Below are 144,179 nucleotides of genomic sequence, written 5' to 3' on the forward strand. Positions count from 1 at the left end.
CTCCCCTTCCAGGGGTGACAAAGGGCCAAGTATCCATTCAAACGAATACATCTTCCTCCCCCTTGAGTCACTCTGCAGCCTTCTGCTCTGCCTCTACTCCTGGGCCCTGCAGAGTTCCCCCTTCTTCCCCAGCACTATTCCCCCCTCCCTTCCCCAGTTTACCTTGAGGCAGTTTACCTCAAGGACCTCCCTGCCCCTTACAAGCCCTATCTCAAGGCATCCCCCACAGGTACCTAACCTACTCCCTGTGGGTTTTTTCTAGGCCAGCTTTCCCAGAGAGGGACCCCCTCCTAGTTCCTCTCTCCTTTGCCTCCTCCGTCTCCATTGAGTTCAGCTTTGTTTAAGTACTCCTCCACAGCTGAGGTCAGTCATTCTAATTAAGCTCTATCACACCAGCTAGGATCATTAATTACCACTAAACTGCTATATCATAGGCAAGGCTGAAGGGTAGCTGCTGGTGATGCTCAGCTTGTCTTAAAGAGCCTGCCTGCCTCTGACACTACCATTCTTCTTCTTTTTCTTCTATAGTTATTATTAACAAAGCATCATACCTGTTCCTGGTATGAAGATCATGCATTATTATTAATATTGGGAAGACAATGCTATAAGTCTTGGTGAGAAAAGGTCTTGAAGGTAAATTATCCTAGCAGCAGGCATCGTCTGTGCCCGAGTCCTCTAAGTCTGGCTAAGCAGAGAGAATATGCATTGTGATCTCACAAAAGTCGCTAGAGGCATTCCATAGCTCTGTTGAGGACTTCAGTGCCTAGTGAACATGCTCAAAAGCTATTGCTCAATCTCTGCTCATCTAATATCCTCAATTACCTAATTAGATTTCATTAATATCTAGTATTTTTCAAACTTGGACACACTCCAAAATGGACACTATTTAAAGTGTGTGCACTTGAAAAGTTCTGTTTGATGGCTAAGACTACCATTTTAAATGCAGGGAATATCTCCCAAACTAGCAGAAGCCTTCAAAACCAAAGGAACCTTTCTTGTTGTATGTGCCAGGTTACAAGTTTAGCCAGGAAGTTGTTTTTGAGTTCTGTGTGGAAAGGTGAAGCAACAATCTTTTTTCCAGTGGGGAAAAATGTATTTTTGTTTTTAGCTACACATGTCAGAAAAATGGCAAAAAAAGATTTTTTTTCTTAAATGTGCACCTTTCAGCCAAGACCAAGCATGGCAAATTTCATTCCCAAAGGGGGATCTTTTTTGGAAAGTTGCAGACGAAGGCAAACAGGGGGGTTATAATAATAGAAACTGATTTGCAATCTTAATATTGTAATAGCATTTTTTCCTCATCTATTGAATCAAGACGAAAAAGGAACAGCTGCTGGGGTCAACACAATGGCTTTGCCAAATGCTGTCACATGGGGTTGGGGAGTGAGATCTGGGCTATCATTCATTGGAAGAACTGAATGTGTGTGATTAGTCCAGGAGTGGCCAACCTGTGGCTCTGGAGCCATGGGCGGCTCTTCAGAAGTTAATATGCGGCTCCTTGCAGACACCGACTCCGGGGCTGGAGCTACAGGCTGCAACTCTCCAATGTGCCGGGGGTGCTCACTGTTCAACCCCTGGCTCTACCACAGGCCCTGCCCCCACTCCACCCCTTCTCATCCCCTCCCCTGAGCCTGCAGTGCCCTCGCTCTCCTCGTCCCCCATCCGCCAGAGCCTCCTGCACACTACGAAACAGCTGATCGGGAGGTGCAGGGAAGGAGCGGGAGGCACTGATCAGCAGGGCTGCCATTGGGCCAGAGGCTCGCGGGGCGGGGGCTAATGGGGGGCTGCTGATGTATTACTGTGGCTCCTTCTCAGGGTCAGGTTGGCCACTCCTGGATTAGACAGATGATCCCAGCCTCTCAAAGCAACACCCTCTCACGCTTCCTTGGAAAGCAAGGAGCAATTGTCTTGGAGGGGATCTTTGCTCTCAGCTGCAAGGCGAGTGCTGAAAATATTTTCAAGCTGGAGGCTTTGGAAGAAGATCACAAAAAGGAAGTGACAGCTCAGAATGAACGTAGATTATTGACATGAATTTATTTATTATTATTAATATTAATAAAAAGCATTTTGTATAATAAGCTCCGACCGTGACTTCATTTCTTGGGTTAGTGGGGCAAATAAAACCCTGTGCTTGGATGCCTGGACTGAAGGGGAATAAAAAATGGAATGACTGTCTGCCATATCTGGCAAGAACTGATACATTAAATAAACAGTCAAAGACTGATTCTCTGCTTATTTACACCAGTTTTATGTTGATGTAGCTGCATTGACTTCAGTGGCGTTACTGCAGGTTTGCACTAGTGTGAAGAAAAATAGAATCAAGACCTCTTTTTTCTCTATGCTGATCTAGTTTCTATGTGACCCCAAACCCAGGCTAAAATATTTGGTAAAACCTGGACGGTAATCTCCCATGCCTCTTTTTCCTCTGAAGAAGCCCACCTCTTTCTTAGTGTGGAAGGTAAATTTTACGGTGACACTGCAATTTGTTCTCTTGTGCTTATCTTTGTCCAGAGAATAGGACTTTTGAGATAAACCTGGGAGGTTTATGTAAACACACATCCATTTTTTGTACTTTAGAAATAGGTAATGTAAGAGTTGAAAGGTGAAGGTTATTGGCAGTTCTTGTTTATTTCACCAAGAGCCAAGAGATGGGAAACATCTGGCACTTACACACCGTGTAAGTCTTAAAAACAAAGAGACCTAGACTTTAGTCTGGCTGAGCAAGCACTGGGATAAAAGCTAATGACAGGCTGCTTATTTAAAAGGATCATAATACAGGACAGTCATGTAGACAACCAAAGAGGATCCAAGAGACTGAATATGAGGGTAAAATTTAGCTTTGTGTTTCCAAGCTAAGGATCAGATTCTGATCTCAGTTACACTAGCGTCTATCCCTTCCTGCAGGTCTTAAATAGTGCATAGGACCCTCTGAATTTTACCCACAATTAAAAAAAAAAATAGCTAACTGTTCATAGTGATAATCAGAAATGAGGATGATGAAAATTATTGTTAGTATGTTTATTATGGTAACACCTACATGGCTCAATCAAGGTTGGGGCCCTAGATGCTGTAACATTTATAGAGGATGAGATAGGCTCCAATCCCAAAATGCTTGTAGTCTAAATAGGTGAGACAAAGGGCGGAAGGAGATATAGACACAGAGAGGTGATGTGACTTGTCCCGAGGTCACACAGTGGGTCACTGGCAGCACTGTTACTAGAACTCAAGTCTCCTGACTCCCACAAGAGTCTAAGCCCCTGGCTTTCAGTGATGATATGTCTTGAATTAAAACACGCAGAAATAGCAATGGGAGTGATTGGACACACATTCTGGATTCAAATAGATGGCGATTCTGTAACAAGGGTCATGGGTAATGGAGAGAGGGATTCTGTGCATTATATACTCCATCAATATAAATGGAGAAAATATAAGTAAAGCGAGAAGACAATGCCTGGATTTGCAAAAAGCATGTTTGCAGATAGTAGTTTGAAGTATTTCTTTAGGCACCAACTAAGTATCGCTTGACAAAAGGCAGTTAGATAAACAAACTGAAACTCAGGAGTAGTTTTATCTGCATGTGTGTTTTCCTGAAGGGTTTTGAATGGGAAATTCAAAAGTTCCAGGTGCCCAACTTTGAATGGGAATAGGGCACCTAACTCACTTAGGTGCTTTTGAAAATCCCACCCTTTGTGCTTTTGGAAACATTGAACATGGTCATTTAGGCTGGATACACTCCTCCATTTTGCTGCCTCTTCTTTTACATGCCACAAAAAGGGCTCGTTGCATGGGAACCGTTCCGTGATTTCAATATCCATTCCTCACACTGTGTGTTATATGGGAAAGCCAGATTCTATCATGTTTTTGTCTAAGTTGCATGAAAATTGACCCTATTTGTTGTAGAAAAATCTCCTTGGAGGAAAAATAGATTCATTGGATCACAATGCCTACACCCATGTGCTATTTCATATGCTTGGGACACATTGCGCCATGACCGTGGGGTCTTCATTCACATGCTTCACTATCTTATGTTCATAAGTTCAAGCATGTGCTTTGTCATTGTGTTTTTCTGGTTTTAAATTGCATCCAGAGAACAGACTCACATCTGAAGTCAACCTCAGTGTTGAAACACTGACAATCTGGCTTCTATGGAAGCTGAGCTTCAAGGACAGCTCCTTTGTCTGGTGCTCCGAACAATTTGTGCACATGGCATTTGACACTGCAACAGGAAATTAAAGGCTGTAGGAAAGCAACCTTTGGCCTTTAATTCACTTTTTAATAAAATCATTAAAAGACACTTACTCCCTGCCAGACATAATGGGAAGTTGCCTTAATTATACTTTTAAACAAAACACGTTCACTCAGATGCATGCATGGCTTGTTCTTAGCTTCAGCTTTTTTATTTATGTGTTTGCAAGCATGAAAATGGCTTGAATTGTAAAGTCAGATAATTTTATGTAAGCCTGCCATGGATCTGATAACAATTCAGGTTTAAATCTTGTATGCTCTGTTTTCCCACCGCCCAAAGAACAATTAAAAACATTCAGTATAAACAACTTTCATCTTTGATCAAGAGAACAGCAGCAACAATGATAAAAAAGAACAAAGAGCACAGCGTATGTGTGTGTGTGTGTCTTCTCTAACAATCTGCACTGAACTTTGAGAACAAAATGGCCACTGCACTCTACATGTAGGGAAAATGCATAGAAATTTATATCTACAGTATGCAGGAACAAAAAGCCATCAGTTTCATAGCTATAAACATACTGTAGTTCTTACTCAGGTAAGACTCCCACTGACTTCCAGAGTTGGCCTTACATGGTCATACAAGCAATTGAGAAAAATTCATGGGATTCTCAGGCTAGAGCTGTGTCAAACCTCAGATTGTAATTGTTAAATGTCTTTTGTTTATGAGACCTTCATAACTTACAGCTTTCACATGGAAGAGCCTCTTTAATCAATCCTATTAGATGATCTGAGTCAGTAGAAGTGTAGTTATGAGAAGGAGCTCTTAAAAAAAAAAAAAAAAGTCAGCCCTTTACTTAAACCTAAGATGGGCCAACTATTCCCTTCAGTTACAACTGTGAAATTTAAGAAGGTTGAATGGGTGTAGCTTACAGCAGAATTTGTCCTCACGTATTTCAGATCTCGAGCATTTTCATTGTACAGAAAAATACACGATGCAACAAATCCAGTAGGTAGTTTTCTACAATCTATAAATTCGAAGCTCAACAGGCGCAGTAGCTTTCATGTAAGATGTTGTAAAAGTAAATTTACGTCATATGTCAAACATTACACATATGCATGTAAAGAACAACATTGATTCTGGTCATAAAAAAATCTGTGTGTATCTATAAAATCAGCAAGCTGTGTCTTCAGGTGTTTTGTAAAGGGGCATATAGCACATTTGTATCTTGAACTGATGATTTATAAATGACAGAGTGAGCCACTGATACTTACATAGTTTTAATTTCTGCTTCAGAGATTTACTGAGGGACTAAAGATTGGGTCCATTTAATCTATCAACTGGAAATACTGGTGACATAATACATTAAGAGGTTGCCTCTGCTGTGTGTGTTTGGTGTCCAGTCAGGCTAATGTCTAAATCCACATTTCAGTTATAAATGGCCTTGGTAAATTCAAGCCTTGGGAAAGGACTGGGCCCAAACTGAATGGTAAAAAGTTTAGGATGGAAATTAAAAGAGTGGGTGTATTAGTTGTAACTATCTATCTGTGTGTCTACATTGTGCTCATCGCCATAGTACATAATCACCTTGTCTTATTAGAAATAGTACTACGGTAGTGCCTTGAGGCTCCAACTGAGAATAAGGCCTCCACTGTGCCTGTGCTGAACTTGCCCTGAAGACCTTACAATCCAAGGGCCAGATTGTACTGTCCTTACACTGAGTAGTATCTTACCCCATAAGAAGTCCTGTTAATTTAATGGCACTTCTTTTGGTCTCCATGGACCTTCTTGTACTGCTCCATGTGCACAATCTGGCCCTAAAAAAAGACGCTAAAATAGAAATAGAAATCTAAACATATTAAATAATCAGAACAATAGGGTCCACTGACTAGAAGTGTATGGTAGAAATCTTCCCCCCAAGAGATGGACTTTCTGATTAGCGTGGCATTATGTTATGCCCTCAGAAATTTCCCACAGAGGGCTGGAAAAGTAGCAAAAATCCTGTTAAAATAGCCTCACATTTTTCAAAGGGGTGAGTCTGTCCTTACTCCTCTTTCTGACTCTTGGAGCCTCTCCCTTGCATCTGGTACTCCACACCTTTGGGCGGGGGTAATGGGGCACAGGGAAAAGGTAGAGCCAAAGGAAGGCCTGTCTATGGTCTCATTATGCTGCACAGCTGTGGGGATTTACTTGCGTAAGAGAAAATTGATTCTGGAAAACATGTGAAGAACATGAGTATTTTCAGAAAATTTTCCACTCTGTTTTTAATGAAATTATATTTACTCACTTGGGTGGAGGACAGCTCTCTTTTTTTTTTTTTGGCTGGCTCTGTCCCCATTCTTGGCTCGAGCTTCCTATGGCTGAGTAATTAAGAGGACGCCACCTACTCCCCTAGGAAAAGAGGTTTTCTGAACTACAGACTGATTGGAAAAGGGGCCCTGTGCACCTTTCTCATGAAAGAAGCTGAATGGAAAACTCCACGCAGAGAACAATATATTTACAAACTAAGCTTTTTCTGATGGTTCACCAACTCAGTAGGAATCATTTGTATGGTGGCAACTGGATACAGGGACAGATCCTCAGCTGGTGTAAATCAACTCCCATTGACTACTAAAGAGTCCCCTTGACTTCAGTAGAGCTACTCTGATTTATGCCTTATTTCCTTGTACTCTCCCATTTATCTGTATCCATCTGTTGTCTCTTGGCTTGTATTTAGACTGTACGCTGTCTGGGGCAGGGACCATCTATTTTAGTTCCGCACCAACTACAACGTGATTCTGGTCTCCAACGAGGGCTCCTAGGCACTAGAGTAGTATAAAGACTATACCAACTCGAGGCTCTTACCCTCAGAATATTTGTGATGTATATTACTGTGGTACACACAAATTCAAACATTTTAAAATTATTTCTATTTCCCACATTGCCACATTGCATAGAGCAAATTACTCTGATTAAAAAAAACGAAAAACAAAAAAAACCCAGTTTCTTTTCTTAGGATCTGACCCAATGCTTATTGAAGTCAATGGCAATCTTTCCCATTTTGTTTCATCAGGGCCTTAGTGTTAAGCTTTCATTTTTTTTTAGTTTTTTTGATAGTTTTTATGGAAGAGCATAGACCAGACCAAACCAGACTTGCTTGATACTGGGCCCAGGCTGTCTTCAGTGATTTGCAAGTCTTTCAACAAACTTGGGATAAACTTCAGCCTTTTAATGAAAAGTATAGCCAGGCAAGTTTTAGATGGTTGCAGTTTTTGCAAGGTAAGTTTTTTTTTTAGCTCGAGTTGATACAAAACATTAATTGATACTAATGTTGTATATCTGAGTAGCATATGACTTCCTGTGTGACCTTGGGCAAGTCACATAGGAATTTTTTTTAAAAGCACCCATGTGACTTAGTCCCCTCAGTGACTTAGGGGACTCCCTGCAGGATCTGAGCCAAGGTGCCTAAGTTTAGGCGCCCAGGTTTGAAAATTTGGTCCTTGAGGGTAGTTCACGAAGTCCTCTGACTAACATAATCCAAACTGATCTATCGTCTTGAAATTTGTATGCAGCCACTATTGTATGTCTTCCTGTCCAGAAGGAAATGTTTCTAGGTGTGCGCATTGGTATGAATACATAGCAGAACCTGGAAGGAAGACAGACCAAAAAAAAGGGAGTAATGCAGAGTGAGGAGGTCTGATTGTAATGAATGGACAGGAATGTACTGAGAACATTAACTCCCTGTGTTCCACATAAGCCACTTTTCAGACAGCTCCCTTTGGGCCTGATCCAAAGCCAATTGAAGTCAATGAAAGACTCTCATTGACTTGATGGGCTTTGAATCAGACCGTTTGTCTCTTGGCCCACTCTACTTCTCCCATGGTGTCCTGCATGCCAGACATGACCTCCCAATGGAAGTATGCAAGTATCCGTCTATCTCCTCCTCAGAATACTTCTAAAAAGCCACCTGTCCAGGAAGCATTCTGGCTATGCTCACCACATGTGAGTGTGTTTGGTCTGCATCATATTGGCCTGTGCATTTAGACGGCAAGCTCTTAAGGGAAAGGACCTTATTTGTTTGGCACAGCTCAGCTATTGCACAATGCAGCATACACTTTGAGTGCTATATATGTAATACATATTAAGTAAACTGATATTATGTGCCTGATTCTCATTTGTCTCATTTACACTTAAAAGTTGGCGTACCTGTAATTTATGCCCAATTTAAGGCCTTTTTACACTGTCAGAGCAGTGTAAAGGGTTATTATTATAAATAGAACCTTTAAGATCAATAAATAATAAGGATAAAACACCCAGAAAACAGTGCCCAATAACCAATGTATGCACTCCTGATTGAAAAGAGCAAAAGAAAATGGAAAAAAATCGAGACAGACCAATTTACTTGAAGTAAGAATTTGAGATGAAGAATTCAGACATAAAAGTATGGATAGTTTTTTCTTCTTCATACAAGCTGGAGCATATTTTCTCCATAAAACAAGTAGATGGAATATCCAGGTATATTCCTAACAGAATATTTCGGCAATCATATGCAAAGGAGTGAGGCATAAAGATGGAGTGCAGAGAAATGTTTTCTACTCCTGCTGTTAGCCATCACACTCACTACACAGGGAAAGCCCAAGTTATCAACACTACATATAACGGGCATTCATTTGTCGGCTTGTCCAGTGGCTCCTCTATAATTAATAATCTGTCACATTACGTGTTTGCATTTTTTTTAAAGCAATCGGTCTCACACACACACATATTTTACGGCTTTAACAGATGTAGTACAATTCACAGGGGTGGTGTGTGTGGGGGGAACTAATGTGAGACAGGATGTTTGGTTCTGTAGTTTTAATTTAAAATGGATGTTTTACAGCACTTCGTTACACTCTAGAAAAAAGAATGAATGGGCATGTGAGCACACCCAGTTTGGGAATGTTATTGGCTAAAGAGATGAAAGTTTCAATGTTGCTCATTGCTTCCTGCTTGCAATCAAGCTCATGCAACCATTACCAAAATTAAACCTTGCCACACCCTGAACAAGCGGGGTTAGCAGATCCACTATCATAAATAAATGGCGTGATGTGCTCTACTCCCTATGGCAGAGTTATATTAAAAAATGCCCATAAGGCACCACTTCTGCAATAGGATCCCTCTGGGTGAACATTTATCCCTGTCCATATCTGATTGTAGGATCATCTTAAAATTTACATAATTAAGCCCAAACTTTGGTTTTTATAGTTGTCCCAATGATTCTCTTTTTGTTTACCTTAACTGTCCCAAATCTGGGAAAATAAATCCTTTATAAATACATGTTGAAATTGTATTGTTGAAATACTGGCATGCACAGCATGGAATTAAAAAAATAGTTTAAAAACAAAACAAAACTAAAGTGGTTTGTTATAAAAATGCATCCCAGCACCTCACTCTGTGAAAGTGCCTCATTCCGTGAAATCGAGCACCCTATGTTTAAAAGAAACAAAAACAGTGAAGCAAGATTCTCCATCACTGAAATTTTTAAAATCAAGATTAGATGATTTTCTAAGAGATATGAATTAGTTCTGGGAAGTCCTATGGTCTGTTTTATACAGGAGGTCAGATTAGATGATCACAATGATCACTTCTGGTTTTAAAATGATTTTTGGCCACTCCTTTACAGGTGGATTTGATCTGCCTTTACTGAAGCTGAATCTGCCATGCGAGCCACATGGATACCTCAAGCGCTGGGTTTTTGACACCCATTGCCTAGACTGTCACAGGTACTCTGGCACCTGACATAGGGTTTTTAGAGGTCTTTGCAATACCTCTAGCATGAAAGGCAAATTCAATGCCTGCTCCTGCAGCTCTCACTCAGGATTTGAAAGGATTTTTGCTTCAGGAGGGATCAGACCTTTTCTCCAAGTCACTCCCAACGTATGCTAAGCCAGAACTCCTCGTGACTGAATGTTGTGTGTGTTCATGATGAAGACACCATGTTAACACATCAGACAGCACACAGTATCGTTCCTGGCGTTAAACTCATTGACAAAAGAAGCATAAAGTAAAACAAAGCCTCTTATTATTTCAAATAATCACACATAGCTGTGCCCTTGAATCCTCTATTGCTAACCTATAAATCAACTTCACTTATGTAAGTTTACAAGTTCAAATTGAAGTTATCAAGGGTGACGGCTCGAGTGACATCCTGTACGTCAGACCAGAAACTGACCGACCCTTTTCTTCCTTTTGCCAGAGAGACAAACGGTGAGAACGTGTCAGATTTTATCTCAGAATAATGTTTTTAGCTGGGGAAATAGAAAACACTGAGCTGGAAATGAATTATTTCTAGATGCATGTTACAACCCTTTCCTGACAAGGGCTTTATTTTTTAGAAAAGAACTGTAAACAAGGAAACATCTAAATACTGACAGGGCTGAACTCTGAAGGGGCACATTACCAAGAAGATATCAAACTCCTCAGTCCAGAAGCCAAATTACTCACAGCCAGATTCTATTCTTTGCCAAAGCCCTGCTTGATGTTCTGGTCTGTGCTCCCTGGTAATACAAAGAGTAGCTGCTAGGCTGCTCTAAGTTACATCGCTGACCCAGAATCCTCAATGAAGCTTGACTGATTCCTGATGTGACAAACTCGGACTTTAACAAACTCAGAGAACTTGTAGATAAGATACCATGGTTGAAAGAATGGTCCCTGAGGGAAAAGGAGTTCAGGAGACCTGACAGTTTCTCAAGGTGACAATATTAAAGGCACAACTGAAAACTCTCCTGCCATGCTAAGTAGTGGACCTACTTTAGTCTTTCCCTTGCTCCAAATGTATTATAATAACCTCTTCTTATTGCCTTTTATGTCCTTAGCGGGGAAGGAGAGCTAATAACTGATGTCATCAAGAGGACTGAGGTGTTTAATGCCTATTGTGCTTCAGTCTCCACTAAAAGGGCTAATGGTGACCAGATATTCCTCACAATTAATATTCACAAAAAGGGGGAAGTCACACAAGGCAAAATAGGGAAAGAACAGGTTAAAAAACATGTAGAGAAGTTGGATGTTTTCAAGTCCTCAGGGCCTGATAAAATTCATGCTAAGGTGCTTAAGGAATTATCTGAAGTAATCTCAGAACCATTAGGCATTATCTTTGAGAAATCATGGAGGATGGGTGAGGTCCCTGAGGTCCCAGTGGACTGAAGAAGAGGAAACATAGCACCTATCTTTAAAAAGGGGAAGAGGATGGGAAATTACAAACCAATAAGCCTAGCTTTGATACCTAGAAAGGTACTGGAACAAATTATTAAACAATCAATTTGTAAGCACCTAGAGGATAATAGCATTATAAGGAATAGCCAGCATGGCTTTGTCAAAAACAACTCATGCCAACCCAACCTAATTTCCTTCTTGGACAGGGTTAATGTCCTAATGTATGGGGGGAAACAGTAGACAACATATATCTTAATTTTAGTGAGACATATGACACAGTCCCACATGACATTCTCATAAGCAAACTAGGGAAATGTGATCTAGATGAAATTACTATAAGGTGAGTGGACAACTGGTTTAAAGACTATTCTCAAAGAGGAGTTATCAATGGTTCGTTAACTAACTGGAAGGGCTTATCTAGTGGGATCCTGCAGGGGTCAGTCCTGGGTCCAGTACTATTCAAATATTTTCATTAATGACTTGGATAATGGAGTGGTGAGTATACTTATAAAATTTGCAAATGACACCAACCTGAAAGGGGTTAGAAGCACTGTGGAGTACAGGATTAGAATTCAAATCAACTGTGACAAATTGGAGAATTGGTCTGAATTCAGTGCGATGAAAATTAATAAAAATATGTGCAAAGTACTTCACTTCGGAAGGTAAAATCAAATGCACAACTACAAAATGGGGAGTAACTGGCTAGCCGGTAGTCCTGCTGAAAAGGATCTGTGGGTATAATGGATCACACATGGATTATAAAACAATAATGTGATACAGTTGTGAAAAGGCATTATTATTACCTGGCTCTTCTGAGAGTACCTCCCCCAAGAGGGGTATCCTGAGTGCAAGAGGATACCATGACATCATCTGGAAAGAGGATCCCAACTATTGGATTCTTTCCTTCTGCTCCATCTTAATGCTCTCCTTCCCTGAGACTTTCATCCTCCTTAACAGCACAGAGGTTGTCAGACTGGGGTTTCCCTGAAAGTCTATTCTGGGTGCCTCTCTGTCTCAGCTCCTCCAGTGAGTCACTCTGGCCTCAAGAGCCCATATGGTGTCTCTGAGGGCCGCGAGCTAGCTGCTTGCACCGTATGCACACATACACCATCTGCCCAAGAGGCAGGTAGTCATATGTACTGCATTCAGGGCGATAAACTGGATAGCCCCCACTCTGCTGCTGGACTTCTGCCTGCATTATTTTTACTCTTGCAAGGTATTTTTGTTTGTTTGATTGGTCTGGTGGCAGGGGCAGGGATTATTGGCCTAAATTCAGAATATGTCTGTTAGGTGTCTCTGCCTGTCACACCCTCACAATATTCCCCTTTTCACTAGCTCCGCTGGTCTCTTAGGAGCTGGTTTTTTAATCCCCTGATCTTCCGGAGTTGACCCTGCCCCCTTTTCTAGGGATCCTAAAGGGGTTACGGACCAAGGCATAGCAGGCTAGAGCCTTGTTAGTAAATGCTCAGCCTAGCTTAGGCTAGTCAACTGATTGTCTCAGCACACAGCCTCCAAAATAAGCCACACTATAATCTTCAAGCAGGCAAGCACACCGCAAGCAAGTAAGCGCACAACAAACTAATAGACAAATGAACTAACAGAGAAACTCACCCTAAGGATCACATAATCTCTCCTCCTACACTTGGAGAACTCCGTTGCAAAACTCCCCTGTTTGCTGTTCCTGTTCCAGGGCAACTGAATAAAATTTCCCCCCCATTTCACTTTACATCAGATAAATAGGAGCTTTTTTTAATAGGCAGGCCACATGTGTAACCATATAGGGCGCTGTGCAACTTGGGAGCATAATTTCTAACAACATGCATGACCATTTCCATTGGGAACCAAGTAAATAAAACTTTACTAGATGTTCCATTATTTTATACGTCTTTAAAAATAACATAAGCAGGATTTTGTAAGTGGATTTAGTGCTCATGAAATATGCCACTTTTGGAAGCACAGGAGATTAAAGCCCTCCTTTTCCTCACAGAAAGGTACAGCAAAGGCAGAAGCAGTTCCAGGTCCTTCACACTACCCTGTCAGTTGCTCTGGTGCATCTAACTCTTAAGGGATAAGTGTAGTGGGGTCTCCATGAGCATTTAAGCCTTCACTCTCCGCTAAGAATGCCAAAAAGGTGTCAGTTGTGAGGATGGTTTTTCATCCACCAGAAAGTGAATTGGACTGAAGATCATCAACCCATTTGACAAAGAACACCAAATAGCCATAAAATGGTGAGGTCATAAGTCGTAAGGTCTCTGCTGAGCTGGACTGGATTCAAACTAGTAGCCTAGGGCTTGAACTTGCAGCAATGGTAATTTTTCAACTGATTTCAATGGTCTGGCCATTATTGAGGAAAAATTTTGAAGTCCTTTATCAATTCCATAAGCGATTCATGTCTCCACTCATGTCTCTACAGTATCAACACTGCAGAGATGTACCCAAGAAAACATTCTGTACTGTTTGCTAGCCTCAAGCCAGCTGCATCTTCAAATAGTACCGTGCTTCATCTGTGTTCGTATCATCTTGCATGCAGCAATAGGATTTTTATTCACAGAAAGATTGTAAAGTACAAGTAGTAGCACGGGGGAAGTCCTCCTTAGTAATTTCACAAATTAACCCCCTAGCCAACAAAAGCCTGTTTCACAGAGAGTTTCCATCTGACTACAGTGCCTTAAAGCTATTAATTTCACTTGACAATGCTACATTCTCAACCTGGAAACATCTTGTTAATAAGAAAAGCATCACGAAGACTCCATCTGGCGGCAAGACAATAGTTTGTTGCTCTTCTGTGTGGAGAGATTTGATTCAGGTCTCTGCCACATTCAGAATGAAACAGTGTCAAGGATAATTAGCCGTCAGGCCTCCCCTGTTCTCATCTAAGCACTGCAAACATCTCAGGTACAGTTCCACATTTCCATATTATAAAGCATCAAAATATCAATATAGACCTTATGGGTCATTATAGGGAATGCCAATTGGGGCTAGATTTTCTAAAGAGCTCTGTTCCCCTTTAGGCTCCAAAATAAATGGCTACATTTGCAAAAAGGAAGACAGAGATTAGGCACCAGCTGGGAATGGATTTCATTTGCTTTGCCTCCAAAAGATTGCAAATTATCCTCATATATCATAGAACTCAGCGGGGCCTGATTCTTAGCTGTGGCTAGAGGATCCTAGCCAAGGAGCACTGGACATCCCTGGGGGAGAGAAGCAAAGGAGCCATCTGCACTAGCTCAAACTAGCTCAAACCCCTGCATAGTTTAGCTGTTCAAAATGGAGGTAGCTGCCAATGGCCCTGAAGCCATTCTGGCAGCAGCAGACCACTGGGGTAAAAACCGTTTAGAGATGCACTATCCATGCCCCATATGCCTGGGCCAGGAGGGAAGTGACCTAAGAATCATTAAAGCAATTCTACACCAATGGAGGTTTCCTCAGCACTGAGGGTTACACTGTTGGACCCTAGAAGCAGGTCCAGATCTCTGTACTGGAGAAGGAAAGTGCAGAGGACACATACGCTGAGGCTATTGTAGCGAAAGAGAAATAAGAAGTCAAAGACATTTGAGATTTTACTGTTCTTTTAAGTTCTCTCAAAGCAAATACAGTGCCCATATTTTACTAGGCTACAACACAATAATCTACCACCACTGCTTTAACAACTAAGCAGTTGCAGAGTTGATCTATAAACTGATGTTGCCATTTAATGTGGTTTCCAGCAAGCTGTAAAATTTATAGCTGTAACTAACACCCCTCGGCCCCTCTCTCTTTTATGTTCTCAAAACTAGCTGTTCCATAGCTGTAAGAAGAAGTGCACACAAGGGTGATGTGTAACCTGAATCAAGCCAATTAGGATCATATTCACAAGATCATGGATATGTGATATCATCAATATCAGTCAGATGGGAGTAAGCATATAGAATGCTTGGGTGAATGCTACAAACCATTATTCATAGACATTTGTTCAGATTTTTACATAATTTCACCATGACAGAATTTGCTTTCCTTGAGTATTCTAGTAAATGGATTTACTGGTGGGATTGCTCTCCATGGCTCATAATCTTTGCTGTGAGTGGGGGGCAGCAAAAAAGTTATGCCCCACTTAAATTCTAATTCTGGGGATTTACATGTGATTGAAATGATACATAGTCCTTGAGCTGGCCCTGCACAAGGGTGAACTTGGTCCCAAACCAGTTAATTTTAAGTAAATGTTGAAGAATGTTCACAAGAAAATTTAGAATACACTGTAGTGAGTGTTTGGACTAGAAACCTGGGGCCTAATCCAAAGCCTATCTAAGGCCATGTCTACACTATGATGCTACAGAGTCACAGCTGCAGTGCCATTAGCTATGTTGCTTGTAGCACCCATCATATAAACGCTTCCTACATCAAGGAAGGTGGTTTTCCCAATGCTATAGGAACTCCAGCTCCTCGAGCTACAGTAGCTAGGTTGACGGAAGCATTCTTCCACTGATGTACCTTAGTCTACACCAGGGATTCGGTCAGCATAGCTACAGCACACAGGAATGTGAATTTTTCACACCCCAAGTACCATAGCTATGTCAACCTAACTTTTAAGAGTAGACCAGGCCTAAGTCTTGGGACAAACGCTTTGGAAAGTGGACTTTGTATCAGGCTCTTGATGCTTAGCAGCAGGGACTGCTTGAAAAATTTCCATCACGCTGTTTTTGAAAGAAAATTGGGTTTTCAATGAAAAGTTGAATTTTTCTGTCGAATATTTTCATCGCCTTTTTTTTTTTTTTTTTTAGTTTTTCTCAATTTTCTGTGGGGAGCCCTCCCATAGCCCCAGTTTTTCTGACCTGTTGTGTACATAACACCCAGGTGTTCTAATCTCTGCAATTGAATTCAAGTTCTCCCTCTCTGGATATTCAAAGCTGTTCACAGCATTGGCTTTAGCTACCTTACAGATTGTCCTGTAGGAAGAGGCAATGACTGCCCAGGAAAACTATATTCCACTTGAACAATGGAGTTTTCAAGCCCCAGTCGGGCGACTTCTGTGGGCGACAGAATCTTTTCAGGGCTTGAAGTTAGAGGGGTAGCAAAGGAAGCAGAAACTACCCGTAAGACCCCTGTTGGGGTTTCCCCAGATATGGGCAGTTCCCAGTAAATGCAGAGCTGGAGAAGGCAGGTTCTGCAATCCCTCATCCCACAGCCTCTAGCAGAGATCCCTCACTCTTTAAACATTATCAGGTGACATTTATGGGTGATGTTGGGGTTTGTGACTATGGCAACTAAGTGTTTAACCACTGGTTTGCTTTAGGTGAGTTTGCCTAATGTAAAACACGACATAGGGATTTTTGGGAGGGCTACAGGGCCAAATAAATTAAAGTTGTGTTTTTCAGTGACATCTATCATGACTCAAATATTTTTAAATGAGATCAGTGGGCCTGATTCTGATCTCATTTACATCAGTGTGAACCAGGAGTGCTTCCACTGAAACCAAGGGGCCAGATCTTCAGCACTGAAGTCAAAGGTGCTATGCTATGTAAAACTGTAATTAGCATCTAGGCCATCGTGATCAGACTCACATAAAATTAGTGTAGATGGAGCTGAATTAATGCTGTCATCTTTAGTTCATGGCTGGAATGGATCAGTTCTAGGGATGGATGAACTGCCATTGACCATAAAAGAACTCCATCAAAACTTTGGGTTTTTAGGTTTGAAAAATTCAGTTGAACTTGTTTTTGTTTTAACTTTTGTCCAGATCTGTAAACTTACAGGGCCTGATTCCTCATTTTCTTACAGCAGGTATAGAAAAGGAGTAACCTCACTGAAATCAATGGAGTTACACTAACATAATATTGCTGTGAACGAGTCAGAATAAGGCCCGGATTTCCAGCCAGGACTAGAAGTAGAAGTGCTGAATGATGCCACATGTATTGCCACATGTAGGCTGATAGTTATTGTATGTTGATACAGTAGTATATCATATGTCCATACATTGTATAATAGAGGACTCAGCAAAGAAATATTAACCAAATGAATCAGCCCTGAAGAGCTAATCCAAACAGGAACAAATATTAACCCAATGAATCAGCCCTGAAGAATTGAGGCAAAGTGTTGAAATCTAGTTCCACAAAATAGCCTGGCTGCTCTCCTATTTTTATGTTCACCACCAAACTTTCATTAATTTAAACATGTGTTAACAGACACCACATAGCATTTTGGGATAATAAATATGAGATTTATTTAATTTCCTTAACTATGAAATATGGGTCAAACAAAATACATGATGGTTCATATTATTTTTTTTAAAAAAAGCATCGATTTAACAAAATTCAGACATAGCCATGTCTGATCATATTTACAGTGTTTACGAATTTGGAAATCTCCAAAGAGATCAGAGGAAACCTAAGGCAACATGAGCAGTCCTGAGTACATTGAGTGTAATTCTTTTTTGGTAACTCATAAATATGCCACAGGTCTTTACAAAAATCCTTGTAACAATACGTAAAGATTCCATAATCTTACAGAAAATCTCCAGTTTAAAGTTGATGTTTAAAACAGGCCCTTTGACATATTAAATTATTCTATGTAATTTACATCTCCTTGAATTTTTTGCCTCTCCCAAACAAATCAGTAGTCATTCAGAGGCTTAGAAAACAGAACCCCTGCATTAAGAAAAAAAGATCATGCATATGTGCTACATGGACCTAAATCAAATTACAACTACCAATAGATTATGTCTCACCTCATCTCCCTTCTTGGGATTTAATGGAAAACTGGCACTAAATGTTGTGAGAGAAAAATACCTGCCACAAAAAATAAATCTGTCAAATTTAGGAAAATCCATTCATCAGAGGGGGGAAAAATACAATGAAATCATGAAAGGTTACAGAATAAGTCTGTAACTATTTTGGCTCTAATATTTAATCTCCTTCCACCATTCTGTAATGTGACCGTGGTCCTATAACATGATAGATAGCAGTAAATGTATAATGCAGTCAGGATATTACTAATATATTAGAGCAATGCCAGCCTTTTTTTGGAGTCTTATTGATTTCATCTATAGGGACAGATCCTCAGGTGGTGTTAATCTGTGCCATCCATTATTTCATGGCCAGGTACATGTGACTTCAATGGAGCAACATCAATTTGCACCTGCTGAGGATCTGGCTCTAATCTTCAGTGGAAAGTCTCAGTTAAAGCAAAGCAGCGAACAAAGATTGGTTCTAGTTAAACACAATCCTACGTTGTTCTGTTAGCCATGACCGGGATCACAGGTTCATACTGAACAAAAAATATTGACGGGGACTTCACTGAAGAAAGGGCCTTAGTTCTAGTCCTTTTACACAATAAAGGCCTTTGTCCCTGGCATACATTGAAACTGATCCTGAGTTTTCATATAGCTCAGGCAAACCCTGCTTCAAAGAAATCCCATCCAACACAGTGAAGAGATTGACATTGCAAAGAGGTTTGTTTATTGGTGTGAACCTGTGCCCTCCCCCTACCCAGCAACAGACTGAGTCAAACAGCTTCTGTACAGGCTTGTGAACTGCAGATAAACTTGGGAAACATATGTGAGGGATTGAACTCCTGTTTAGAAATTTGACTTTCCCAAATGACAACTTGCTGAAATAAAATGTGAAGAGTAGGCCCTTTGAAGAACTAATTACACTGCTATTTGAGGAAAAAAACCCTGATTGCCTCACAGAGATGTTTAAACAATACACATAGGCGAGGAGTCCTTCCTTAGGACTTTTAAAGAAACAGGGAACCATTTTTCAGTTACTTATTAGCTGAAGAGCCTGAAAGGATGCTTGTTGGGAATCTGCCTACAGACCACTCTGTACAGTGGAACCCTTTTAAAGTGAAATATTTTTTGACTGTGTCATATAGACAATATATTTTTGTATAACAACCTTTCCCTATTTCACATGGGTGTTGTGAGGCTTAATTCACTAAATGGTGAAAGGGCTTTGAAAGCACTATAAGAGTGCAAAGTATTATTATTAGAACTTCACGAACAACTGCAAAAATATCCACAAATATTAGCTGACATGCAACATTGGATTGCCTTTGACTGTAATTGCACCTCTTGTGTGTACAGAGGGCCATTAATTATTGGTTGCAGAGACCCATAGGCATTAAGGCAGTGTAGACGTGGGAAGCACTGCTTAGCCACGTATAAACCTGTCGGGTAGGTATCCTGGGGTTCAGGCATGTAGGGCACTCTACTCACCTAAGACATGCCTGACCATCTACACTACTATTTATACCTGTGCTAGCTGGACGTGTAGTCTGCACTTACGCCACCGTCAGTATAGACATAGCCATAGAGGTCCCCCTGGATAGAGTTAGTCCTGATTTTCATCAGCGTATACGACAAGAGGAGAGTGAGGCCCACTGTAATTGCTATGGAGATAGGTATTCTGTAAAAACTCAATCTTACAAAGCGCAGATCTTCCTCAGCTCCTACTGAAGTTGAGCTGATGGGTCTTGGTGGCACTTCTCAGGAGGGGCTTGGTGTCACCAGGCACGATCCAGCCTTAAATCAGTAAAGTGCATAAATAACTACCTTAAAAATAAGACATCCATTGTTCGTCTTCCTGTGGTGAGCTCTATCTTGTCCACGTGGCCGAGTCTTTTCCGCTTCTTGTATGGCCTATTGTTTTGCCTACTGCCTATGTTGTAGATATTTGCGCAATCCAATTTTGTGCGTTAGATTATTTTAATTCCAGCTACTAGTGTGCAAGAAAAGCCCTATATTGCACCATAATCATTAGTGTGTGACAGAATGAGCTGGACATGCCTTGAAAAAGAAATATTATGGAAAGACATAGACATTATCCATTATCACAACTATTCGAGAGGCAGCTTGGATAGTGTGCCGGATTGGGACTCAGAAAAGATGGGTACGGTTCCCAGCTCAGCCAGTAAGCTGGTGTATGATCTTGTACAAGTCACTTTGGCTCTCGGTGCCCAGGTTTCCCCCTGCCACTCTTTGTCTATTTAGATTGCAAGCCCTTTGGGAAAAAGACTGTCTCTTAGTACTTGCATGTACAGCACCTAGCACATTGGGTATCTTAGTTTGAGTCTCTAGTTGCTATCATAATATAAATTACATGACAGTATACAGTGTATTACATTACACACAAGTTATATGTATGTGCTTATATATTGATTAGTATGTCTGCTTTAATAGTTTCCAACAAAACCTTTAATAAAGAATTATAAAAATAACATATTGCCCCACTTCAAAAAGGATAAGGCAAGGACATAGGGTAGCTTTAAAGTGGTATTTGGAAGAAAGGGGTCAGTGAATGTCAGTAAAAATCAATTTCCACATGGCTTAGTTATAGATATTTTTTATTTACTGATCCTAATATTATTGTAGTTCTTTGTTAAAAAATCCACAAAACATTTTAAAGCATTTTTTAGCAAACATAAATGCTAAAAAAGTCCATTCTTTGTTCCCCTGGTTCTAAAACAGACACACACACAGAGACAAAAGTTAGGCGGAAGAAAATTCACAGCAGCTGTGCAAATAAAATAAAACAGCATACTGATTTTTGTTGACTGTGATTCTGAACATCTTGATATCTGTGCTTACTTAGTGGGAGCCCAAGGCAAACTATGGGAAGGAAGTAGAGATATTGAACCAGAGGACACAACTGCAGGCAAGTTGTGCATCTCCAATGAAAATGTAAACTAGAACAAGAGTACACAAGATGAATTCCCCGGAGTGGGAAGGTAGGGAGAGAGAGGTTTCTATTCCAACAGATCTTGTTTAATTAGGGCTTGGGATGCAGTATTGCACTAAACATATATTATTTCAGCAGACAGTTATTAACACAGCATCACATTCTACATATTCGATCTCCTAATTCAATCTTCAGCTGCTTTGTTGCACTTCCTTTGCAGTGGGTGACATTCACTGCTGGGCAGAGGCCCACCACAAGATTGATGAACCACTTCAGTTCCACGTAAGCCCTATTTGGAAGGCTTAAGTGGTGAAGAGGCCGGTGAGGGCTCTCTATAGTGTTGAATTTCACCCTAGTCTATTTGCAGAAAGAAAACGTAAAAGGGGGAAACTGAACCAGACATGCCAAACCCGCAAAAAAAAAAAACCGCAGAAAGTGGGCTTGGTTTTGGCTTAATGGGCTTGTGAGTTGCTTATTGGCTAGTTTTTGGCTTGAAGCTTGTTGCTTCTTTTTTTTTTTGGATTGGCTCCTGGCAAGCAGGGGCAAAGGGGGGCAAGCAGGGGCAAGGGTGGGAGAGAGTCGGGGTGCACAGTGGGCCCACCACAGTCCCAGACTGCATGCTGGGGGGATCTACTCACATAGAGTGTTGGAGTTCTTAGGGATTGGCTTGTTTTGAAATGGGATTAGCTTGATTTTTGGCTTATTGTGAAAGTCGGGGTGCTTATTTACCGCGTGAAAGTTGGCAACTGTGATCTGAACACAGCCAAAGCAGATTTCTTTAAAAATTCGAACCATCATTGGGACAATGTTTGGAGTAGAGCTGTTAAAAAAATACCATCAAAACTGGGAGGGTTTGAATTGAAAATTTTCTGGCCAGTACTGGTTTGGAGTATGTATGCAGCTTGTTGGGAGAGTAAAGTGAGAAACTGAGTCACAAGCCCACCCAATTTAGGTTTAAGCAGATTTAATCTTTATGTCTACAATTTCAGACAGAATTATTGTTCTTATAATGCCTGGACATACATTTAAGCCGGACACACAATAACGGACAAGACAGAATAGGTAAATGGGCCCAAGTTACTGCATTCCAGGGCATCAGGAAGTCCTTTCACCTTCCATGATAGCTGTCACCTCCCTTGATCTCCTAGTCTGGTCCTTTCGTCCTGTTCTTTAATTTCTGGTCTGGTGCTTTTCTGGTTTTGGGACCTGTAGAATGTGAACAGTCACAAACAGTGCCACCTAGTGGTCAGGCAGATCGGTGGTGGGTCATCTCCCCATTGAAACACAGTCCTGTCTTTCAGCTCTGCCCCAAAGGGTTTCCAGTCCTTCCCTTTTAGCACAGAGACTTTGGGGTCTGGACCTTTGAATTCCAGGTCTTCTCCAGCTGGGTTCTCACCCAAGGTGAAGGCTCCTATTGTTGTTACATTTTCTTGGAGTGAGTAGGGGAGCCGGGCTCTCATTCTCTACTGGGCTCCAGTCCAGGGCCCAACAGAGGGAAGCTACACTCTGCACCTTGGGGTGCCAAGCAGTCACCCCCCGAATCACTTCCTACCTCAGTCTTCTTTAACTTCACTGAGTAAATCTAAGAATCTTCACTTGAGCCTCTGGGCTGCACTCAGTCACCTGACTCTCCTTTGTATGTCTGCCCAGCTCTGTGTAAGCAGGGGAACAGTCCCGCTATTGTGGGGAACTTTCCTGGCTTCTGCATTACCCCGGTGAAGTGGGCTAGCGAAAGGATCTGAGTCCTCGCTCCCACTTCCTTTACCCAGTGGCCTCCCTTCCCTTAAGGACTCCCTTTCTACTCTTCTGTCTGGCAGAGTCCTCGGAACCCCAACAAGGCTGGGCCCAGGATTCCTGGGGGGCTCGACTCCCAACCCTGCTGTGGTCACCTAGGACAGGGGCTAGGGTGTCCCCACTCCGGGTACTCTCTCTGCACTGGGCACTTCTCTGACCCACTGACTATTACATACAAGTTAAAACAAATGCAAGTTATTTAATCAACAATTAATTTTAAAAAGAATAAGGAAAAATGGGAAAGGTTAAAGGAAACACATCACTCCGCTCTGTGGCAGGGAACATCACAAACAGTGTCTCTGGAATGTCAGGGCCGTTCACAGTCTGTTCCTTGTAAGTCCCAGGCCTCTTCTCAGGCCCTGGCTGCGCTGCAGGGATGCTGTGGGTTGGACACTCGCTCTGGTGATGGCCACACGCTCTCAGGCTCTAAGTGGTAGGACCCTTCTTCCCAGTGTCGCCCCTGCCCTGTCGGGGTTACGATCCAAGCCTGGCCTGCAGAGCCTCTTGGCTGAGGCGTCTCCCTGTGCTGGGCCCACTGCCCAGGGTCCCCCTCGCTCTTCCCAGCTGCTCACCGCACCCAGCTCCGGACTGCTCCAGCTCCACCAATCTGTCTCAGCACTGCTGCTGCTCTGCCTCCAGCTCCCTGGGCTGCTTCGCTGGCTCTGGTTGCTACAGCTCTGCTCCCAGGACAGGTCTGCTCTGCGGGCTGCTTCTGTGACTCTGCTCCCAGCACTGACCTGCTTCCCGGGCTGCTTTTCTGGCCCCTCTCGCTCTGGCTGCTGCAGCTCTGCTCCCAGGACAGGTCTGCTCTGCAGGCTGCTTCTGTGACTCTGCTCCCAGCACTGACCTGCTTCCCGGGCTGCTTTGCTGGCCCCTCTCGCTCTGGCTGCTGCAGCTCTGCTCCCAGGACAGGTCTGCTCTGCAGGCTGCTTCTGTGACTCTGCTCCCAGCACTGACCTGCTTCCCGGGCTGTTTTTCTGGCCCCTCTGGCTCTGGTTGCTGCAGCTCTGCTCCCAGGACAGGTCTGCTCTCTCTGGGCTGTGCCCCTGGCTTTGGGGCTGCAGCTCTGCTCCCAGGACAGGGTCTGCTCTCTCTGGGCTGCTTTTCTGGTCCCTCTGGATCTGGCTCAGCTCTGCCCCCCAGCTCAGTTTGGGCCCCTGCTTTCTCCTTAGCTCGGCCGCACTCTGTCTGACGCAGGCAATTCCAGCTCACAGGGAAGATGGGACCTCCCTGGCCTCCTGACTCCCTGATTAGCCTGCCCGCCCTGTCATTCAGGCTGACCTGGAGCATTGGCCTCTCCCCATTGTTCCTGGGGACTGTCAGTCTCAGGGACCTGATTCCCCATCGACCCTTCCCCCTTTTTAGTACTGGGAGCTAGCAACTAAAACACCCGCACTGAATGTTAGTCAGGGGGCAAGAGTCCCCTTACATCTGCGCTGTCAGGTCCCAGTACTTCCCCCTCAGAGCAACCACTTGTTCCCTTCCACTACCTGCCTCTGAGCCCCACTGCTCCCCTTTCTAAGCCCCACCTCCAGCTTGTACAGGCTTTGCAGGTTAAGCCCTCGCTCTCCAGTGTGGGATTTGTATACTCCATCACAGGCCCATATTCACTAGGATTCTCATACATTTTCACATTCCCCATTACTCAACTTTTCTCCCGTCAGCATTTAACAGATGACCCACTGAGTTTTTATGTAACCCTGACATTGCACATGCACAAGCTTTGCATAACGTCTACATTTTTCTGGCTCGGTTTGCAGCTTCGTGGTCAAGACAACCAGGCTCACAGTGTTTCTGAGCTTCTCAAAAAAAAAAAAAAAAAAGGGGGTGGGGGGAGGCAGTTATTTGTCAAATGACAAATAACTACCTTACAGCTTCCAACACGACACATTATTTATCTTGCCTGCAGTAACATCATTTTAAACTAATCAGCAATTTATGTCAACGGACAATTGGCAAGAACACACTCATGCCATGCCCATCCTTTAATCTTATCATTACCCATACTTCAATTTTATATTTTAATGTTATGAGTCAGTACTGTATATGTGTATTATCCTCCCCCTTAATCTATTAGAAAGGTTTTGGAGAGCATGCTATGGTTCTTTAATGTCAACTTTTCTTATCTTCTACAAACACAGATTTGTCAGGAGATTTTTACATTACTCAAAGTCCAGAAACTTTGTACTTTTATATTGCCAAACTTGTCAGTGTTTTTCCTGTTACCAATTTTGAGGTGCTCTGGTTTTTGGGCCTTGGTATTTAGTTGTTTTTGGTAGTACCCTAACAATCTCTTATGATGATCTGGAACAGCCATTCTCAACCTTTTTCCTTCTGAGGCCCCCCTCCCCAACATGCTAGAAAAAGTCCACGGCCCACTTTTGCTACAACAACTGTTTTTCTGTATATAAAAGCCAAGGCCAGTGTGAGCGGATATCAAGCAGGGCAATTGCCTGGGGCCCCATGCCACAGGGGTCCCCGTGAAGCTAAGTCGCTCAGGCTTCCGCACCAGGTGGGAGAGCTCAGGGCCCTGGGCGTCAGCCCTGCATAGCGCGACTTCAGCTTTCTTACTTGGGCCCCAGCAAGACTAACACTGGCCCTGCTTGGCAGCCCCCCTGAAACCTGCTCGCGGGCCCCCAGGAGGACCCAGACCCCTGCTTGAGAGCCACTGATTTGGAATATTCCTGCCACATCTCAGCAAAAAGAGTGTGGTTCTCTTTCAAATCAAATCCCCATAGCAATCTCCAGGCAAAACCGCCCACCCTGATTCTCCAATCTCAGATCTCTCTCATTATTCTGCAGTTGTGCTATGGGGCTGACTCCTCAGCTGGTGTGAATGGGAATAGCTCTGTTGAAGTCAATGGAACTACATCGATTTACATCATCTTAGGCTCTAGCTGCATTGACTGGTATGAATAGGAATTCTATGCTCACGTGGGCAGCTATTTGAGCAAGAGGAGTCAGATTCTCAGCATGTCTAAATGGGTAATGTTCCATTGACGTCAATGGCACTATTCTGATTTACGTGAACTGAGGGTGTGGCCTGTAATGTAGATTGAGGAATTTTGCCCTGCATCTTTGTTATTTCCTTATCTAGTCCCCCCACAATAAAACCCTATTAATTAAAAATATATAGTTTTATTAGTGCTTTCCCCCATTTTGCATTCTTTTTGGAAAATATTCCTGATAAAAATTTCTTATTTGGATGCATGATAACCAGCCCACATCCTCTCAGTCTGGGTCACCATGAAAAGCGGATATTCTTTAAAAAAAAATCCTCATGTATTGCATTAGGAGTGGAACAGGCCCTATATTAACTGCTACTCCGGATGCCATAGAGCTAATGAAAGAGCCATCCTTCCCATTTTAATAACTTTAAGAAAACACATTCGAAAAGGGCTTCCAAAGTATTAATGCTTCTGTTTTTAACATTTGGAAAATCTGAAGTTATGTGAAGATCAACATGCACAAAGCACAGGTGTGCTGCTCTGAATTCATATTACGAATGGACACGTTCCAGTGTAATATGCTGATTGCTCAGAGATGCAGCAGGAATTAAAGAAGAAAAAATGCTTTTGTGCTTTGAACAATCCTACTGAAATATGAAAATATTTGTTTTGCATGAGGATGGAAAACCATTTGTCTCCACAAAAAAACCCTTTGCCAAAGAGCGCTCAAAAATGCAACATTTCAGAAATGATAATGGGTGTGGTGCGCTACCAGAGTAAATGATCATCTGTACATTTGGGGGGGGGGGTGTTTGACTGAAGAGAGGACAAAACAGGCAACAACAGCTGGTTTCACAGTGCACATAAATAAAAGGGATAGCTGTAAAAACACCCATAAAGCACCGGAGGGTTCAGAACATTCTCAGGCTTTTAAAATATTTTTCCCTTTTGCAGCGTGATTAGTGCTCATCAAAGCTGCTGGATTGATGGCCCTGGAAACTGATTTTCTCTGTTTAGCCAAAGGCCAGGAAAAAAGCAAAGTCACCAACAAGGTATCAGTTGCCCCATGCTGCTCTGCCACTTGAACCTGACTGGAATGACCAGCTAGGGGTGAAAGCATATTTCAGGCTTCAAGTCCATTTGCTCTAAGGCCTATCTGAAGGCTGTAGAAGAAGCTGATTTACATCTCCCTTCTTCTGGAGCTGGTGGAGCCAAAAGAGGCAACATGCTAACTCCTCTGCTGTGGAGGATGAGGGATATCTCTTTCTACTCTTCAACAATCCACTCCCGTCAGCTCTGGAGCAGCATTAGTATCTAATCCTGAAGTGATTGCTATTGTTTAATATGGTGGCGGTGAGAGATGCCTCAACCATGTTGGAGTTCCCATTTTTCTAGGTGCTGTATAAATATATAGTAAATGACAGTCTCCTCACCAAAGTGCTTACCGTTTAACAGACAGGACATAAAAGGAGGAGGAGATAAACAAGTGGGTGCGGGAGTTGAGGGAGGTTTGGATGGGGGTAAAATATAAAAGGATCAGCTCAATGTGAGCTGAATATGATTTTCTGTGCCACCGCAAAGCAGTCTGAGTGTGATATCTGCCACCTTGGCCAACACATTAGGGATTGAACCAGAGGATGAGCTGCTATAGCTTGAATAAAATAACAGAGGCTCCATAGGTGGGGCTGTACAGACTCATATTCTCTGTGGATCAGGTATAGAAGGGGACTGGTAACGTGCTCACCAGTGGATTACATAAGTCAAGGGCTTGACTGCGTTCTTCTAGAAGTGACTTCATTTGGCATGAGATATCTGATACATGGTTTAATTTTTTTATCACTTGAGTTTTCTTGTACTAGACAACATATTTGCAGCTGCAATGTGCTGATGATTCCCTGTGCACAGCAGTGTTTCTCCTGAGAGGCTCCAGTTAGCCCTTTCAAAAGTCTGCATTGTAATGTTCTGTACTTTGCTTTTCTGCCACATCACTGACAAATTGAGTCCCTGAGTCTTGAGTATCACTAGAATGACGAGCAGGCAAAAATCACAGCCAAGTTAACCAGAGCTATTTGCTAGCCATTGATTTGTTTCCCTCCTTGACCTTCGTGTGGCAGTGCTCCAAACATTAGCCCATGTACCACTGGGATCTTACATATCATTTCTAAGTCTTTACTCATCATTTATTAAATCATGGTCATCCCAGTTTTCATGAGAGTTTCTAACTTTTAGAGGCTGATCCTGCTCACATTGTAGTGAATGGAGAGTTTTGCTATTAACTTCCTCAAGAGAAGGATTGGATCTTAAAATGCTAAGGATGCCTCCAAATTACTCATTTTAGAGGGCTAGCAATACTCTATGTGGAAAACTATTTTTCATTTATATTCAGCTGTTATTTTTGAAGGAGGAATGTATCAGTCTGGCACTGGTGAAGTATCATGATTTAATAGCTTGTTTATCTCTCAGCAGAAGAGCATGTTGCTGCTATTTGAACTAAGGAATCCAGTCCTGTCCTCTTTTCCTGTCCCTCTTGCTAATAAATGCCCAGTTCTGTTCTAGTCTGACTTGTTGACCAGGCAAGAGCCATTGAAGTCAATGGGGCCAAATGCATGAATGAACAGGGGATGCTCCTGGGAATAAAAAGGTTCTTCATGTGTATATGGTAGCAACCAATTCTGCTGCACAGATTGAAGTTTGAAGTTAAACTGCTCTTTTCTGGTTCAGTGCTAAGCAGTTGTTTTAAACAGTGTAGCTAATACAGCACCTAAAAACGATTTAGGCCCCAGCCTTCAGTTGTGACAGGCTGCTCTGTGCCACTCCACTGGCACAAAGCAGCCCTAAAACTGGTATATCCGTCCATGGTACATCCGTCCCACTCTAGTGCAGGGAAATCCTCCAGTGGTATAGAGCCAGCACAATAACATTGGCAGCTGCTATAAATTAGAGCAGCCTACAGGCCCAGTGCAAAGCCCCCCCAGGATGCAAGTTAACATAAATGAGTACCAAAGCCACTTTTGCACCACCCACTCCAGCCTCCTGAGTTGCACAGTGATCTCTTTACCTACAACCGAGGATCAGGATCTTAAACATTTAAAACACAGTGCGTGAATACTTGGATTTATTTCTGGGGTGACTCGTTCTAGAATTCTGTGTTCGAGAAGTAGCAATACCCGCACCACATTCAATTTGGGGAGGGAGCAATTTTCACGTTGCATAAGAAAATAGCCTTTTAATACCCCCTAATAAAATGCTGCATGAGAACAGTTGTATCTGAATGGTGCTCAGACTACAAAATACTATTAATAGTGTCCTCCAGTGCCCCGTACGACACCTCTGCACATGCTACATGCACTCACACGATTAGGGGTGCTGGAGTACTCAGCAGCTATGCTTTAAACTCTAGAACCAGCCCCTTCTATCAATTAAATGGGGGCTAGTTTCATTGAATGAAATCCGAGTGGCACCTGCAGAACAGAGAGAGCATTTGGCCCTCAGGGTCTAATTCCGTGCTGATTCATGCCACGCAAACCTAGTGGTGTTGCATGAGATGTGCGTCAGCGCAGATGTGGGCTTTAAATTCTTCTGCAGCTCGGCTGCAGCATTTTAGGTGTTATTAAACGAGAACATTTTCACCTTATTGTTGTGGGTTTTTTGTGGGGGGCTGTATAATAAGTATATATATATATATATATATATACTTATATAACATATATAACAGGGAAAGTTATTAGGGGCTGATCCTGTGAGATGTTCAGTGCACTTCACTTCCACTGACTTTAAGCCCAAACATACACAACTGGCTCAATGTGACTTCAATGGGAGTATAGGGCTGTCTGAACTTTGGCCCTATGAGAACCATAAAACATACTTCAAGGGTATTCTTGGCGGTAGAAGCCCCAAAAGCACCAAGTTAAATGGAAACCTCAGATCCCGAACCAGACGTCTTAGAGTTAACTAGGAAATTAATTTAAAAGAATGAAAATGAATAATATCTCCCAAGCCCAGCAACATAAATGGAAGAAGTCCAACGTCTCCCTGAAGGCCTGAGAGTCAACAGCCTCTTCCACTGCAAGCATTAAAGATGTCTCTTCAAACAATAAAAAATGTGTATTTTGGAGCTTGAGGGAAGTCTGCCCTCAAGAATCTCTTTGTCCATCAGCATTGACTAAAGCATATGAAATACTGAAGACTTTATGGGGTCCTCTAGCCAACATATTCCCTCATTCTAACCCCAAGGATTCTTTTCCCCATTAGAATATAATCTTCCATACTTTGGCCACTTTCCTTCTTATCACATATAACTAGAACAGATGATCTCTCATTAAATTATTTGAGAAATGCATATTTGGATACAGCTGTCCGGAATACAACGAAGCTCTGTCCTTTATTTCAAGGGTACTTATTTATTTCCAGGGTACTTATTTCAAGTGTGATCCACAATGTCCAAAGTGTGAGACACTGTAATAGAAAATGACAATGGGCTTCACAATCCAGCAGATCCATGTTGTTTTGGAAATGTAACAGTATCTTATCCATTCAGTACTATGTTCCGCTCAATTGCCCTGTTACCACAGAGGATAAAATCCTACTACTGCTAGCAGCTCATAGAGATATTTCTTTAGCTCAAATGGTAGAGGCCCATGCTTTTAGGCCTGAAAGTTTCAGATTCAGATCCTGATGATGACCCAGGAGATGGATTGTTAAATATTCAAAACACCAGAGCAATATGGCTCCATTATGATACCAAACAAGTTCATTCTGACATTACAAGCTCGCATACCCTTGGCCCTCATTTTGAAGTTAGGATGGCTTTATGTTTAAATAATACTGACCAAAGTGGAGAACATTCTCTGTCAATAGCTAGATGAAGTTGTCATTGGGGTTATAAAATTAAAATGATGAAAAATTCCCAACCCTGACACTTTTCTATGGGTGATACTGTTTTGGGTAGAACAGAAGACACACTACAAAGGAATTTACAAAGGAAAAGAGTATCAGTATCCCCTTTTTACAGATGTCAAAACAGAGGCACGGAGTGATAAGTGATTTGGACACATTTTCCTAGAAGATTAGGCCTTGATCAAGCAAAGCATTTAAGCATGTTTATAACTATAAATACTGAGCAGTCCTAGTGATGTCTCAAACATGCTTTTAAAGATAGAATATGCTTAAGTGCTTTATTGGATCAGGCCCTTAATGCTGAGTGTATTAGACAATTAAGCTGCTCAAATCCATTCAGCTTGTAACGATCCTTTACAGGTGCAGTATGCGCAATAAAAATTAATAGAAAGAACACTCCCATTTCATAACTTTAAAGAGACAATTGAATTCCTTTAAAAACATGTACAACATGAATTCCTGGAAAGGGTGAGGAGCCAAGAGTGAGAATTAAAAAAACAATGAGGCCCCTGGGGAGATTTTCAAAGACACAGGTTAGGTACCCTACCTCCTGTCGAGAGAGGCAATGTCACCTCGTGGATAGAGAAGTAGACTGGGACTCAGAACACTGGGGTTTAATTTCTGGCTTTGCCACTGGCTTGTTTGGGCAAGTCGCTTTACCACTCTGTGCTTCAGTTTCCCCATCTGTGAAATGGAGATAATGATACTCATTTCTTTGTAAAATGGTCTGAGATCTACTGATTAAAAGTGCTATATGAGAGCTAGGGATGATGATGATGATGATGATGTTAATGGGCGTTGGGTACCTCCCTCCCATTTCTGCCTTTCAAAATCTCCCCCAAACCCAGAGGCTCATGGCATTCCCAACACAGCAGCAAATTATACACTAACTGAGAGAGAAAGACTAAAAGTAAGGCAGTTTTCAGGCCTGGTGTGAAGCATGCACATCTCTTGCTTTCCAGAGGGCTGCGCAGCATCAGACGTTTTTGTCTACACTGTCCTTCCCTTAAAGAACTGAGGCCCCAGCGCTGAGCCAGCTGTGTGGTCAGTACGAGCATGAAACAGTGAAGGTTGGTGGGTGCAGGCAAATGAAGCATGTTATCCACAAAACCTGGGGATTTGAGATGTTGCCCAGGGTCAAATTTTGCCCTTTGCAGAGAGGCAGCACAAGGCACTTATATGATGCCTAGACCTTGTGCTGGAGCTCTGCACAGGGGTGGATTTCACCCTCAGGATAGGTGGTCCAGGCCAGATCTGTACTACTGCTTCACAGAGGGCATGCGGAGTAATGGAAAAGGGGGCACGTGACACATATTCAAACTGTGGTCGTCTACAGTGTTGTTCTACAGTGTCCTTGTGTGCTCATAAATGACAGGGGCGTGGTCTGGGTGACTATGAGTAGGAAGGGAAATGGACCATACAAATGGGAGCCAAGGTGTCCACCAGACAATGTCTCTATTAAGATGTGGTCCATATGACGAAAAGTTTGATCATCCTGCGCTACACCCATGTGACGTGACCTCCTATGTGCCAGGGGGCAAATGGGATATACAGAGTCCCAATTATAGGACAATAGCAGGTGGTTGGGTTGTTCAACCCGCCCAAAACTAGTACCTCACATACCTGTTGGTCATAATAGATACTCTGTGACATTGCTACATGTCAACCTTCCCCTCTTCTGCCTTAGCTGGCCCAGGGCTTGAATGTTATTCTCCTAGCCATCTTGTTTGGGAATCTAAGCAACACTGGACATAGCTACATGCAAAAAAATCCTGTGGCAGCAAGTCTCAGAGCCCGGCTACCAACTGACTCGGGCTCGCAGGGCTGTGGCTGCAAGAGCAAAAATAGCAGTGCAGACATTTGGGCTTGAGCCCGGGCTCTAAGACTCACTCTCCTCACCGAGCTTCAGAGTAAGTTGAGCTGGGCTCAGAAATTCGCTGCTGCCTGTTTGAGGTGAAGATGTACCCATGGTCCTTTCATGGGCATGGTATGTTGTGTCTGCTACCAGCCACTCCTGGCTAAGTACTGAGCACAGCAGCCAACAGATGGTTGCAAAGAAGTGAGGCTCCAACAGCACTGCTGGTGAATTTTTGGCACAGTTTTTCTCGCTGGGCACAATATTGCACCATAGCAGAGGCCTGGGCTCAGCATCATTAATTGGAGAGAAAGACAGGAGAAGAAAAGATGTGCATGATGAGAAAAGCAAGATTACAGAGTAGAACGCTTTGCCTGTCCTCGTTTTAATGTTACTGATTGAAAACAGAGTCATGATCTCCACTACAGAAGTTTATTAACCTAATCCCTGTTTGCTGGTGGGAATGGCATGCTGAGCTTTTCCATCAGCCTAGTACTTGGAAGTGGAAGCATGGCACACTGGTGCAGTTTATCTTGTAGTGAACTAATGACTCCAAAGAGACTGCTTTAACAAGGGGTTAGTAAACTTCACAGTTGTCTGCAATATTTTTACTGGAAGTTACAGAAACTATTCAAACATCTGTCTAGATAAGTAAACAAATAGAGCTTTAAACCCTGTTGACACATACGTTATAGCTGACTCACTATTTCTGACATGGAGGTAATCAATGGACTCAAGTTACATTATTGAAGGAATGTGTCAGCTAATAGGATATGCTTTCTAAGACAAGTACAGCGTGGTGCGTGTGTGAATCCTTCATATGGACTTAAAAACTGGGCCTCATCTAAGTCTCTGGCTCTCTAGATAGTATTAGCACTTCACTGATGCTCCCCAAAAGAATCTTGTAAGGTTTTCTTTTCCAGAGCAAATGGTGGCAGTGTGAATATTTTTAATATATCTTCCTCTTCAGCAAAACATAGCAATGGCAACAAGTTCTATGGTATTTTAAATATATCCTAATATAAGCGTCATATCCTTACTCTGTTGTAGGTCAAAAGCAGTGATTCTACAGTTTAATACAATGAGCTTTGGGACAATATGTCTTGTGCAAAATAATAATGTTTAGAGCAGTGGAAAGAACTGTATGTATGAGGAACCATTCAGCCTACATCAAAAACTGTGCCCATATTAGGCACAATAGAGCATTTCATCCCTGAGGGGAAAATATTCATAATATTTCATCTGAACTATACATCCCACTAATGTCTATATTCCCCTAGTAGGAAAAGTTATCGCCTACGCTGGACAATAGATCGTCATATGCACTTTTAAAATATAGGCACTTCAGGTAACCCCTTTGAAGACAGCGAGATTGCTCATGTGAGTAAGGGTTTGTAGGATCTGACCGATATATTATGTGTGATAGACCCAGGCCAGTTGGGTACAGCAGAGTAGTAGAAGGCCACTGGATTAGCAGTTTTCTGTTCCTTGACTGACCAGAGCAGGGGCTGCTCCAGGCTAGGGTGGACACATGACTCCAATTAGCCTGCAAAGAGTCAGTTGAAGCGTTAGGCTAATGAGAACACCTGACTCCAATTAACCTGAAAAGAGTCAGGTGAGTCTGTTACGCAAATGTGACACCTGACTAATTAAGGCCCCTCTGATACTATATAAGGGCTCACCCAGTCAGGCCGAGGAGAGCCAGGGGAGAGGAAGCGTGGCTGAAGGGTTGGGTAATGAAGACACCCTCAAACCACTGGAAAGGGAGCCCTACTGTAAGGGTGAAGAAGGCGTTAAGAGAGAGAAGCGGGGGAGCTGTGGGGAAGTGGCCCAGGAAAATGTAGCAACTCTGGCAGTGAAAGGTCGGCTGCCAACAGCTGCTGCCATTAGGGTCCCTGGGCCGGAACCCAGAGTAGAGGGCGACCCTGGGTTCCCCCCAACCCGTCACTACAGAAACACCTCCTGGGACGGGAAGACAGGCTCCTGTTAGGACAGGAGGCTAAACTGTTCTTGAATAAGCCCGTAGGGACAACAGAGACTCTGGGAGTTCTCTCACCAACCTCCTTCCTGGCTTATGATGAAAAGGGCTCAGTAGACTGTACCCTGGCCTTAGAGAGAGAAGGGCTACGTGGAGGCTTGCAGTGAGCCTCTGAGGCTAGCATAAACTGCCTGGAAGCGCGGGACACACAGGGACAAGGTCGGAGCTCTGCCACATATGATATATTTAAAATACTGCAGCACTGGTCAACACTGCTTTTTTTTGCTAGAGAAGAAAATACATTCAAGATATTCACACTGCCACCAGTTTCAGTTCCACTATCATTTTAAGAATGTTACAGCTTCTACACTAATAATTATGTAGCCACTATTAGTGCAACATGCTACACAAATGAAAGTTTCATGGTGCAAATGTATTAGTGTTACAGTTTATTCCCTTAGCGCCTAATCCTGCAAGGTGCTGAGAACCCTCAACTCCAGTGGGATTTGAGAGCACTTGGCTACTTATAGAATAAGGTCCATATGTATTCCTATAATAATAGGACATATATGGGGTTAGATTTCCAAAAGCACAAAGGGCAGCTGGATGCCCAATTTCCTTTTTAAATTATGGGAGCTGGGAGTGTAACTACTATGTGTCTCCTAAATACCATGATGATGGGAATCATAAAAAACTCTAAACCAGACAGACATATGGCCTGTTTGTGCAGGAGCACAGGGGAGTGGGAAGGCACAATTCTTTCATCTACATCTCTCCAAACACTTGGTAAACTTTGGTGGATGAAGTCTCACAAGGTGTCTTTGAGGTTGGCAATTCTTACTGATGGGGAGTGTAGTGTATAGGAATAGGACAGTATCCCTGTTAAATAGTTTGTGAGCCCTATAGTGGTGCTCACCATGTTCTGTGTTTTTAGAAACTTCTAGAAACCAGTCAGAGAAACAGAGCCATGTAGCTGCATATTGGTGTATATCTAATAACCACAGTTATCTGAGACCCAACTGTGCCTGGGTAGTTTCTTCAAATGTTGTGCAAGGAGCAAATGTCACAGCAGGGAAAAAAGGCCACATCTCCTAAGGTAAAGAGAATTTTGCTGGTTGCCTTGTCAGAAGCCAGGTATATAGGCTTGTTCCTGAAGGTATTCTCTCTTTCAGGATATTTAATAAAAGGCAGGAATCTTCTTACGCTAGGTAAGTTATTTCTTTCCTTACAAGCATGTGAAATATATAAAGAAAACACAAGGCTTGTTTGTTTTTTCCATCAAACAGAGTGCCTCTTTCAGAGCCATGCCAGGCTTCTCAGGAAAAAAACAAGTACAAGGCTGAGGGGTTAACTCCTCAAAGGAAACTCAGTGTGTGAGTCGTTCTTCATATACTTGGTGACAAAGGCTGGCCTAGAGTGTGTCTCTCTTCATGGCATGGACTTCACCTCCTTGCTTCTCCGTACAGAGCACCTGCCACATATAAATACTATCCGAATACTAAAAATTCCCTAATTTAACAGACTTTGATGGTACACTATGGAAGTAGGATTAGGCCCTTGTTGCCCTATCTTCAGCCCCTCAGCTTTAGACTACAATCCCAAAGCTTCCTGAAAATTGAACAATTGGCTTAAAAACAGGAAGCCAGGAGCTAACAAATTACTGTTCTTGTAATCAGAACAGGCGGTTGAGAAAGGGTAGTGTTTTGGCAATGATAGCTAATTTCCATGCTTCATTAAAACAACATGGCTTATTCATATATTTTTAGGCCTGTTTTTCATTTAAGGGATAACAGAGCAGGTGCCCCCTTTTACGAGGCAATAATCCATTTTGGCTGAGCAATTTATCACTGCGGGGGAACCGGATGTATTCGCACTGCCAAGGAAAACAAAGTACCAGTCCTGTTGTCCTTCTCCTACCCCTTATGAGGAAGGATATTAAACACAGTACACTTCACCTTGTCCTGTGTGTTACTCCCCAGTGCTGAGTTCAGCTATCAGGGTCAGTAAGGTGATTGTCAAAATCCCCGATTACTCTCCAGTCATGTTGCTCCTCTGAGTTAAGGCCTGTATCTGCAAAGCACTCGGGCTGACTTCCAACTACGTTTAGACGACTCAGAACTTCATAAGGGGTGCACCCAGCAAGTCACAGGGCATATGATCTTCTTAGACACTCACTACCTTGTAAAATCAGACCCAGGATCAAGCCCCCAGAGCCTACTCTTTTTCCCATTGAAATCACCAGCAAAACTCCCATTAACTTCAGTAATGCAGGATTGGACCCTTAGAGACCATGTACATGATCTGGGAGTGACTCAGCCCTGGACCTGCCAAATGAGGCCAATGACCGGCCGACCTGCATCCAATGAAGTCAATGGGAGCTTTGCCATTGACTTCAGGGAGAGATGGATCAGCAGCAGCTGAACCCCGACATGCCGGGCAGCTGGCAGATTGGGGATGGTACAATGAGCTTGCACAGATTATACTGTATTTTATATGTTCCTCACTCTGCATGAGAAGCCGAGGGGATCTCACACTGCAAATTCAGCTCACGTTGCGGAGTTTGAAATGTAGTGATCCAGGGTTTGGGGCCAGCCCATTAGAAAGTTAGGGCTGTCTGCCACATTCAGATGAGATCAGTGTTTGGCTTCCGAACAGCTCCAGAGTTCCGTAAATAGAAGAGGGACAGAGGGCACAGGGGACAGAAAACGGGTATGACTAAGGAAAAAAATATTTCTCTTAAGAGTTAGATTGTGCCTGATTCTAATACCTCTGTAATGGAAGGGTGGAGGGGAAGCTGACCTTGCTATCCACATCTCAACTTGAGAACAAGGGAGCTACATGTCTGGGACTCCCTACTTTAAACAGGGGATTGGGAGGAACCTTGTCTCCACACCCACCCTGCTAAAATGGCAGGATGCAGTGGAGAGGAAGTAAGGGGGTGGTTCAAATTACTTCCTTCAGGAACAAGGAAGGAGAATCTCACAATTCCTTCCCAGGGTAGCTCTTGGAGTGGCAGCACTATGTGCCACCCCTTACACAGGGCTTTCAGCAAAAGCCTGTGTAAGAAATGTTATGGGGAGGGAACATGGAATGGAGCCAAAATGGGAGGCAGGAAGCAGAAACTTTAATGTTAAAGGTGTAAGGTAAGGAGACAATCAGAAGAAAAGGGAAATCCTGGGGAGGAAAATGAGAAGATAGAAACAGTCTGCACTGAAGGGTGGCCATTTCATTGAGAAATCACGTGATATGGAGTCTTTGTTCTCATGGTCTGAGAACCTCCAATTTTTGTATAACTTAGCACAATAGTTTGTGATTTTTCTGAAGTCTTCTACAGGAATCCTGAAAATGTTTCTTTTCTATTGAAAAGTTTAAATGTGCACATTCCACTACTGACCCTCAGTCTCTTCTTAATATGTATGTAAGGCTCCAGACTGGGACTTGAGATCTAGATTTAATCCTTTTCTCAGGCACAGACTTCCAGTGTGACTTTGGACAAGTTCCTTAACCTCTGTGTCTCAGTTTCCCATATATAAAATGGGAACAATAATCCTTTCTTAGCTCACAAAGGTGTTAGGAAGATAGATTCATTCATAGATATTAATGTGCTGAGCACCATATAAGAACCTAGATTGATCATGTCATCCCTAGTTTATATATCGACAACAAAGAGGCTTTTGATTCAGTCAAAAGATCAGCATTTTGACTCACAATGAAAGGCAATGGCATTCCAGATGTTCTGCTAAATCTGGTGCATGATCTTCACGCTGGTACCAGGGTGAGAGTGTGTGTTGGTTCATGGCTTTTGCTGCCTTTCTACACAACCTGAGGTGTGCCTGCAGCAGGGATGCATTCTTGCTCCAGCACTATGCTGTCAAGCTATTGACTGGATATTAGGACTTGCCGCTCCACACGTTGGAATCAAGATTGATCAAGAAGTGTTCACCGATGAAGACTATGCTGACAACACTGCCTTCATGGTGGAACAGTCAGTGAATTTCAGTTTCACCCTCCAAGGCCTTCAAGATGCTGCCCATGCTATGGGGTTGTTGAACCTTTCACGGCGGAAGACCAAGGTCCTGAACTTCCAGCTAGGCCACCAAACTCCCTGGTGCAGATGGGGCCTAGTACTGTGGTAAGCTCCGATGAGTTCATCTGTTAGGGGGCTTATGCCTTCACCCACTTACTTGCCTGGTCCTTCTTGCATGAACAGAGAGCAACAATACCCAAAATCCAAAGGTGCAAACAATTTGATGTTTATTGGGGTGAACTTCCAGCAAGCATGATTCCAGTTTCCTTCCTTAGTATCCTCCTTGCCAGCTCTGACACCAGAGAGCCTTACACATGTGTCCCTGTTCCCATTCCTGCCCTTAGCAAAACATGATTCCAATTTCCTTACCCCCATTCTCTGTTCCCATTTCCCACACCCATATGCCCACCCCACCCCCCTACTTCCTGATTGACTGCAGACTATATAGTAAAACTTGAGTTCTGCTTTGCTATACCTTAACCAATCATGTTCCTGAGATTTAACTAACCAATCCTAACATATTGTAACATGATTATGTAACCAATTATATCCCACCACCTTAATTAGTTTACACCCAGCAAAATTAATTATACAGCAGACAGAAACAATCACAGAACCAGACAGAGATTATACAGACAAACAATAGCAAAGTGGGAACTATAATGACAAAACAATACAGAAGTGAGGATTTCACACCCCAGCTATTGATAAGTGAGTTCTTGCCAGACAGGATGCTATAAACTAAGTTTCCTTTTACATTTTCTAGGCACTTCCCTTTCTCTGGAGGTGATAGGCATTATCAGGACAGGATTGTATTCCTAACAGCCCAATAGCACCTTCTTTCAATGTGACTAGTTTGGAATGTGAGGATGTGACCGTTCACTTTCCAGCTTATGGCTGCCTCTGCTGCTTAGCCAAAGGCCTGAGCCTAAGAACAGGGCCTCAGACTGTCACAGTAAGAGAAGGACCTTACACTGGCAGACAGTGATTTTGATTCTCTCTTTTATACCTCTATAACTAGCCAAGTGATAAGAATACACCTAAATTCTTAGAGTATAGGCCTTTACAGACAGACCTGAATATCTATATCCTAACATCATCTACCTAGGCAGCAAGCAGAGTTCAAAAGGTCACAGCAAACCAGACTTTCTTTGGCGAATAGGTTTCACCCCTTCCGGCATGAAGTCTCCCTTATGGATGCAAAACCAGCCTTGCACTGAAACAAAGTTCAGGATCTCTCAAACCTGCATACTGTATGGATCAGAAACCTGGGCTCTCTCTTACAGGCAGACTCGAAGAGGCTAGAGGCATACCATATGCGCTGTCAGCACCAAATCCTGAGCATAAAGCAGTTTGACTTTGTGCAAAATGTCATAATTTCGCAGAGACCTTCCCTGCCTTTAGTCACTCTTCATATTAATTGCTGTACGGCCATGTCACCAGGATAGACAACAATACCTCAGCACACTGTACTCTCAAATTCTACATCAAGGCACAAAGTGTGCACACCCTGATCCTACCTGGTGATCACAGGATTGTCCCAGAGATTTTGAATTTGCAGGACAGAGCTAGATCTGGGAGCTTTGCTACATGATGCCTGGTGGGACAACATGAACTGTGGTCACTGTAGCTGGTGCAACAGTCCTCAGTAGACTGTGTGTGTTTAATGATGCTCTCTAGTTGCATAACTGGGGTGGGCAAACCTTGGTCTTGCCTTTATATGTATATTGGCTGCTTTAAATAGTGTGTATTTTTAGGTCACTTTGCATCCCATAATATAACTGCTACTAAAAATTCACATTGCTTTTACTGATCCATGCCAATGGCAGAATCTTAATTGGGGAAACCATCCGCATCACTCATGTTCTTATCCGACATTTTCTTGAGATTAGGTTTTAGCCTTTCAGTATTATAACTTAATCTTTTTTTTTTTTCTTGTGATGGATTCTGAAGTGCTTTGACAAATTTCTTCAGGGAAGAGTTGTGCATCATTTGGGCTTTTCCTGCAGAAGCTTTCATGGAGGGTAGGGCAGGCTCATATTATCTTTCACAGCTGGACTATCTCTTTGTGCTGGATGAGGGACAATCCCCATATGAAGCAAAGGACAGACAGCAACCATGTGAAGATCGCGTCTTGTAAAATGAACACAATGGCTCTCCACGGAGACATAACAAAGATAAGACAGAAGTGAGGGCTACCAAAAATATAGGGTTCGAAAAGACGTGGGTCATAAGGGTGCTAGAACATATCTGCTCTTCTGGAACAGAAGCTTTCTACTACGCAGGGCTGTATTTCGACTATGTTTGACCTGAGGCCACTGTGATTCATATGTCTACAACCAACGGTTCATGCGGCAGCATCTTAGTGCAGAATAACGAGGAGAATTCCATTCTTATCATCCCTCACATGCCCAGGGCTGTGGGTGATGACTGGATCATTCAAGTGCTCGCAATATGTTCAGTCTCCAAGACAAAGACTAGTTGCCAGCCAACCTTGTTAATTTAGTATCTATTGCTGGCTGATCCAAGCGATTGCGCTGAAATTGAGGTCAGAAGCTCATCTGGGATAAGAAAGAAAAGTAAAACTAGAAATGTAGGAAGAAAATATTAAACACATTAAAATGTCTATCATTAAAACTACAAGGAATGTACATGAATAGCTTTTAGGGCCTATCAAAAGCCAGTTTTAATCCATGGGATTTAAATACATGCTTGCTCGCTTTGATAAGTAAGTATTTCCTTAAGCATAAACTTCAGCAGATACTTAAGTGCCTTGGTGCATCAGGGCCTTAACTCTCTATCAATCATATAATTCACTTTGAAACAAAAGGTATTAATTGAGCATACTAGAAACAAACAGGAAATCCTGAAAATCTAACCTTTTGTTCAGCTTTCTATGTGAAACAAATCACACTGGCACTTAATATATGCAGTGCTATGAGAGTACAGAATCTGAAATTCAGCACCTTTCACAAGACCATACATTGACAGCGGGCACAATGCTGTATAACATCCTGTCCACTTTATCTTGGGTGGAGCAATAAAGGAAGGAAAGTCACAATAGCACTCCCCCTTTAATCAAAATATCTCGTGTCTGTCTAAAAATCAAGGATATTTTAATAATAGAGATCTTTTTGGACTTGGTATGATGTCAAAAGCTAGTGAGAGACACAAGGAGTAACTGAACATGCATAGTGGAATGTCCATCAAGCATTTAACAGCTTCCAAAGTGTCTGTGTAGTATCCTTTTCAACTGATTACTTTGAAAAAAGTGGTTGTTTTATACATTTTATTAGACTGAAAAGGAGTCTTTTTTTCTTTCTTATGCTGATACCTATATCTCTGCCTACTATCTAGCACTCTATGATACTCTCTCTCTCTGTATATTGCAAAATGTTTTAAAGCTTTCCGTAATGCCTTCAAAGAATTCAGAGAACGCCACTTGCTCTGTGTCCGCTATTTAGATTTTGGAGCCAATGGAACTGTGCCAGTTTACATCGGGCAAGAATTTGGGCCTTAATAGTTTGTATTTCTTTTCTGGGGAACAACCGAGATACAGTAACTCCTTGCTTAACTTAGTTATGTTCCTGAAAAATGCTACTTTTAGCGAAACGATGTTAAGTGAATCCAATTTCCCCATAAGAATTAATGTAAATAGGGGGAGTTAGGTTCCAGGGAAATTTTTTTCACCAGACAAAAGAAATTATATACATATACAATATAAGTTTTAAATTTTAAACAAATAATTTAATACTGTACTCACCACTGATGATTGCGAAACTAGGTTGAGGCGGGGTGTAGTGGGGTCAGAGCACAGGGGCTTGCCCCGCTCCGCCTGCCTGGTGTTCTAGCCAGGGAGTAGGGTCAGGGCATGGGGGCTTGCCCCACTCCACCCTCCCGGTGCTCCTGCTGGGGAGTGGGGTCGGGGCACAGGGGCTTGCCCCGTTCTGCCTGCCTGGCGCTCCTGCCAGGGAGCGGGGTCAGGGGTTTGCGCATTCAACAGCTGGAATGCCGGGCAGGCAGGCGGAGCGGGGCAAGCCAAACAACCTTATAATGCAGGGGTCTCAGACTCAAATGACCACGAGGGCCACATGAGGACTAGTACATTGGCCTGAGGGCTGCATCACTGACACTCCACCCCCAGCTGCCCCCGGCCCTGCCCCCACTCCACCCCTTCCATGAGGCCCCGCCTCTTCCCGCCCCTTCCCTGTCTCCATTCCAACCCCTTCCCCGAAATCCAGGGACAGCATATCAGCGTGTTTCCTCCTTACTCAGGGCAGACTGTTCTCCCATAGAGAGAATCAAAGGCAGCATGAATTATTACTAACTATTTCCACCATGCCCAGAGAGGTGCACTAGGTGCCTCACAGACCAGAGAGGCAGCCACAGGCCCTGCCTGAAGATCGGACCATCTAGAATGTAGACAGGGCCCAACAAGGAAAGAGTAAGAAGAAAGAGAAAGGGAGAGAGACATGGCTCCAAAACGAGATCATGCGGTGACTAAGCAGCGACTCACTTTAGGCCCTGGCCATGTCTTTTGGGGCAGGTTTTGATTTATTTGTTTAATCAGTTCACCCTTCACAACAGGAATGAATTTTTAGGAGGGGCTTGACAGAGGTGAGGCTGGTAATTTGATTAATAGGGTTTGGGAGAGCGTTCCAGGCAGAAGTAGCAGCAGGGAGATGCTCATGTGAAAAGGAGAAAAGCAGGGTGGCACAGCCAGGTGTTGAATTCTCTATATGTGGTGCATAGAAACAGGATTTCCAGTATGTTACAGGATTAATGGCCCTTAGTGAGAGGAACCTACCCAAAACAGGAAGGGGAGATGGAATGAAGGAAGGACCTGTTCATGGAGAACCTTCATGGTCTGAACTGGGCCTGAATTCTGTATGCCAAATTACTGGCATCCTGTGGATATGCCCTGCCCCACACTGAGCATACCCAACGCAACTGAGAACTAGAGTAGCTGATATGTAGTGTAAGGGGAAAAGAAGAGGAGAATGAGTGTGCATGCCCCAGAGACACAAATTGCCCCATAAGGGGCAGGGAGTGTGGGGAAATGCTTGTAAAGCTGTAGAGAGCTGCACCATTCAAATGGATGAGGCACTGCACCACACAGGTGGGCAAATAATGGATTTTTCCAGTTCACTGGCAATTTTGAAATTTTGGGGAGGAAAAATAGTTTTGGATCAAACAAAATATTTCATTTCTACCAATTCCAAATGTGTTCCCATTTCTACCATATCTAATCATTTTTAAACTTTTTGCTTAAAAAAAAGGAAGGGAAGTTTTGAAACAAAACATTGTTTCCAACTGAACAATTGAAATGTTTTGTTTCAAAAATGTCAAAAGAAAATGGTTTGATTCTTGTTCCTGAATTTGTTTGTTTTTTTCTAAATGAGCAATTTGGCCAAATCCACATGAATTCACAAAACATTTCGGTGTCACCAAATCTGGCTTTTTTTTGGTGAAAACAGTTTTTCTGATAAATGTTGCCCAGCGTTCCCTATCTACACTAAGGATCAGGAGGGACAGATTTTGCCTCCCTCAGGAACCACCCCTCTGGCAGTGCAGCTCAGCACCACCCCTTCCTCAGGGCCATGTGCATTTGACACCATCTGGCCTTAATTCATCATGAAACTGTAACCTGCAAATAGATTTTTTCAGGAGTCTGGATAAAAAAGAGTTGCAATAAGTGAGCTTTGGCATCTAGAAGGGAGTGGGCAAATATTCTTGTCAGTGTTTTAAATACTACAGCATCTAGTAATAAGAGAAAGAAATGATGCACATTTTCTCTTGATTTATGCGCCTGATATGAAATATATGTTATACATTTCCTCTGGGATGTATTTCAACTCAAAACCTGCGATACCAGCTTATAATGAGTTACACATTTATTTTGAAACAGTGCAGACCAACATTAATTGGAAGCATGTTCCGTTTGACTAAACAGGTACAATAATTCTTAAATATTCACTGTCACTTATGAGGCCTGTGCATTGAGGTTAATCATTACACTTTTTGTACGCTATGAGCAAATCAAATACAGTAGTGATGGAGCACACCACAGTAAAAAGCCAGAGTGCTCTTTATGTGGAGAGAAATTAATAATAGTAACTAAAGCTGGTCAAGAAATGGGGTTTTCTTTGATGAAAAGTTTAAATTTTCTGTGAATCAACTAAAAACACACCAGGTTTCAGCTGAAAACTTAAAGTTTTCATATTTTTAGTCAAAAAGTTTTGGGTTTTGGCCAAAACACCTTAAGTTTTCCGCTGAAATTTTTCAATTTTTTTAAAAAAAAAAAGTCAAAAATTTCCACGGAAATTAGACCCTTTTTGGAAAAAAAAAATCAGTGAGTTGAAAATTCAGTGTTCTGTCAAACAGTTTTGGAGGAAACATTTCAACTAGCCCTAATAGTAGTAATAATTTGTCTAATAATCTCAGTGAGTTTTCAAACAACAGTAACAGAGCCTGACAACCACTGTGTGAGGGCGAGTAAGATTACTATCCCTATTTTACAGGTGAAGAAACTGAGCCAGAGGAAAGTTACAGTAACCACCATTGAAAGGTCAACATATACTAAAAGCGTAGGAGCACTTATTATTTATTTTTATTACAGTAGCATCTAGAGGCCTCAAGGAAGATTAGGGGACGTCATTGTGCAAGGTGCTGTACAAACACATATGGAGAGATAATTATAAGCTCTTTGGGCTAGGGACTAATATTATTTACTATTTGTACTGTGGTAGCACCTAGAAGCTGCCATCTTATTGTGCTAGGCACTGTGCAAACCCTTCAGAGCAGAAAGTTGAAATAGACAGATAGGGACCTGAGGCACAGAGAAAGTTTCCAAGGTGCCACAGTAAATCAGTGGCAGAGCCAGAGTTTGAACTCAGGTCACCTGAGGGCCTGTATAGTGCCTTCAGCACATAGTGATACTCACTGTACCTAGGTACAGCAAGAGTACTCAGGCTTTAACAAAGCTACAGTTGATTCAGCATACAAGTGAGGACAGGAGAGATGGTCAGAGGTATGCAATATATGTGTTTATTATTCTTTTATATTACATTAGTGCTTAGAAGCCTCTGTCTCAGATCAGGATTCCATTGTGTTAGGAACTGTACATACACAGTAAAAGGAGAGTCCCTGACCAATCTAGATCTATGAAAAGATAATAATGGGGGCGGAGGGGAGGGGGATTTATCATCTTGTCTCTGCAACTTCTTCCTACATGGGTTGTGCATAAACATGGACAGCAAGATAACAACATGTTAGTGTGACTGATATAATGGCTGTATTGCCATGAGTATGAGATCACTACATTGCTTCTGAGTGACATTCCCATGAGTAAGTAATTTGGCCATACCAAATTCATGCGCTTCAATCTTCTTAACCACACCACGGTATCACGTATTCACCTTCATCTCTCTCGCTATATAAAGAGGCATATCCAGGTAAAACTAAATGAAATCCATTCATCTCCCACTGAAATGCAAACATTTTGAAGGCAGGGTGAGACGTGATAGCTCTTTCATGGCGCAAAACAGCACTACACAACAGTTTGGCTAATAAAGTCAATACCACACTCAGTGTAAATTGTGGGGCCAGTTAATGTAGGTAGAACACCTTGCTGTTCCCATCCGATTTCTACGGCACAAATAGAATTCACTAACCTGCTCTCATACCTACCGACAGTGCTAGGTGCAGCTGCCCTTGTATCCAGCTGAGAAAACCAAAACAAATGGAGGGGAGGGGTTAACAAGCAAGCAATTAACAAGCAAAAGGAGACAATGGGGCCAGATGCTCAGCTGGTGTAAATCCAAGTCGCTCATTGAAGCGACATGGATTTACACCTGCTGAGGATCCAGCTCGTAGTTTTCCTCACAACATTTCACAGTGGCGTTAGAATGTCATCTCAGGGAAAGGTTAAGACTCTTAGGAGCTGGTTGCCCTGACAAATCCAGGTTGCTGACATTTTGTTGACCTTCACATCGTGAATTGAGCCATAGACTAACCAATCTGGCCGGTGACACTTGCACAGAGCCAATGTCTGAGGGGAAATACTGCTCCACCAGCAAGCACACGATGCCCTGTGGTGCCTTCCTCCCATGTTAGGATTTCAGGACTTTTAAATGGGCCTAATAAAAGGGATCAGTCCCCCTTGTTGAATGCTCATCTTTGGGCTTTGCACTGAGTCCATCTATGCATTTCTGTCAGACAAATTTATTTTATTATTTACCAAAATGCATCTGTCATTATATCTCCTTCTGCTTGTACACACATCAAAGAACAACAATGTGGCTGGCCACAGTCAGTCCAAATACAGAACTAACTCCCACAGTGAGCCCAAAATAAACCCCAACACCCCTGCCTCCAGGATATTGCTAAACGGATAGGCTTTGCAACTTGTCCTGGAGGTCAGGAGGGTTAGGCTATTTGGACAAACAGGGGAAGGGAATTCCAGAATTGAAGACTCCCCCCCTCCCCACAAATTCTGGTAACACCTTGCCAGAAGCCCATCCCCCCAGCTGCTCAAATCTATGGACTTTTAGCTCAGACACCTATGCTGACTTCAACTCTCATGGGAAAACATGGGGAGAGAGTGGGATGAGAGATCAGAAAGCTAGGCTCCAAACCAGATAGGAATTTAAGGGGAAAATTCTCTACTATACCATAGCTCTGCTCAATCCAGGGGGGAGGTGAGGGAAACATCAGGTCAGTCCCAGCTCTGATGCCTTTAGAGCTCTTGCCACATCAGTCTAGACTCAGCCACTAGCTTAGAGTGCTTAATGAACCCTGTGCCAGCGAAGGATAGGAGCTGCAGAGCAGATCCCTGCCCCACACCCCCTCCCCCTTGCCTAAGACATACTCTCTCCCTCTCCTGACATGACCCCTCTTTGCCAGGAGGGAGAGGGAGGACAGAGTCATGGGGCCAAGAAACAGCTCAGATGTGCCAGCAGGGAGCTTCCTATGACAGAGGAATTCTATGCTGGGCATCTGGCTGAATTACAGCCAATATACCTCTTCTGAGTGGCACAAAAGGGGTGTAAGGATTTGGCCCTAATGATCAATATCATACCTTGAACTGGAATCAATGTAGTCTCTGGAGTGCTGTGTATCAGGCTTCTTGCAAGTCAAAGTGTTATACATCGCAACCCCCTTGTTGAATGGTCTCCAAGGTGAAGATGTTTTCTGAACAAACACCTCAAGACATTTTCACTCGTTTCTGTAAAAAACCCAAGGAGTCCATCCGTCTCTTTTTGAGGCAAATCTATTACTGATTAAATTCTAACAAGCCAATTTGGTAATAACCACTATTTTCATCTGACAAATAAGCCAGCTCAAATTGCTGGCATAATATACTTCACAAGAACAGTGAGTGAAAGAGGTTATTGCATCAAGTATTCAGTAAATCAAAGGAAATCTGTATAGCTGATGCCGGAATCTTACATTTTTATAATAACGATGGTGCACCTAATCAGTTCAAATTTTTATTTCTCTCCCTGCTTTTACTTTAGCTCTCTTTTGGGCCCCATTTTCAACATGCTTGAGGGACAGGAGGAAACTAGAGTTAATATGGGATGGGGAGAGTGACATATTTGGCTGGCTGGAAAGAAAATTTAATCCAGAAGACATTTAAGGCCATGTTTCAGAGGATGCCTCTAAGTTTGCACGTGCAAAATTTGCACACACGTCTTCCCTCTTCCTTGTATACTAGCTGAGCAAATTTGAGCTGGACCCACAGAGATGACACACACAGGACTCCCCTTTGCCAATTTGTGTAGTGTGGCTTTTCAGAGCAGAACTGAAGATGTATTAATTACAGCCGTAGCTAATCAAAATACATCCAAAATTATGCTGACAATAGAACTAGCATGATTAGAAGGAGGACATCAGTAGAAGGAGATTAGAAGGAACAGATCTTCAGCTGGTGCAAATTGTCATAGCCACTTCAATGGGACATTAAGAATTAATACCAGTTTCAGATCTGCCTCTAAGTCTTGTTTTCATGTTGGCTTTGAATGCAAGAAGCAATCTGTTAATTTAGTTTTTGATGTGACAGCAATGATATCATATTTGCCACACATGCCACTCACCCCAACAATTATTTTCCCAGGTTAGATTATGTTGACTTTTCAAGGGTAGAAGCCATGTTTCCTCTTCAAGCGATGTTGTGAAAACAAATGAGTTATGTTGTTTTTGTGTAAGTTCAGTCTTGTGACAATTTTATACACCTGGCACAATCTGTGTTGTTTCCTAGTATGGGGTGATGCTGAGTGTTTACAATTGACTGGAAGTTTTCAAATAATGCTTTTGCACACACAGAGTCCAGTAAGGTTTCACTAGTGAACTTCAACTTCTAAATTCTCATACCTGGCTCATTACCCCTCTGTTTCTCTATCCCATATCATGAGAGGATTTAATTAATTGATGAAACCACTAAACACAGAGACTATATGAACATGCCAGTGCAGAGCTACCAAAGACTTTGCCAATTCTGTGGGACAAAATATGTCTGTACAAACAAGGATGCAGCAATATGGAGAAAATGTGAATGGACTATTTCCAACATATCCTGTGGAAATGTGACAAGAAATCCACTGACTGAAAAAACAGATTACACACTTTTTGTGCCCTGGATCTGTGCCCTGAAGAAATACAGAACAATGCACAAGGAAGGAAAATTTCATCAAATATAGTAGGAACGTACCGAAGTCAATGAGTACATATTCCAAGAAAAATAGCTGGTGACCCAAACCAAAACCCCAAACAACGTAAACCTCAGAAACGTAAATAAAAATTAACTGCAAAAAGGAGTCTTGGGAAAGCAGAAACACATCAGATTAAGGGACCACAGAACATAAAAACTCCAGCCAGTTATTTACCCATTGTACCATGGTAAATGCACAGCCCATATTCTAGCAAGCTTTTTTGAGAACTAAGAATTTGGCGTGGCATAGCATAACAAAGCACGTTTTACCAAAATGGGTGGTTTCTAATGGATTTCAGTGCCAAAGTGTAGTAACATTCCATTCAAAAGCCTAAGAGGAGCTTTATTATGATGAGGTATATTCCTAGGAGAAAAATAAAGGCATGGTATATTCTCAGCATGTTTGATGGCATGCACATCAATATTACATGTGCAAGGATATCTAGTACCAAATGCTACAAAGAACAAACAAAGAGCCACCTGAAAAAATGTCCCCTTCCCAAAGTGGCAGAAGTAGTCGTACGTATGTGACTGTACAGGCAACTGATATCAGGAAAAGAACAACAAAAGATGATGAAGACTCCAAGAAAAGTAAAATAGGCTCAAGCACTGTGCCTTTAAATACTAAGTTCTTCTTTTCCAGATGATTTTAATAAACCCAAGGACACGTGTTGTAACCCCTTGATGCTGTACAATACGAATAACCAAATAAAAGATCTCTCCAGATTTTAAGATTTACTGTTTGCGAAGGGAAAAGGCCAACCAGATGACATCACTATACTTCACGTGCGAGTTGCTGCCAAGTTTGGTAATGCTCAACTGTAGAAATTGATCCTTTATGTTTTTGTGGGAAAAAACTATTTTGGCCTCAGCAGTGACGTTTTGTGTGTGTATTATTTATGTAAGTGTAATGTTTACGTTCAGCAAACTTCAATTTGACTTAACACTGGAGCCAGAATACCTTCTCTTACAGGTTATTTGTTTTCAGCCATCTGCTTAGCTGGAAATAATTGATTTTGGCAATTTAAGTGTTAAAAGTCAATGGATTATGTAGGGTTGTTCACAAAGAGCCAAATCCTGGTTCAGGCAGAACTGGCATTGACTTCAATGGGTGTTTGCCTGAGCAAGGACTTAGAAAGGCCGTAGGATTTGTCACACAGTATGGGAGGTGTAGTTCTCCCTGCACTGAATGGAACAGCACTAGTCAAACTTATTGTTACTTATTTAACCACAATGTCCTTTTGTTGTAAGACATCTGGATTTCTGGGAAATAAGTCTAATATTAATCCCAGTCAACCCCACGGAGTATAGAAATAATACTGTGTACTTACAAATCATCTTCCATCAAAGAATCTCAAAGCACTCCAGTACCCTTAATAATTAAAATCACCCTCTTTTATATCTACTTCAGAGCTAAGTAGAGAGTTTAAATTACTCTCCAAGATTTCACAGTGACTCAGTGACTGAGCTGAGCATGAAAACCACAAGTTCTCATTCCCACACCCCTGCACATCACTTCCTCAAGACTGCTAGCTCATTATGTGAATAAATATAGTGTCACAGAGTTTAAGGCGAGAAGCGATTATTAGATCATGCAGTCTGACCCCCTGTATACCACCGGCCATTACATTTCACCCAGTTACCCCCCTATGAGCCCAATAATTTGGGTTAGACCACAGCATTTCAATTCTCCGGATACTAAACAATTGTGTGTCACAGGCAGAAAACAGGAGACAGAGGGTATGTCTACACAGCAAAGAAAATGCCATGGTTTGCCTGTGCAAGGCGATTCGGGCTCACAGGGCTTGGGTGGTGGGCCAGTTTCATTGCTGTGTAGACTTCTGGGCTTGGGCTGGAGCCAGAGCGATGGGACCCTTCCACCATGCATGGTCTTAGAGCTGGGGCTCCAGCCTGAGGCCGCAAGTCTACACAGCAAAGAAACAGCCTCACAGCCCAAGTCTGCAAGCCTGAGTCGGCTGGCACAGACCAGCCGTGGGTGTCTAGTTGCTGTATAGACATACGCTGTGGTGCCAGGAGTGCCTGAAGCCCTGGCAATGGCAGGAAATTGATTAGGTGGGTTATGACCAGATGATCGTAGCAGGTGAACCACACTGCACGTGGCAGAAGAAGGCAAAACAAAAAACAAAACTAAAGACAAGGTCCCTATCACTCTGACCTGGAGGAAAATTCCTCTTGCCCCCAGATCTGGCGATGAGAATAACATTGAGTATATGAGCAAGACACACCAGCCAAGCACTGAAGAAAAATGATTCTCTGTACTGCCTCAGAGCACAAGTCCACGCCACCCAGTGTCCTGTCCTGTCTCCAGTTGTGGCCAATCCCTGATGCTTCAGAAGAATGGGGGGAGGGGGCCCAAGGGGAGGGGGAGAAGGTATCTGGCCAATTGTGCATTGGAGAAGAAAATTCTTTTTGACTGTTGCAGGCAACTGGCTGAAGCCCTGAAACATGGGATTTGATTATCGTTATTGTCTTAACGCAGAGCTGCAAGTGTTATGAGCATATTGAAGGCAATGCAGTCAATTTTATTCTCCACAGGACCCAGAAGGAAGGGGGATTCAGAGATTCACAAGATCACAGATTCCCAGGCCAGAAGGGACCAACAGCCTGACCCTGAACACACAGGCCCTTGAATTTCTTCCAGAAGCTCGATAAGATCGTATGCTTTAGAAAGATAGCTAAGCTCCCCAAGCAATGCTGAGTCCTCCATCTCCCCGGTAAACTGCTCTAATGTTTATTTACTCTCACTGCTAGGAAATTGCATCTTATTTCAAGGCTGAATTTGTCTAACTTCAACCTCCAGCCATTGGATCTTGTTATACCTTTGTCAGCAAGACTGACAACTCTTCCTCCTCCCTCCATGAGATGGCTTATCTGTGAGTAAGTACCTAAACACAGCGATCAAGTCACTCTCAGCGTCCTCTTCGATAAGCTGAATAGGTTGAGCTTTTTTAGCCTCACATGGCAAGGCTGGTTTTCGAAACCTGGGATCATTTTTGCAGCCCTGCTTTGAACTCTCCCCAGTATTTCCACAGCCTTCCTGAAATGTGGCCATCAGAACTGGACGCAGTATTCTAGTAGCAGTCTTACCAGTGCTGCGTACAGACGCCAGATCACTCCACCACTTCTATTTGATATTCCACTTTCTATACACCCAAGGGTCACGTGAGCCCTTTTGCCACAGCATTTCACTGAGAGCTCATGCGGAGGCAGTTATCTACGATGGCCCCTAGTTGCAAAACTATCTATTGTAGGTAATTCTCTTGTGGTTTACTATCAAATGCTTATTAAAGCCAAGCTTCCAAATTGTCAGCTGCTGGGAAAGATTTAGCATATTGACCTGAAGTGACTCCTTGGGACACTGTTTGTAGACTATTTAATATGCTGTAGAACCAATTATTCTAATAGCACACACGTAGTTTTGTGAAAAGCAAACACACACAAAATATGCTGGTTCCAGACTCTTTTGGGAAGAAGCCAACAATTATACAAATAATTGATATTCTTAAGCTTCTAGTGTTGTGCCCGTGACAGTTGTTTGGCACACTGACTACTTACAGCATAAGTCTCTCTTAAGGACCAAACCTGCAACCACTTACTACTGAGCATGAATAGTCTCATTGAAGTCAAGTCCTATGCTCAGGAGCATTTGAGGGATTGAACCCTTAAATATCAATATCTCAGATCTCCATAGTCTACTTTACATCATATATTATGCTTGGACCTTTCTGATTGCCTACCTATGAAGAAAGACACAGAGGGTCCTATTGTTCTCTGGAGCCTGGCCTATCATGATTAGTCCCAGTTCAGCTTACATCTGTTGTCAACAATGGGTAAATCTCCTAGTGTAGACAACACTCTTCTTAACACCGATGGGGGGAGCAGGGGATGGTGGAGAAGAGAGAGAACAGAGAACAGTTGCACTAACTAAACTGGAAGTTATTAGATGCATGTTTGAGAAGACCCAGAAGTAGTATCATCTAGTTAGCGAACTGTAATAACAATTTGCCATCATCCCATCCATGGATATTTCAGTCCAGTTTCACCATAACCTTATTTCATGAATTAAAAGAGATGTAATCCATCCATATAGTCATGAAGATGCATGTGACATTTACACACTTGCTTTACATCTTCTTTGCCCTGTAAAATACTTATAGCTACAATGAACACCACAGTTCTAGCTGTAGGCACATTGAAACAAGAGGTCTGTTTTGAGTTTGTATAATTATATCAGAACCAAACTTCAGGGAAATCTGGGGGGGGGGGGTCTTCCATGAAAACCAATCCTTGAGACTTTATTAGTTTAGGGTTTTTTCCCCCCTTACAGACATCTTCACTCAAACATCACTCCCAACAACCTTCCCTTCACATCTTCTAGCAAGCTTTTGGGGGATAACTGGGGAAGTGGTGGCATGGGGAAACTTCTGGAAACCCATACTCCTAAACCCAGTGGAAAAGAGGAAATATTCATGTTTGCTCTGCTCCCTACACTAGACTAAGCAGCAGAGACACACAAGGCCCCTTAAGACAAAGCGCTAGTTAAGCTAACAGTATACTTAGGAAACTCCAGCAACTTTACTAGCAGTCCCAGGCCATTTAACCAGGGCATTTTGAATGCAGTTATGTGTCTCATTTTATATGAAATCTTCCCCAGAGACAAAAGAATAAGGGATCATGTAAAATGTGCAGTTACTAATTCCAAACCAAACTGGAACTCCTGCTTTTAGGGATCAAAGTAAAGAACAAAGATATGGCTTTGGTAAAGGCTCCTCATTATTCATACCTGGTAAAGGGTATTTTTTCTGTGACTTTATTTTTAACAATGGACAACTCCAGTTTTTAAATCTATTCCCCATTCATGGCGGGGGAAAAGCCAGATTTTCAGATATCCTGGGCCGTAAAAGTTACAATATGCCAGCTATTACAAGGATTGAAGCCCTCACACCTATTGGATGGTGAAAAAATAACAGTAGGTACCTCAGCTGCAGGTAAAGGAAAGAAGAGGAAAAATTCAATGGTTCTTTCCAGTACTAGAAAGCATACACCTTTTGCCTCCTTCAGGCCTATATTATGGGACTGATCCAAAGTCAACTCAAGTCAAAGATGTGCTTTCCATAGACTTTAATGTGTTTTGGATCAGACCCCAAATCAAGACAGACGAGTGAAGCAGATAGAGAGAATGACTACCATGCACTCTAAGCTGCATTCCTTGGAAGGTTCAATGGAAGCTCTAAGTGCACCAGGAGTGGAAGATTGAGCCCTGTCATGCACGAGCGGTGGGATCGCTCAGGAGAGGTGGTACAATAAAACAAGGCTCCAGGGGGTCATGGGGTTTGCCTATAGGACAGTTTTAGATTAATGATCGTTAGTATGTTGCAAATAATCACAATCTGTTTTCCTAGTTTGAATTTAAATTGAGTGAGGTTCTGTATTTTAATAGAAATCTTGAATCTGGAAGTGTCCAATGAATATGTTTTCCCTTGTTTTCAGAGGAACAGCAACAGGAAACTTGGAGAATGTTCTCAGCATAATTTTCCCTATTGGATGACTTGAATTTAATGTGTGTGTGTGTGTGTGTCTATCCTTTTGACTATTTTTGTAACATTCTATTCTTTACATTGAAAATCCAGTAAAGGTTCCTCTGCTTTTTCATATATTTCCCTGACATCATTCCTAGCAGGTGAAGACGTCATTTTTAAAACAAGAAAAACAATTCAAATCAATTTTCAATTTTGTTCTAACTAATCCTATCAAAATATACAAAGTTGAACTCCATGCAGAGGAGCTCACTCGCAATCACAACAGATTGAAATCAAAATGCCTTGGCGTAAAAGTCTCCCGCTGTATTTTAATTCCCATATAAGGCAGAATGTAAAAGGACTGAGATGCAAACTTCCCATAGACATTTGAATAAAAAGCAAAGTGGGCTTGAGTCTGGGTAATCCATCAGATATAGAAAAAAACAGCAGAGGGAAACAGACTGCAGCTGTAGGTGGCAGTGTATTCTAGTGGATGGGGACATTGCATCAAGCGTGAGGAGAGATGGGTTCTATTCCTGGTTCTGCGACTGTGTGATCTAGGGCAAGTCTCAGTGCCCCTATCTTTGCCCGTCTTGCCTATTTAGATTGCAGGCAGGGACTATCTCAGAACACTTAGCACAATGAGACCCCAATTGCCATTGGAGCTGTTAGGCGGTATTGCATAGCAATTCATTGTAATGGGCATATCAGGGCTGAGGTGACCTTAGAGTTCTCGTGCGTCACTGGTAGCTTATCTGGTTCTTCACTATTCAAACTTTGTATGTATATTTTGCATGAGCATATTTTTAGTCTTCTCTTTCCCCTACCATGTATGGGGTGACCAGAGAGTGACAGTAGGAGATGTCAGCAGGCCAGCTTGAAATCATCTGAACCTGGATAGTGTAAACTTAGTTTTTAGTAGGTTCAAATTCAAAGGAACACTTAGGGTGTGAATCCATGGAAGGGTGAAATGTTTGCATGGCTCTGAAATCTTTATCTGTCTCCACAAATATATGTAAGTATGGGATTATTATTGCTTGGAAATTCAGGCTGTTGTCCAAATATGAAGCAATACATTGGGTGCCACTTTGATTTTGGGGATAGATCCTCAGCTGGTGTAAACTGGTATAACTCCACTGACGTCAAATAATGACAGGTAGTGAACTGTCAACAGCATAGCCTGCAGCACCATTGGCATATTCATTGGGCCGTAGCCCATCTCCCACTGCTAAGTTTGTGTGAGCTGAGAAGAGCATGGCAGAAGCCGGCGTTCTTTGTTGTGCCGTTTCCCATTGTGCCATTTGAAAGGTAAGGTGAGTTCCACTGACAATTCAAAAGAGGTAACCTGGGAATTGGTGAAGTGATTCAGGTGGGGCTTTTGCCTGGTTGATCAGATCTGCTTCAGGAGGGGACTGGACACAGGGAATGAGAACAGACTCACGACCAAGCTGACCAACACTTTCAAATTAATTTCAAGGGAGCATCCTGCCCCCCCAGGCCATCTCCCCTACCAATATCCCACTGACCCCTCTCCACCACCATGACTAACCCCACCCCCAATATCCCCATTGCCCCCTCAAATGCTCCCACTGCTAGACTTACTGCCTCCTGGCAGCCCCCATATCCCACTCCAACATCCCCACTGACACCCCTTCCCCCACACCCCTGTTCAGTCTTCCTGCCCCACCCCCCACCCAGCTAGATGAGGAGAGCTGCAGACATCCCATTCTGCCGCCTTCAGCACAGGGCCCTGCCCTGGCAGGGCTATGACAAGGTTGGCTGTAGGCGGTATTCGAGGGGCAAGGGCTGCAATTACACTCAGGGAAATGGAGACAAGACATTTGTTCTCAGCAGGGGGGTTGCAGCAGAACAGAACCCTCCGGGCCCACCCCCTTCGTACTGCACCATGTCCAGAGAGAGGAAGGGGTGTCACCTTTCCCCAGTCTCCATCCCGCTGCACCCAAAGTCCTGGAGTGAATGAGGCATGACCCCTCCTCCCTGGCTGAGCCCTTGATCTGCCCCATCCCTGTTGCAACCAACACTCAGGCAGAATGGGGCATGACCCCTTCCCTGACATACTGAGCAACCCCCTCTCCTCACATCTTGCGCTGCTTAGGCTCTGTGCCCCACACTTCAAATCTGTCTCCCTGGCTCCTCTCCATTTTCTGCCAACCCCAGAGACCCCCCACCCCTCTCACATGCCCGAGGACAGAAGCAGAAGCAGAGCAGAGATCAGCTATATTAACCAGAATCTTGTGTGTCAGCCATACATGCCTGCCTGTCTGTCTTTCTCAGTGAATCCAAGAGAGGCTGAGGCATATTTGTGGCAGACCAATATGATTCTGGATAATGTCATTTTTATGTGGGAGATAACATCGTTAAATAGGGAGGTGAGAGGTTTTTGGTTGCAAACGGGATTCTCCCTCACTTGGTCAGTCTGCTTCTGGCCATTTTGACCTCTCTGGATTCCTATCTAAAAATCATCCCCAGTCCAGGTTACTGTCAAAACATGGATTCTCTGAAACATCAGTCCCCTAGCAGGAGTTCAGAGTTAATTTTTTCTAACACTTTTTGCCTTTCAGCAGTTGCACAAAGCCAGAAATGAATATCTAAAGAAAGAGAGTACATATTAAGAAACTAACCACAACTGGTGTCAATTTGGATGTATCAGTTCTGAGGGGCCATGAGATTTAAGTCCCAGTAATAGATATGAATCACGGTGCCAAGTGAATGTGGTGTTTGTACTGGGTGTGCAAAATTGTAGGAGTTTGAGGTCCTGATGATACTATGACACCAAAGACTCATAGATGGCACAAAGCTGCTCTTTTTCCACATTACTTCAGTATGTATCTTCATCGAAATTTGGACTCACTTCAGCTAACATGTGGAAAGGTTTCATTTTTTATTATCTTAACCATATGTCAACACCCCAGGCTGTTCCTGTTATATTTAAAGTGTCTACGAATCAGCAAAGAGGTCGAATCCTACATGTCTGCCTAAGGGATGGAATCATCTACGTGTAACCCAAACAATTCTGTCTTTTTTTAAACTTCCTTACACCTTAGCACAATTATTTTACACCTTTAATCAGAGATCTCAGAGCAGTTCAGATATTAATCCCTCATTCTCTCCCTGTAAAGGGTCATTATACTTATTTACCAGTGGATAAATCAAGGAACAGACAGGTTGAACAACTCCCCAAAGTCACACAGAGCAGACCTGGGAATAGGACCCAGGAGTCTTGCCTTGCTGTTACCTGCTTTCAAACCAACTGAAAATAAACATTAAGATACGGATTCTCTTCTTCGATCAGGATTCCTGTACTATGGTGGCACCAGGGAGAGCTGTAAAAATGGCAATCTCCTCAAACAGGAATTCCCTAGATGATATAGAGCTAATATAACCATCTGTTGTGCCACCCTCCTCTACTGCTGATGGTGTGGGCATGGAGGGAGAAAGTGTACTGTAGAGCATTATGGCATTTAAGCTATTCTTGGCTGGCTTACCAGCTCCTGGATCAGGGAGCCCTAACTGGTTTTTCTGTGTCCCCCTCCTTTGCACCCAGCAGATCATGGACACAATTAAGAAGCGTGGCCTGAATTTTCTTTAGCTCTCTTCCAATGTTACCTTTGTTAAGTATTATGATTAACATTGTGTTTGAGCTGTCCAATGGGGCTAGGAATAGCTAGCTACACACAGAGTCCTACACAACCTTTCGCTCCTGCATCTGTGTGTTTTCATCAACAGAATAAAGAGTGAATGGAACTACTCAATCAAGTACAAGTTTCTACGTATAAAATGACTGGTTAGGTATCCATGGTAGTGGAGGCATAACACAGTAATTGCAGTCCATCAGCAGAGTACGCTGCATTTCATAGTGTCAGTAATTCCCCTCTAATAAGGGGTTATGACTCGGTTGCATATTTTGGTCTCCATTTGTAAACACAGCATATTGCAATGTGAAAATCTGGTTGTAATCTTCCCGCAAGTCTGCACAATTTCTAGAGGCAGAGGTTTTCATTTCTAAATGTAGGGGGATTTCTCTATCATGTTTCCAATGTTTTTTTAATCATCTTTCCCGTGGTTTTTTTTTCTCCTCTTCTAAATCATTTTTAAGAAAGAGCTCGGTGGAGGCGTCCTGCTGACAATGACAACTTGCCATACGTGGGCCAGATCCTGCTTCCAGTCAGATCAATGGCAAAGCTCCCATCAACGTCAAAGGTGCCAGATCAGGCCCTAGCCTGGAGCCTCTTCCCCAGTCATCTAGTCTGAAGGTCCTAAAAATGCTTCACCTCCCTTTTGTTGGAGCAATGTCTTTTAAGGTCCCATTTTTGCCCCTTTTGCACCCCAGCTGCAGCTTCAATATCACAGTAACGCAGCCTCTGGCTGAGGAAGGCTGGACAATGATTTCTCCTGCAGCCTGTTGTTACAGCTCTGAGTACTGTCCAGAAAGAGTGCAATCCACAATGCTCTCCTTCCCTACCTCTTAGGGTACATCTATATTGTAGCTGAGGGTATGATTTGCAGCTTGTGTAGACGTACCCCTGCTAACTGTACTCTAGCTAGCTCACTAAAAACAGAAGTGAGGACTCTGCAACGTAGGCTGCAGTGCAGGTTGCATGAACCCACCTGAACCTCCGGGGTACGTACTCACTTGTGCAGCCTATGCTTGTGCCTCAGAATTCTCACTTCTCTTTCTAGTGAGCTAGCTAGAGTACACAAGCTGCAAATCACACCCGCAGCTTCAGTGTAGACATACCCTTGGAGGCTGTAGGTATGTTTTCTGCACAGCATCTCAACTCCCAGTAGTAGACCCTCGGCATTTAGCAGGACTGAGATATCTGTGCCTGCTGTTCTAGGGATGAAACACCATGTGTTAGGCTTTTGTTGCCTAGATCTAGTCTTTCATCAGCCAGCGTTATTTGGATTTAAGGACTGCACTCAAGTTTCAGCAAAGCTCAGGAGTCTTTAGATCCCTTCTCTGGATCTCCCTATTTATTCGATGCAGTTTAAACTACTTGTCCTTGCTTTCAAGTTCCTTCATAACTATCCCTGTCCTCATGGCTTATCATGTCACCTCTCCCTCTGATGGGACAATTCACCTGCTTAATTTAAGTACATGCTTGAGTGCTTTGTTGGATCAGGGATTCTTGCAAGATTCAGTACCCCTTCCCATTCCCCTCCGCCCCAAGAACGTGTTGGAATAAAAACAGCTCTAAATAAAAATATTTAACATTGTATCAGATGACATCTTTCATAGCATGAGTCTGTTTTGCTCCATCCTAATTAAAATGTTGTTGATCTGATTCTCTGAGACACACTTTCAATCATGCTAATATTTAATCTGTGTTTGATAATGATAACATGCTTTTGTAACTCCCCAAATGCATAAGTCTTCCAGGGTGGTGTTGTAATGAAAATGAAGGGTGCTCACTCTTCAACTTGCTAAATGAAAGAAAGCCATCAGACTATACATGTTACACAGAGCCAAAACATACTGAAGACAAATATATTCCAGGAGAATTGGGTTCATGGGGGAATGTATTAAGCGTGTAACCAAAGCAAGGAATGTAACTCTAGAAAGCCCAGTGCAACCAGTCAATGTTATTTTCACAGGACTCCACTGTGGTGGTTTCAAATACGGCAACCCATGGTGCAATAAGCCCCTTCCTCTCCGGCACTGCAGGTAGTGACATTTCAATCAGGCACGACCATGGTTTCCTTATTTTAATACTGTCCCAGTTCTGTACTATGGCACGCACTAGTTGTTGGTGTGCAGAGGAAAACAGAGGTGTCTCCAGTGGACAGTTATGTTGTTATTCTTCAGAGTAACACAACAAGAAGTGGTCCTTCTGAGGCTCAAGACACTAGCTTGCTGGAAAAGTATGGTAGCTCTTTTAACTCATGAGAAGCAAAACCCCAAACGATTGACCATATCGAAATCTGGCAGGGATGGTGCATTAAAGAAAAGGCTTTTTTCACCATGCAGCCAATGACCTGTGAACTAGCGGGGAAGGGTGAGTCTTCAGGCTTCTATGTTAGAGCAAAGTCAAGTTTCACTCAGGCAGAGGAAATCATCCATTCCAAATAATGGAAAACTGCAAACAGAGGAAAAGTTTGCAGAGGATATGTTGGCATCTTTCACTGAAGATTAAGCTGAGAACATAAAACATATGCAAATGAAGACCAAAATCTGGGCTCTTAACTGCAGCTAGATCTGCCACAAATTTGTTCTCTTAATTGGCCTCATTCATGAGTCTGTAACAACACTTTTGGTTTAAATTCTCTGTACTATAGAGAAAGAAATCCAGTTGCTCTGAAACCGTTAAAATTAGAGTTTACTAAATAAAACCCTGTCACTTTGGCCTAATTCTGAATTCCTTGTGCACCTAAAACTTCTAGTGAAGTCAAAGAGTATGAAATTTTGGGTCGAATTTGGGGCCTTCCTAATCCATTTTTATTACAACAGTTCTCTCTAATGAGTCCATGGAGCACTTGGTGGTGGTCCGCAGAGAACTGGCTGATCACATGTTGACTTCTCAATTCCAGCTGCCAAACTGCATTAAAAGAAGCTAAAAATACATTCCCTATTGTTATTGTGTCACGTGAGCAATTGCTGTAGCTGCCACAGAGATCCTACATCATCCTGAATGGCTGAAAAAGTGAGTCTGTGGGATCAAGAATTTGGGCAGTGAGAGGCGTCCACAAACTCTTTCCTAAGATGTGGTCCACACTATGAAAGGTCTGAGACTCCCCTTCTATGTCATCTTTCTACTGCAAACAGAGGGAATGATGCTGCTTCATATTTTGTTGACTCACCACTTTTCTTCATGAGTGAGTTGAATCTGGAGATATAGAAACTTTCCATAAAGAACAGATGTGTATCTAGATACCACTAAAAAAGTAATTGTTCTAGATTTTCAAAAGAACTCAGAGGGGGTCTTGCCCCTTACTCAGGGTCTAACTGATTGCCATATTTGGGGCTTGGAAGGAACTTCCCCCCAGGTCAGATTGGGAGAGACCCTGGGGGAAAATTCCTTTGAAGTATGGGGCACAGGGTCACTTGCTGGTTTGAACTAGGGTAAACAGTGGATTTTCTGTAACCTGAAGTCTTTAAATCAAGATTTGAGAACTTTAGTAACTCTGCCAAGTCTACTACAGGAGTAGGTGGGTGAGGTTCTGTGGTCTGAGAAGAGCAGGAGATCAGACTAGGTGATCATGATGGTCCCATCTAGCCTTACAGTCTATAAGTAGAGCTGGTCAGGAATTTTTAGATGAAGAGCTTTTCCACTGAAAAATGCCAATGTGTCAAAATTGAAAGAATTTGCAAAACCGAGCGGGTTTCGACACATTTCCTGACCACAACACACCGAGGAAAATGTTTCCAAATTGCCAAAATTAAACGTTTTGACATTTTCTAAATGAAAAAAAAAATCAGTTTTCCATCTCACAGCAACTTTTCATTTCTAAATGTAAACTACTTATGGTATTTTTTTTAAAAGGTGAAAATCCAAATGAATACTATGAAATTAGCTAAATGAAATGTTTTGATTGGCCTGAAATAAAAAATGTTTTGGTTCATGAATATTTTTGAGATTCCAACTTTTCATCCTGAATCTAGATGGGAAAAAGAAAAATTTTGTGAGACAGGAAAACCATGTCCAGCCCTGTGCTAGTTCAGGGCTCCCTTTTCAGCTAAATAAGGATTAGATTTTCAAAACAGCTCAGCACTCAACATGTCTCTTACCCAGCAACTTATTTTGATTATAATTTGACAAGAAATGATTTAGTTCTTCATCATGAAATGTAGTTGTGTGGGGTAATATAACTCAGTTGTGTGGCTTAACTAATGATGAGAAATCCTGTGCCTGTTTATGCAAAACCTTCTCCTCCATTTAGGCACCAAAACAGATTTACTGACAGGAATGATCACGGAAGCAAAAAAAATGCATAGAAAGATGTTTGTAAACACAAGTGTTTGCATTGGAAACTTGACTCTAAGAGACATATTCATCCATATTCATTTTGCCATCTGTAAGTCTAATCATAGCTAATCAATACAGCTTGGCTTTTGAAGATTGTTATTTGCGTCCAGGGAGACTCTCTCAATTAAAAGTTCAAGTTCTTTAACTTTATCTTGTGTTTGACACTAAGTACACAGGGACATTCTACATACAACTTTTACAAATGAATAGAATTTTCCCTAAATATAAATAATTTTGTAACATATTTATATAGGGCCCATCAGAACAAGATCCTTAGCTGGTATAAATAGGCAGAGTTCCTGAGGTCCCTGAAGCCAAATTTGCTTATACCAGCTGAGAATCTGGTCCTTGATTCTGAATAACCTGAAGGCCAAACCGTTAACAAATTAGGGCTCACATCACTCACTACTGGTATGCAGCCACCTCTGGTATGGAGGCAACAGTTTGACCCAACAGCAACAGCAGACAAAAAATGAAGAGAAATACTCTCGCCAATTAAAAATGTGGTGGGAATTTAGGTCGGCAGAAAGTAATGACCCTCAATGGAATCTGGCCCAGTCACTAATGCTAACCCAGCACATCTAGCAGGGGAAAAATCAGGAAATTATGACTTGTTCTGGCTCCCCTTGCAATCAATGGGAGTTCTGCCATTGACTTCACGGGGAAGCGGATCAGGCAGTTAATGAAGAGAAGTGGTCAGGATCTCATTTATATATCTCATCGAAAATATATCTATGTCAGCATAGTGCACATTAGGACCCTGTATAGAGGGGCATTGTACTGACTTAAGGGAAAAATGAAAAACTTAACTGAAACACCCTGGGTTTTTCTTTGTCTCCCATTCAAACTTTGACCCTGCTTAGTTTGTGAGACCAGACACAATTACAGTTTTAGGAGGTTTGACTGCAGACATAAACATATTTCTTAGGAAGCTATTTAATCTCAAAGTGTATCAAGCTATTTTCAAGCACTGCACTACATTAAGGATAAGGAAATTATCTATTAGCTTAATACTAGGGTATAGCTTGTTGAATAGTTAAGCCAACCCTTTGTGGGCAGAGTTGTTGACATGTCTGATTTTAAACACAAATACTTTCTTCTCTTTACAAATAATTTAGAAGCTCTCTCCAATCCTATTTTCCGCATCTCTTCCATTACTACTAAATCTATTGACATGTTAATTGATGTACAATGAGCTGGCACATTGTGGCTAGGAAATATGCCAAAGAAAAAGAAAATCTTGCTCCAAACAAAAGGTATTCATTGCACACCTCTCATCTACAAAGTAAGATGATCGGGGACATTATTCTTGCTGCATCACTTCCAATGTTTCATCACTGCATTCCTGAACTGACAGGTGACTTAAAATAGGAACAAAGATCAAAGTCTGAATCACTCTTGTGTGTAAAGGAAATGTTTGCTGATACGATTTTTGCATGCTTCACTGCCTCTTGTAATCTTTATACACTATCAGGATCCAACATTCCATCACCTATCATTAAACTACAGCAGTAGTACGACTGACAGTCCATTTTCATTGGATTATTGGTTGCAAAATACATGTCAGATGTGGAGATTTCATTAAACGTTTGGTTTCCCCGTAATTTCTTGCAACGTAACGATGGAATTGCCCTGAAAGACATTACTGTTTTTAACTCTGTAAACCACTTTAAAAAAACTTTATGTACTAGATATAACAGAACAAGGGCACGATCCCTGAAAGTGCTCCGTGTCCAAGACCATTGTTTACTGCAATGGGAGTTGCATACAGGGTGAAAAACACCCCAGCAAAAAATGTATGCACTACTTAAGTACTACTCAATTTGATAAAATAAGTGGGACTTGAGGCATAGGCCTTGCACTAGCCCTCTGCCTACAAGTGAATTTCCCTCTGAGGTTTTAGTGAGGCTTCAGTTCAGAGATCATCAGCAGCGGAATGAATTTCAACCAAGGAAACTAGCAAGTGGAAGACTGACATGGACGGCTACATTTCTTTTCGATATTTAGATGAACTCTGTTTCAACTTACTCCTTTGCATTTTTACAGTGTAATTGTTTGGAAAACAGAACTGTGTACGGTACCAAGAACATTCAAAAATAGAGATTGAGCAATCTGACTATTATAGGACTTGATTTCCAAGGAATGTGTGGAGCAATTATTCTGGACTGCATTAAATTACAACAATTGGGAAAAGCTGTGACCTAGATTTTTCTTCTCTTGACATACTTACTTTTCATTTCAAGGGTCTTTTTATTTTCAGGGTCCATTTTATAATGAAAAGCATATTATTTTGTTGTAAGGTTTTTATCTTTGCAAACCCATTATGCTATATTAACAGGTTGCAGGGGATAGTTAAACATAACATAGACATGTGTAGTCCCAATAGGGGGAGAGAGCAGACAATCTGAAATAAAGATACCCTGCAAACCAATGCAAGTAATACAAAACAGACAAGAGAGCTGTTTAAGAGAGGAAACCTGATATAACTCCAAAAAGTGAAGTTAAAAGACTGGGTAACTCAAAGTGTTCAATGCAAGTATAAAATGCAGGAAAACAGTTTGTATTGAATTATATTAAAAAAAAAGGTCTCGGGAAAACATTGCGGAGTATATAGATTTTCATAGAGAAAATATTGCCATGTATCACAGGTTCAATGCTATAAGACTGAGATCAAGTGATATATAGCCCAATCCCACTGCCAATTAAATCAATGGGAGGTGTATCACTGATTTCAGTAGGAGGAGGAGTGGACCCATAATACTGATACATTAATGGATTATTTGGTGTAATGGAATATTTTAGAAAGTGGGGGGGATGGGACAGACAGAGTAACATTCTGTTAGCAAAATAATCCATAAAGCTGAATGAAAAATACTGAAGTTAAAATGCTATCGTAATAATTAAATGTTAGCTCCTGATTAGCGAAAAAGAAAAAAAAGATATATGAGTCAATGCATATTTTTTAATCTCCTCCCCGGTAATATTTACTGAAATCTGGAGCAAGGTGGTTTATTGAAACATTTACCTGCACTACCTGACCACTTACTAAAACAATTATTGCAGGGAATTGTCATTCACTGAAATATTACTCATATCCAGAGTAATGTTAAATAGTTAGCTTGTATATGCAAATGAACACATCTTGGCTGATTTATCAGATATTAATAATGGCTCCAGTTTAACCTGTTCAGCAGCCTGGCAAGTCACATTTGCAAATTTCTAACTGCATCATCAGAAGTCAAAAGAAATTTTTCCTGTAACTTCGTATCCCCTTCAGATTCTTAGTTTGAGAAACAAAACTCAGCCTATTACACCTGAGAAAAACAATACATAGGCATGGAATATTCTTCAGGCACTTTGAATGAGAACATTCAGAGGAAGGATTATCTTTGGTTAAGGTACTGGCCTGGGACTTGGAAAATATGGGTTCAATATCCGGCTTGCTGTATGTGACCTGGGCCATGTCACTGTCTTTGTGCCTCAGTTACCCATCTATAAAGAGGGAGAACAGACATTTCCCTAACTCAGAGGAGTGGAGACATTCATTAATGATTGTGTACTAGTCTAAAACTATTGTGATATAGGCCATTCCTGCTCCCTTCAAAATGCTGTGTAGACATACCCCTAGGGTACCTCAGTAGATGGGTAACTATATGTGTTGATACTGAGTTCATGCTTTCGTGAACATTGAGATTTCTTCCATAAGATAAATTTTGGCCTCATCTTGGTATTAGCCAATAGTTACCTACTGGGTCAAAGAATCTTGGGGTTGATGTCACTAAACTCTGCACAGGTGCAGAATGGGTAGGTATAAGGAGCTTTCCCTCATTTCTCATGCCCCTGTGCTGCAACTGGGAACAGTAGCAATCACAGTGCTTCATAATGCATAAGGATGGCTTCCAGCTAGCACTGCCCAGGTGAGCAAGAAGGAGGAAAGGCCATAGCATTCTGCTAACAGAGTAAGCCTTGAGTATGGTGACCTATTGCTCTCAGAAGCTGGTTCAGTGGAGTCATTCCCACTGAGCTTCAGGATGCACTGCTCTTGCCTGAGGCAAAATGGCTCCAGGGTTTGATGTTAGAGTGTAAAAAGAAAAGGAGTACTTGTGGCACCTTAGAGACTAACCAATTTATTTGAGCATGAGCTTTCGTGCTCAAATAAATTGGTTAGTCTCTAAGGTGCCACAAGTACTCCTTTTCTTTTTGCGAATACAGACTAACACGGCTGTTACTCTGAAACATGTTAGAGTGTGATACACATTCACATTGCCCCGCACTGTAGGCCTTGGCCTACGGTCATCACTTAGTCCTTACCATCCAACACAACTCAAAATATCCTCGGTGGCTCTCACATTCACACTGGGTGCTTTTTTCTTTATGTCATACTGCTTCCCATGGTTAGGCTAGCAGTGAATAATAGTAGTCTAGAGTTATGACAACTGTTATTTCAGAACTACAGCCAGATGAATGGAAGAGTATTCTGTCGCTAATGTCCAGCGTTCTGCTTTATCCCCCACCCTTAAGGGAGACACAGAAAATAATTAAGACAAGTAAAGGTTTTTATTTAATTTCATAATTACCAGGTGTGTTTAGGCAGTGAAATACTGCAATTAATTATATGGCTAAACAGAGATGAGAGGGCGCATGGTTAATTTCTATTGCCTTTTGAAGCCTGATTTTCATATGGAACCAGATTCTGCTACCATTACTCACTCTGAGAATACCTTACTGTGTGAGCAGTGCACCTGATTTCAACTGGAGTACTCTTGGAGTAGGGTACTACTCAGAGTGAGTAAGGGTGGAAGAATTTGGCTCAAAATGAGTCATGGGGGGTTTTTTGCACATGCAATTTGTGCACACACTTACTGCATTTATACATGCAAAGGGGGATTTTTCATATGCACATGGCTAACTAGAGACCCATGACAAGTGCATGTGAAAAAGTAGGATCACCAGGTGACCTCTCCTGTAAAAAAATCAAGCGCCGTGAGGGTGTGCCCTTTGTTTTGCAATGTGCGAAGCACCTCCACGTACAAACCTTTTTCTACAACAATACATACAAGCCCCAGAGAATTAGCTAAGTGAAGTGAGGCCTTACACTTGGTGGCATTTCTCTGCTTGTATCTCTGTAGGTCCAGGGATCATTGAACCCTTATTGTTTATTTGAAGTGTCTTTCCATACACCACAGGGTTGCATACCATTTGTGTGCCACTTTGGAACATAAGTGGTTCAGTCTGCTTTCCTTCTGAAAATGTAGATTGCCAAAAATCCAGTGACTGGCATTTTAATGCTAGTGGTTAGAAGATATAACTGAATGACATGAAACTCAATGGAAAACCACTATAATTTTCATTTGGGAAAGAACAGCATTGTAATAAAACAGATCCCTTGAGGAACGTTAACAAAAGCCTTCAGGGGCTCTGAGTTCCCTACCATCAAATCTCCTAAAGCAGAATAACAGAAGAACTCTGGGTAGCAAATATTCCCCAGTAATCTGAATGAATAATGAATTTGCCCTCTTTCCACAATAGCCTTTTAAAATATATATAACCTACAAGAACTTGAAGGACTTACATTTGTAAAAGCTATTAACATCTATTAATATGGACAAATGATTGAAATGTCAACATTGGGGTGCATTTCCACACCTTGTACCATTTATTGACAGGAAATTTGGAACAATTAGATCTCTGTAAGGCTAGAAAAACCATGATTGCACAGGGTCAAGCTACAGGAAAACTCTGCAGAAAGATCCACAAAAGAACTTTTTGCAGTTATGGTGCACTCCACTTACATAATGTACATGGTTGAAGCAAAAATCAGCGGCAATGAACAAAAAAAGATTTCCCAAACCAACCCTAATAAATCCAGTACATTTTCTCTGGTTATAAATAAGCAGGTATGTTGCATATAGCAGACACGCTCTGGTCTTTTGTGGGCATTATTGCTTTCTCTACAGGAAGCAGAGCTGGCCAGGATTCTTTGCAAGTGCAGAAATGAGAAGGAAGAGAATTAATTCCACACAATTTGCTATATGCATTTCTTGAGTTTTTCAAATACAGAAAGTTCTCCATGAAACACCTTTTGAAACAATTGCAAGTGTGTGTCTGGATCTCTCAGCAATAAGCTGCTAGCATATAAACTTTTCTCTGTTACCTTCTGTAGTAGATCGCCTTGGGAGAAAAAAAAATCAGACCTCATGTTTGCTGTCTGCAAAATGAACTGAAATATTGATTCCAGATAAGCATGTGCAAACTGGATCAAAACCTGCCCCCCCCCAACACACACACACACAGAATATCTCTCTGATTCTTTGTCTAGTTTTCAAACTAAATTTGAACCAACCTTTTTTTAACATCTTGTGATGTTTGAAAACGTTTTGATTTTTCTAACTTCCAATTCTGGCTAGCTTTCAGTCACACATGCCAAAATACAGCAAGAAAGGCTGTTCTCTTGATAGTTTCAGCTGTGGCCAGAAGTGGAAGTGCTAGAAATCTCGTAAGAAAATTCTGTAGAAAAATGAGCTTTGGATAGTTCAGCTCTGAACTTCTGGATGCTTATTTAAAGTGAAATGAACCCAAACTGTGAAAAGTTGGAGGAGCAATGTTTCACTAATTTCTAGGTGTCATTGTGTGACAGGGTGAAACAGTCAGGAAAGAGTTAATAGCTCCCTGCCTGGCCTATGGAATTTAAGGGCACAGCGATGCCAGGGAAAGGCCTCTGGCACTGCAGCTCATGTTGGTCAGGGGAATTGTGTTGCTTTAGTGTTGTACTTGAGGTTTTGTGTTTGAGCAGTAAATTGTGCCCAGAGGCAAGGGGCTCTAAAACAGTTCTGGCACTGGTTCTTTCCTGGGCTGGTCAGATAGCCCACCAGCTTACTCACAGTCATGGTCATAGAATCATAGAACTGGAAAGGACCCCGAGAGGTCATCTAGTCCAGCCCCCTGCACTCATGGCAGGACTAAGTATTATCTAGTGACTCGTCCATCTCTGACAGGTGTTTGTCTAACCTGCTCTTAAAAATCTCCAATGATGGAGATTCCACAACCTCCCTAGGCAATTTATTCCAGTGCTTAACCACCCTGACAGTTAGGAAGTTTTTCCTAATGTCCAACCTAAACCTCCCTTGCTGCAATTTAAGCCCATTGCTTCTTGTCCTATCCTCAGAGGTTAAGAAAAACAATTTTTCTCCCTCTTTCTTTGTAACAACCTTTTTACATACTTGAAAACTGTTATGTCCCCTCTCAGTCTTCTCTTTTCCAGACTAAAAAACCCCAGTTTTTTCAATCTTCCCTCATAGGTCATGTTTTCTAGACCTTTAATCATTTTTGTTGCTCTTCTCTGGACTCTCTTCAATTTGTCCACGTCCTTCCTGAAATGTGGCACCCAGAACTGGACACACTATTCCAGTTGAGGCCCAATCAGAGTGGATTAGAGGGGAAGAATTACTTCTCAAGTCTTGCTTACAACACTCCTGCTAATGCATCCAAGAAGGATGTTCACTTTTTTTGCAACAGCTTTACACTGTTGACTCATATTTAGCTTGTGGTACACTGTGATCCGCAGATCCCTTCTCGCCGTACTCCTTCCTAGGCAGTCATTTCCCATTTTGTATGTGTGCAACTGACTGTTCCTTCCTAAGCGGAGTACTTTGATAGGCCAGGATCACCCTGAGCCCATCCCTCCCATTCAGACGGGTCATGAGCTTCACCCTCAAGATTCATAAAAGCTGTGGGAGCTTTGCATCCCAAGGCTCTGGGGAAATAGTGCGGAGTGCAGCTGTTGTAAAGGTGCAGTGTGAGGGTTCTTTTGCAGCCAGTCCAAAAAGCTAGCTCATGTGGAAGCAGGGACCAAGGCCGTGGCCCCAGCCCACTTTGGAGAGGCTTGTGCTAATAGCAGTAACCTTGTCCAGACTTGGCTTCAGAGGTCTGGTACCCAACCCCAGCATAGATGGATGGGGTAGGGAAGGGTGCTTCTTGTGTAGCCAGCTCCTTGTTCTTTGTGTGCGACTGGAATGTTCCTGGCCATGAAGACTGAAGGAGGCAGAAGCTGAAAATTAGACATGTTACCGCTTTCCTAACTAGGAACAAAAACATCTCTAGAGCCCTTTGGCATAGAGAGAGACAGAGAAAAGAATGAGTCCTTGGAAGTAAACTGAAGGAGAGATGATGCTCTGGGAACAGAGAGAAAAGACCTAGGACACCAGCCGTGGGAGATCTAACTAACCACAGGAACCATGCAGATTTTCTTTTCATGGTGCTTGTTTCCTTTACGCCACCAAATATAACCTGTTTAGTCAACTGACATAGTGTTCTGCATTCTAAGTAATTTCCCATGAATAACCTTTTTTGTTTTCTCTTTTAAAATGTTATTTTGGTTTGGGGAAACATTGTTATTGTGTTTTAGAAATTAGCCTCAGATTTTCCCATCTAGAGTTTACTGTCTGCAGAAACTGGCATGCAATACTCCAAGACAAATTATAATCTGAAAAAGTATCGGTTCAATCAAATTGGCCAGCACAGGAGGCAAATGCACAATTGGATGTAAATATCAGGCATCACATGCGTACAAAATCCAACAAAGAAACCACTGAAAAATGGAGATAGGATAGTAAAACATTTCATTTTTAAATATGTGGGGTCAGTGAATCCAGGTTAACAGATGCTTTGCATCAGCAGAGTAGTGCAAAGCAGTTGTAGTATCCTGGAAAATCTACCCCTTTGCTTATAGGAGCAAAACTGAGTGTGGCACAAACCATTTCCTGGGAAATAACGGCCAGCTGAAGTTGATAATTTGTTATTTCACCCCGGGAAGTCAATAATACACAGAAAATGCACTTCCACTTGCTCACTATTGCCTAACTGGTGTGCTCTATCCATCCTTCATGTTGAAGATCGTTTTGAAGGCTCCAATGAATAATATTACAAGATTATCTAAACTGTCCCTCTGTTTAAACCATCCAACATAACTCTCCAGCCACTAAGCATATTGCATCAACATTTCCAGCAGCTGGCTTTCTGCTAAGCACTGAATCCCATTTGCAAAATGACAGGACACACCTTCCCTTGACTCAATATACTGAAGCAGATCTCTCTTGGTTCTGGGATCCACTCAGCTCAACAGCATGGAAAGGGATGGAGAGGGGTGTCAGGCACTCCGTTAAGGCTCCTTTATTCTGTGGATTAGTCAACACTGGCCTTAGGGATCCCATGGCAGGTAATAACAACAGAGCTCCATCTGGCCCCTGTCTTCTTCAAAGACCCCCTGACACTCCTCTTGTCCAGGGGATGGGAGATGAATAGGCAGAAGTCACCTCTGCCAGCTTTACACTTGAGGAGCACTCTTCTTGCTGGGGAATTCTCAGCTTGAGAGGTATGACCAGACTCCAGCTCCTTTGTGCCAGGGAATCTAGCCTAATCTCTGTGAATGATAAAAGGTTATTTCACTTTTAACCTATTGCACTGAATGGTGTGAATCCCCGTAGAGATTCAGCTTGACTGAAGATTGCAGAAGGTTTGGGGACACTGAGGTCTTCAAAATTTTCTACAAACTAGCAAAGGCAAAGCACAGCTTGTCAAGTCAAATGTTGGATGCAACTAATCTATGAGGCTGAAGACTCCGTTAACTCCAACTGAGTGAAAATATCACTATTAACCACTATCCAAATCTAACATGAATGCTTTTGTTTTTTTTCTTAGTCCTAGTAATTTTATCTAAATTTGGATTTCCTAAGAAATCAGTGCTGGCTTCTGTATTTAAGCCATTTTGTCTAGACCCAATGTTTATGATAGACTTACCCACATTGGCACCTTTTGCTTAGCAACCCTTTGTTTTGTATTTGAATGTTACAACTTCGTTTATGCCGCTTCCCACTGAGTTTGTGACCAAAAATAAGCACAAAAGTAATGAGAGCAATGCTCAGGAGGACACTAAATACATTTTATATGGTTGTTTCTGAAGCAAAAGAAAAAATAAAAAAAAATTTTGGTTTTTAAAAAACCTACAAAACTCCATAATCAAACCCAGATTATCAGGCAAGAGCAATTGTTTTGGTGTATTACAATTTTTTTCTGTTCTTTACCATTCTAACAATTATTGAAAACCTCCGTCATGTTCAATATATTAAGTGGCAGCAGAAGCCCCAGGCTTGAAACCCTTTCAGCACGGTCTTTGTATACACAAGGCCTGATCCAGAGCCCATTAAAAGGCAACGGAAAGAGTCCCATTGACTTCAGTGAGTTTTGGATCAGACTCATAACAATGTTCATGGGAGGTAAGTTTCATAAACCACATTGGCAAGGAGAGAGTACTCCATCTAGAAATTGGCAACTGATGTTTGGCTTCAATTTACAATACAAAAAGAGAGGCTTTAGTTTCATGAGATATGTAGATTCATTGATTTTAAGGTCAGAAGGGACCATTAAGATCTGACCTCCTACATAACACAGGCCACAGAATTTCAACAACTAATTCTTGCATCAAGACCACAACTTCTGTTTGTGATACAGCATGTATTTTAGAAAGACATCCACTTTTGATTTAAAAGAGCCTACATCCTTTCTCCCATTCGCATTGTTCTTAGTTTGCCCTTGATGTTATAATTCCACAAGAAATACAAAAACAAACTACAAATATAACCCGAAAAACAATATTGTGTCACACAACCACCAAAAACCCTGAAAGGATGAAGCCACATGAGCATTCACATTAGAAATAAGTAGAGCTCAGTAGAAAAATGACTTGTCCCCTGGGACATTTCACTACTTGGATATTTGATTTTGTCTGATATGCCGGAATTAAAATGGTTTTTGTTTCAAGTCAGGTCAACAGTAATCTATGAAGTTACCTGAGCCATCCAGGTGCCTCTTGGGAGTTGTAATTCTGGGTCCCTCATTCTCCCATTCTCTCCCATGGGCCATTCTCTGCAGCTGAATTACATCTCCCATGATGCATAGTGGTCTCTCCCTGGAGTCTTGAGAGAGAGGGGAGGAGGGGAAGTTCATCCAGTTAAAAGGGAAACACTGCTATAAAGAGAGTCAGTCAGTGGGACTGTGATTTCTTTAAAGTGATTTTATTTTTCAGGACATGAGAAATGTAAAATATTTGACTTAGTAAAACACTTTTTGTTGCCTTTTATGGTTTTGTGAACTTTTCTGAACATTTATAATGTGTTTTAAAGTGTAGGGGTACACTTTTAGGGCTTACTCTAGATCGTCATAATTTGGAATAAATTCTGTGCTAAAATGTATAATTGCTGTTCAGTTGCCCAGATTCTTACATCCCTAGGAACACCTGATCCACGTTACCTGCCCGATGGTGATGGGGCATGTCTCCACGGAGAGAGCTTTAGCTGCGCACAAGTTACTTTTGTGGTAAATCTGGAAAAAAGCAGATCCTGAGCCAATATAATGAGCCCAAGTCACAACTGAACTGATGTGGAATAATGTGTGCGAGTTGATTTTCAGCCAATGGAAAGGTGTCAGGACACGATTGTTTGGCAAGCCCTTAGCCTTTGATGTGTCCGCAACAGTGTGTGAATGGGTTTGTACAGTTAATTACTCTGAACCTTACAGCCAGCTTTATGACAGCTCCAAACAACTGTAAATTCCCTTGAAATCAGAAGTGAATCATGGGTCATTTCTATTTCAAAATCTTGATGATAATGTTCATTTGTTAAACTCTTCTCTTCAGCCCCATCAATGTTTCAGATGCAATTACATCTAATGAGCTGTAGGATGATGTTCCATTTATGAATCTGGAATAAGAAGATGATTCAAACTTCTACTCAATTATTGTACAGATAGCCATTCCTATGTCAGATGAGAACATACATGGGTAAACTTTAGCTGTGAATAATTCCCAACCCATAGTCTGGACTAAATTATATCTAGGGGAATAAAGTGAATGAAAAAATAAAATGAAGTCAAAATGAGGCACGTTGTGGGAACATATATAACTTATAAGCGCGAGTGAAGAAGCATGGACCATGTTTACTGGTTGTGCACATCTGAAAAGCTGTATCTATATGCTGAAGCCTGTGAGGTGCAATGTGCAGGATCTGGCATAAATCCTGCTGATTTCACCACATGCAGAGTCATCAAGTGAGTTCACTAGTTCATCAGACACTTACCTCCAATAAGTGATGGATGAAGGTAGCATCTATGGACTCACCGATCTGAGTTTTGGATTAGGAGGAGACCCTTTGACCCATGAAGAAGTCGTGCCTGGACAGACCCACGTTCTGAGAGACAGCTGGTGTCTGCCACAGAGACTGAAAGGCTTGTTTACTAGTCATTAACTAGTACCCTCTAAAGCTAGAAAATGAGGTTTTCATTAGGATCCAATGGAAAATGAACAGCAGTGAGAAGTGCTTTTATGAGGGGAGAGAGAACTTTGATTTGTTGTGATAGAGGCCTGTCAGGTGGATTGGATTCAGGACCCCATTTAGATTTAATCCACCAGTGACTCCAGGAGGGGACAATACTTGGTGCTTCAGGACATGGTGACCACAGTCATTTTCAATGCATCTAGCCTGTCATAGAATGCTTCAAGAGAAGATATTCCTTCCTGACCACAGACAGCCACCTTGTCTCAGAAACAAAGCATATGAGACTCCTTATTTTAGCATGTATATCTACAAAATGTTATTAGTAGCCATACAATCATCCAGCCCTGCCTTAAATTCAGTCACAGAGTCAAATCTTGCAGTATTTACTCAGAGAAATAGAAGCTTTTCCTGAGTAAAGATTGCAAAAGTTGGTCCATACTATTTCTCAGAATGACCTCCTGTGGCAATGAGTTCCACAGTCTGATTATAAGATGACTGAAGAGGTATTTCCTTTGATGCTTTCACATTTCTCCAACTGCTAATTTCATAGTTTTACCTGCTATTATTTTGATATTAGATGGAATATCAAGCACTTGTTCTTGTTAGGAGGACATTCACTGACTCACTCACACTCACAGCACTGCAAATTTTTCTCTTGGCGTTTTCAATGTTATTCCATCTCTAGTAATGAAATTAGATAACTGGATTCTAAAACACTCTAAAAAACATTTCATCAAAATGATCCTAGTTCCCATCTAGTAGTCATTGGCCCATAATCAGGCAAAACTACCAATAATTTCTATCCAGAGTTTAGTCATGACTGCAAGACTGGTACCTATACGGCTCAGTGGAAAAATACAATACTAGAAATTATAGAAGATACAACCTTACAGAGTGTTTTGCTGGCCTCCAAGTCAATTCTGCTAAACCTGACTATCATTTGGAGCGATTTGGAAAGCAGAACACTCCCAGAATTACAAGAGAGAATTCAGAAAACCATCTAAAAGGGACAGGCATAGGATTAATTCAAACCAGACTGAGCATGGGGAAGGGGGAGACAGAATTATGGAAACTTGGCTTTGAATGGAGACCAAAGAAGAAGCTGCAGAAAGAACTGCATTTCTGAGGGAAAGGCACACGGAAGGAATTAGGGATAAGGAATTGCAAACCTTATCTAATAAAAAAGGAGAAGCATCTGTCATTCTTTGCTTATGTGGAAAACCCAGAGGCCTGGCTTTTCGGAGGTGCTGAACAGTCATTGCTCCCATTGTCTTCACCAAGAGCTGCGTGGCACGTGGAGTATAGAAAAAGGAAAATATATGATGTCTTGACAACTGGAAGTAACATTAACACTGCTTTTCATAGACAAATAGACATTTTCCATTAAATTATTGGCAGAAAACCATTCCATCTGAGTTCTTATTATATACAACAAGAGAGACTTGATTCTCATGTGCAACAAGCCTCCTTCACACCTTTTGGGCTTGAAATGTAACTTACTTCCACTTAAAGGCCTCTTGACAGTTCTGTAACATTCGCACAATTGAGATTTAGGCCATAGATGCCCAGGAAGTGAAATATTCACAGTATTACATTACAAGTAGGTAACAGAAATTTAACAGAGCACTCGTCCTTTTTTTGTGCAGAAAATGGTTTTTTTCAATGGTAGTGAGGGCTTTGAGACTAAGCCTTATTTTATAATATACTGGTATAGCTAACAGTTCCAAAAGTATACAGAACATAATTATAGTGCTCGAGAAACATCTTTTGTCTCTTTCCCTTATAAATGTTTAAAAGTTCCAGAGGAAGAAGAGTTAAACAGGGCACTTTGAGTTTAACTGAATGGGACAGAAAGGAAAATCAAGTAGTCTTTGCTTCTGGTAGAGTTGTGAATTTTTTTTAATCACCACCGATAACAAACAACCTCTTTTTAAAAAAATTAACATGTAGTCTAGAGATGGGGTCTTTTGAAGCAGATCACCATTACAACTGTTTGGTGAAACAGGTCTTCACCAACCTTCAGCGGCATTCCTCCCTCTATAATTACAGCCATGCAGATAACTGAATAATGCCTGGGAAGAAGGATGCATACTGACCAGAAATGGCAAGAAGAGTACTAAAAAGAAGTTAGAACATCACTGCAACATTGTCAGAAGAGGAGATACCTGTAGTTCACTTTTAATATTGCACAAAGCACCCTGCTTAGATTTAGATATTCCTGTAACTGCTGCAAAACTGCCACAACATGTAGCTGTTAAACTGCAGTAGAATTTACCTGGGCCAGGTTATGCAACACGTTTTGGCTTGTTGGGTCCTGTCAGCATGGTGCAGCCATCTTGTCTGGTACAGAGAAAGCTGGTTATCCAATGCAGTCCTGTTCTCGCTAGCAATAATTGCAAAAGGCTTCTCTTGTTTAGACTTTTGTGAGTGTGAGTTATATATCATAACTGGTTGAACTTGCTATATCCTCTTCAATGGGTATGTCTACACTGCAACAGAAAACCCACGGCTGGCCCATGCCAGCTGACTCAAGCTTGCATGGTTTGGGCTAAGGGACTGCTTAATTGCAGTGTAGATATTCAAGCTTGGGCTGCAGCCTGAGCTTTGAGACCCTCCCACCTCACAGGGTCCTAGAGCCCAGGCTCCAGTCCAAGCCCAAATGTCGACACCACAATTAAACATCCCCTTAGCCCAAGCCCCTTAGCCCAAGCCAGCTGGCATGGGCCAGCCATGGGTGTCTAAATACAGTTTAGACATATTCAGTGAGACCTAGAAAGGTGAAACACATGTTATCCGTAGTTGGATACCTGCAATAAGCATATGCCAAATCCAATTTAAAAGATGGGTGCTTTAGCAGTATAAGGTATAGGAATTGTCAAATTGCTGAAAATACCCACCAGAAATTGCCTGAGAATGTTCTTCCAGCTCCTAGAATCACTGGTGCCTGAGCTCTGGGAACACGATAAAAGATTTGGGCTTTTTTGTGTGTGTGGTAAGGACCTGATCCAAGGTCCGTTGGAGTCAATGGGAATTTTTCCAATGACATCAGTGGGCATCGTATCAAGTCCTGAGTTCTCTTACAAGTGAAATCTGGGTAAGGTGCTCCCACCTTTAAAGCCATTAGAGTTTTACTGTGCGCTACTGGCTAAAAGAACCCAAGAAAAAACCCCACAAGCATACGGAAAAGAAACAAAAAAAGTGCTTTTCGCAAACACCGTTCACTGATAACAACATAGACCTTCTCTGATTTTTTTTTTTTTTTTTAGTCTTTCCAAGGCAAAGCAACAAAAAAGATAGAGACATTTCTTTCGATGGTAGCCAAAAGCACACATTCAATGGAAACATCACATGAAGATAATCTTTTCCTCTTCTTTGTAAGTTCTCCAGACCACTGCAATACAGGCATTGAAAGAGATACACCACACAGATATAAGCGCTCCTGTGAGGACATGTCTGCAGTGTTCTCTTGAAGCTCCTCAAGCCAAATGAATAACACCTGCACAGTGACTGCCTTGTCCTGGGGTCTCTTGGTGGCAAATGGAAGCAGCAGGTTAGAGAAGTAGACTGGATCTAAAGCACCAAATACTGATGCTTAGATTGGCTCCTTTCATCTGATATCATGAGACTGTGTGGCAAGAGATTTTACGAGTTTTAGAGTGGAGGGTTGTCTCTTATTGGAGACATACTCTAACCTCAGAGAGATCTGTACAGCTTAAATGGGACCTCAGCAAATAGTCAAAATACAAATGAAACTGCCCACATAACAATGAATGGAAAGTGGCACTGGATCCATGTTTGACAGGAGATTAAAAGGTGATTTAAACCTAAGAAAGGGACCACCCCTAGAGCTGTGCTGTAAGTTAAACTAAAGAAGAAATGTCTGCTATAAACAATGTAATATATGTAAACTTAAGTGGCAAAGGAAGCTTGTACTTAAAACCAGGCTTTAAGAACTGAAAAATACTTAGTGAGGGAGAAGAAACACTAGCAAATCAAATGTGGCAGGGGTGAAAAGGCAGATTTGAGAAGGCTAGTAAAGACAACGCAGGCTCTTACAAAGAACCATGCAAAGCATGAATGTCAGTGAATCTACAAGCAATATTCTTCTGACAAAGAAAGAGTTTAACAAAGAAATTCCAGCCACCCAAACCTGGAAGACTCAAGAAGAACCTATTTTGCTTACTGACTTTGTCTCAGGTGCACCTTACAAATGCCCCATTTAAGACTCAGGGTCACAGAAGGAAAGAAGGGGTGTTGAAGACAGGGATAATTCCTGTTTCCATGTGCATTAAGTGGTCCAAGTCTTTTCAGAATGAAGCTGTAATTCTTCTTCTATGTTACACTGAGTCTGGTCCTACAGTTCTGCCTTTGATCTTCTCCATAAGTGTGCTACACCTGTAACTGGACAGCATGGAAAGAGAAATATGGATCAGTGTAAAACCACTTGGAAAGTCTTAAGGAGCATTGCCAGGGCCTGATGGTTTCCCAACTCACCAATCTACTTTAATAAACTAAGATTAGGCATATGGATAAAGAAATGTAATTTCTGCCCCAATACTTTCATCTTTGCTAGAGATCTACAGAGCAATAATCAAACAGTTTGAAAGTGTCTTGTCTCTTGCTGTTCTTTAATACTTTAGACAGATCAGTCAGAAGGTGTCTCCACTTCTGTTTTTCCAGGAACTTGGGTCATGACTCTCTTCTCACAGGATATGAGTAATTCAGTAAAACCCCAGTGAAGTTATTTGTGTCCTGGGTGGGAAGAATGAGCCCCCTGGTATGCAACAAGAAGGAGCTCTTTCCTGGATGTTGCACTCCTTTTACTGTGGGTAGTAGCAAGGCAATGTACTATCAACCCCTAGGCTACACTCATTTTGCAGAAATGACTAATGACTTGCATAAACCTGCTACTGTATATTTCATCACAGCTGCTTTGAGAAAGTTTTCTGGCAGAGAAAATGGCTCTAATATCAAGTACAACAAATAATCAAATAGAAATACAGGCCAGCAAGACATAAGGTTATCGACAAAGGGAAATTACTTAGATGAACTGTCTTGAAACAGACCTAAGAAGATTGAGTTGCATCATTACTAAAACAACTCTGACCAACGTTCCAGGAAAGAAGAAGAAGCAGAGCTGGAGGTAGACGAGGGAGCTACATGAATTAAAAGGAGATGTAAAAGGCAGTTACAAGTTGATAAGTGAGCATTAGCTGGTTTAAGTTATACGATGCGGGGCGAGAAGGGAGTGAGTTGTAGCAGGAAAAGCCACTAACAAAACTGGGGCACGGATTGTCTCTGTTCTGTCTTGGTCTGGTGCATAGTGCGATGGGGTCCTGCTCCAGGACTGGGGTCTAGGTGCACCACAATATACGTAGTACAGAAGAAGAAGAAGGAGGGATGCAAGCACAGGCGCAGGTAAATGGGAGTGAGTGGGTTGCTTGCCTGCTACATGGCAAACCAGAAGCATTACTGCCTGCCAATAGTCTATCTGTATTGTTTTTAATATTTTTTTCTTTAACTGTGTCATGCTGTCTGGAGTGGTTCACAACCGAGAGTACCAGCCTCAGAGCAGGCTGTCAAAAACAGGGCAGATACCTCAGACTGGTGGTATGTTCTATAATTAGATTTCACCGAGCCAGTAACAAATGTGAACTCCTAGATCACTGCACCAGTCTTACCACAGAGTCACAGACAGTCCCTGGGGGCTCACCAGTCTATCTTGGCACCCAGGCAAGTTGGGCTTAGTGATAAATGGTCACTTAAACCAAAAAGCACAAAATATTCAAGTTGCTCCCAGTCCCGAGAGACCAGTCAGTCACTTAGGCATATGGTAAAGAACTGTAATTTGTATCTTAGATCAATTTGTACTTTAGATCTCATGCCAAAGACAATGACTGTAGCCAATACTATAATAAACTAACTGAAGGTTTTGTGATACAGCATGGCCAGAGGGCATCAGGAGAGCATTAGGAGGGAGCCTTATTCCCTGTAGAGGGAAGAAAGTTTCCTATAAATTAATTAAAGCACCTGAAGCCAGTCACATGATAAAAACTCCCTGCTTCAATCAGACAAGAGGAGGAGTTGAAGCAGAGTGGATTGGTGTTGGAGTAGAGAGAAGTTTGGAGGGAAGCAGAGGAGAGTTTGGGAGAAGTGCTGCAGTGGGCTAAGAAGACCAAGACCCTCGGTAAAGGGATACCTGGTTTGTGCAGAGGGAGGGCAGGAAGCCCCACAAGCTGAAGGGCAGGAGAGGGAAGTTGCCCAGGGGAAGGAACCGCTAGTTCTAGTGGTTTACTGCTATCCCTAGGGCCCCTGGGCTGGGACCTGGAGTAGAGGGCGGGCCTGGGTCCCTCTCTCTCCACTCCCCTCCTCTAGGACACTAGTGTGGCAGTTAATACCCCAGTTCAGGGGCAAGAAATGGTGCCCTGAACCCCTCTTCCCCCCAAAAAGAGAAAGCGCGAGACCCATCATAGTAGTGCCGGCAATTTGCCACAGTTTGTTAACTAGGAAAAAGAAATAAGTTATTTACAGGTTAAAGCACATATACACAAGTGAATTTCAGTCTCTGATTCGAAAGGTGACAGAGATGTAATAATCTGTCAGCACTGAATGTCTTTTTAGGGTTTAACCTAGGTTGACTCTGGCGATCTATGCTTTTTGTTTCTTAGCTCCAGCTCTTGTGGGAGTCCAAAGAACAAAGAGATGAAAAATCTTCATTAGCTATTTTTATTTCCATCTTGCAGCCTTTAAATCAATGGGATAAGGCCTTCTGCAAGTACTTCTCAACAGATGGATGGGGCAATTAACAAATCTTTTGTCCTGTGATGACCCACTTAATTCTGATAGTTCTTCTGGATGGGTTTGGGAAGTCACTCTTCCCATCTGAGTTCACAAGTTCAGAGCAGGCATTTTTACAAACTTTTATTTTACCTTGTAGCATAGAATACAGGCATTACAAGTGAGATGAATGCATGCAGCAATTTACAAGCATTTCATAGAATCTAAACACTACGTATGTTCTTATAAAACTAATACTTATTTTGAATAAAACTAACATACAGGTGAGCTGGTTTGGTTTCCAGCTATGAGTTTGTCGGTTCTTAGCTAACACCTACAGCCTTGGCCAGAGCTGGCACCTGGTTTGCCAGTGTCACAAACTCACATTCTTTCTGATGAAAACTCGCTACCGCTGGGCATCAGCAGTCCTCCACACAGGCAGCAGAGGGGCTGGCTTCCGCATATTTCCCACCATGTCTCAACCCAGAACAGGAAGAAACCACTTCTTTGGGTGCCAGAGTAGTTCACTTTCCATGTTTTTTTTTGGTCCTAGGCTTCCTTGCTGAGATGGCAAGCTATCTGCCCTCTAGCAACTGGACAGAAGCTATTAAGTTCACATAGACCATCAAGCACCCATCAAATGGTGTCACAGTTACCCAGCAGATCGCAATTTGTACCCCGTAACTCCTTGAGTGCATCCTGTAGGTGACAGGCCTGGTTTTCTGCATCTCATTCTGTATGGACCTATGTGATTCACTCACTCTGGAACTGGGTTTTTGGCATCACCCACCTCCCCCAGTTTCCCAGTTGAGTTAATGGGACAGACCCAACAGTGTTTGGCACCTGTAAGCCCTTTCAGTTTGCGGACCATGCCCAGCGATGGGATTAAAGTGACTCAAAAAACAGCAGCTTCAAAGCATTATATCCATTCACCCAAAGGTATAAATCATGTGCAGCAAAGGGCAAAAACAATAAGAGGCCTATATGCCTGGGTCTTACTTACACATTAAACTTTGGCAGCTTTTGTAAGCTCCTCTAAGCCCCGCTGACCCCCTGTCCTGCTACAGCATATTCTCACTGTCTGAGAATGTCCTTGCTAGCCTGTCAACTCCCGCTGATACTCCCTAGGCAATCTCTGGTCACTCACTCAAACTTCACCCTTTTCTAGGCCCAGGGTCCTCTAATGTTTAGTATCCTCCTTTAGATTCTAAGCTTAGCCTTGGGAAGAGTAAACCATTTGCAGTTTGCTGGGACCAGATAGACCTTATTCCCCAATAAACAGCTTCCCCATTATTTCCTCCAGGACACTGTGTCACTATCTTACCTTTTCTGCTTAGTTCCTATAACAACCCTTCTGATTTGGCTCCATAGGAAATAACCATCCTACACCAACACACAGAGGCATGCACCATATTCGTTAAAAATAACACAGCTATTTCCCAGTTCATCACAGATGATGATAACTTTTCTTCACTGCCAACCAGCGCTGGCTTCAGACCAATTGGCCCATTGGTAAAAAAAGGCTCCATGTATCCTCTATTTTACTCCAGTAGTCCATTAAGAGACATAACTAAAATCTGTGGACATGTGGGTCTGAGCCATCCAGTGCCTCATGGCTAGCAGTAGTAATGACAGCAAAGTATTTGAGATCTAGAGGAGAAAGATATACAGGAGGTCCATGTCAGCCCATTATGCTAGATGTGTATGTGACACTGCACCTCATTCTTCACAGTGATATTATGATGATGATTATGGCATAATTATGATGCATTTTGTACAAGATGGGTCATGTGAGGGGTCACTGGAAAAGTTATGAGTTGCTGAATATGATTATCCTGTTTGTATGCATGTATCATTTTTGTATCTAAAGTTATGAATATTGACTATGTATCTATATTTCAAAAGTGCTTACTCTGGGTGACACCCATAACTAGCCTTTCAGGTACAACAATAAAGAAGCCAGATAGTGCTGATAGGCCATCAGCAAAGACAATGGACCCTGAAAGAACTTGACCTTCCTGTAAATATTCCAGACAGCCTGTAAGCAATGGCTGCTATGACTCAGCAAGGTATGCAAGGGCGTGTGACCAGGCCACCTGACTCTGGACTCTATTTTGGGGTGTCTGTATTTTTCCACAAACTGGGCTTGGAACCAAGTTTAAAACAAAGGATTCCCACCATATGCTAAAGCTATATAAGGCAGGGAGTGACATCTGTTGTTCTTCACTCCCCACACAAGAGGATTCCTGGAAACATATGCAGAACAAAGACTGAACTGGGGGAAGTGCTGGACCCAAGCTAAAGGGATTTCTAGCCATGTGTGAAAACCTGGGAAACCCAAGCTTCAAAGAAAATGCAGCTTGTGCCGTAAGGATATGCAAAGCCTGCTTGTACCATCACTCAGGGTGAGAAACTGCTAATTCATATCCAATCTATCTAGCACGTTAAGCTTAGTTTGTATTTTTGTTTATTTGCTGGGTACTCTGCTTTGATCTGTTTGCTGTCCCTTATAATCACTTAAAATCCATCTTTTGTAATTAATACACTTGTTTTGCTCTACCTAAACCAGTGAGTTGGAGTGAAGTGCTTGGAAATCTTAGCTCAAGGGGCAGGGGCTGTTGGATTTCCTCTTCACATTGAGGGAGGGGTGAACTCTACAAGCTTATGCTGTACAGTTCCCTGTGCAGTGCAAGATGGTATAATTTTGGGTTTAAATTCCAGTGGGGTGTGTGTGTGTGTGTGTGTGCGTGCCTGGGGAGCTAGGGGTTATCTTGGCTGTGGCCTCTCTATTGTTGGTTCATGCAGTGGTCTGTCAGAGAGCCTGCATGTAACTACAGCTGGGTGTGTCCCTACCAGTGTGAATGCTGGTGGAAGTATAGGACCAGGAGTGGGTCTGCAGCTTGTCACAGCAGCACAGTTCAAGAGGGACCCCAATCTGGTGAGTCGGAGGGCTCAGTGGTACCTCAGTTCCAGGTGGCACCCTGGTGGGAACCCATCACAGAGTATATTAGGAATTATGCCACAAAAGAGAGAGGTTTTAATCCTCCCAGACACAAAGAGCTTTGTTGGCTTGAACACAGCTGTGAGCAACAGAGCCCTTTAGCACAGAGTTGTTTATTCTTGGCCAGAGACGTTCTGATGTAGCATTTTGTATTTAAGGAATTTACACAGTGAGAAAATAAGCCATAAATTAGCTCTTCACTAGAATGGCAGGAGGAGCTATATGCTGCAGAAGGGGTAACAGCTGGTAAAACTGGGCAAGGTTGAAGTCTGACGCAAAAGGAAATAGATTCGTTGGATGAGTTTTAAATCAATTGAGTTTCATATTAAAGGCTTAGATAACTTATCTGTGGGCCCAAAAGAGGGAAATCCAAGCATAACAATAGTGGTTTCAAAGTGACATGGAAGACTAACAGCTCTCTTGCATGGCACATTTCAGTACTATCCTATGCCATATACTGAGTAGATAAATCATGAAATGGATTAATTCAGGTCTGTAGCACCATTATTAGTGATGTTGTAATGGGAAGGAAAGGAAAAGACCAACCAAACTACCTTCATTTTCCCTGATAACTCCTGCAACATCTTTTGTTGGGAATGAATGAGTATTTGTTTCAAATACACACACGAACACAGACAAGTAGAAATGAGCCTGCATTTTGTCAAAGTTTTTGCTCTGGAAGTTAGAGGTTTATGTAGTGCCTAGTGTCAGATCACAAAGAAAGAGACATTTCTGAGCCTCGGGTGACATTTGTTTTCCAAGCACGTGATGGGGCCAGTACAATGATCAGCATCCTCAGTAGAGCTTAAAGAAAGACCACCCACTAGTTTCATATACCTACCCTCACCACTCCTGAGCTAAATCTTGCTCTTGTTGATTCTTGCCATTGCATTCATGATATCTTATGTTGCAAAAGATTGAATGCAATTTAAAAAATTGGACTAGACAGACAAACAGTCACAGATTTGTTTGTTAGAGATGTCAAGCCAGAGATGTCACTGAATGAGACATAACTATAAAAACAACAGGAGTAATCTGTTTGGCTTGCTTGGGACCATTGAAAATACACTTAGAGAAAAGGCTGTGCAAAATGGCAAGACGTTTATCATTTCTGATTTTTAGCTTTTTTCCTAAATTTGAGTTGTGATTGAGTTGGGAAAAAAAAACCCAGCGCCAGGACTTTTCATATGTTTACTATTTCAAAAGCTTGATGGGGATACAGCAGTTACTGAAAACCCTGTAAAAGATATTTTGATCTGCTCACTGTGTTTTGAAAGAATGTTCAGACACTACAATATTGATAAGTGGATAGAGTACATAGAGCGATCATGCCACTTGAAACACTGCTCAATATTAATCCCAGCAACCCCCAACAATATTCCATTTTGCCACATTTATTTATATTAGGATTGGCTGAGCTAATGGAAGAGGGACCCATCACACCTGTAATGCGACAACAAAACCATTATCTTTATTTCAAGATACCATGGATGTTCTTCAAGATTTTGCATCTGTTACAGGAGATGCAAAACAATGAGAAAAAAAAACCCTATCTACCTGAACCAAACTTGAGGATTTTAAAAGGTATGTATAGGAAATCAAAATAAAGTAAAAAGGATAAAGGAATGATCAGCATGGGACTGCAACTCTGTGTTCAGTGACTATGAGCTATAGAAATGTATTGATATGGTTGCTGGAAATAACCACGGAGTTAAAATGAGCTTAATACAATTATGCCAGTGGTTATTGGGAAGGGGAGTGGTGGTATGTGAATAGAACTGGGTGGGTATATGGATTAAACCTAACGTCATTCTGCCAGAAGGAGAGTGAAAAGGTTTGGGTAAAATCAGAAAAGATTAATAGAAAAAGCATTTAGGTGGTTAGGTTATAAAAATATTTAGGAAGCTCAGAGCACTTTGAGGTTAGCCCAGCACTAGCTCTTAATTAAAAACTGTAAAAACATGCACAAACATTGCAACATCTGACTTCTTAGGAAAGCGAGGGCACAGATATACTGGACTTCTTGCCTCCAGCTATATTCCCTGGCGTATGTACTTTATTGTGCTTGTCAATAACCAGTTGCCACTTGTTCCTTTGTGAGATTACTCAATGCTCTGGAGAAAGAAAAACATTTGAGTGCTGAAAAAAAGACGTTAGACCTTAAAAGACTAAGTGGTCTTGCAACACTTTGCCCCTAAACAGAGTGAAACAACCTGTCAGTCAGAGCAATTTACAGTTCCATCACACCAGAATAAGCTGTATAACTTGAGTGGGGTTATTCCAGCTTTATGGTATGTTTTGTGGTAAAATAATTGCAAGCAATGGACAATACAACCTCACATGGAAAACTCCACTATGAAGGGCCAGATTGCCAGTAGCTTGGGTGTGTGGGGAGTGCTGGGCACTTTTAAAAATCTGGTCATAAGTGTTCAGTTGGGAGCTACTGATGACCTGGCCCTCATTTTGGTGCCTAAAAGGGAGCAGAGCTCTTTTGCACCTCTGGCCCCAGGTGTGGGTGCTAAGCACTGAGAAAATCAGATCCAGAGCTCTTTTGAAAAAATGGCCCATAATTATTCATTTATTTTTAAAAATGTATTCTATCTAAAAAATGGCCTTACATAAAATGTTACAGAAAAATAGCTAGAATGGCTGCAAAAGTGCATTCATCAAATGCATAGTCCTTAGCATTGGATAGATCACGGTTGTAGGCAAATAATAACAGAATTCTGTCTCATCACAGTTCATCTTTCTATCTATACACAAAAATGCCCCATTGAAAATTAACAAGACTTAACTATTATTGTAGTAGTTCACTTTGCTGCATTGCACAGCTATTGATAGTGTGATTTACACTTCTACCGCTCTCACACACCACACCCATAACTGGTAAATATTACTACTACAGCTGGTTGAAATTTTTCGTTTCAGAAAATTTAAAAACACCCCAGCTTTCTTAATGTTGAAAAGATTCTATTGTATTTTATAGGGGAAAAAAGAAAATATTTCATTTCAAGTATTTAGGATTCTCCCCTCCTCCCCCATTCTTGTTTCTTTAGGGGAAAAAGTTAAAAAGAGTTCCCCCACAACATTTTGAAAGAAATTTTGAAAATGTTTTCAGAAATCTTTTGCTTAAAAAAAACCTGTCAAAACAATGAATATTTATGGGGCCATAGAAATTTTATGTACTAGCTGACTGGTCATGGAACTGGAATTTTTGTTGTTAATAGAGACAATAAAAGAAAGTATCTTTTCATCAACAATGCAATTACTGCTGCAACCTGAAAATACAAACCCTGGCAAAACAATAAAACACTTTGCTTGCAAAGTATGCCAGTTATTTTGAAGACTGGTCTACTCTGTGTGTGTGCAGGGGGCGGGGGGAAGCTAATCATGTGGAGCTTGCAAATTACATACACAACTCATTCTTTTCATAGTTCAACAGTTAACAACAAAAGACAATTACATTCTTGCCACAGCTGATTAAACAGTTGATCCCACAGACCCAGCGCATCCCAGATGTGGTTATTTGCTGTAAGCATAACCAGCAAAACAAAAACGAGGATGCAGTGTATAAGGGCTTTTGAGTTATGCCCCTGATTCAGGAAAGCATCACTTGTCAGGAAAGCACTTCAGCGTTAAGGATGTGTTTCATTTCTACTGAATCAATGGGACTTAAGTTCTGCCTGAATAGGGATGAGTTTAAGCAGTAGGACTCGTGTGCTTGAAGTGTTTTTCCTGAACCGGGACCAAAATTCCTCATTCTACTGCCAGCCAGTCACCACCAGGTCAGTAGGAGTCAAATCTTCAGCAAAGATCTTAGCCTGAGTAGCTGGGCTGGGTGTTAAGACAGAGCAGGGAGAAAGGAATGGAATCCTGCCTCCCAGAATGTGGAATTGCTTTGCAGCTGTTATCATGGCCCTGAGGCTACAGGAAGCAGGTGGCTCTAATGTATCCCCACTGTGAGGTGAGAGGAGGGTGGGGGGGATCCCCAGAGCAGCAGGTCCTCTGATGTGCCCTTGCCTGCAGCCACGCAGGAAGCCAGCACTGATGTGAGTTCCATATTACACCTGCTTCATGGCCTTCCCTACATCCTGACCCCTTTGGTACACAGCAGAATCACACTGATTTCTCTGTCAGGGAGATCTCCCCAGCCTGAGGTAATCAGGATTAGCCCTGTTAAGTACAAGAAGCCAAACGTAGCAGTCCCCAATCTGGCAAAGCTCCCAGTGGGAATTTAGCCTGAGCTCACCATTTAGCTTAAACATCCTATGGCAGAATGGGCCCGATCCTGCGCTCACTGAAGTCAGGGAGAATTTTTGCCATGTAGTTCAATGGGAAGAGGATCTGGTTAAAATTCATGCAGAGGAGTAACTACAGCGTGTCTCTGCACAAGGGACATGTGTCCTCCTTTGGTTCACAGATTAACATCCAGGACTTCGATCTGTAGTTTGTACCCACGCAGGGGAACTCCTGAATCTTTGAAGAGTCCCAGTTCTTCATCTGGTTAACTCTCAATACTGGAGCAGGGTCAAGGGAGGCTCTTCCTTTTTGAATGCGCTAGTCAAAAAACTATGTTCACCTCAGGGACTGGTATTATTAAAGCATCACCCATGGGTTCATTCTACAGCAAGGATCTCCACCTGGTTTTGTAAAATATATTATGCTGAAAATTTGATTTCACATGAAACGAAGGCAACATTTTAAAATGGTGACTATAAACTCTTGGTGAATTTTAATGACATGTCTTCACAGGAGCCATGTATTAATTCCATGTGAACCTTCTGCCAATTCTTCTGGGTTTTTTTAAAAATCCTGTTTTGTTTCTTTCTTTGGAATCCATATATTTTATCTCCTAGATGAGCTTTTAAAAATAAACAGTGATCACATTGATAAAGCTTTATTCATACATTACTTACGCTCCACTTCTTCTCCCTATGAGCTGAGCAGAGTTGGACGAATATTAGAGAAACTGTTTTGTAACTATTTTTGCAAATAAAAACTCAGTTTGCTTTGCCTTCATCTGTGGTGCTGCCTTGTTTGTGAGTATTCAGACAACAGCCAGTTATTTCCGGGAATGTTTGTGAATGCTGAAAGGCCCACATATGTTCACACAGATGGATATTGTCTAAAATTGAGTACTGGAAATGTACTGTTAGTGATTCACTATTTCTGATACATTTTGCCATCAATTGCCTTTCTGTCTCGCAAAAATCTTCAGTCATTCAATTATTTAGTATTCATTATAATAATATAGTAACTCCTAGAGACCTGACTCCAGATAAGGGCGCTATTATGCTAGATAGTGTACATACACTTAGTATGACATAGTCCCTGCCCTGCTTACTGTTTAAATAGGCAAGACAGACAACGAATAGGAGAAAGGAAGTATTACTGTCCCGGTTTTAGAGCTGGGGAACTGAAGCACAGAGAGATGAAGCATCTTGCCCAGAGAGAAGGTCTATTGCATTGCTGAGGCTCAATCACCATCACCTGGATCCCAGTCCAGTGTCTTATCCACAAGGTTATCCTTCCTTCTATACCAGGTGGCAGAAACAATGCCAAAGACAGACCATGCATAGTGAATAGCTACATCTAACCGATCATGAACAACCCAGCAAAAATTGTTCATCCAATCTATTAGGTGAGCACGTGCCAACAACAAATACATTCAGGTAAACCAGGATGCATTCACAAACAGTAAAATAAAAACAACCCCCTTCCCTAAATTCTCTCTGGATTATTTGACACATGCCCACAGATGCACAAGCCAGTCCGGAATTTAGGACTCTTTCTGAAGTCCTCACTGATGCTGAGACAACACACAGAATTATGTTATACTATCTCTGACTGGCAAGAAGGCCATGTCCCGTCCTGGACACTGGGGACCCGGCCTTGATAACATGTACCTTCCTCATCTCCCATCTGGAGTATGCCAATGCAGCTTATTTAGTCTTGAGGGCGTTAGCCTTGAGAAAATTTGCTTGTGCAGAATGCAGCAGCCAAGATAACAAGAGCACATCACTCCAGCACTCTGTTGTCTTCACTGGTTCCCAGCAGAATAATATGGTATGTTTAAGGTCTTATTTCTTATTTTCAAAGCACTGACTGACCTGGGCCAAGGATACCTAAAATTTAATCCCATTGCCCAGAACCATGACTGCTCTCTATAACTCAACTCCATTGTTCATGTGGAACATTCTACTGCAAGGGGGGAACTCATCTGGGCTAAGAGGTTGGCCTCAGATACTAGATTCCTGGCTTTCCCCTTTGGTAGGGGATATCAGAGTCCGTTTTTCATAAGCAAACATTAGTATGTAATCAGATAATTAACTACAATTTAACATACATAATACTACTTATGGACAAGTTCTGCACTCACAACTGTGCAACTCCATTGGGTCAAGGGAGGTGGCATGGGGTATAAAGCCAATGATATGGTGGGGGTCACCAGACTGCACTGTTATATGTAGTCATACCAGTTCTTTTCTTAGTGTAAGAGCAAGTTGTTAGTCTTGGAAGAAATGCTGTGGTGAGGGTTTTCTGATGCATTTTCTTTTAGTGAGCTGAAGCTAGAAAAAAGGAGTTTGTTTGCCTTAATCTCTCTAATTACAGTCAATTCTTGAGGCAGAGTTGCTTCATGGGAACTGGGTGTTAGTGTTTAGGCCGAAATCCCTGAAAGAGGAGGACTGGCGTATGTGAGTAGATAAAACAAGTTACTGTAAGAATGTGCCTGCACTATGCATCACTGATTTCTCCTCCAATGTCAAGCCAAACTAAAAGACCCAGACACCTGCTACTGCTTGGCAGAGGGGTGACACCAGCAAAGAACTTGGTGTGTGACTTTTACCACCATAAAACTCCAGAATGCTGGAGTTCCTACTGTTCAGACTAATGCTCTGTCCACCTGTCCGTATTAACTCCCTTTACATAATGTTTATGAAAAATGTCTACTGTTCCACATAAAGTTACTCTAGATTTGTAGTAAAATATATATAATGTAGTGTAATGCATTCCAAATCTATAATGTGTCAATCCCCATCATTGTATATTTTCATGTAATGAAAGCTCTTACAGTCTTACTTGAGGTACATACCTAAGTGGACACAATTAAGAGTGCTGTGCAAATTCTTGTTCTGAGTTCACTGCACTTTTATGATTTTAAATCCCAACCTTAATGTTCCCATTAATAGAAATTTTAGTGACTGAACGTGCAAGGTATTTTTGGCTACTGCCATTGCTAGGTCCTGATGCTATTTATGCAACAGCAGGTAGGACACCGCATGAAAACAAAACCAGCAGACAGCCAAGCGACAGCAAATGGCAATCTCGGCCAAAGCATGCCATCCATCATATTGCTGCATAACTTGAAGCTTTAATCTACAGCAAAAGCAGCTAACATTCATCACTATGTACAGCCATCTAAGGCCACTATCTGCATTAAAGAAGAAGTCACAAATTTCTATATGCTGTAAAGCACCTCCGAGGCTGGCACTGTATTTTACAAATAGTGAATGGAAACCTACTAGACTGCCATTGGCTATGGATCAGACCCTATGGTGTGAAAAAAAAAAAAATCAGATTGACCTGTTACTATATCATAATCTATTAACAAATTCACTCCTTATGCAAGAACATGCCGTCATCATTCACAATCGTGGCAGGGGCTAGTCACAGGAGCTGATGAAGTGAGCTGTAGCTCACGAAAGCTCATGCTCAAATAAATTGGTTAGTCTCTAAGGTGCCACAAGTACTCCTTTTCTTTTTGCGAATACAGACTAACACGGCTGTTCCTCTGAAACCTGTCACAGGATCAAGAATTTCAGGATTGTGCTGTTGAAATACAAAACAAAAACCATTTTTTTTCTGAATGTGAAATTTTTTTTTAAATAAATTCATCACATTGGTTCTATGATATTCCATCAGAGGCCAAATCCTTGCGTACTAATGCAAGCAGGGCCTGGCTACAGCTGTGATTAGGAATTTGGAGCCGTTCTTTTAAAGTGTTACTGAAAAAGCTGCAGTCACACTCATTAGGAGTGAGGATGAAGATGATAAAATAAGTGTTCCTTGGAAGGCTGGATTTTGCTGCCTGGAATACATCTACAGACACTCAATGTGCTTCGTAGCTAGAAAATCCTGTAACTATTGGAATTCTGTGTTATAACTTTCCATCCCGATTGTCCGCGTGGAGTTGCATATAAATGGCAAGAGATTAGAGAACCTCCAGTCATCATCACTTGCTCATGAAAGGGCTGGAAAAGCCTTGCTTTGTGCAGGAGAATGGAGTGGATTTGGGTGGGATGGAAAGTAGTATGTTTATATTACACACTATCCAAAAATATTTCCTATTGTGGCTCTTTATCTTAAAAGCTCCTGACAAAATATTAAACATTCAAAGTATTAGGGCAATAATCATGCTTCATGTTTGTATGTGTTTAATGGGGTTAGTAATTATACAAAGAGGGGCAATCATCATCGAACTCCCATGAATACCATGGTCAGATTCTATTGTAATAGTTGAGTGATGCATAAAAACATTCTAAATCTGCATTTTAAAAATACTACAAAGGTTTGTTAAAGGAGAATGAAAGAAGGATTGTGCCCTTTTCAGTTTCTGCTCTTTTGTGCTTCTCTATTCTCAATAAAGAAGGTATGAAATGTTGTGCATGGGGCCTAATCCAAAGCTCATTAAAGTGAGTAGGAACCGTTCCATTGACTAATAGAGACTTTGGAATGGTCCATAAAGACTTTATTTTTATTTTTTCCAGTGATTCTTTATGGTTAGAATCACTGATAAAAATTGTAGGAAACCAAATAGTTCATGAAATATCCCAGAGCCTTTGAATACCACTGTACAGGGCACTAGTAAGACCTCATTTGGAATACTGTATGCCGTTCTGGTCACCCTTGTCCCAGAAAGACGAATTTAACTGGAACAGGTGCAGAGAAAGCTACTTGCATGATCAGGGGACAGAAGGGCCTATGAGAGAAGGCTGGAAGAGGTTGGCTTGTTTAGTCTAGCAATAAGGAGGCTGAGAGGAGATAGGATTGCTCTCTCTGAATACATTGGGGCATAAATACCAGGGAGAGTGAAGAGTTATTTAAGCTAAAGGACAACAATTGGCAAGATAAAAAAGGGATATAAATTGGCCATGAACAAATTGAGGCTAGAAATTAGAAGAAGATTTCTAACCATCAGAGAGGTGAGCCACCCAATAGCACTTCTGGGGACAAATAATTAGTTTTAAGAGATCTGGACAAATCTATGAGTGCGATTGCATGACCTGGTTGCTTGTGATGGTGGGGGCAGGGCTCACCAGCCCTGGGGCTCACTTCCAGTTTACATCTTATGCTCCTGAAGCTCATGCTAGCTTCATGGTTTCAGATGGCCACTGGCAGAGGTTCAGTAAAGACAACACCCCACCCCCAAGGGGAAGGTTTTTTTAAAATCTCTTTGCTCTGAAGCATCAGGAGTGGCACTGCTGAGATGGGACACTGGGTGGGGTTGGCCAGGGCTCTGAAGTGGTGCCAATTATTTTATCTCTCAGGTGCTTGGCTGGCTAGTCCTTGCTCACATGCTCATGGTCTAACTGATCACCATATATGGGGTCAGGAAGGAATTCCCCCCAAGTCAGATTAGCAGTGACCTTGGGGTTTTTCCACCTTCCCTTTAGCATATGGGTGTGGGTCACTTGCCAGAATTATCTGCTGTGGCAGAGCTCCAACCTTGTCCCCCTGGGTCCCATGCTTCCAGGCAGTTTATGCTAGCTTCAGAGGCTCACTGCAACCCTCCACATAGCTCTTCTCTCTCTCAGGCCAGGGATACAGTCTACTGAGCCCTTTTCATCATAAGCCAGTAACGGAGGTTGGTGAGAGAATTCCTACAGTCTCTGTTGCTCCTATGGCCTCAGGCCAAAACAGTTTAGCCTCCTGTCCTGACAGGGGCCTGTTTTCTCCTCCCAGGAGGTATTTTTGTAGTGGTGGGAACCCAGGCCCGCCCTCTACTCCAGGTTCCAGCCCAGGGACCCTAATAGTAGCAGCCGTTAGCAGCCAACCTTTCACTGCCAGAGTTGCTACATTTCCCTGGACCACTTCCCCACAGCTCTCCTGCTTCTCCCTTACCAATGACTTGAGGGTATCTTCATTAACCAACCCCCCAACTGCACTTCCTCTCTGCCAGACTGGAGTGAGCCCTTTTATATTATCAGAGGGGCCTTAATTAGAGTCAGGTGGTCACATTAGCTTAATGGCCTCACCTGACTCTTTGCAGGTTAATTGGAGTTAGGTGTTCTCACTAGCCTGGAGCAGCCCCTGCTCTAGTCAGTCAGGGAACAGAAAACTCTTAATCCAGTGGCTAGTAGATCTGCTACTCTGCTGAACCCAACTAGCCTGGAGGGAGACTGCTGCTCAGCCTTGGGTCCTGCCACAGCTGCTCCCCTGGCTGGGCCAGACACCACCCACCCCTCTTCTCTGCTACCTAGTTGCTGGACCCCCCCATCCTCAGATGCTGCTACTACTCCAACTGCAGCCCCTTTTTGGGGGGGGGCTGCTGGGCCGCTCTCCAGAGGAAAGGAGTGAGGGGCCCCAGCTGTTGCTACTGTGAACACCACCACCTGTGGGGGTCCTTTCTGCCTGCCTAGCCACGGGACTGTCAGCTGGAGTTGCTGCTCCCCTTGCTGCCCGGGAGCTGCTGGACCCTAGAGGAGGAAGAGGACCGGCTGCTACTGGGGAAGCGTGCAGAGACTCTGCAGACCACTGTGGAGGGGGCTATGAAGGACTGAGTAACTTTCAAACTGTGCTCTTGTGGTGGGGGTTTTGACTGTATTTGTGGGGACACAGGGGGTGTGGCATGGAGCTGCCCCCCCCCCCCCCCCCCGATCCATCTGCATCCCCACCACCACTGTTCCCTCCACCACCTCCACTGGCTGTTTACCACCTGCCTCAGCACTCAGCTAGTTGCTTGGCTTGCCACGCCCTGTTTCCACCATTTGGGCCAGAAGCAGGAGCCAGCCCACTCTGACTTTGTGCAAAGGCGCGTGGGCGCACGTGCCCCAACCCCCCCCACCCCTGGACTGCCCACCCCACAGCTTTGCCCCTTACTACCTGCCCATTTGCCCCTTGCAGCCTTTTGCCCCTCCCCTTTGCCCCAGCCCCCTTACTAGCTTCAGTTTGTTTGCCTGCCCCGCCCGTTTCCCTCTGCAGCGTTTGTTTGTTTGGCCCACCCCAGCCTCTGAAGCTAGCCCCTTGGTTTCCCTGTCCTACCACCAGCCCGCTTAGCCCCGTGTGCCCATGCCCCCGCCCATGCACTTGTGCCACTCCCCATTTTAGTTTGAACCCCCTTCACTGCACCCCCCCAATGCTGTTGTATCCCCCCCCCCCCCGCCCAGTGCAGTTAGAGGAGCCGGAATCCCACCTTCTGTTGATAACTGACCCCTAACCCCTGATTTGCCCTCATGTCCAGCCCACCCCTGTTGGCGCCCTCCTCCCCTGCCTGCAGCCTAGAGGGGAGGAGCGGTCAACCTGCTTCCCCTTTCCCCTCCTCCGTCTGGTGCCTCCCCTTCCCTCCCTGCTCATGATGGTGGGGGACAAGGCGGGTGGGACCCCTCCGGCAGACCCCGCCACACCTGCTGCCCCGTTGCCCCCCCGAGCCTCTACCTCCACTGTCGCAGCTGAACCATCTGCTACTGCCCCTGCTGGGGCACCGGCAGGCAGCGGTGGACAGCGGGGTGACCTCCGCTGCTGCCAGTGCCCCTGGCTGCCCGGCACCCAAAGCCACCCCTCCTCCTTCCCAGCCCACCACTGCTCCCGCTCGGGCCCAAGGGGCACCTCCCCCACTATGCCCAGACGAGCGGGAGAGCCCAGCCTCCGCTGCTTGCAATCTGGCGGGGCCCGTGGAGGAGGGTGCAGCAGGGACACCGCCGGGCATAAAAGAGGGCCCGCCCCAGGGGGAATCTTCCCTTCCTTATGTTGCCCCACCACTACCTCCTTGAGCCCCTAAGCCATCGTCCCTGCCCCCTGACCTGACCTCTGCTAGCCAGCCCCCAGATGATGCCACGGAGGGCTAGGCCCTAGTACAGAGGAAGCGGGGCAAGCGAAGGCTCAAGCCCCGCTCCTTCCATCAGACACGGAGGCCCCCCGGAAGACCAGGAAGGGGGACACCGATGCCGAGCCTTCTGCCTTGCCCCCAGATGCGTTCCATCCACCGGTGCCGGCTGGGGAAGACGTGGCAGCACCGGAGGATCATATCGCCCCTCTATGGGAGTTCCTCCCCTCCGAGGCTCCTGATGGAGCCCCTCCTGCCCCGGTACCATCTGAAGCCCCTGTGAGCCCTGAGGCGACAGTTGCTTCGGGTGCCGGCGGGGAGAACCCCGGGGTGGTGGAAGGCGATCTCCCCTCCATATATGAGGAGATCGAGGCCCTGGGTCTGACCCCAGTCACCCGGGGGAGGACGACCCTTTACCAGTGGGCCTCGATCTGGGCGACCTCACTCCGGCCCTCCTTTCCCCATGCTCCCTCCCCCCTAATCGTTGCCTCGGCTCCTGCCTCCGAGGAGCCCCTGGACTCTTCCATCAACCCGGCCCCAGAAGGCACGCCACTGATGGCTGCCGAGCCTGTTGAGGCGATGGCCAGTGCCATGTGGCTGGGACCCACCAGGGGCACCCCTCGTTGGTGTGGAGCAATCTACTTCCTTCCCGGGTGGGGGTCCTACAGAAAACAAACAGTCCACCTCCTGATGCCGTGGCTGCCAAACCCACCATAGAGCCTGCACCCAGCATCGCTGAGAGCCCCCTCCCCACCCCCGAACCCTTGAGCCTGACCCGGAAGTGCCACCACCCAGTTGCTTGACTTCTGGAGCCCGGAATCTCCCCTCTGCCCCTGTCCCTGACCCTGGCTCTGCCCCTGATGCTGACCCTATCCCTTCCACCTCCCGCGATGTTATTGCCGCCCCTGGGGCTGTCTCCTTCCCCTTTCCAGCAGATGACCCCCAGGAAGCAGCCTTTGTGTTTCCCTGTCCTGACCCACTAGGGGCTGCTATCTTCCCTCCGCCGCCCCCTATTGACCCAGGGTTTGAGGTGGGCCGCGTGGCGCCTGATCATCGGGCGCCACGTCGGGGGTCCGCTCCTTGCCTGCCCGTCTTGGTGGGCCATGGGGCTGTGTCAGGGGCCCTGCCAGAGGCTGGTCAGGAGTCAGTAATCCCACCCCCACATGTGCTGCGAGAGGAGCTGTGGGAGTTTCTTGAAGATGTCCACGGCTCCTGCAACAAGGTACAGCTTGATCTCCAGTGATGGGGGGACTTTCTTTAGATCCTCCGGGCCACAAGGGCCCTTATGGGAGAGGGTAAAAGGACTGGGAAGCAGGCCACTGCGACCTACCAGTGGGTCCACGGCTTCTGTGACTCATTGCTCACCTACGGGGTAGGTCACGGTTTGCTGCACCGCCCAATGGGGGCTGCGAGTGTCCCTGCCAGTGAGGATCCCCCCCAGCCCTCCTCAGGGCACCACTCATCATCACAACATTGAACACCTGGGGCTGTAGGATGGGTCTCCACAGGTCCCATGTGCTCTCCTTCCTTCAGGAGGGAGGTACTCTGTGATTTTCCTGCAGGAGACACATACAGATCTGGCTGCCAAAGACAGCTGGTGGCTGGAATGTGGAGACAGGGTCTACTTTAGCCATCTCACAGTTCATACAGCTGGAGTGGCGACCCTGTTCTCCCCCGACCTATGGCCCGAGGTGCTGGGAGTCGCTGAGGCTGTGCCGGGCGGCCTGCTGCACCTCCGGGTCCGTATGGAGGGGCTTGTGGTCAATCTTGTTAACATCTATGCCCCGACATTGGGCCCGGAGCGACTATGATTCTATCAGCAGGTGTCTGCCTTCCTCGGCACCTTGGATCCTCACGAGTGCCTGGTCCTGGGCGGGGACTTTAACATGACCCTCGAGGAGTGGGTCCACTCTGGGACAGAGCAGTGCCTGGCCGCCATGGACGTCCTCTGGGAGATAGTCGATCATCACTCCCTGGTAGAAGTCTGGCGCGACCACCACCCAGACGACATCTCGACGTTCCCCTTCGTCCGGGTGGAGGCCCATCGGTTACGCAATCCTGGTTGGACCACATCTGTTTATCACGTTTCCACCTCTCACAGGCCCACTCCTCCAGCATCTGGCCAGCCCTGTGCTTTGATCATCATTTAGCCACCATGACGGCCTCTCTCTGGGCAGAGAGGCCGGGGCCGGCCTATTGGCATTTCAACAACAGCTTGTTGGAGCATGTGGGCTTTGTGGCTTCCTTCCGGGAGTTCTGGCTGGCCTGGCGAGGGCGGCAGCGTGCCTTTCCCTCGGCGCAGTGGTGGTGGGACCTGGGGAAGGTGAGCGCCCAGCTCTTCTGCCGCTACTATACCTGGGGCGCCAGCCGACTGAGGGATGCGGCGATAGAGCAGTTGGAATGGGAGGTCTTAGAGCTGGAGAGATGTCTGGCTGCCAGCCCCGAGGATCCATCCCTCTGCGGGGTGTACTGGGAGAAGTGGGAGGAGCTCCGGGTCCTTGAGGACCATCGAGCCCGGGGTGCCTTTGTTCAATCCCACATCCGCCTCCTTTGGGAGATGGATTGCGGCTCCTGCTTCTTCTACACCTTGGAGGAAAAAGAGGGGGGCCAAGAAGAAAAAGAGGGGGGCCAGGAGAGCTGGCTGTATTTCAAGGAATCCCTGTTGAGGTTACAGGGACAAACCATCCCAATGAGTCGAAAGAATAGTAAATATGGCAGGCGACCAGCTTGGCTTAATGGTGAAATCTTAGCGGATCTTAAACATAAAAAAGAAGCTTACAAGAAGTGGAAGGTTGGACATATGACCAGGGAAGAGTATAAAAATATTGCTCGGGCATGTAGGAATGTTATCAGGAGGGCCAAATCGCACCTGGAGCTGCAGCTAGCCAGAGATGTCAAGAGTAACAAGAAGGGTTTCTTCAGGTATGTTGGCAACAAGAAGAAAGCCAAGGAATGTGTGGGCCCCTTACTGAATGAGGGAGGCAAACTAGTGACAGAGGATGTGGAAAAAGCTAATGTACTCAATGCTTTTTTTGCCTCTGTTTTCACTAACAAGGTCAGCTCCCAGACTGCTACGCTGGGCATCACAAAATGGGGAAGAGATGGACAGCCCTCTGTGGAGATAGAGGTGGTTAGGGACTATTTAGAAAAGCTGGACGTGCACAAGTCCATGGGGCCGGACGAGTTGCATCCGAGAGTGCTGAAGGAACTGGCGGCTGTGATTGCAGAGCCATTGGCCATTATCTTTGAAAACTCGTGGCGAACCGGGGAAGTCCCGGATGACTGGAAAAAGGCTAATGTAGTGCCAATCTTTAAAAAAGGGAAGAAGGAGGATCCTGGGAACTACAGGCCAGTCAGCCTCACTTCAGTCCCTGGAAAAATCATGGAGCAGGTCCTCAAAGAATCAATCCTGAAGCACTTGCATGAGAGGAAAGTGATCAGGAACAGCCAGCATGGATTCACCAAGGGAAGGTCATGCCTGACTAATCTAATCGCCTTCTATGATGAGATTACTGGTTCTGTGGATGAAGGGAAAGCAGTGGATGTATTGTTTCTTGACTTTAGCAAAGCTTTTGACACGGTCTCCCACAGTATTCTTGTCAGCAAGTTAAGGAAGTATGGGCTGGATGAATGCACTACAAGGTGGGTAGAAAGCTGGCTAGATTGTCAGGCTCAACGGGTAGTTATCAATGGCTCCATGTCTAGTTGGCAGCCGGTATCAAGTGGAGTGCCCCAAGGGTCGGTCCTGGGGCCGGTTTTGTTCAATATCTTCATAAATGATCTGGAGGATGGTGTGGATTGCACTCTCAGCAAATTTGCGGATGATACTAAACTGGGAGGAGTGGTAGATACGCTGGAGGGGAGGGATAGGATACAGAAGGACCTAGACAAATTGGAGGATTGGGCCAAAAGAAATCTGATGAGGTTCAATAAGGATAAGTGCAGGGTCCTGCACTTAGGATGGAAGAACCCAATGCACAGCTACAGACTAGGGACCGAATGGCTAGGCAGCAGTTCTGCGGAAAAGGACCTAGGGGTGACAGTGGACGAGAAGCTGGATATGAGTCAGCAGTGTGCCCTTGTTGCCAAGAAGGCCAATGGCATTTTGGGATGTATAAGTAGGGGCATAGCGAGCAGATCGAGGGACGTGATCGTTCCCCTCTATTCGACATTAGTGAGGCCTCATCTGGAGTACTGTGTCCAGTTTTGGGCCCCACACTTCAAGAAGGATGTGGATAAATTGGAGAGAGTCCAGCGAAGGGCAACAAAAATGATTAGGGGTCTGGAACACATGAGTTATGAGGAGAGGCTGAGGGAGCTGGGATTGTTTAGCCTGCAGAAGAGAAGAATGAGGGGGGATTTGATAGCTGCTTTCAACTACCTGAAAGGGGGTTCCAAAGAGGATGGCTCTAGACTGTTCTCAATGGTAGCAGATGACAGAACGAGGAGTAATGGTCTCAAGCTGCAGTGGGGGAGGTTTAGATTGGATATTAGGAAAAACTTTTTCACTAAGAGGGTGGTGAAACACTGGAATGTGTTACCTAGGGAGGTGGTAGAATCTCCTTCCTTAGAGGTTTTTAAGGTCAGGCTTGACAAAGCCCTGGCTGGGATGATTTAACTGGGAATTGGTCCTGCTTCGAGCAGGGGGTTGGACTAGATGACCTTCTGGGGTCCCTTCCAACCCTTATATTCTATGATTCTATGATTCTAAGCACATCACCTGCCTCCTAGCGGAGGACAGCACCCCCCTCACGGATCCGGCGGAGATGTGCGGGAGGGCCAGGGCCTTCTACGCAGGCCTTTTCTCCCCAGATCTTGACAGATTCTAACGCTTGCAGAGTGCTCTGGGACAAACTCCCGACGGTCAACATGGGCGACAGAGACCGGCTAGAGCTGCCTCTCGCTCTGGCCGCGTTCTCGGAAGCCCTCCGTCGCATGCCCACCAATAAATCTCCGGGCATGGACAGGCTGACTGTGGAATTCTACCGCATGTTCTGGGATGTCCTTAGCCCAGACCTAGTCACCATCTGGGCCGAGTCGGGTCCTCCCTCTTTCGTGCAGGAGAGCCGTGCTCACCTTATTGCTGACTGGGGACCTCCATGATTTATGAAATTGGTGTCCCGTCTTGCTCCTCAGCATGGACTATAAAGTCATAGCGAAAGCCATCTTGCTGTGGCTAGGGTCCGTGCTGGCAGACGTGGTCCACCCAGACCAGACCTACACTGTCCCAGGCTGCACCATCCTTGACAACCTGTGTCTGGTCCGGGACCTCTTGGAACTCGGGTATAGGGACGGTCTTTCGTTCGCCCTCCTGTCCCTGGATCAGGAGAAGGCATTCAACAGGGTGGACCATGGGTATCTCCTGAGCACTCTGCAAGCATTTGGCTTCAGACCAGTTTGTGGGTTTTTTCCAGGTGCTGTATGCCTTCGCAGAGTGTCTGGTCAGGCTCAACTGGACCCTGACAGAACTGGTCAGCTTCAGGAGAGGAGTATGGCAAGGGTGCCCCCTCTCGGGCCAGCTGTACATTCTGGTGATCGAGCCCTTCCTCTGTCTCCTCTGTAGGAGGTTGATGGGGTTGGTGCTGCGGGAGCAGGAGCTGTGGCTGGTCCTGTCAGCGTATGCCGACGATGTGCTCCTTGTGGTCCAGGACCCGGGCGACTTGGCTCAGGTGGAAGCTAGCCAGGCTACCTATTCGGCAGCCTCCTCCGCCTGGGTCAGCTGGGTCAAGAGCTCTGGCCTGGTGGTAAGGGACCAGTGGCAGGTGAGCTCCCTCCCTCCCGCGCTTCAGGCCATCCGGTGGAGCGTAGGTCCGCTGCTCTATCTTAGCGTTTACCTTTCTGCCATGCATCCATCTCCACCAGAGAACTGGCACAGTTTAGAAGGCAGGGTGATAGAGCGGCTCCGGAAATGGACAGGACTACTCCGGTGCCTCTCCCTTCAAGGGAGAGCACTGGTGCTTAATCAACTAGTCCTGTCCATGCTCTGGTACCGGCTCAACACCCTGTTCCCGGCCCAGATTTTCCTGGCCAACCTCTGGACATTGATTCTGGAGTTCTTCTGGTCAGGACTGCACTTGATTCTGGAGTTCTTCTGGTCAGGACTGCACTGGGTCTCTGTAGGGGTTCTCCATCTACCCCTGGAGGAGGGAGGGCAGGGCCTGAAGTGTCTGCACACTCAGGTCCATGTCTTCCACCTCCAGGCCCTGCAGAGGCTCCTTTATGATGCAGGTAGTCCGGTGTGGAGCGTACTGGCGCATGCCTTCCTGCGCCGCTTCCGAGGGCTCCAATATTACCGGCAGCTCCTTTATGTCCATCCGAGAGGTCTTCCGCAAGACCTCTCCAGGCTGCCGGTCTTCTACCAGGACCTCCTCTGGCCCTGGAAACTGTTCTCGGTGACCAGATCCGTGGCTGCCACCGTGGGGGCAGATCTCCTCGCGGAGCCCCTGCTATACAACCCCCAGCTCTGTGTGCAGGTGGCGGAGTCCCCCTCGGTGCGCCAGAGGTTGATCCTGGCAGAAGTCACCAGAGTTGGAGACTACCTGGACTACAACCGAGGGGACTGGCTGGATCCCCAACACTCGCTCAGTGCATGGGGCTCTCCAGGCCTCGTACTCCCCGGCGCGTACTTCAGGAGGTGAGGGCCACTTTGCCACCTGCTGCTCGGGTTTACCTCAACCGCTTCCTAAAGGAGGGTGTGCCTCGCCCACCCTACACCCCAGGGCCTCCGGACCTTTTCATCAGGCTCCTGCCCCATAGACCAGACCGACCGCCCTCCGCCCCCATCCCTTCACCATAAGCCGGCTGCACGATTTGCAGCCGGTACGTTTCCAGACAGTGCCAAGGAAACATCTATACATGGTCATGCTCCACACCCTTCACATTCGCATCCCGCCCTGACACAAAGTGGCGGGACCTCCTGCCACCTCTAGAGGATGAGGACCCCTACTGGGCCGGCCTATATTCCACCCTGGTCCTGAGCCCCACTGGGGATATTAGTTGGTGGCTTCTTCACGGGGCAGTGAGCACAGGTGTGTACTTGGCTTGGTTCACCCCTATCTCAGACACCTGCCCCTTTTGCGGCGTGAGGGAAACCCTGGCACACGTATACCTGGAATGCGCCAGGCTGCAGCCCATATTCTGGCTCCTCACAAATATTTTGTTTTTCCCTCACCTCCTTATCTATGCACTCCCTATCCGTGGCCCCACTAAGTCATGGGACCTCCTGGCCCTGGCTAAAGTGGCCATCTATAAAACCAGGGTGAGGAGGTTGGCCGATGGCATCTCCTGTGACTGTGGGGCCTACTTTGGATCCTCTGTCCATTCACGTCTCTGGGCAGAGTTCCTCTGAGCGGCATCCATTGACTCTCTTGACACCTTCGAGGAGCAGTGGGCGCTGTCCGGGGTTCTCTGCTCGGTGTCCCCGTCTGGTTCCCGTTTGACCCTTTGACCGCACTCCTGTCCCTGTTCTTTCACTAGTTGTCCCCCATAAATATTTGGTTTCCAGGTCCTGTGGACCCCCCCCCTCTTAGGCTGATGGGGGGGATCCTTTAGCAGCAGGCAGGCTTCACCCACCCACTTCCTGGTTCCCAGTAAGGCTACTCTACTGTAGCCAACTGGCCTGGGTCTATCACACTGCCTATAGCTCACTCAGTCATTTCCCTGCCATTGAGGGGGTCTCAAGCACTGGTGCACCTCGATCCAGCCTATTTTTCTGCCTATGGCACATACTAGTCTATTCTCCTGTGGGCTGTAATACTTGGGTCTCATTTTGGTTGTTGGGGTCAGTGTGCGGGGGCTGGGTGGTGTTGGTAACCTGTGAAACTGACAACATTTCTTAAATAAACAAACAAGGAAGATGCAAGTAAAAAACTTTAGGAGCTTAAGTTAATTTAATATGTTGATGGAAAGATCTGGGCACAAGTTATTTTCCAAAGTTTGATGATTCAGTTGTTTCAGTATATCTGAGCTTGATTCTCCCTTTATTATTTATGACTTCTACTGTGTAGAACCTAAAGACTCCAGACAGGGACTGTACTAGGCATGGTACCAGGAAAGAAAACAAATACAATCCCTGATCCTGAGTGCTCAATCTCCGATCCTCTCACTTAGAAAAAGTGGTGAACAACTCTGTTGGACCTGTCGGTCCTTAGTACATCTATGACGCTCTTTATAGATTGTGAGGTGCTCAGATACTTGGGCAGATCAGTAGATTACCTAACACCCTTGTGAGGCAGGGAAGTACAGTTATACCCATTTTACAGATGTGGAACTGAGGCACAAAGAGACTAAGGCCCAGTCCACAAAGGGTTTCAGGCACTGTGATGCTATGTTGCAGCAGCTAATTTTTAGGCACCTAGAAAATCACCAGAACAACAATGGCCTGAGTTAGGCACAGAGACACCCTATACAAAGAACAGGGAGAGATGGGTACCTAAGAATGAGATCCACAAAACCCGGCAAGTGAGGCATGGTGCCACTGATGAGAGCAGTATGTCTTAAGCCATGCCCATCTCATGGAGTGTAAGTATTTGAGTTATTTCTGGGGAAAATGAATAAGACATCTCCCTCATTTCACAGAAAGCAGCAGTAGCTTCAGCTTCATAACCTTTAGCCCAGTTGTAATGGTACTGTACTCACCTGGGATGTGGGAGATCCCCAGTTCAAGTCTCCCCTGTGCCAGATGAGAAGAAGGGATCTGAATAGGGATCTCCCCCCTTTCAGTGAGTGGCCCAACCACTGGATAATAGTGATTCTTTCTATGGCTCAATTGATAATTCAGTTAAAATGGAACAACTTCAATGGGTGAGATGGAAATTGCCCCACATGAGACTGTCCATAGTCCCGGGGTTAGAGCACTTATCTGAGAGGTGGAAGATCCCCGTTCTAAATCCCTTCCCCTTGGCAGGTTGAGGGGGGAATTGAATTGGGGTCTTCCACATCCCAGATGAATATCCTAACCACTGAGCTAAAGCTTACTAAGGAGGTACTGGTCCTTATCCCCCATTTTGTGTAGAGCTAAGTGTGTTCAGAGGCCACCTACTGGATCAAGCCTCATGGGTGAGACAGGCACTCCTCCACCTATCTTTGCCCCATTTGTGGATCTCTCTGGGACTTAGGCCAGAGACAGGCATCTGGGAGGCCACAGCGATCATGCTCAGAGGGAGAAACATAGGTTCTGAGAGTACTTTTACTGCAAAAGCTTTAGGCGCTGAGTGAATATAGGCACCTACAGAGTTGGGCAGCAATCGAGCAGGGGTTCTGCAGAACACAGTGGCACCTAAAATGGGACTTTGGCACCAAAGTACCTCTGTGGATCTGGGCCAAAGTGACTTTCCCAAGGTCACACAGGAAGACGGTGGTATAGCAGGGCATTGAACCCAGGTCTCCTAAGCTGGTGTCCTAACCCCTTGACCATATTTGAGTCAAGGGAGTTAGACTACTGTAAATCCAGGAATTATAAGTAGGAGCAGAATCAGGCCACGTACATGCACATATTCTATTTGTATGTGTAATTAGTGTCCTATGAGGCAAGCAAATTTGAACGCCTATCCTGAATGTTTTTAGGAGTATTTTCCTGAGGATCAAGTTAAAGGCATGTGTAAACGCAAAGGAGAAACCTTCCACAGGTCAAATCCTAAGGGTAGAAGTACCAATCTTTATGTATCCAGGCAAGCACCTTGATGTATTGCTCTGTTTAGAAAGCAGAGCTCCAAAGCTGCTGACCAGTTGGCATCTTTGTTCATTTTCCATATCCATTCGCTTTGTTCCAGCAATGATTCGGAGATGTTCAAAACATAGGTGCTGACATGATGGCAACTATCTCCTCACTGCTAAATGATTCTACTTTCTACAGAAAAAAATAGTAAGAAAAATCAGAGCATCAGCCTGACGACCAGCGCGTTAGCTACAGAAGCAGAGCCTGTTTTTGTTTTGTTGTTTGCCAGTGGCGCAGAGGGTAGCGGACTAAGCATTTTGTAAGATGAAGTTTCCACACATACTGAAGCAATTGCAACTTGAAACCATGCACTTGAACAAAAGCAAGAGGTAAAACTTGCTTTTAAACATGTAAGAAATAAAGGGGACTTCAGAAAGAAAAAGGAAAGGAAATGTGTGATGTCAAATAATCTTTTATGCCTTCTTGGGACAGCAGATTTCACTTCACAGCTACAATAACCAACAAGGTGCCAATTAACCATTTCTGTTCCCAAGGTGTCACTTATGCTCTCTGCTGTAGATTATTTCTGGCCTCATCGTTGTACTTTTAGCTGCTGGGGCAGTGATTTGCTTCCCTAGCTTTTTGCAATTGCATCTATTCTCAGTCCCTTTGTAACACCCTCCAGGATATGTTAAAAGTGTGATACTGTCACTGTAACTGAGCCCTGCACTAGTGCCTCTGTTCAATTCCTGGTAAACAACATATTACAGGTTTCAGAGTAGCAGTCGTGTTAGTCTGTATTCGCAAAAAGAAAAGGAGTATGCATCCGATGAAGTGAGCTGTAGCTCACGAAAGCTTATGCTCAAATAAATTTGTTAGTCTCTAAGGTGCCACAAGTACTCCTTTTCTTTTTAACATATTACAGTTATGGATCTGCTTACATCAGATCTCACAAGCAAGGAATCATGATTTGACTAGGAGGTTGCCGATGACAATGTAGGAAGATGTATCCATATTCTTTTTGCGAAACCAATGCAAAATAATTTGCCCGAGCAAGGTGTCAGGAGGAACTGTGTTGCTAGAAGCACCATGGCACTTTTCAAAGGAGATGGCTTAACCATAGCAATTACTCAGCATTCTACAGACTAAATTTAAGTGTGCAACCTTAATTCTGCATTAGTTTTTGGATTACAAAAGTTGCTGCATTACAAAGGAAAGCTTGAGAAAGGTGTCCCACTGAAGGACAGAATACTAAGAGAGTGCTGGGAATAAGCATATAGCATAAATCTTCACTCTATTTTCAAATAGGTACAACTGCACTTAAGACCGTTCCAGTTTTTGTTTGAACCTGCAATAGGTGAGCCAAGTGCTAAAAATTCATTCCACAAATCCTCAAGCTTCACTGAAGTCTATGAAGCTATGCTATACTTGTTGAAGATTCGGCCCATTAAAATCTTTGAGAGTTAGATCCACTCACTTACTCAAGTCAACCATTTGAGTGAACAGGTATAGGCAAGATTAGTTTAATTAATCAGCTATGAAATTAACTATCCATGCACTAAACTTCTCTAACTGGATGCATACTAGAGAGATTATTTTAAACATATATATGTATATGCTAAGAATCTAGGAGAAACCATGAATCTGTCTTTGGGAGCCAGGAAGTCAGAGCTAAGCTTGGGATTTGAGGGTTTGTATGTGTTTGGAACTGAACAGCCATATTTTAATGTACTGTGTTTAAAATCAAGTCATATGAGATCTAATCTAACAAACACATTCTTAAATCTGGAATTTTTTTTGTAAATATATGAACAGAAACATGAGACACAGAAGCCCATTGGTCCCAATTGTCAAAAGGTTCACTGTTCTTTACAAGCAACTCCTGTCTCAGACCTGACAAACTCACTACACCTAATACACTGCTTTCATGGTATCTAGTCATGAAGGGTAGTATGTGAGGTCTCTACTGAAAGCTTGTAACTTATCAATACTCATACTCATCACAAGATGTGTGTATGGGTAATATTTAAGGAATAGTGTAAATTTATTGAAAATTATGCCCTTATGGTCTTGGAATGAAAGTGAGTCACCAAGGTATCACATGTCTCAGTGCTGGCCCATTGAAGCAGGAGGGAGTTGTCACCCCTCCCTGGATGGTTGATTAAGTCATGTATTGCTCAGCTACCCACCATTGTAGCAACTCAGAAAAGTCAATGGAAAAACATCAAAGACGATAAACATCACTTGGAGGTAAACAGGACTGATAGGGAACTCCCCTCACTATCCTATTTGTGAATAAAGACAAAACATTGATTCAATATATCACAAGGTGGAGAAAGACACTCTGTATCCATTCACTGAGGAGACAGCCTGTTTAGCGGAGGTGTTCAATGAAATATTGGATCCTGGTTCCTGGGGAGGCAGCCAGACTGCAACATTCTCTGTGTGGGATGGGACCCATTTTATTAGGAAAGGTAACTATTAATAAGTGTACACCCTAGTTAATGTTTTATTATTTTGTTTTGTATTGTAACCATTTGTTCCCATCATTCTCTCCTATTTCTAGTAGAACCTCTATTCTTTCTTAAATAAACCTTCTCTTCTTGTATTATAAGTGCTCACAACTGCTGTGTGTTATATAGGACTGGTGATTTAAGGTAAAACGGGGTAACCCTGCTCCTTTGGAGCTAGGGAGCTGGGATTTCTGGGTGTAGTGAGTGTCAGGGACTGGATAACACAAGGGAATGCTCCAGGGGGACTCAAGGACTAGGGTGCACCTATTGCTAACCTGCCCAATAAAGACCAAGCTGGAAGAACCCAGAGGAGAGTGCTTGAGTGGCTGATGGGCTGGTGATGTTAGGGACCTGACACACAGCCACACCAGGCAAAAATCCCTCTAGCTGGGGAGTAGCAAGATGATTCACAGTCCCAAGTATCCTGAAAACTGTCACACAACAAAACACATAAAAATGTTTAACATATCAGAACCTGATTAGTTGTTGACAAAAGCTTTTACAGCACTTGGACATGTACCCCCCTGTGGTCCCAGTTCAGCCAGGGATTTAAGCACATGCCTAATTTTAAGCATGTGAGTTGTCCCGAATTCAATGAATTTAAAGTGAGCCACATGCTTAAGTACCTTGCTGAATGGGAGCCTATATTCCCAATAATTATGTTGTAGCTTCTTCTGTATTTTTCACAATTACAAATTACCCCCCATGTCCTCCTCAAGCATTCCCTTCTTTGCTATGTTGCCAGGCTCCTTATTCAGAAGTGTCTCTCTCTTACAGAGGCTTTAATCAGTTTGAGATAACACAGTCTTCATGGTGCTTTCCTTGGCTGGGTGCCTTGGTCTGAAATTGTTTAATGACTTGAACATTAACAAATGATTAAGGTGGGCAGCTTGTCCCTCACTCAACCTTCCCATGGAAAATGTGCCCCAGAAAATTGAAACATTCCATTCTTTTCCAGGGCAAGGAGCTAAACCACTAAGAAATACTGAAAGTAAACAAACAAACAAAAAAACCAGGCCATTGTGTTTCTGTGGTGAGTGTATTTTACATAATGGCTTTGGTCTAGATAGTTTCCCCAGAAATTCAAAGATAGAAAGTTGTGTGTGCCCTTACTGTCTACAGACAGACACACATGGTTTATGTGAAGAGGCTGTAGGATAGGTTTAAGACCCCCCCGCCCCCCATCACTGACCCTGAATGCCTCCACACCAGAAGCTCTGCACCACTTCTGCAGGAGCCATTCTGGAGCAGGCCAGTGGAAGCAGAAAAGGGTTGTGTCCAGGGCAGGTCAGAGGAGGCAGAGGGAGGTTCAGCATCCCTTCAATGTTCTACAGGGCTGCTGAAGCAGAGACACATCTGAGAGCTACCAACGCCTGCGTACCATGACATGCAGGCCCTCAACAGTCCCTGCATGGGGGGGTGGAAGCCATCTTCTCTCTCTGCCTGTGCCAGTACAGGGATGTCTGCCTCAGATCCTCTGTCTCTGCACACATACGTACATCCCTTTCTTACCCTGTCCTGCTCCCATCAGAGATGACCTGTACCAGATGATACTGGGGGGGACGGGGTGCACATAAGCATCCCACGTGTTGCCTCTGGGAGGAAACTTCCGGCCCTACCTCCCTTGGCCAGGGCACCCAATCCTGTTGGCTCCTGCAAGGCTGAGGCCTCAGAAGCCAGGAGTATGTGTCTCTGGGCCCGCCCTGCTGTGTGGAGGAAAGGGACGTGGGCAATGCCCCTAATTCGGGCTGAGCAGAGGGAACTTGTTCCCGGTGCCTTCCCCAGCCTGCAGGCTGCCACAGTGCTGCATAGAGGCAGAAACCCAGAGTGGCCACCCTCACCTGGTGGGAGAAGTGGCTCTGTCCTGCCCCATTCGCTCCCCACCCGGGGCCTGACTGCTGGGGAGAGGGGCTGAATCAGCTAGAAACATGCCATGGGGGAGGCGCACCATAAGAAGCCCTCCCCCTTCACCTCCTCCTGGAAGGCTGAGCAGAACTAGGGCAGCTTGGTGCTCGCAGAAATCTGGGGTGTGCACATGACCCCACATGCCCCTCCACGCATCGCCTCTATGTCCCATGCTAATCACCGAAGTATCTGAGAGTCACTCACCAGAAAATAACTAGTAATTCACTGCTGAGTCATTCTGTTTCTCCTCCCCCAGCATACCACCTATCTCCATTGGGAGGGGTAACTGGGGGTGAATTTATTTACGTTTATTGCAGAGGGTAAGCAGGGGTATAGCCTAGCATTTGGGCCTGTAAGATGTGGCATTCCTGATCATCCTGGTCTCTTCAGCAAGGTGTCTCCTTAACCATGAAGAGGTGTGGAGAAAACTCTATCATCCATTCTCATGAGTCTGGCTGAATTGTTTAAGAGGGACAAATGGTTTTGAGGAAGTGCTTACCTTCCTCACAGGGCTGGTGTGGGGCTTCTTAAATGTGCTTTGAGATCCACAGATGAAAGGTGCTATGCCAGAGAATCATTAGGAAAGGGATAGATAATAAGACAGAAAATATCTTATTGCCTCTGTATAAATCCATGGTATGCCCACATCTTGAATACTGAGTTGCCCTATCTCAAAAAAGATATATTAGAATTGTAAAAGGTACCAAAAAAAGGCAACTAAAATTATTAGGGGTATGGAATAGCTTCCATATGAGGAGAGATTAAGAAGACTGGGACTTCTCAGCTTGGAAAAGAAATGACTAAGGGGGGATATGATAGAGATCTATAAAATCATGACTGGTGTGGAGAAAGTAAATAAAGTGTTATTTACTCCTCATAACACAAGGACTAGGGGTCACCAAATGAAATTAATAGGTGGCAGGTTTAAAACAAACAAAGGGAAGTATTTCCTCACACAACGCGCAGTCAACCTGTGGAACTCTTTGCTAGAGGATGGTGTGAAGGCCAAAACTATAACAGAGTTCAAAAAAAGAACTAGACAAGTTCATGGAGGATAGGTACATCAATGGCTATTAGCCAGGATAGTCAGGATGGTGTCCCTAGCCTCTGTTTGCCAGAAGCTGGGAACAAGCAATAGGGGATGGATCACTTGATGATTGCCTGTTCTGTTCATTCCCTCTGGGGCACCTGGCATTGGCCACTGCCAGAAGACAGGATACTGGGCTAGATGGACCTTTGGTCTGACCCAGTAAGGCTGTTTGTATTCTCTTATTTTCTTAAGAGATTGATGAGCACCAATGAAAGCTGAGGAGATTTTCCATTGATTTTAGTGAGAGCTGGACAGGGTCTTTTGCCCAGAGAATTATTTTTATCTTCTTCATTTCACATTTTACATGTACAGATTGAGGGGTAGGACAGTCTTCAAGCACTGGGTTTGTAGAATTCACTGACCAATAAATCTATTGTAGTAAATGTCCATGCTTGGGTTATAAATTATGTTTCATCCAGCAGAAAGATATGCCGTTGCAATAAAAATAGCAAAATACAGACTAAAAAGAGATCCAGAAAATTGTTTTAAAAATAAATCCAAGTCCCCAGTTGACTGAAAGGGGGAAATGCCATGTGGAATGATACAGATATTGGAATGCTTTGGTTTTCCAGAAAAGGGGGGGAAGGAGACAACAAATAAATTGTCTTTCCTCTATCTTAATTGCTCACTTTATTTTGTCAGACACCTGTCTATCTGTAAGTCAAATATCCTTCCTCCCCCTGCCTTTCACAGAATTAAAACAGATCCAAAATATGGAATATGTCTATATCTCAGTAATTGTGGCAATTGGGATATATAAACCCAATCCTAAACTTTCTCTGTTGTAGTTTGTAGGTCATCCCTTTAAAATGTGTTGAAATACTTCGAATAATTGAAATTAGCCTTGTAAATACCCTTCTAGATATTCCTAAAGTAAATAAAAAAGGAAGGAAATTCACCATAACAAAACTACGTGGCCCGGTGCCTTAGAGCTAACCCAGGATATAGAATCATTTCAGATTTCATTTTATTTTTTGCCTTTCAAAGACCAAGTGGTCCGAGAGCTGATCAGTTAAATAAACATGCAAAGGAAGAATGAGTCTAGTAGAGCTGGGGTTTAGAGCTAATATATCGGCTTCTTTGAATCCTATACATATATAAAAGTTGTGCAGGAAATCTTTCTTCCTTGTTGGAACTGTACTTCGAATTTTTCAGCATTTTGCATTATCCGGTGTGACAGGGATTTACTAGGGTAAGTGCAAAATGAAACAAAAAATCCCATTCACAGAAAAACACTGTATAAAACAATCCGGACAAATTCCAGAAGCTTCTGAGCAATTTCAAAAAAATGTCCACCTTAGCCAGTTGATAAGATCAAGCTATGAAGGCTGAAGGAAACAAAAGTATTGTTAGGCTGTGGGCTAGGTGGAATCTCATAGAAGCCGGTGGGTGTAAAAGCGGATACATTTAAGAAGCAGGGAAGCTCCTTTTTGGAGTAAGATAGCTGAAACAATAGGAGTCACCACCCAAAGACAGACCACATGCAAGGCCAGTCAGAAGCTGAGCTATGTGGATGGAGGAGTTTCCCTCAGGCTGAATTGAAATGCACAGGGCTGGAATTTTTGGATTTTTGTGTGTGTTTTGTTTTTGTGGAGATGCAGTCAAAAACACCACCGAAGAGAGCAGAGAAGGGAGCAGAAAACCAAGGACAGCAAGAGAAGCATTTATAGCTTGCTCCTAAGAGAAAGCTAAGAGAAAGAGCTTTTTGGGCAGAGTGCTGGCTGGAAAAGGGGGCTTGGAACGGTAAGCAAGGAAACTGTCTGCTGTTGTCTGATTCTTACTGTATTCAGCAAAACAGGACTTTGTAAATTTTCTGTAAATTAGCAGGACTGCATCCAAGAAATACCTGACTCAGTCATCAAGTTCTCCTCCTAACAGAAATGATCTAAAAGACCCTGCTAACTACTCGAATTAAAAGGCATAACTATATATTTCAATATAGTGTTGTAGTACCATGTCCCTCTTTCATTGTAGCTTGATGTCTGTAGAAACTGGGAAAGTTGATTCTTTGTAAATGAATAATTATATAATTTGTATCAAATCTCATTGCAGGGATTCAGTATTTTAGGTCCCTAATTTTCCCTATTTCCTGTGCTACATTTTTCATCCTTGTAATTGTCCTTCCTGTTTATGTGATACCATAAGCACAGTGGCTACTAAGTGTCAGCTGTGAAAACTATTTTTTGTAAATATTTACACTGTGACCATTAGTGAAATCTGTATCTTTAAATGGATAATTGATGGCAGTGGTGCTAATCTGAGAGTCACAGCAAAATCAACAGTCCAGGATTCAGTTGTAATTCATGTGCAAAGGTTGTGGAGTTCAGCTTTCTGCTTCTTTCAAGGAAAGATGTGAAAGTTGCATGCCTGGGACATTTGGCACAGGAAAATAATAAACACAAACCATAAGATGACTTTATCAGTTCCAGATGACTCTGGCATCATTTTATTCTCAAAATATACCCCAATTATTATTGAATTCTGCTTATTTCTAAAGATCCAGCGACAGTATGAGACGGTTAACAGGTTACCTGAGCACATAAATCTAATAAAAGTTATAAGGTATTTACAGTATGGAAGAGAGTATCAGGGAGTAGCCGTGTTAGTGTGTATCCACAAAAACAACAAGGAGTCCAGTGGCACCTTAAAGACTAACAGATTTATCTGAGCATAAGCTTGCATGGGTAAAAACCCCACTTCTTCAGATGCATGGAGTGAAAATTACAGATGCAGACATAAATATACTGGCACATGAAAAGAAGGGAGTTACCTCACAACTCCCTTCTCTTCATGTGCCAGTATGGAAGACAGTTACAGATAAATTCAAATACTGTACATTTCATGGACATGCTGTGGCTTCTGAAAGCATCATGTGATAAGAAACAGAGATAAGAAACACCAGAGAAAATATAGTCAAAATATAAAATAAGATACAGGTCTTAATACTGCAAGTTGCTCAGTATTAATCTTATGAGATGTCCAGCAATCTCATCTCCCAAGGAGCTCAGTATCTGACAGAAGGAAGTTGATACCTTATGATGGTATAGTTTGGTATAGAGGTTTTATTGGTGTGAATTTAGGATATCTGTATTACCCATGAGTTATGTATGCAGTTCACCCCAAATTACTGTGTGATGCGATACCCCTTGGTGAGTCATTGTCAGTGGGGTCAGTTTTGGAACCTCTGGATCTAGAAAGAAAAGGAGTACTTGTGGCACCTTAGAGACTAACCAATTTATTTGAGCATGAGCTTTCGTGAGCTACAGCTCACTTCATCGGATGCATACCGTGGAAACTGCAGCAGACATTATATACACACAGAGATCATGAAACAATACCTCCTCCCACCCCACTGTCCTGCTGGTAATAGCTTATCTAAAGTGATCATCAAGTTGGGCCATTTCCAGCACAAATCCAGGTTTTCTCACCCTCCGCCCCCGCACACACAAACTCACTCTCCTGCTGGTAATAACCCATCCAAAGTGACAACTCTCTTCACAATGTGTATGATAATCAAGGTGGGCCATTTCCTGCACAAATCCAGGTTCTCTCACCCCCTCACCCCTCTCCAAAAACCACACACACAAACTCACTCTCCTGGTAATAGCTTATCCAAAGTGACCACTCTCCCTACAATGTGCATGATAATCAAGGTGGGCCATTTCCAGCACAAATCCAGGTTTTCTCACCCCCCCCCCCCCACCCCCATACACACACAAACTCACTCTCCTGCTGGTAATAGCCCATCCAAAGTGACAACTCTCTTCACAATGTGTATGATAATCAAGGTGGGCCATTTCCTACACAAATCCAGGTTCTCTCACCCCTTCACCCCCCTCCAAAAACCACACACACAAACTCACTCTCCTGCTGGTAATAGCTTATCCAAAGTGACCACTCTCCCTACAATGTGCATGGTAATCAAGCTGGGCCATTTCCAGCACAAATCCAGGCTCTCACCCCTCCCCCCCTTTCCCGGGGACACACACACACAAACTCACTCTCCTGCTGGTGTGTCCCCGGGAAAAAGGGGGGGGGGGGTGAGAAAGCCTGGATTTGTGCTGGAAATGGCCCACCTTGATTACCATGCACATTGTAGGGAGAGTGGTCACTTTGGATGAACTATTACCAGCAGGAGAGTGAGTTTGTGTGTGTATGGGGGTGGGGGGGGGGGTGAGAAAACCTGGATTTGTGCTGGAAATGGCCCACCTTGATTATCATGCACATTGTAGGGAGAGTGGTCACTTTGGATAAGCTATTACCAGGAGAGTGAGTTTGTGTGTGTGGTTTTTGGAGAGGGGTGAGGGGGTGAGAGAACCTGGATTTGTGCAGGAAATGGCCCACCTTGATTATCATACACATTGTGAAGAGAGTTGTCACTTTGGATGGGTTATTACCAGCAGGAGAGTGAGTTTGTGTGTGCGGGGGCGGAGGGTGAGAAAACCTGGATTTGTGCTGGAAATGGCCCAACTTGATGATCACTTTAGATAAGCTATTACCAGCAGGACAGTGGGGTGGGAGGAGGTATTGTTTCATGATCTCTGTGTGTATATAATGTCTGCTGCAGTTTCCACGGTATGCATCCGATGAAGTGAGCTGTAGCTCACGAAAGCTCATGCTCAAATAAATTGGTTAGTCTCTAAGGTGCCACAAGTACTCCTTTTCTTTTTGCGAATACAGACTAACACGGCTGTTACTCTGAAATCTGGATCTAGAAGCTTGAGCTTCTACTGCCTGAGCTAAAGGACCCACTTCCGTTAGCTCAAAGCCAACAGCAGACACCTAAGCCTCTATGTGATCTCGCCCCTAGAGGGAAACAGGGCAGAAAACCACACTGGTAAGTGTGGTTTACAACTGCATATGTCTGCATATATTAGAGATATGCCCAAACCCAAACTGTGGATCGGAACATCCCTGGACTTCTGTGAGGTTTGGATCCATAGCCAAACTCCCAACTTTACAGCTGGCAAATTCATATTCACATACTCTATGTTGTCAATTGTTTGTATTTCTTGTCTTTAATTTGTTTCACTAATGTTTCCAGAGCCAGGGATATATGTCAGGAAGTATTCCTTTGATGGTGGTCAGATATTTATTCCTCTTTCTACATACTTTTCCACAAAGTCTTAGTGATTGGTTCGGTTTTTGTGGCATAGCCATTTTGGGATGCTATTCTATTCTTAGATCTTTATTGTGCAGCTCTGAATTTAGAAAAACATCGGTGCTTGGCTGGCTACTAAGAGCCTTAGAATAAACATCTCATGTTCTGACATCTTCCACAGAGTATTGATCTCAAATGCCACCTGCCTCCCACACTTTGCCATACAAGCTCTTCAAAAAAGAGATCGGCTTGACTAAAGAAAGACCATTTAACAAAATGCAGAGGTTTAAAAACAAAACAGAACAAAACACAACCAAACACTATACTATCCAAAAAATAATTTAAAGATAAAACAACAAGTATTATTTATTCCAGATCTTTGCTGGAACAATGCTTTGGAATGTCTTTATGGGCTTGATCCAGAGCCTATTGGAGTCTTTCCATGCACTTCAATGAGCCTTTGGATCAGGGCCTAGAAGAATAGCCAATTACATTAATATACCCTTCAGATCAGTCAGAAATCCAAACACAAAAACTAATAGTCAAATATACCCTATAGGTGTATGCCATTTCCTGAGGAAAATTGAGTAGATATGGCAGGAATACTCTATGTGAATATAACACTTTATTTTGAGACATCCAATACAGATATTATTCTTCGTGTGTGTGTAGCATGTAGAGAAATATATATAGCTCTTGTGTAAGGCAGGAGCCCTTTGTTTTCTAGTGAAAAACCACTGGCATTCCAAAAGGGAAGGAGGGGTATCCAGTACCTGGTGACTCGGACCCATGTCTCTGCATGGCTGGGGCAGCCATTGCTCATAGGCTGTCTCCAGTGTCCACAGGAATACTAAGCTTTTTCACAGTCCATTGTCTCTGCTAAGGGCCCATTAGCCCTGTCTGGCTTTTCCATTGTTGTGCCTGAAGGGCTGGTTTGGGGTGACACCCAGAGTAACACATTTGAAATACATAGTTAATATTCCGAACTTCAGATCGAGAAATGATACAGGCATACAAATTGGATAATCACATTCAGTAAATCATAACCTTTCCAATGATATCTCACTTGAGCCATCTTACATAAAGTGACAGGTTTCAGAGTGGTAGCCATGTTAGTCTGTATCAGCAAAAAAAACGAGGCATACTTGTGGCACCTTAGAGACTAACCAATTTATTTGAGCATAAGCTTTCATGGGCTAAAACCCACTTCATCGGATGCATGCAGTGGAAAATACAGTGGGGAGATTTATATACTCAGAGAACATGAAAAAATGGGTGTTGCCATACTCACTGTAATGAGACCAATCAATTAAAGTGGGCTATTAACTACTGTTACTCACACCTTCTTTCAGAGTAACAGCCGTGTTAGTCTGTATTCGCAAAAAGAAAGGGAGGACTTGTGACACCTTAGAGACTAACCAATTTATTTGAGCATAAGCTTTCGTGAGTTACAGCTCACTTCAACTGTTTGAAATGGGCCAGCCTGATTATCACTACAAAAGGTTTTTTTTGCCCCTGCTGGTAATAGCCCACCTTAATTGATTGGTCTTGTTACAGTTTGCATGGCAAAACCCATTTTTTCATGTTCTCTGAGTATATAAATCTCCCCACTGTATTTTCCACTGCATGCATCTGATGAAGTGGGTTTTAGCCCACGAAAGCTTATGCTCAAATAAATGTGTTAGTCTCTAAGGTGCCACAAGTATGTCTTGTTTTTTTTCCTTACATAAAGTGTATCTCAGTTATGTCATATTCAAATCAGAAGCATATTTTCATAAAGAATATGGAGTGAAACGTCACATCCTGGACAAATCCTGCTGAATTAACTTAAATCTTACTGAATTAAACTGAAGTATTTTATGAGTTCACTGTGTTAAAAAGGCGAAAGTTTCTGCATTATTGTGGGATGATGTGTAACTTCTTTTGGGGGGAGACGTGACTAATGTAAACCCTGAGAAGTGTTTTGAACATCAAAGGACTCTTTTAAACAAACAATGAGCCAGGCAAAAAAGAGCTTTTGTTTGACTAGGTTTCTCAGGAAATACTAGGAAAGAGGGGGATGCAAATTTCTACCTCCAGACCCACACTTTTGAAGTTATGGCCTGTGGAGGGGTCCATTGTTTATGAATTACCTATTCCCAGATCAAAGACCCTGGCTTATAAAGCAGTTTTTCTCAACCAAATTGTTACCAGGAACTGGCTTGCTGTCTTCCTAAACTGGGTCAGGGAGATCTCGGGGACCAGAGCCGGTCCATGGACTGGTCGTTGAGAAACAGTGATGTCAGGGTTCCCTCCCCACTCTGAACTCTAGGGTACAGATGTGGGGAGCTGCATGAAAGACCCCATAAGCTTATTTCTACCAGCTTAGGTTAAAAACTCCCCAGGCACAAATTCTCCCTTCTACCTTGGGTTTAAGTAATGCTGCCACCACCAGGTGATTTAACAAAGAACCAGGGAAAAGGACCACTTGGAGTTCATCTTCCCCCAGAAATCCCCCCAAGCCCTTACACCCCCTTTTCTGGGGAGGCTTGAGAATAATATCTTAGCAAATTGGTTACAAAATGATCAAAGACCCAAACCCCTGGGTCTTGGAACAATGGAAAAATCAGTTAGGTTCAAGAAAGAAAGAAAGAAATCAATCAATCATCTCTGTAAAATCAGGGTGGAAAATACTTTACAGGGTATTCAGATTCAAAACACAGAGGATTCTCCTCTGGGCAAAACCTTAAAGTTACAGAAAACAGGAATAAACCTCCCTCTTAGCACAGGGAAAATTTACAAGAAAAATAAAAGAAACTAATCTGACTTGCCTGGCTTACCTATACTGGTTACAATATTGGAGACTTGAATTGGGATGGGCTGGAGAAGATGGATTTCTGTCTGGCCCCTCTCAGTCCCAAGAGAACCCCCATACAAAACAAAGAGCATAAACAAAACCTTCCCCCCTCCCAAGATTTGAAAGTATCTTCTTTCCCCATTGGTCCTGTTGGTCAGGTGACAACCAGGCTATTTGAGCTTCTTAACCCCTTACAGGTAAGGAGGAATTCTAGGCTACCCTTAGCTGTATGTTTATGAAAACTGGTATAAAGGATGGGACTAACTATTCATGGTTGCTCTTATTCAGATAAAAAGGTGTTATAAATGTGTAACCACAGAAAAGGCCTTGCCTGGAGTTTGAAGTACCATTCAAGCTTCTTAGTACATGTGGGGGTTCTTCTATTGCTTTAATATGTTCTCTCTGTAAAGCTGTTACCTTAAGAATAAATGTGCTTGCTTAGAAAGAGCTGTCTGGCAACTTAACTGTGGACAATGACTCTGTTTATGGCCTCTGAGGAAAAGGCAAAGCTGGTCTGAAGAAGCAGTTTGACTTGCTAGGGAATTCACAGTGTAGGCAGGGAACTGAGTAGCCTGGAAATACCACCGTCAGGAGGGAGAGAGTTGCATGTCCCACCCAAGAGAGGTGATGACCAGGGAACCTGAAACCTAAGAGTAGGTGCCCTTGGTGGACCATGGAGGGGAAATACAGGTGTATTGCCCTGAACTGTGATACAGTGAACTACAAAAAACTGAATATGATGGAAAGTTGAAAGCTATTTATCCAATCATAGAATATTGTGTCCAACTTTCTCTTTTTGTGCAATTTCCCTCCCACACCCCAAGTAGAATTGGACTCTTTCTATGGTGCTTTGTTACCTGATCTTTAATATAACACTTTATTTTGGAGGGGTTTTTCCTGCTCTGTTCAAAAATGTTCCATCTAGCATTGACCTCCTCTCTCAGCTCTATTTTACATTTGTACCTCCCCCTTGTTTGTGTTGGGCTTTATTTTTGGACGTCCTAAACAAATGTTCGATATGATGAGCTGTCACGATATACTGCTCTTGGAAGCCAGCTGTCTGAATGCAGCTAGCCATTCTGGGATTGTAGGCGAATCTAACTCCCCTGAACTTAATAGGAGTTGGATTGGGCTCTGTAGGGTGGTGTGATCCTTTGAGATGTTCTGTTTTTTCTGGCAATCCCTGAGCTCAGGTTTGGGAGTGTTTATGGTATGGCCTGATGCTAATGTATGATTTTCATGCTTGGGTGGGTGTTGTTAAATTCTTACTTCTAATTCCTCCCATGTGTTGCTTGATTCTGATGTGCCTCGTACTTCTTTTATTTATATTTCCTACACACACACACACACTTACACTTTCCCCCCCTCCTGTTACAGTCATCACATGGAACCATGAAAACAAGGATCACAGCAGTGGGCCATTTATCTTCTGTTTGGCAGAGACAAAGTGCTTAAAATGGGCTCCTAACAAGGTCAGGCACCAAAACCACAGCATTCGCACCTTGTCAATTCTACCCATGTTCCTGTAGATTTTTCCTCTTTGCCCTTCTCTGTTTGCTCCCTGTTCTTCTCCCATCACCCTCCTCCCACTCGCCTGCTATTTCATCTCCCTAACACCACAGGCTGTTATTGAGACACTGGCTGTTCCACATGGGTTAAGTGGGAAGTGCCAAATCAGACTCAGTCACATCCCCACCCCTCATCATCCATTGACCCATCTCAGAACTTTCCGTATTATAGGAGCTCTGAAGGGCGTGTGCTAGTGGGCCTGCTCAGAAGACGTTCTCTTCTTCAGAGGTAATGCCGCTGGTCATTTCTCCATTGATTCAGCGAGGAATGGTGGTCCAAAACTGCACAAGGAGATCCAGCACACTGGCTCCCAAATTTTCCAAGGATCATAGACTGAAAGAACCACCCTTCTGGGCTTTTCCCAGCAGTGATTATTATTATGTTTATTTGTATTACAATAGCACATAAAGGCCTCTGTTGCGATTTGGGCAGCATTGTGATAGGCATTTTCAGAAGACATAGTAAGAAGAGCTTGCAGGCTAATAGATAAGCCAAAGGAAATTTTGTCTCTACTTGATGGATCAAGAACTTAGACACAAAGACATTAAGGGTCTGACTTTGCTGTCATGCACCTTCAGTTGCTTAAACAAAAGTGCAAAGTGCTACCAAATCAGAATAGCATTTTACACCCCCTTGGTACTGTTAATGACTACCCAAGGAGCAGGGCAATGAACAGTTAGGCCCCGGCCCCCAAGTGACTTGCATTTAAGGTCACACAGGAAATCTGTGAGAGAACCTGGAACTGAACCCCGCTCTCCTGAGTTCCAGGCGAGTGCTGCAACCGTAAGACCATTCACAGAATTTTAAAAAAGCCATTGCCCACAATCTACCCTGTAGACAGCTTCAGCCTTCAAAAACCCAGCGTGAGCTGGCAAGAGAAGCAGCATTGCTCAACCCTCCATTTTACTTCTTACAGTCCCTACACTTCGACTATGGAAAAATGCTATATAAGCACGACATAATGGCTTTGACAGAGTTAAGTCTAGTGGTCTGACCATGCTAGCAGCTGCTAGGAATCCTTGAGTTCAAACCTTGCTGGCTACAACACTGACTTCTTCTGCAGCCTTGGCAAAAATCACCCGTGCCTCAGTTTTCTCATCTATAAAATGGGGCACTACGGCAGGCACTTACAGAGGTTGCCCTTCAAATATAAACAAATTCCATTCCACGCTATTGACTTTTGCATGGAATTTCCTATACTGAGCATGTCCCCCACACTGTGGTATTTGTACTGTACCTCGGTCAATGCTTGCTTTTTAATGGTGCCCAGTGCACCTACCTCACAGGGATGTTGTGGGGATTCATTAGTTCATGTTTGTAAAGGACTTGAAGAGGAAAAGTGCTAAGAAATTATGATTTGTTTTACCAATATCTGCACACGTAATTTTTTTGTAACTGGTTTGTTGATTATTTTGGCTGCTAGCCAGGGTCAAACCAGCTTTACTTGTTAATTTTTTAAAATATTCCTTTTGATAGGGTTTTGGGTTTTTTTAAGTTACAATATTTACTTCAGTCACCTATTAAATTACAGTTAGCTTGTGATCAGATTTATAGTTTTGTTTGGTACAGACTATACTGAAATCTTTTCTCCTGTAACTTACTCAGTTACTATACATATTGGGCCTGATCTATTTCTACTTTGTAAATACTTATGATCTGATAACTAAGAATTTTTGTGGATGGTTTCCGCAATGCAGATTCATTTCTGACATGCCCTTTTTTCTTCTTTCGCACAACAAAGGAAATGAGGATGGCAGTGTGTTTGGCAGCTCACACATATTTTGGAACTACAATTCGTGTCCAATCAACTTCCATTAATGTCAGTGGGCCCTGGGGCAAGTTGATGGTTGTTATTAATATGATTTATAATTTGTGTAACCACAGTGCCTACGCTGGGACGAGGACCCCATTGTGTTAGGGGCTGTATGAACACAGAACAAAAAGACAGTCCTTGCCCCAAAGAGCTTACAATCCAATGGTGAATAAATAGGTGTTTCATTTTAATGTTGTGTTGTTCCATTACTTTGTAATTACATTTACTGTAGAAGACACTGAAGCAAGTACCATATCAATCCACTGAAAATACATAGACAGATGTAGTATTCTGTTGATTTATAAAGATGCACATTAGCATAAGTTTTTCACCAAATATCGGAGACATCTAGACTTTAATAAAAATCATCAAGTGGCAGAGTCACACACAGGAGACCAAAATAAAATAAAATAAAAACATCTCCGGAATTGTGTTAAATCTTGTACGAATTTGATGAATTCTTCTATCATATATTTCTATTTCATGGGATTTACTTTGTGAGAAACAGGGAGCATATCTTCAGGGGAAACCACCAAAAAGTTTGTATTTAAATGCAGAGTAGCTAAACCCTATTGGGGTTCTACATTTAAAAGGTGAACTGTGTCAAGCATCCAAACCCCCACTCGAGGCTCTTTCCATCCCAGCATGGTTTTGTGAATAGAATGCTCAGTTAGGATTCTGCAGATCTAGAATCTATTCTCAGCTCAACCACTGGCCTGCTGAGTGACCTTGGGTAAGTCTCTGTGCCTCAGTTTCCTCACCTGTAAAATGGGTATAAATTACATTGCCCTTCTCTGTAAAGTGCTTTGAGATCTACTGCTGAAAAGTGCCATAAGAAGAACTGGCTATTATCTCTTTGCAGGGGAGTAGTTTATGCAGAGTACCACTTACTCAGTTACAGCAATTTAAGAAGGCGGGACTTGTTACACAGAAACTGGTAGCTCCCTCACATTCAATTTTCCCAGCCCTTTTTAGACTATCCTGTTTCCCTTTTTTTTGTTTGTGGTCTATAGGACACCCCAGAAAGGGTTAATTGCCTCACAAATTGTTATGCATCCAGTTATACTCATCAGGCAATGAGTGTATTGTGATAAGATCACCTACGGTCTTATATTTCCTTAGTTCATTTTATAGCACCTCAATATCCAGTTGCAAATAGATTTCCTTGGGAAGTTTAAACTACTGTCTTTGCTTCTTCTCAATTCAGTCTTTTGAAGGCCCTCATGACCTGCAAGCTGAATTGCACAAACTTCCTAAAAACAGAAAGAAAAGCTCTTTCCCTGCAAGTGAACTTGACTGTAGTTACTCCATTGAATTCAGATTTTTTTTTTAAATATTTCTTCTTCATGCTTTTTATTTAATCTCATTCTAATCTCACTAGGGAAAAACAGTTTCAGTCAGGAATGAAAAGAGGCAGAGTTTCATCTCCTATTCCTATCACCTGCTTTGTTGCTGTCTTTACTGAGCTATCGATGCTTTAGTCTGATCGCTGGAACATGGCTCATTTTTCCTCACATAACTCATATAGATTCAAAGGCAGCAAAAAGGGAATCTGAGCATGATAAAACATAGGTTTTCAAATGGAGAGAAAAACACCCCTCAAATTCAGGGCTCGTGAGGTTTGATTCCAAAGTTTATATACAAGTATAAGAAAAACCCTATAAATAACCAGCTCTTGTTTGGAACAGAGACCGCCCCGGCCCCGGCCCCAGTGAAGATATAGTCTCAGCTGCCACTTAAACCAGGGCTTTATACCCTCTCAGGCTCCCACAGTGCTTTGCAGCGGAGGCTGCACAAACAATAAAGGAGCCCCTCTCCCCGTTCTGCTTTATAAAGAGGCCTGTTCCTTTTCAATATTCTAATAGAACTAGTCTCTCCACGCTCCCAATAGCAGCGGAAAGAAAGAAGGAAGAAAGGGTGCAGGGGAATGGGAATGGGAATGGGAATAGGACTATGCCATCATACCTCTAAGTCAGCAATTTTCTCCCTAGGCTGCAGCAGGCTCTTCAGGTATGCGTATGCCGCATCCTGCAGTGAAATTCTAATGGGGAAGCGAGTTTCACCTGGGCCTGCAGGGTTCTGCCTGCTTTGCCAGGGCTCCCCTTGAAATAAAAGGCCTGTATTTTACTACAGGGAGAAACTAGTGGAGAGGAGGGTTGTTTTCACTGATAAGCAAATTATGCCAGATCTACCTTTCCATAGCTGCATTTCAGAATATATTGCAAGGTGTGGGAAACAAGCAGATTAACCCTTTAGCTCTCTCCTGTCTCTTTAGTAGCATAGCTTGAATCTCTCCAAGACTGAGAGAGTTCCATGGGCCCCCCACCTGTTATATTTGAAAGGGATGCTGTTTCTGGCATGTAGGAGATCTGACCTGAAATCCTGCCACCGGGTGTAAGTGCTGGGTTGGTCTCTGTGGTGCTGTGTATAGGTCGAGATGCTGGAGAAGCGTAAGCTAATACTGCAGATAGAATGTGAGCCAATACCTTGCAACTACATTCTCCTTTGAAGCCTAGCCCAGCCCTCTCCTTTTGGGGTGAGCCAGATGCTGATTTTTATTTTATTTTTGCACCTGCCATGAAGGGCAACTGCTAGTTCTTGCACCTGTAATTCATGACAGGTGCAAAAATGGTGGGTGCTGGTGTGCCAGGAGTCCTTGAAAATTTAAGCCTGTACCTTTACTGAGACTCTCTGTCAGAACAAGTAGCTTTTGCAGCAGTCAATCCAAAAATTGCACATACTAAAATCTTTTATGAGAGCAACAGCTTCCTTATGTGATCCAAAATGACAAAGAAACATACAATAGGGTTTTGTGCTCTCCTCTGCCACAAACCTTTCAAGGCAGGGTAACTTCAGGGATATTATGTTTTTATAGGCAAAATGTTGACTGTAATAGGAAAACAATTGTCTCATTCTTCAGACCATCCCTAAAAATGACCCAAAAAGGCTTGGTTAGGTTTCCACAGTCTGTAGCTTTTCAGACTTTTCCAGTTAGGTGATTTATTTAATCAAAACAGGTCTTAAGCCACCAGCTGTTAAAGCACTTGTAAAAAGAACCAGGCTGATTCTCATGCAAGTCAATGTAGGTCACCCTTAAAAGACTCTAACTCCTTAACCAGGGTAGATCCACATCAGTGGAGTTCTGAGTACTATGGACCAAATCCTGCCCATGCTTATGCTGGGGTAGAGACACTATTGACTTCAGTGGAGCTATCCTGTATTAACCTTGGTATAAGCAAGGGCAGGAATTGACCCTCTGAGCATATTATTATTATTTATATTGCAGTAATGACTACAGAGCCAGGTCCCACTGTGGTAGGCACTATACAAACATAACAAACAGATGGTCCTTGTTGCAATCTATTAACATGTTTACAGTTGTTAAGCTTTTGGGCCATATTTTCCACTGTGGCCAGTATCTGCTGAGAGCAACCAGTTCAGAAAGTCAAGCATGATGTTTATAAAACTGAAAGAACTGGCACAGTTTACTATCGTCAGTAATGGCACAGCAAAAATGCAAACTGGTACGCATGCACCTTGGGATAACAAATGCTAGTCCATTCTTTGGAATTAAGCAGTGCCTTTTTCTAGGATCATATCCATCAAAATCTGATCTGTGTAAACACTAGAAACCTCATTTTCCCTGGCTCTGTTGAGTTATTTGAATTGTTATATAGAAGCTGTTTTATGTACAGAAAATTGGCCTGTTTATGCAGGACATTTATACACGCGTGCCTTGAGGCAAGAGGTAAGTTGTGAGGAAGGAGAGGTGGAAGCGGTGGGGCTCTGTTCAAACTGCTCCCCCAATCCTAGAAGAGCTGGATGTTTCTGCTAAAATGATTGGCATTGAAGTAGCTATCATTTTGAAATGTAAATTGGCATCATTACACTTTGGAGTTAACACTCCATTGAGTTGAATTGGGGCAGTTCTCACTTCTCTTGGCACATCTGGGTTAAATTAATAAATTATGGTGCAGAGATATGTAATCAATCACAGTTCCCTGAGTCATAGATTCACAGATTTTAAGGCTAACAAGGATCATTATGATCATCTAGTCCAGGGGTGGGCAACCGTTTTGGTCCGAGGGCTACATCTGGGTATGGAAATTGTATGGTGGGCCATGAATGCTCACAAAATTGGGGGTTGGGGTGCAGGAGGGGGTGAGGGCTCTGGGATGGGGCCAGAAATGAGTTCAGGGTGTGGGAGGGGACTCCAGACTGGGGCAGGGGGTTGGGATGCAGGGTGGGGTGGGGTGGGGTGAGGGCTCCAGCTGGGGGTGTGGGCTCTGGAGTGGGGCTGGGAATGAGGAGTTGGGGGTGCAGGAGGGTGCCCTGGGCTGGGACTGAGGGACTCAGAGGGCAGGAGGGGGATCAGGGCTTGGGGTGCAGGAGGGGGTCAGGGTGCAGGCTCCAGGCAACGCTTACCTCAAATAGCTCCCAGAAGCAGCGGCATGTCCCCCTCTGGCTCCTATGCGAAGGCACAGCCAGGCAGCTCTGCATGCTGCCCCATCTGCAGGCACCGTCCCTGCAGCTCCCATTGGCTGTAGTTCCTGGCCAACGGGAGCTGCAGAGCCGGCGCTGGGGCAGGGGCAGCGTATGGAGCCCCCTGGCTGCTTCTACACGTAGGAGCCGGAGGGTGAACATGTCGCTGCTTCTGGGAGCCGTGTGGAGCCATGGCATGCCCAGAGTGGGGCAAGCCCTGGACCCCGCTCCCCGGCAGGAGCTTGAGGGCTGCATTACAATGTCTGAAGGGCCAGATGTGGGCTGTAGTTTGCCCACCCCTGATCTAGTCTGACCTCCTGCTTAGCAGAGGCCAAAGAGCCACAGCCAATAATTTTTGCATTAAACCCATAAATTCTGTTTGCGCTATAGCATATCTTTGAGAAAGACATCCAATCTTGACTTAAAAACTGCAGGTGATGGAGTAACCACCACTAGGTGCCTACGTAAGTTCCAATGGTTAATTACCCTCACTGTTAAACATTTTTACCCTATCGCTACACTGAAATCCAACTTCCAACCATTGGGTTTCATTTCACATTTTTCAGCTAGATGAAAGAACCATTTACTATCATAAATCTCTTCTCCATGTAAGGACTTGTAGTTTGTGATCAAGCCACATCTTAACCTGGTCCTCATGCTTTAGGCATTCACCCTGAGGAAGGGCAGAAAGCATTGTAGCTGCAGACAATGCTGGGTTGGACAAATTCTGATGCATTTAACAGAGTCACAAAAGCCAGTTGCATATTTAACCCTCGTGTATATTTCTACAATACAATTCAAATATTTTTGCACACAGACAACAAGAAAAGCAAGAAAACTATCATTAATACTCAAGTTGCCCTCAAAATGTTTTCTTATTTTATGTTTTCACATGGACACCCAGGTAAATTATATACCAGTGCGACATTATGATGCAAACCTTATAAGATTCAGCTGCTGGTGAAGATTTGAGGGTGAAATCACTTTTCACAACATATTGCCCACTGAGATTATTCTCCTAGATCCTTATCTATAAAAACCGAAGGAATAAATGTTTCTGTTCAGTGTGCAAAATAACTGATTGACACTTATATGGATCAACTTTACCATCTGCATACAGTTCAAATGATCATGTGCACTGGACTGGAAAAAGTCCTACAGTGTTTCATTGTGTAGTTGTTGGAGCCCAAGATTAAAACTGGTAATGATATTTTAGCCAACTCCTTTCTGATATGTCGAGGTCCTGCAGGCTGACAATTAAGCCTGCATAGAAAGGCTACTTAAATTTAGCTTCAGAGTTAACATCTTCAGTCTCTAGACTATACTAAGCAAGTCTAAGGTGTGCACACATGTACATGTGATGTTATTTGATTAAAATATGACCAAGTAGATCATTGTTGATACCACTGTTCTATAATTGCAACAAAGTATGTCAAGTAAGGTGTCTATGGAAAGGTTATGATTTGCTGAATATGATTCTGCTATTTGTATGCATGTATCATTTTTGTATTTGAAGTTATAAGTATTGACTCTCTACCTGCATTTCAAATGTTTGCTCAGGTGGAAACACCAACAAGGTGGTTAGCCAGCACATTGTGAAGGAACTATTCAAGTTGAATGGCTCATCAAAGAACACTTGACTCTCAATGGAAGATGCCTGTCTACACTTAATGGACTTTCTTGTGGACGGTCTAACTGGAGTATGAGGGGTGGCCTTTACAATGACTAAGCGAATCATGCATGGACATGTGACTTGCCCATGTGACTCCAAGCACCATCTTGCTCCCTGTAATTTTCCACAGTGAGAACAATCGGTTTCCTTTCACTTCACAGAAATTATAAAAGGCCCTGGAAACATCTCAGTTTTGTCTCTTTCCTGCTCAAATCTCTGGACTATGAATTTATACTAATGGGAGCATTCTAACCAGGGGACTGAGGACCTTCCAATGATTTGGAGGCAACCAGAGACTTAACAAGCCAGCAGTTTATTCCATCACTGCTACAAGCCTGATCCAAGAACTTTGCAATTATTGTATGTATTTGATTCCTTTAACCAGTTTTAACGCTCACATTTCTTTCTTCTTTTTTATAAACCTTTAGATATTAGATACTAAAGTATTGGCAACAGCGTCATGATTGGGTAAGATCTGAGTTATATATTGACCTGGGTGTGTGGCTGGTCCTTTGGGATCAGAAGAACCTGTTTGTTTGATTAAACTGGTTTTAAATGACTGCTCATCATTAAGTCTAGAGTCTGGGTGTTGAATCCAGGAATGGAATACCTCAGGAGGCTGCATTTCTGACTTCTTATTCGCCAGTGTGGTGAGATAGAAGTTCACTTTTGTTGCTGGTTTGGTATATCTCATGGAAGATATACAAGTTTTGGGTGTGCCTGCCCTATTTCTCAGCAGTTTGTCCTGAATTTGGTAATCTCAGTTGCGAACAACTGAGGCATGGTGACAGTACGTTTCTCTATTTGTGGCCTCCTCTAAAGGCACTGTACACCATACCCATGTACTTGGGCTTTTTACAGAGCTGGAAGATTTGCCTGGAAGATGGGAAAAGAGATATTGGGCTTGAATCAGTAATGCTGGCGTGGGGTTGCCACAGGTACCCCTCTGCACAAAGCGGGGGCCTCTTGCACCCTGGGAGGAGCTCACACCCAGCAAAGGCCAAGCAGTGTTTATGCTGGTGCTAGAGTTGAGTAGGAAATAGTTTTCCCATCCCACAAAAATTGTCAAGCCATCAAAACATTTTCCCATTCCCAAATGGGAGGAAAAGTCTGGAAAAAATATCTGGGTCAATCAAAACATTTCAGTTTCATAATTTTGAAACATTTCATTTAGATTTCAACCTTTTGAAAAACAATGGCAAGCTATCATTAGCTTAATGGTGAAACAAAAAGTTGTTTTGAACTGGAAATGTGGAATTTTTTGTTTAGAAAATGTAAAGCTTTGACCATTTCAGAATTATTTACAAAATTTGTTCATGTTGAAAAATTCATTGAAACAGACCCTTCCCTGTGAAAAAGTCCAGTTTTGATGAATCAGCATTTTCCAATGAAAAATTTCCAGCTGGCGTTGACTGCCATCATATTGGGGAATGCTCCAGTGAGGGAAGAGTAACTTTAAGTGGTGGCCAAACTTCTGTGAAGCCAACCTCTAGCTGTCTCTCTCCAGCCACTGATGACCAATTTGGGGGCTGTGAATAGAATTATAGGCATCTTCTACCTCTACAAACCCGCTGTGCAGACATTCCTCTACCAGTGGCCCCAGAACCTTGGCTATTCCAAGGGGAGACGGTGTCACTTAAATCTGAATCAAGTCCATTGACTGGAGCCCATTTATTCAAACAGAACATGCACTTCCCCGGTCCTGCATGCTATCAGCCATGCACATGCAAATAACCCCCAAAGGGCCAACAACAATCAGCATTATGTGCGGTTCTGGGAAGCACAGGCCTCCATTTTTGGAAATCTCTTAGCACAGTCGAAATACCATTCCAATGTTGCAAGCAATAAACTGTAACGGGAAACAGATGCCTATATACCTTAGATTAGAATCTATGTTCAGATTTTCAAGATCATTTTATCTACGATATACTGGCTCACATAAAGCTCAGATGATGAATGCATTTTTTATGGGGCCTTATAACAATGCGACTGCTTCAGACCGACAACCTGATACACAGGTGCTGCCAACGGGGTGACAAAGAGAAGAAACAGAAAGCATGTAAATGGAAGCTTGCAATTTAGATTGTGACTCAAGTGAAATGTAGTGCATGGGGGAGGGCACACATTGCATCATGGTTCATAGTATGGCTGTGTAAAGACCCTGGAAGAGTCAGCCTATCTTCAGGGACTGAACCCAGGGCCTCTGGATCTGAAAGCGATCACTGCTTGAGTTGAAGAACCAGGTCCACTAACAAAGACAGACAGAACCTCATCAGCTTTCCTATGTGGTATAGCCGCTAGAGGGGGACAAAGCAGTCAGCTTGGGTTATGCTGGAGCACATACTCCAGCTGGTGCAGAGTGCTGGGGTGCTGGTGAGTCCCACCTCTTCCCTGCACCTTCCTATCCTTTCTGGGGTTGTTTGGACCCGTGGGAGAGGGGAGTTGGTTTGCAGCTGAGCCTGTTTCTTGCAGGAGGGGCCCTAGGGGGAAGGGCTCCTTGCATCCTCCCCTCACCACTACACATCTACCCAGGGACTGAGCATAGTTGTGTCCATACTGGTGACTTCCACTTCCCACCTCCCCATGATTATCTCTAGGTGATGTAACCAGGCCTAGGGTCACCCTACAGGTATCTTGCCTCAGTTTCCCCTCCTGGACTGTTCAAACAAACTATACTTCAAGCTTTTTCTTGGTCAAAAAATTCCCCTCCTTGGGGACTGGGTTTTTTAATATAAAATAAATGGCAAATAGAACTCACAACCCAAAACAAAGTTCATTCATAAGTCTGTACCGCTCAAGGTTTCTCTTCCTCCTTCCAGAGGGCTTTGCAGTGTCTCCCTTGCTTAGACAGGGTCTTCCCTGGGTCCCAGGCCTCCCTAGCTGGAGACCTTTTCTCACTCTCTGCAGACTTTACACCAGCTTCCTGAGTTTCCCCCCTTCACTGTGACTTCCTCTCTGGGGGATCTCATGCTGTAATCAGGGTTCACTTACCCTAGGCTCTCCAGCCTGTGGTTAAGCCATCCTGTTACAGGTGACACCTGGGGAAGATAGAAACAGACCCTTTCAGGCCTCCAGCCTGAATGCAAAGGGAGCCAACGATAATTATATGCGTCAAGAAGAATGGTGGGGAAGAAAGCAGGGTTTTTTTAAAAATTATTTTCCAGCCATAGCATTTTGGCAAAATAAATCTCATGATTTGCATGAGCATTGTAAGCCGAGATTATGTAATATGTACAGTGATATTAATGTAATCAATCAGCGTCAGTGAGCGGAGACGTGGGAGCCAACTATACACATGGGGGGGAAATGGGGGGTGGGGAAAAGAAAGGACAAAGGGGTCCCTGTGAAGGCCAGGGAGGGATGCCAAATATTTTCACGGCTTTCCAAACTAATATGCTGCAAAAAACATAATCAGTTTTGGCCCAGTTCATTACAAATAATTAACTTCACTGTTCAATGACTTTCCCACAGATTCAAGATACCCAGTGGTGCCCAGGCTTCTAAAAAACCACCCTACTCCCTGCACGAGAAGGGCGAGATTGTTGCACTGCCTTGCCCTTATTCACTCCCAAATGATGTAACAGAACCATGAGTTGGGGCTCAGGTTACTGAGAATGCCAAATATAGAAAGTATCCAGCGTCGGTATTAAATTGTGAGGTGTTTGCCACTTAACTGAACACTCACAATGAAACTCCAGGGGCTGCAAAGAAGGAGTTCTTCCCTAAGGGTATGGCTCTGGCTGCCGTCACATGACCCCCTTTGCAATCCCCAAATAGCTAGTTCTAGTTGTTATTATTACTTAACAAAAATGCTAGTTGAGAAGACCAAACAAGCCAGAGTGGGGCCTGTCTCCAGGGGTAAGTCCTTCCCTCTCCCTCCATGGATGGAAGAGTCTTTGGAGTGTGGAATTGGCAGAGACAGGATTTGTAACCAGCCCTTTCAAGGCCTGGAGACCACCTCTGCAGGGTTCCCTGTGTGCAGCTGCATGGGGAGAATTTGAGAATCTGTCAGGAGCTGGCCAAGGGAGGAGCAGGGGGAGTATATGGGCTTGAATGCTGCATGAAACCTTTGGTCCTTCCCTACCACAATGTATTTTCTAAAGTAACCTTGTACTGTACCTATGGAGGGCATGATGGAGACATTGCCAGACTATAGGTAAGAGTAGGCCTTTGTTAAAATTCACTGTGGGTGTCAGGATCCTGGTTTATTGTTTTGCCTATTACAGGGCTGGGCCAGTCACGAGGTTCGAATCTAGTGCTGAACCTCCTCAGAGTTTGAGGATGTTGGGATCTGGGCTCAACTGTTGCTATTTCTGATGGGCGGACATTAGTAGGAAGACTGGGTGAATCAGTTCAGATAAAAGAACCAACCCCAATGTTCTTCAAAACCTTTTGTAGGGATCCAAAGGAGTTGAATTAATTTACTAGTTTTTTCTTTCTTTTGAAATGTTTGTCATTTTTCCACTTTGGGGTTCTGGACAGAGTAAAAAGTGGTGGTTCTGAAATGCCAGGAGATGTCCTGACTCTTACAAATTCACTGGCCCACTGGAAGCTTGTCCCATTGAGATTTCTAGCCCAGATTAGCTAACCCATAAATTTGGATCAGCTCCAGGTAAGCATCTGCTCGCTAGGGTATTTGTCTGAATTGAACCATTAAAACTTCTGCGATTTACCCATCACTGCCATTTAAAAGCCCAATCCTGCACAGCTTTGCTCATGTGACTGGTCACATGAAAAGCCCCATTGACCTAGATGGAACACTTAACAACTATTCCGGTCATTAAAGGATCAGGCCATAGAATTATGCAAGCCGATGTACAGGTGTGTAGAACTTTAGACCATGGTGCCATTACCTGGTGAGGTCTTGTTCACACAGCAGCTAGCAGCCCCAAGGGTGATGAGCAGAAGAGCTAGGAATGCTTCACACATAAAGAGAAGATCAGACACAGTTTGGGTTTAATCAGTGTTGTAAAATGCTGTGGGAAGAAAAACGCTTTCTTCTTGCCATTTGAGTTTCAAATATTTTTACCCAAAAGCAAAAGTTAAGCAAATAACAGAAACTCATTTAGGTCAGAGTAAAAGTGTATGAACTCAAGACAGACATTCTGCACTGACCCGCTCCATAAAGGCATCAAAACCAGTCATGTAACAGGACATTGTAGCAGGGTATGAGATGCTCAACAGCGTATTAGAAACACCTTTGCTTATGTGCACAGGGATTGACAAAGATAAGAGCATTAAATGTAGATCTTCTGGCCTCCAGACAGATGCAGAGAAGAGGACAGACTAGACACCACCTTTAACCCTGAGGAGCAAAAACTTGGAAACAGCTGTTGGCTCAGACCTGAGTAAGTAAACATGTGTTTTCCCTGGAGAATAATCATTTGTGGGAGGTGGTGTGTTTTCCAAGGACCGACCCTCACTGTCAGCTAGTTTGCCAAGGAGAGCCAGTCATCAGCAGCGTTCTCTTTGGACAGACAGTCCAATCAGTATAATGGTGATGATTGTTTCAGGCTCCTTTCCATCCAAGGGCATGGCTCTTGGGGAAAGCCTGACATCAGACTCAGCTCTTGTCAGAAGAATAAAAGGGACTTTCTGAGTCCAAATTCTGTGATCTTTTGACCCCTCCTGGGCCATCTGCATTTTCCACATTGGGGGTGGGACATGGTGTTATGGGTCTGATTCCCACTGGTGTGTATAGAAATTCCTAGAATAAGGCCCCTGTGTGCAGATGAGAGAACAGACTGCTCAGGCCACAACCACAACCACTAAGCACTGCAGTTAACCCGAGCTTCTTGTGGCACAGAGCCTTCAGACTTTCATTGGATCCCAGAGCGCTCTTCCTGTTAAATTTCATGAGAAGCCTTTAAGCCCCATTGTGTTCTCTGAGGGGCTACCCTGTTTTGCAGGGAACCCTGATTTAAAGTATTTAGGGTGAAGTCACTGACTTCAGTGGACTCAGGTTTTTACTCATTAATTTTTCATTGTCATGGGAAGCACAACATCCTTGCTTTGATACCTGGACAAAACTTTTTCCCTTCAATGGCAAACCGACCAAGAATGAATATTGGACACTGACCTGACCAAGGCCTGCTGAGCTTGGTATCTTTTGTTTTGTGGGGGGGAAAGGAAGGGCCAATTGCTTTCTGATTCCTTTTATAATAGTCTCTGAGCAGCTTTCTCTGTTTGTTGCACTGAGGCAAAAGTGATGCAATGCCCGGAGGCTATTCTGATCCGTTATTGTGAAGTTTTCACGATCCATTTTCACCACAAGACAATGCATTATGCAGATGATGCGACTGAAAAAAAGGCACATTGCAAACTTAATATATACTCTGACAAATGGTTCCTTTTATTGTTGCTGTTATTATTTAATACAGCACCAGAGTTGTGAACAGTACTTTACTGATGAAATACAGGCGAAGGGCCAAATCTAGTGCTAATTTACATCTTGTGCAATTCCACTGAAATCAACGTTAGTTTGGATTTACACAGGTGTCACCTGGAGAGGAAGGATACTCTTCTGGTTAAGGCCTGGAACTGGGATTCAGGAAGAGTGGGCTTCAGCTGCTGCCCTGCCACAGCCCTCTTGTGTGGCAAGTCAGCTAGTCTTACTGTGCCTCAGCTCCCCATCTGCAAAATGGGAATAATATTGCTTTCTTCCTAATGCTGCTTCAGGTTTTTATAAAAAAAGTTTTCAGTTTTCATTAAAAAACAAGATATTTCTATTTGGAGATGCTGCCATGGTGCTTTATGGGTGTTATGGTTCCAGTGCCTTATATTCCCATTCTTCTTTTAGGGCTAGCTTCCACAGCTGAATGTCATCTCCCATCATCCACCGTGTGACTTGCCGAGAATGGAGATCATGGTACATCATGGGAGATGTAGTCCTGTCAAAGACTCTAGCCTGTAGAAGAGAATGGGAGAATAAAGCACCCAAACAACAATTCCCATGAGACACCATAGCAATCATGTGTATTTAGATCTTTCGGGTAGGGAGTGTCTCTTACTATGTATTTGTACAATGCCAACAAAATAGGGTTCAATTTTGTTTGGGCTTTTCAGTGCTACAGTTAATAAAATAATAATAATAATAATTATTAATTAATAATAATAAATAAATACATTAAATCCTTGGCCTGCTCTCTGTGCCCCTAGTTGCTTCCAGTCTGTTTTATTATTAACATAGATCAGTGCTTCATTGCTGGACTGATGGATTTTAATTTGTGTTGATACCACACATATTTTTAAAGACTATGTTAATCAGCACACTAAATTTATAAGTATGACTTTTAATCTTTTCCCTCCATGTGCCCAATTAATCATTTTTATGAATGTCTCTTCTTCTTTTGAGACAGAAACTGATAACAGTGAAGAGCAAACCTCAAACACATTGTAGGTGCCGAACATTAAAATTCTGTTTTCAGGATCATTTGTTGCCGAAAGAGGATCGGCTAAGCTCAAGCAAAGTTTTCAATAAGCAGCTGAGATTTTGGATACTTAGCCAAACCTTTTGAGGCTAATTCTAAGTGCAATATTTTAATTTGACCCAGCATGAACAATTTGGGATTTTGACAATGCTATTTTGCAGCTGGCTAATGAGGGAAAAGATGCTATTGGGTTAGAATCCAGGCCACACCCTCCTATCAGACCCAGCAGACCACTATTCTAAAATGGCCCAGCTTGCAACATGAAGCTATACAAAGCTCCGAGGATAATAATTATTATTTGGTGCCAGGCCTGCAGCAAAAAAAGTTTTATGGAAGGAAAGTTAGGAACATAAATTGTGTTTCTGTGTATAGCAGAATGTGTGTGCCTGGTGTCTGTGTGTATGCTTGCAAATTACATCTTTAAATGTAAACACTACCCGTGCCAAACAATCACAATGTTTATAAAAACTGATGGCCTACATCTGTTTCAAATACTACTCGATGTTGAGACTGATGGAAGAGAAAATATTCCTCAAAGAGTAAGCATAAATTGCATGACTTGATATTTCTTGTAAGGGGGAGAACTCATGCTCTAGCTACGATACGTTGATTAACCACTCAGATGCACTTACACTCTGAACACTACTGAATGTGTGCAAACCAGAGGTGTGACTGCCTGGGTTGACGTCGTATCAATGAAAGTTGGGGGAACTCTTCCTTAGAGGTAGGATGGCCTTGTGTGGACTGGAACGTGGGGAGGATGTGGGTTGAATTCTCAGTTCTGTCAGAAACATCCTGTGGGACCTTGGGCAGGCCACCTGAGTCAGAACTTTGCTCCCATTGAGAAGGTAGCCATTAATCTCTTTGCCTTAACTCACTATCCGTGAAATGGAGACAGTCGTCATTCCTTTTTCTCTACTGTTTATTCTCTTAGCTCTCTGGGGCATGAGGGACAGAAAAAAGGGCTAAAGTCACAGCAAATATTATTTGCAGGGAATAATTTCATCACCTCTACTAAGCAGTGGTTTCTGTCTAAGCAATCAGCAAAAATGTGCTGCCAACTTGAGGTGGGTCTGAACTAAACGTCAGAGTTTCCATTTTGTGTTTGGGGATTCCTTGAGGTGGTTTCGTAAGCCAGTGTTTTGCCTGTTGGAAGTGGCTCATCACATAGATGCTACTGTGGTCTGGGCAAATACGTTTTATTTCCGTGGGGTGTCGCTTCTTGGAGCTGGAGAACACTGGATATGAGAAATGCACAGATCTTGGATTGGGAGGTAAGAAGCCCCATAAATTAGAGCTGTGGCCTAGGAATGAAAGGGGGCGGTCTAAAATGTGCTGTGTTCCACCAATTCTCACTGACAAAATGGCCCCTTGGAGATCACTGTGAGCTGAGGTGAATTAGAGCAGCCAAAATGTAACATACACTAGGAGTTAGTTCGGCATCAGGCCTGCCCCGGTATTGGGCAGTGGGTTGAAAAGGTGGTTTAAAGCTGCCTTTCCCTCCTCACCTCACCTGCACTGAGCTCTGTTCCAGCACCACTGAAGATTTAGCCTAATGTTTTCCCACATTCTTATAAAGGAGATATGGGACCAAGTTCTCGGTCACACACACATAGCCATGGGGTTGTATGGATGTAACTGACAACAGAATTTAGCCCATTCTCTCATTGAATTCTGGGTGTTCTGTTGGGGTGCTTTTCCACCAGATTAATCAAGGAAGCCTTTTGTTATTAGCAAATTGAAATCCCGCTATCAATCTCCCTGCAGGGCATCACATCTTGGGTGACATTACTTCAGGTTTTCTTACAAACAATGGGCCCCATTCAGCAGGAAAGTCTTTGGAGGTCACTTTCCATTTGTTACGTTAGTCTTAGAGGGCGCAAGTTTTATGGGCAGAAAACATAGATACCCCAATACAAACACTCAGGTCTGGAACTAATTGAAGATCAATGCCACTTGGTCATGGATAAAACCTCCTACACCACGCAGTCGGCTTGGCAAGCGTGAATTTTCTCCCTTTTTTGTTATACAGAAACCAAATATGCAATGAAGAAAATCAAGTTAACAAGCTGTTCCCATGGTCAGCAGCCAGGGTTATTATGGCGACTAGTTTAATAAAATGCTTTCAGTTACCATTTCCCCCCTGTGTTTTTCCGACTATTTATGGCACCACAGAAAAATAACCAGCCACATCACACACTCTAGCATTCCTTGCCTCCCCAAAGCCCTGTACATTCATCTTTCCTTCTCAGTTTATGCTGATACTGCCATCCATAGGTGCTGGAATGTGGTGTGTGGGGGATGCTGCAGCACGCCCTGGCTTGAAGTGATTTCCATCATATATAGGGTTTACAGTTTGGTTCAATGACTCTCAACACCCCCACTATAAAAATTGTTCCAGCACCTCTACTGCCATCCGGAGATTAGACACCTGGATGGTTCAGAGAAACTTCTGCTAACTGTGTTGTTCAGTGATCACTCCAAGCCAGTGAGTCTGACAGAGGTCTGCTTCATTCAGTGTCTGAGTTCTAACTGAAAACTTTCAAACACATCAAGTGCTTCAGAACCAACTATTGTCAGAAATAAGGCTACCTTAAGACTGTCTTCCTTTGTGCTGGTATCCAAGCTTTGAACCTTTTGAGGTTCTCTCATTACTAATTGGGACTGGTACTTAATACATTAATACTGGAGCCTGGTGAGAAACTCAACAGCACGCTCAGATGTTGGTAATAGCCCTGACCACCACTGTCAGTTCCAAAGGAATAATCCTTACAATGTCTTTACTGAATGCAGAAGGAGTATTGCTACCCAATGGCTTATCCACTTGAAGCTGAATTCCTCAGCACTCTGTCCAAGAAAGTGACCCAGATCCTTTATCCTAGTTAGTGTTCCTGTGTCTGAAATTTGACATCAAATATCACTGTGTCCAGCATGGCGTATCAACAGGTGTGGAGCATACAAGTGATTATTCTGTGACCAGACTCACATATAATGCATCAGCGTCTAGCTAGAGGAAATTCTGATCAACAAGACCACTGTGATTAAAAGATTCAAAGTGTTACCAATACAATGTGTCATTTCTCATTACTCCAAATCCAAATTGAAATGAGTAGGGTGCACGAGCTAGCATTACAGTTAAGATGAAATATTCTAGCAAGAAATGACACATTTTAATACTTACTTCATGACTTGCTTTTCATTCTTTTCACTACATGTTCCGTACACATCTCTCCCCGACTCTGCTTGACCACTGTGGTAGTATGTTATCTTAACAAGGAGCTTGTCTGTTCTTAAAGAGATGCCAATACACTGTCTGGTTAGCAGAAGGTTCTGCAAAAGTAATGCGGATTCTAGGTGCTTGAGCATATTAGATCTCCTGTGCACCTCGCTTTAGCAACCGTGGTGTAATCCATGAATCTCAATGGGATCAGGGTTTAGCCTATGCTTTTTTTGAGGCTCATCAATCACTTATATTTACATTAGGGATCCACTTTAAATAACAAACAAGAAAATTGATTCCCTTCCACGTATTACCGGTAACTAAAATTCAGCATTTGCACGCAGAAGGAAAACACCTTTGACTCTGTTAATGTTTGCAGTTATTGTAGCCATGTTGATGCCAGGATATTAGAGAGACAAGGTGAGCAAGGTAATATCTTTTACTGGACGAACTCCTGTGGGTGAGTGAGACAAGCTTTTGAGCCACACAAAGCTCTTCTTCAGGTTGGGAAAGATACTCTCTGCAGCACAGCTAAATGCCAGGTGGAACAGATTGTTTTGCATAAGTAGTTAGCTCATATTCTAAGGGACCATTCATTCTAAGGGGCCTGTTAACATCTCTGCAGTCATAAGTTGGTCCAATGAAAGATACTACCTCACCCACCGTGACTCTGTTAGTCCAACATAATGCACCATATTATGTGGGCACAAAAGGAAATGATTCTGAGACTCTACTTAGCACAACTCAGATCGGGGGACAACCATGCTCATTTTAGAATTGTAGTTGCTCTGTCTTAAATCCTGGATTCTATTTCTTGGCGCATCACGATTGCTAATAAATTGAATAAGATCTGAGTTTACATTATGACTCACAGAAGATTATGTTGGACAGTAATGGCATTCCCAAGTAGAGGCACTCTTTCAAATGAAATATCTAGCATATGGAAGCAATTCAGTATTTACAGATTCGGATACATACCTACCTACTACAGATGTAGAAACCATATTTTGATAAGAGAATAGCCAGCAAGACAAAGCAGACTCACATATTCCTAAAAAACTGAGCTTTTAACCTTTCCTATGCAGTCAGGGAAAGATCCAGATCTCACTGAAGTCAACAGAGAGTCTGGGGTTTAGATCAGGTCCTCATTTTCCTTCATGAAGGGGGCATATTCCGGAGTCAGGTTGCTGAGTCTTGGAACACTTTATCCTATAATAATATTACAGCCTCATGTTTATTGTATACTGAAATCTGTTTATTTCCTCTGACATCTAAGTCTTACTCAGTGTCTCATTTTGCTACCCCCAAGGCAGGTAAAGTGGGAATTTTAATTTGATTGCTCTTTTAGTCAAACAGACTTTTATTTTTAATGTTGTTTACATAGAATGGCCTTCCCCCTCCCTTCCACCCCTCTCAATTTTTTATCTCAGCCGTTTCCTAGACGTCTGTGCTTGGTACCTACTTTGTAATGTAAATCCAATTGAATCTGCACAGTTCCGCTTGACTGGGGCTGTTTTCCAATAAATTCAAGCTCCGTGAAAAATTCCAACCAGGTGATTTCCTCACAGGCAGCAGCTCTTAATGCAGTATGTGGTAAGGGTCTTCAAACCATGTTCTAAGAGGAGACAGGTGACTTCCAAGGCTGTTTTGGCTTCTAATATTGACTTTTAATTATGAACAGTTAAACCCTGTTTTTCTATATGATCCATTTGGCCCCTGGGTTATTGACACAGTTGGAAAACTCACCATGTTTACTTTTTTAAAAAAAAGTAGTTTATTTTTCATACATTACTTTCAAACTGAGACGGTGTCAACTTATGTACAGTAAGCTCTAACCCAGCTTCTCCCGGTCTGTTGGGCTTTCGTCATCCAGTGCAGCCTGGCTTAGAAACAGTTCCAGGTTTTGTGCTGCTAGGCTTAGAAAGCAAGTGTTAATCGGAAACAATGGCCATTCTCTTTTAAGTCCTACAGGTAACATTTTCAGCAGTCCCATTGACTTTCAACAGGATGTAAGCTTCTAAGACCCTGATGCTCAAGGATATCCACTGAAATCGATGCAAGTTAGGCACTAAATAATCCTTGAGGCTCTGGACCTAACCTCTGTTGAAAGGGGATTTAGGCTTCGCAATGCCTGTCACCTTTGAAAATGGAAATTAAGACACAGGCACTCGGGTTCTTTTGAAAATTTTACCCCCAGCCAACTAATTTCGATCAGGATAAAATACGTAGAGTTATTTTATTTCCATTAATCATCAGGTGGCCAGGCTATATTTTGGGCCAGCTCCACAACCGGTGCAAATTGGCATCGTTCCATTGACTTCAGTGAAGCTACATCAATTTCTCCCAGCTGAGCGTTCAGCCCTCAGGTTTTACAGATCCTGAGTCTGTTCAGAAATCCGCAGGAGGTTGCTGTTATAGTTTCAGTGTCAACGTGGCATGGCATTCGCTAACATTTTGTTTGCTTCGTTACCTGTGGCTGGGCTCAGAGCAGAGGTCTTAATTAAATTGTCCACAGTGCTGCCTAGCTCTTTTCCCAGAGTGGCCACAGCTGATGTAGAACCCAGATGTGTGTAAGAGTAATTCAGACTACTCCTTGTGTGCATTGCCCTGAATTTGCCAACAAATCAAATTAACTTTGTCTGCCATCTTGCTGCCCAGTTGCTTAGCTCTGCATGCACATTTCATAACTTGTCCTTTAATTCCCTTTGGGTTGCTCCCCTGGCCTCACGGGTGCTTGTAACAGCTCCTAATTTAGAAGCGCCTGTGAATGAAATCCTCTTTCAGAATATTAATGAAGATGTCAAATCAGAGTGGGCCTGACTCAGATCCCTGTAGTACATATCATTGCCTCTTGTTATGACCCTTCAGCCATTTTCAGCTGAGTAACAATGTTCTTACCTGAGCCAATTTTAATTCTGTGAATTAGGGTTGTCTATATTGGGGAGTCTGGGGCTGCAGTGAGTACAACCAGGCTCCTCCCACAGCGGAGATGCACTTCCCCAGTGTGAAGCATCTGCATTGCGGGTTGCAGTGTTGTAGCAACACTGAGGCAAAATTTCCTAATGCACATGAGCTTTAGGCTCCTTGAGGCAGGGACTCTGTCTTCCTTTGCTTGCACAGCACCAAGCACAATGCATTTTATCAGTGCCCCAAACTGTGCGAGGTACCACCCAGAACAGGTGGAATAGAAGTTCCTTGTTTCAAGGAGTTTACAAATTAATTTTGGAGGTGACGCAAGGAAGGTGGAGCAACAGTAGTGAAGGGAGGGTGAGGGATGAAGGTCACAGCCATATGAATAAGGTTACATGGTGTGACACTGGCAAACCAGGTGCAAGCTCTTGCCAAGGCTTTTGGCCTCAGTCAAGCACTGGCAAATTCATTGGTGGAAACCAGACTGTGACCCCTATGTGTTAGTATGGTTAAGCTGGGTATTGGACCTATAACAATGTGTTTAGTGTTTAGACTTTATGAGATGCTTGTAGGTTACTGCATGCATTCATCTGACTTATAATTTCTTTATCACCTGCCCTAAGGTAATATTTACATTGTTGTTTTGTAATTGTAAAAATGTTTGCTCTCAAACTGTGAACACAGTCAAGAGGCTATCAGAACTAAATGGGCCATGGTGGGACATCACAATACAAAGACTTTGTTAATTGCTCCCTTTACTCTTTACTATTGCTCTTGGGCAGGGACGGTGTCCCTAGCCTCTGTTTGCCAGAAGCTGGGAATGGGCAATAAGGGATGGACCACTTGGTGATTACCTGTTCTGTTCATTCCCTCTGGGGCACCTGGCATTGGCCACTGTCGGAAGACAGGATACTGGGTTAGATGGATCTTTGGTCTGATCCAGTCTGGCCGTTCTTATGTTCACTCATGAAGAGGCTAGATGAAAAGAGCTCATTACATCAGCTTTGAATTCTGGAAGAAGGAAATAAAAATAGCTAAAAAGAAATGTTTTCATCTCTTTTGCTGTTTGACCTCTAACGGAGTCAGAGTTGTGAAA

This window comes from Caretta caretta, chromosome 8, assembly GCF_965140235.1.
Source record: "Caretta caretta isolate rCarCar2 chromosome 8, rCarCar1.hap1, whole genome shotgun sequence".
In the NCBI taxonomy this organism is placed as follows: domain Eukaryota; kingdom Metazoa; phylum Chordata; order Testudines; family Cheloniidae; genus Caretta; species Caretta caretta.